The sequence below is a fragment of the Colletes latitarsis genome, chromosome 7, assembly GCF_051014445.1.
Source record: "Colletes latitarsis isolate SP2378_abdomen chromosome 7, iyColLati1, whole genome shotgun sequence".
In the NCBI taxonomy this organism is placed as follows: domain Eukaryota; kingdom Metazoa; phylum Arthropoda; class Insecta; order Hymenoptera; family Colletidae; genus Colletes; species Colletes latitarsis.
In genome coordinates this window covers 20016765-20138660 of record NC_135140.1, presented here as the reverse complement: position 1 = coordinate 20138660, position 121896 = coordinate 20016765, and the positions used below count along the sequence as shown (strand labels likewise).

The window sequence follows — 121896 nt, the reverse complement described above, 5'->3', positions numbered from 1 at the left end:
AATGCAGTTAACAGGAAATCTATTTTTGATTCGAAGGAACCAGATCTTCGTAGCGAGTCTGGTAATGAAGACTAACGTCTAAGAAAATATTAGAGATTATGGAATCGGGAATTGAAAGTTCGCGAGAGGGTCGTTGATCGCGTCCACGCGCATTCTTAGCAAATTCGAAACGGTATACGTTTTACGCCAGAAACGGCGTTCCTTCGAACGTAAACTTGTAGGCAAAAGATTGTCATGCATCGACGCTTAGAATATCTTGACCAATATTCCTCCTAGTCACGGGAAGGCTTTTTATCGTCTGCTTAAAGTGGCTTAAACTAACCTCGAACCGTTCGAACGGTATCCAAAAAGGTGTCGGTATTCTTGTTCGAACGGACTCTAACTAATCGCTTCTAAATGCTGACGCCCCAAGGCAGTGTTTCTCAAGCACCACCTGCCCCTCAATAACGATTTCAAATCGAACAATTTTCCTTCAAATTTAAATATTTCAAAGTATACTTCTTATACTTCACGGTAAGATGCATCCAGAGTTTAATGATTTTGTAACTCTCGATCGATCCGGTACTGTTTCAATAAAAATTGGTCTGGAATAGTTTATTATAATAACGACACCCTCGAGTGGCTCAGACTTCGTGGATCAGGCGCCGTTGTGAACGTTCGTTGGTCGATAGAGTCTGACTTTAAATTCCAGGATTCTTGGCTAGCATTCCTTTTTAATTCAGAGTCGATGTTGTTAGTTATTTTTTTGTAAACAACGGTTCGCGGAAAAAGGAAACGAACAAGCGCCCCGGCGTCGTTAACCCGGAAAAAGAGAAAGAAGATTGCCAAGTGTTTTGAAAGCTTTCCCCGCCGCCGCGAGACCGGTACTTCTCCTTTACCGGAAACACGAAGTGGAATTTCTTTGCGGCTCCGAACCGCCCGGTAAAAGTCTGTCGCCGATCTCCCTGTTATTTATTATTTGTCCGTCCGTAGCCACTGAATACGGAAATTACATCATCAACACCGACGTCGCGGACGAACGAAGGGAATTCTATTATAGAAACTCATTAATCAACAGGAAGAACAACTTCCAAGTGAATAATATTCATTTAAGATTCTTAAATACATATTTCAAAAAGATACTCTGACTCGACGTTATCCACGTATCAATCTAAAAGAAATAATGTTTCTACAGAAATAACTTCGACATCGTCCATATATTGAAGTACCAAGAATGGCACCAGGAAGAAGAATTTTTCGCTAAATATAAAAAGGATTTAATCGTGCCATGCATGATATTCAACATGGCGTAGAGACTTCCTGAATTCCTGGCCGAGATGGCGATTCCACGTAATTAACGCGACGACGATCCACTGACCCACTCGATCGTCGATTCCAGGAATCTTCGAAAGATCAGGGTGCCACAGAGCCTACCAAATATAATTTCATCTACTACGAATCTTCAAAAATTTTTATACATCGGTTAAATTTGATTCTGTACTCTTCATTTGGAAATCTAACAGTATGAAAAATAAAGTAAAATGCTCAAATATCCAAAGTTTATTCGTAGAATTCGAGTACCTAGTTTTTGAGATTTGATTTTCGTTGGGAGTCGAGCAATGACACGAGTTTGTAGACAAACCATTGCTAACGAGTGATCGGTCGATGATCCGGACGACCAATCCTTTTTCCCCGAGTAACAAAAGGAAAAATCATTCGGAGAAAGGCAACGGAATCTACTTGAAACCCAAATAAGAGTATTCGAGGATCGTAAAACGAGCGCGAGCACGCATCGTCCAGAAAATCGAGAGAATTTACGTCGACGCCAGCGAGGAACCGGTGATTTCAACGCCTGGGGTATCGCTTCGCAGAAAGGCATGGTCGTCCTTCGGTCGTTAAACGTAGGATAAGCGGTTCCATCTTCTCGAATAAATACTCCGAGAAGCCTGGATCCGACTATTTGCATACTAATGCGCCCGTTCTCGATTGGACAGGAATGCACGACTGTTTTTGGGGCTTCTACATCTCACGAATTTTTTTTCTCGGTCCTCATACTCGAAACACTAGAATGAAAACGATCATCGAGATAGCCAGACGCAGATAAAATTTTGTAAACTTCCCTAATCGAAAATTGTATTATTATATTACGAATAAAAATTATGTACCACCAACTCGACTGTTTGCGCTACTATATATTCCCAACAGAAATTTCTCAATGGCTCTGTGAAAAAATGCTTGTTTTACAACGGGTAATTGTCGTGTTCCTCTTACGTTCCACTTTCCTCGGGTCATTTGAGAGTTGCAAAATTATTGAAACGCGCGAAGCATGCGAAAGGTTACGCGGACCGTTTCCCAAGTACGAAAATTCTCGTCATTGGGCCACGGTCAGGGTTTCCCCCCGTCACGCGATACTGCCTCCACTTTTAACCGGCTTCACGTGACGCGTTCACGTTCCTAGATTTCGTCTTCCTTTCCTGTCCACGATACGGTCCCGACTAATTACGTGGAAAACATTATCGTCGTCCGGTTCCGCCAGCCATTGGCCAGCTTTTAATCTAAAGAACCCGTAGAAATTGCAGGGGGAGAACCGGAAACTCCAAACCAGATTCGTCGCGTCTTAGACCTTGCAAACAAGATATTCCCACCGTTCTATATTTTAAATCACAACATTGACACAGAAATATAAATAACAGACGAGCAGGAACAACCATGACTGATTGCGAATTGAGGGTAATAATAGGTTCTGGTAGTTATGGACCAGAGAAACGATAACTGGTTTCCTTCTACTTACAATATAAACCGAGGAATACGTTTCTTTCGCTCGATTTTAAGCAAATAAATTAATTAAACAGTGTCTGCTGGCTACAATTATAAAAGTGAGATTATACAACCCGCCATAAATAAAAAATAAAAGTGGAAAATTCCTTCTGGTAGCTAGAGCAATTCCAACCGCGCGCGTTGCTCTACCTACCAGGAGGAATTTTTCACCTTTATTTTTTATTTTGAGACTTGAAATATTCTTCTCTTGATGTACCGCTTTAAACAAAATTTGCCAAACGACTGGTCGTTAGGTCGACGTGAAAAAAGAACGTAGGACAAGTTGGAACACCTTCGTAACGACTCGTCGTATGATTGATGGTCTTCGACCTCCATTAGAGCCCGAAATGCCATGCAGACGTTTCGATTCGTGCTGTTGCGCAACGCGTGTTCGCGATTTCGCCTTCTCGCGGTCGCACGGCACAGGAACGGAACGGACATCCAGACGACTCGACCTGGAGACCTCGAATCGGCTTCTGTCAAAAGAGAATCGCACGCATTCAGGTCTACCGCGTTGCACGCGCAGTCTCTGACCTATAAAGGGCGGGTCGGTGTGCTCGGACACAGGTGCGTACTTATCTGAAGGCTGCCACCTGCCTGGAACAACGGATTCCAACTTGAGACCCTGGCACTTTTCCTTCGAACGATTACCTGGTCCTTCGTGCCACGGAAGGTGACCGCAAATTACGAGAAAAGAATTCTAGGAAACCTTAGGATTACTCCAAAGATTTAGCTTCAATGCTGAGAAACTTTCTTTGTTGTGGAACAAGTTCTAATATAGACTACGAATGCCTCTAAACGATTGGGACTGGGTTTGGGGTAAGCTGAGGCTAGTTCGAGATTAGATTATCTCCTAATAGAGGAACTGAGAAGTCTCCAATGAAGAGTTTAGTTTATCTTTAGACTCTTTCATCGATTCATGACTTTCAGGCAAACGCGAGTTCGAAGTTACACAAAAGGAGCCTTCGACTGTAGATGCAAGCCAGGTAGAAAATTCCCGGGTGAAAATGTTCTAGCAAACGCAGTTTTCCTTGAGAATTCTGGCCTTTAACGCTCAGTCCAGGGACATCGAATGAAAGGACGCTCGGAAAGCTGCCTCGGAGTTCAGGCGTCCGTTCTTCCTCAACCTTTCGACGCGACACATAGTTGCAATGAGAAACCGTTCCGATAAATATTTATGAAACCAATTTATCGCTCGTATTCAATTACAACGCGTGCTGTATTCATAAATAATTTGCGATCATTTCAACTGCTACTTTACTAACAAATTGGCGTCCCAATTCAATCGTTGTACTTTCAAATTCATAGGCAACCCTAATTAGGTATCCCTACGAAGTTTTGCATTTTTGTAAAGAAGGGGTCATCTAATAGCTTCGAATGAATGAATAGAAGTATGCTTGAGGTACTTTCTTCGTTTGTTGACTAGATCTTTAGAGAATCAGCTATTTGCTTGTTGGCGAGGTACTCAGGACTAAGAGTCCGGTGCTAACGAACTCGGACTACTTTCTTTTCGCGCGTCGAGTCCGATCTAATCAGTTTCGATTAAAATTGTAAATACGTTCGAATAGGTATCCGACTCGCTGACAAGCGCGAGTTCAGTGTTCCCGGGTAAACTCATAGGGGTGTACCTGTATAGGGCGACATAGCGCGTACTGCGATTAAAAATGCTGCCCATCTTCCTTTTACGCAGCACAGGACCGTATCTAAATAATATTTGGACTTTGGAACGGTCCAAGAGCACTTAATACTTGGGTCACGTGACCATTCTGCCACTGTTTTCAAATTTCACTCGCATATTTCACACTTCACTACTTCACCATACTTCGTATACTAGCACGCTCTAAATGTCAAATTTCTTTCATATATTTTACACTTCACTACTTCGCCATATGCAGGATACATGCACGCTAAATGTCAAGTTTCCCTCAAATATTATACACTTCACTGCTTCACTGCGATCTCTATAATCTAGTCCCTGGTTCAACCAACTGCCAAGAGTCATAACCCAAAATGATCAACTCTCTCAAGACTTTGAGATCTTGAATCCAAGTTAACTGTTGGGATTATACACTTGTGTCTTCTTTAGTCGTGGTCCAGTCTGATTTCTAGCCACTTACCACTCACTCTTTCGCACTCTGCATCGTGTACAGAGTCCCAGGGGCCCCATCGTGGAGGTGAGGTGAGTGGATTTGACCAAAGTGGGCCCGCCAACTTCGCCGAAATTCTCCGCACCAGGTTGCTATCAAGGTAGAAACCCAGATATAGGAGAATATCAGCTTGATCGGGGTTTTCGACCTGTCTAACGCCAGGAAGACCCACTCCAGTCTCGTACCCCCATGTTTCCAAGACACAAACGACACTGATTACATAATACGAAGGATTTCTGTACGTGCACTGGCCCAAAAAATTGTTTTCCACTCCGTTACTAGCACCGTAAGCAGTAAATCGTAAATAAATCTACGAGTATAATAATTCCTACAAATGCAACAGAGTCTTTGCGGTTTATCTTTGATTCTCGTTTATAGTAAGGAGAACTATTTTTTAGTCCAGTGTACAAATACGATATAAAAAGATTCTTAAATTATTGCATGAACGCCTCGATGATTGCACGATGTCAACGAGTGAAGGAGATGGTCGTTATGCAATGAGAATGGAGACGCGAGATGCTATTTCTCATCGGTTACCTCAATCATCCTAGGAGTCTCGATAATTGCACGAATTTTCTGTATTCATTAAAGTTTCACTCAAAACTTTAAGCGTCGCCATTTTTGTATCAATTGTTGACCCTTCCTCGTGAGTCGATTGCTACAAAAAATAATTTTTCCCAGAAGTGGCCGAACACTCTGTATACGGGACGCAAGGTTCCTGCACGAACTATTCATTAAACGCGAATCTTCAGGGTCGAACCTTTTCGAGAAGAAAAGACCTCGAGGATCGTCGTCGGCCACCGGCGTGAGTCAGACCTTCGGAAGCCCGGGGACAAAGTCCTCCGCGAACCGCTGTAAGCGCGCAATATTGCAACCGTCGGCGACAAAACGCTAGGTTGCATCACAGTCGGGGAAAAAGGCGAGAGCCATTAGCGTTCCTCCATAAAATCAGCCTAAGAATGCCCATTTCCCTCGGCACAATTCCGGGCACCCCATCGAGCGAAGGGTTCCCGAGGCGAGCGCGGCGACACGACAAGCCAGGGAGTGCCTCTCTCGGAGCAGAAAACCGACCCGCGAAGGAGAAAGAGGGGCCAGGTCGGCGGTGGTGGGGCCCCGACCGACGAAGTCTCACGCCTTCCACCGGACTTCAGTCCGACGAGGAGCGTGCAGGCGGTCGCAGTTCGCTGTTCCACTCGCATTCGTGCGCGTTCGGTGAGCCTAAAGGAGACTGTCCACTCCGTCGAGTGTCCTCCGTCGTCGCTGGTGCGAGCAACTCCCGGGGAATCTGGAAAAATATCAGAATTAGCGTTCGTGATCGCCAGGCGAGCGCAAAGACAGCGCCATCTGTGAGCGGGGCCCAGCGTCCGTGATCGAGGGAAGACGGACCCCGCGCGGAGTCGGTTTACCAGGATTCCAAAGGGCCCGGGTACCGAGTGCGTATCGGTATTTTCGTCGTTCGAGCCGATGATATTCGCAGGAACGTCGGAGACGACGGCTCGCGTGGCTGACGCCTGCGGCCGCGCCTCTGGATTCCACCAGCGCCGACGCGCCGCGCAGCGGGCCCGCTGAATTCCACGTCGCGTCGGTGAGCGTTCCCCCGTCGGTGTGCCGGGTGTGTGTACCTGTCCGATCGGCACACGTGGAGGCGAGGGGCGACCGGGAGGACGGCGACGCCACTGGTGTACGCTGCATACCACAGGACCCGACCGGGCAGAGTGGGAGGTTGGAAAAGGTTGGCGAGAGCCGGCCAAGAGAGACGCCGGGAAGGAGGAAAAAGGAACGCTGCCCGCCGGGTGGGGGAGGCCGTCAGAAGGCGGCCATAATGGCCTGACGCGATCTCGAGTGAGTGGCGGCTACAGCTGCTGCGAAATAGCCGGAGAGCGGCTCTCCTTGTCGTCCACGCACGCGTATTTTGCAACGTCGTACGGGCTGCGTCTTTGGAAAGTGACTGCGTAATCGCGAGTGGAGTGAATTACCGGGTGGAGTCCCCCGGGTTTCCGTGTGCTCGGTGGTAAGGCCGCGTGTGCTCTTTGGATGTCGTTTCGAACGGTGTTCGATGGTTCGGGTGTTCTGACTCGGTAGCATCCTTAGGATCGTGCATGGTCTGTTCGAGTTCATCGGTAGACTTTTTCCTTGCGCCGGGGAAGAGAGGCGACTCTCTGGTCTTTGCATCGCCAGTTCCCGGGTCGAGTCGATCGAGCGAGTCGATTGGAAAGATGAGGGGTGCGAACCAAGACACGGCAACGCCGTACTGCCGGTGCAGAGTCCTCTACCTGGGCAGCTCGGTGCCCCACGCGAGCAAAGAGGGTCTGCTGGGCGTCCAGGAACCGCTTCGAGAACTGTACCCCGAACAGGGTGCCCTCGGAGCACGTGGAATCGATTCCTGGCTGAGCGTCTGGAGCAACGGCCTCTTGCTGGAAAACGTTGACGAGCATCGCAAGAAGGTCACCAGGTTCTTCCCCATCGAAGCGTTGCACTATTGCGCGGCCGTTCGACACGTAAAGGGCGGAAACGGGGACTCTTCGAACACCAGGTTCCTACCTTTGGACTCGCCGTTCGCCAGGACGCCCAGCGCCAATCATCCGCCCCTGTTCGCCGCCGTTCTCAGACGGACGACCGGTATCAAGGTTCTCGAGTGTCATGCGTTCATTTGCAAGCGTGACATGGCGGCCAACGCCCTTGTCAGGTGTTGTTTCCACGCGTACGCGGACAGCAGCTACGCCAAGGGCCTGGACCCAACCACGACGACGACAAACGGTGTGACCACCGGTCATCCTTCGAGCAACAGCCTCTACCACACTCTCGGTGGCTCCAGCACCACTCTGGACAGCCCTCAAGCGACTCGTCTGGACAGCACCTCGACGGACGACCTGAGCCTCTACAATGGCGACGAGAATCACAAGGTTTGGGCCAGGGGTCGCGACGAAGTCGACGGTCTGTATCAAGAACAGGGCACCTTGCGAAGCACAAAGGGTTCCAGGCCCCGTCAACTGGTTGCTCCGCCTCCCCCGCCACCGCCACCGCCTCCTCCTGCTCAACCCTTGCTCCTGGAGGAGTCCTCGTCGTCGTCCGTCCGCAGGAAAGCAAATAAAAAGCTCAAAAAGCTGAAGAACCGAGCCTTGCACGAGGACCCGCTGCAGCAGGCTCATCTTCACCCTCAGCTCCATCAAGGAATGTACACCAACGGCCACGGGCATCACACTCTGGGTCACCCGGTGAGGCAACAGCACTATCATCCACATCCCTTGCCGCCCAGTAGTCGTTCCGTCGCTGGTACCCTCGCCAGACCAGCTCCAGTCCTGCTAGTACCGGCCGCCACCTTGCCCAGGAAAGCGCATCATCATCCACGGGGCCTCAGACCCATTCCAGCGGCTGCCCCGATCGTCCCGGTCTACGCTCCGCTGCCGGTGGTGCCTCCACCGCCAGCAACGGCCATGTACCCGGCTGGAACGTACGGCACGGCCGGCAACAGAGGCAGGAGACAGCACCCTGACGGCGAGACCTCCACTCTGGGAGCATCGAGAAGGTTAGCCGCCTCCCACGCAGATCTGACCACGGCGGAGATGAACCGGGCCGCCGATAATCCTGAGAACGAGTCCCGTTTCGGTACCGGGATCTACCGACGGAAGGGCCACTTGAACGAGAGGGCGTTTTCTTACAGCATCCGCGCCGAGCACCGCAGCAGGAGCCACGGCAGCTTGGCCTCTCTGGGCTTCAGCGGCCAGAACGGCAACGCGCTGCCCAAGGAGGAGAAGAAGGACAGAGAGATTGCCCAACTGGTCGCTGGCCTGAACCTGGACGACAGCCCGGAAAGAATACTGCCCCAGGCCAACTCCAGGAGCGGGTACTCCCATCATCAGCAGCAACAGCTCCAGCCGCTGCCCAGGCCTCGGCCTCGTTAGGACCCTCCAGACGTCCGACGTCGACTCGCAAGTGCGTCAGAGCCTCAGAATGGAAGTTGCCAAGCGTCCGGACGCGTTACGCGCTCTGCGTTTCTTGGGTCGCCCGAGAGAGTTAGATAGGGTTAGGTCGCGAGGAACGTTCTTATCGAAGATCCCCTGGACGAGTGAATAATTTGTTTCGAGTCGAGCAGAACACGGTAGCCGTTCGTTTATCGATCAATGTAGTCCGTGGGCGAGGACTTCGTGACTGGACTCTGGGGATAGTGGGAACGCATGAATGAAACCGGGAACGTTCTCTGATAGGTATAGGAGGTAGCATCCTTGTATTTTTTTTGGGGAACCGAGTGTCTCTGTAAATCAAAGTTTTTCGACTCGTTTAAGGAGGAAAGAGTCTGTTCCTCCGGGGCAAAAAGTCTATTCGTTCGCAGCGTTAGCGTGGAAAATCGTGATGGGTGGCCTGAGCGACTGGTTCGGTTGGCTTTCGATTCTCGGAACAGCGTTTGCCCGAGTAGGAAAATTACTCCGGCAAAAAGCTGGATGGAGGAGCCCGATCTCATCTTCGTCGTCGGGTTTCTACCTTGTGACCTCGTTAATCTCATCTTGAAAGTCGATCTTCTTCGTCGAATCAAGGGCTCCCTGATGACGATCAGGCAACAAATTTGTTACCTCTTGTTTTACGGTGTTCTCGGAAGATGCTAGGAATTAATTAATCCTCGAGGTAAAATCGGTGGTTCGAAATATTTTGGGAGAAAGTTATCCCACGCCAGGAATCTCGTTTGCCTTCGTCGAAGCGTCCGAGATCTCGCGCGATTCCGAATCCACGGAATTTTTCACTGGCTTCTAAGACTGCTGTGTCGTTACGATCGTCCATGGTAATTAGAGTCTGGTTCAATTAGCAGTTCGATATATACAATTCCCGTCGATCGCCGGTGGAGGAAAAGGAATTACAGAAGCACGATGACATAATGTCACCGCGAGACGTAACGACCTTCCTGTCGCGAAACGAGTAGGCTAATTAGACGAGCTCGAATAATTGTCGCCCGAGAAGATCGTTCTAATGGCTGGAGCTTGTTAGACGACGAAACCGCGGAGGCATGCAGCTCGCTACCTCGTGATATTTCCTCTGAGAAAACGAGTCGGTAGCTTCGCAGAGAATCCGAGCGTCTCCAGACGCGGTAACCGGGTTTCTGAGGATCATTTTTAGCCGACCGACGAATTTCAATTTTTATTTCGAGCCAGAATATGCTCGCCAATATCCAATATTTTGAAAGCTCGTGCTGTAAATCGAATAACCCGGAATTAAAATATTTCAATTGCTTGGATTATTTAAAAAGTAGGTTACGCGTAGACTGGACGCTAAAATGAATGCAGAATATATTTCGCAAATTAATAGAACGATGTTAATATTTTTTGCATACGCTTAGCATAATATCATACGCCATAAAATCTACAATCTAGTTAGAAGAAATATAATAGAACTCCCAGTCGGTTTTAACCACTGCGAAGAGGCGGATTAAATTACTCGTTGTTTGGAAAATTATCTAACGACCCCGGAGAATTATGAAAGAGCTACTTCGAAGGAAAAGAAATTCATTTTTTTTTTCTTTTAGAAAGGTAACGGGCGACGATTAAAATGCCTCCTGCGCGAGTTTCAGCCGGCTTGCTCGTGAGAACGCGAACGTTAATCTTAATTGCGTGAGAAAAATAAATTACGCGAGACAGGGAAACGACGGGAGATTTTCGATACACAGGGTGGCATGAAATTAAAGCCTCTGTACATTGTTCTGTTTTCATCGATGAGAAAATAAAGAGTAGATTGTCTGCGTCGATCGAGGAAATCTCGCGAGGAAAGGAATAGAATACAATAATAAAAAAAATGGCTGGTTTCTCAAGGTAAACGTCGCTTTGAAAAATTGTTTTCGCGAAGCAATCGAAGAATTAGTCTCGAGTGGATTTATGGGAATAAATTAGAAAACGTGCAGGAAGTTTTCAAACGAAATTTGAATTTTACATTTTCCAAATGGTGTTGTTCACATAGTTTGCCATTTTATGCGCATAATGACGTACAACGACGCTTCCTCTGTGGAAACAAGTAGGCAAGATCGCATAAGCGACAACGTTAATGCAAAGGGGAAGCGTATCGTACCGTCCTTCTTTGATATCAGGTCATTTTTCTGTGGGAAAATTAACCGTGATGATAACCAGCGACCATTTAATGACCGACCGGGACACTGGAATCACGTTTGACATTTTGACACGCGGTAAATAATTACGCTGACGAACTCATGAGAACGAAATACGCTGAGTCCTGATGTAATCTTGAAATATGGTAGCAGCTACGTCGCCGCCTGACGTAGTTTGTAATACGTTCTGCACAATTAACGAGGCGATCGTAATTAGAGCGCGGCTAAAACGGGGGAAAAATTCGTGAGACCTATATTTTCGAGGGAAAAGTTTATCCCAGGGACAGCTTTACTTGGAAGCTTGATCATTCCGTGAATTGAAATTTTCATTAATTAGGGATAAAATAGCGGAGCTTGGAAAATCGTGGTAACTGAAAATTGGAGAATGGAGGTCTCCGAAAATGGGAAAATCGATACTACCAAACTGAGTTCAACTGTAACTTGAAGTTTTAAAACTTTCTAAATTTCAAGCCAAGTCGTGGAACGGGATTTCAGTAAAATTCCACCGAGAATTTCAGAAGTGGAGAAAAACCTCGAATGCATAATTAAAATCGGAGTTTTTGCGACACGATTCAGTCGCGCTCGTGTTTGTTCGGCCATCGAACGCGGTTATTTCGAAACTGGTTGTAGACACTCGCTCGTATGCATCGATGAATACTCATTGCCATCGCCGTGTATGCATATACAATTAGGCTTGATTATCATCGATTCGTGGTCGATGTCAGCCGGTTACACGCGCTACATTTCGCAATTCGAGACAGTTTTTTCCTTTTTACCGACCTGTCTCGCGTCTTGTTCGTTCGCGCTAAAGAGCAACGTACACATTTTTGTCGACTTCGTTTAAAAATTTAACGAGCCTCTTCGACTTCGAATTCAACTTCTCCAAAATAATTACAAGAAAATCATTCCTCGCTATTAAATTGAAATTAAAATTCTGAACTTCCTATCCAATTAATTTTGCATTAAATTATGTATGTATTATTTTAATTTTAAGATACAGCCATCGAGAAACTATCGAATAATAGAATATGCATTACTCAACACCCTTCTCGTTGGTCGTGTTGGCTTAATTAGCATCTTCGCGCGATTTCCCTCTAGAATGAGTGACAAAAATATGTCCCGAGTAAACATCGTTAATGATCGTTTGAACGTATGCAAATTACCGTTGAACGTTCCCTTGGAAGCACTCCTCTAACTGTCTGCGCTTCATCGAACGCGCTGATCGTCAGCGAAAAGTGTCGGTCAGAAGGAAATTTCGCAACGAGTTTCTCCGTTCGCGTCGTCGCGTAACACAGTTTGCAGTTTGAGAATATGAATCGCCATATTTATTTCAAGGCGTTGTTGGTGCAACTGACCGAATTATCGTGCAATAATCGTTTGGAAATCGAGACCCACGCGTGCCTGGACAGCTTCCTTCGCTTACTGGAAGATTTATTATTTTCACGAGGGGGAAAAACCTCGTATGACGTCACAAATATGCAAATTAAAAGATACATATCTGACACCATTACTGAAAAGTAGAACACTATTTTTTATCGGAAATTCCTCGAGGATGCCTAGCTATTAACGACTTTACGGTTGCGCTCGAGTTAACTCGGGCAATATAGTCTGTTAAATAAGCAAGTGAAATGATCCTTAATGGCCAAGTTAATAAAAAGTAATGGAAAAGTAGTAATACGTGTTCTGAGACAGATAATTTCGTATGCATACTCGTAATTGTCTCTAAACGCTTAAAACATGAAACAAGAAAATATTGAGTCAAGCTTCGGAATTGAGACTGATCGAAAGGCTACACGGTTTGCCATAGAATTAAGGAAAGCTCGATTATCGATTCGATCCACGAATCACGGAATTGCTTCGCCAAAGGCCATTTTGCCTTTATTTTCCACCGTATTGTCATTTTGTCCTGAGGGGAAACCAGCATGTAGACTGAACAATCGGTTTTCGTAAGCGTTTCGCGGTCAGAGGAGTTTATGAAACGCTGACCCAGTGACACTTATCGTTCAACGAATTGGATCCCGCTCGATGGCGGTGTTGCGACACCACGAAAATTCCTTTCACTGTTCGTGAATCAGAGGCCATTGCTTCGCGTCGCATTGTCTAACAGCAAAGCCTTTTGTTAACTCTTGATAGTCGAAAGTAAATTGTATGCCACCAATATCATACCATTAGGCATAAAGGCTATCAGTATCTTTAGAGTAATCATTCAGATTCTCTGTAAACTCAAAGTACTCACTGTCGAGCAACCAAGTAGTCTAACACTTTCATTATAAAATGTCTTCTCATCATTCTATCAGAGTCAGAACAAAGGTTTGACGTTCCAAGTATCCACCGTTTTATAGCGATTAACTATTGTCTTCGATATGAATATGTCAGGTCCAGAATGCTGTCCTAGACAACAAATCGATGACGATATTAGCAATATCCCTTAGCACAGTACGAGAAATGAGCAAAATATTGGATAATATCGAGCCGTAACGAGATCAAGAACGATTTCTAGCCACCCGAATCTCATTTCCACGCCAAGGCTGCCAACTCTTTTTCTTCCTGCAACAGGTATACCCGTTCGCTATGCATACATTTTCATGCAACTTCGAATGACAGCCCACTAAAAGGTCCAGCATAGGAATCAGTGCCAAACGCCATAAAGCGTCCGACTTCGCGAACTGTATCTCCGTTTTTTTTATCATCCTCAGCCTACGTTCCGTCCTTTCGCTATGGTGAATTCGATGGAGAGGACTCGGGACTGTCTCGCACAGCAGGGATGACACGAGAGTTTTCGTGGATGCTTGGCCGTTATCAGGTTGGAACGGTTCCTCTGTTTCTTACGATTCTTAAAAACAAGTTCGACACGAGTGAAAAGATGCAATCTATTTAGATGCAGAAAATCTGCATCCTCGATCCGCTGGTTAAAGAAGGGAAGAGAAAGGATCGAGAACCAAGAGGAATTTTCGTTCCAATCTGATGCTCCGTTGGAATTCCATGTCACAGATTTGTTTATTTTCTAATTAAAATTTTGTAATTCTTTTGGCTGTTCTAGGCTCGCGCGTCACGAAACACTTAACTGTCTCTCTCCAGCGGCCATTGAAATAGCTAAACAACCGAGAAAGATTATTTGTTATCAAGCAAACGGAGAATTCCGATTCTTCGTCAGACCAGCGTAAAGTTAACGGATTTCGTGATGGAACATTGAACCGGTGTTACAGCTAGATCCAAATTTCTCTGGCTACTTTGTAACGTTTATGAAATTCCATTTTGCGACAGAGTTCCCCCATAACGAAAGGATCGAGTGGAATTTTTAAGGAGCAACTCGACACTCCGCTGTCTTCCAAATCCAGAATTTGAGAAAAGAAAAACAAAGACCGCGAAGCGTCGATTTAAGGAACAATACAATTCTTTGATTTTAAGTCGTCCTTAAGTTCCAAGTCGGACACAGGTGCAACTGGAACTTATTTATTTAATCGCATGTGCCAGATGATTGTACGAAAGCTCGACAATAATTATTTCTCATTAACCCTTTAGCCGGAGACTCGTCTTTCGTGATAAATATTTGCAGAGCGTGATTCGATTTTGGATGAAATTTTCAATCGCAGCTCAATTTTATGTTCCGACCTTTCTCTGCAAATAGTTGCACATTGGAGCTAAAGGGTTACGAATTGTTAAGGATCGATAGTAACAATTAAGATTTTTTTTTCACAAAATTGCGATCGCATTGACTCCTCGTTTGGCAAGTTCAAAAACTTGAGTTACGTTTCTAAATCAAAAGCATTCGATAATTGAAAAATATTGCCAAACGAAGAGTCGAGCAATGAAAATTGCGCGAATTCATTGTGAAGCGCAAACGAACGTCGTCGTTATTTATTTATCGCGCGGACGTGTATCATGGAACAAAAAAACAAACATATATGTATGTATATTTATCGCACGAAAACAACGATGGAATCTCCTAGTCTTCCTGGTCATTTAATCTCGCACGGAAAATAATTTTCTCGTGACACGCTTACGTGTGCTCGCGTCCCCTTACGTAAGCCTCGAAAGATCACCGACTCGCGTGCAACGCGTGGAATGCCGTTCTGTGTACGGAATGTTAATAAAAATCACGTAATTTCTTTCTCTGAAATAATGCTAAGGCAAACCACTGTCCAAGGCAAATCGTCTTTTAATATTCGCAATTACCATTTCTTCATTCTCGAAACACAGACAGAACGGTGTTACATATTTTTCAAAACGAATTTAAAGCGTTGACTGAACAATTTATATACAAAATCAATTAACGTGTTCAGTTCTGTTGTAATCGATAGGGGACTATGCGGGAAACGCGCTGCGGGCGTATGCACTTATAAGTGTTCCGCACACAGCGAACGGCCGATATTCAATTTCGACGAAACGTGTAAATAAATTATTATAGAAGACGGGAGATCCATCTTATCCTCTTGAATTAATTGCGAACCTGTTATGTATATTGTTACGCGTCGATTGCCATGCAAAATTAACTAATAATAAACTAACAATGCAATTAAAAACAAGCGTTTGGTTATTGTTATTCGATCCAAAAGAAATTGCGAAGAGGTTATGCTTTGGGGCCCCTCAAAGTTGCACTTACTTAAGTTATTAGATTAATTGAAGTTAGATAAATCATTTTGACCAAATTTTTAAGGGGATCGTTGTAAAGGTGAGGTTTTAACTTTACCTTTGAACTTGGGTATGTAAAAATTGTACGACTGATTTTCCCGTAAGTGACCAGACTAACGTTTTGGCCAACCGTCCTAATAGTTATGACCGGTTGGAACGAAATGTAACGTCGAGTCCAGGTGGTCATACGACCGCAAAAGGTTAATGGTCGTAGTGTTGGTGAAGGATAATGGTTTGGTAAGGGTCGAGGCACTCTGGGACGCGGATAGGATCGACAGCGTTCACCGTGACTCTAAGTCAAGCGTTTCCTGCACGGTGCATTACGTACGCCGCATACCTCTGCACTCTTGGACGAAAGCACGCGAGCCTCCGTCGTCGACCACATTCCGTTCTCGCGTATAATTTTCAGGGTTAACCACAGCCGACGATACGCCAGTTTCGCGACTCCAACGAACGTCCCTGGAATGCAAATCGCCTTGATTGGCACCTTAAGTGGAACGCGAGCCTTTGTCTTCCTCTTCTAGACCCGATGTCTTTGTGGATAACTCTTTGCGGTACATTCTTCCCCGTATGTGCCGATTCACGACGCATTCGAGTGCGGATACGAGATTCCAAACTGCTTCAGACCCCCCCAGAGTAACATTGGTTCTACTCTGAGTGCAATTTCAATTTCCAGCTACTCCCCAGTTCTAAAGTGGCCTCAATTATTCAATAGAAGAATATTCTGACTGATTGCAACTTAATTTCCTAGATTACCTCAAGCTCCTTCTCTAATCTCGAACAATTCTATCGCATTAGCAACCCAGAACCTCGTAAATGTAACTGTAGATTCGGTTTAACCATCTTAGAGGAACAGTCAAAGCATGCTCCACTTGACCCTAATTATTCCTTATAAATACACAACGTTGCATGCAACCTGAGTTATCAGATATTCCCACGTTTTATCCTCAATCCCTGCAAAATCCACTTTTAGCTGAACCTGATGAGTATAACTGTAGATAAAGAGAGTCCTTGTTGGAGGATTGTTAAGATAGACTCTGTTCCCAATTATCCATTATGGCTTCCTTGTAACTTCAATTTTCAGGCTTCAAGTTCTTTTCCCAGACAAATTCCAGTTACTTGAACACCATCAGAGGTATAGAATGTAACTGTGAAGATCCTTCTTAAAGGATTATCAGACACACTTTGCCTTCATTTTTCAGATGTTCTCAAGTTGTATTCTCAATCTCTATAGTGTTCAACTATTTGAAGTAGGCAACTGCTGTCCCCAATTATTCATTAATTGGTAACGCTATGTTCTTCTGACAATTAACCATACAGAAGTAACGGTACCCGCGTCCATGAGAGAGTATCCCTTCCTTTCGAGTCACTGCATTTAATTGGAATCAATCGTCGCTGAGAGTAATGTCACGGTTAATTAGCCCCGCCGTTCGCATGATCCTCGGCTAGGCCTCCGCGATTCAGACGATGACACCGACTCCATAAACGCACTGTGCGCTAACCTTGTGGCGAGTCGTGTGTATCGAGGCGATGCACATTTCAACGTTTGATTATCGTGTGTTTGGTCTACCGCGACAGACGGGACTTTTTCGACGCACCGTGACTATTGAAAGGAACTGTTCAACATCCCCCCGATCACCGATCGGAGTTCAGGTGGTCGAAGCACAACAGTGCTTGACAATGGAGAAACTGTATCCTGAGATACAGTCACTTGGTGAAAGTGGTAACCTGGAAAAAATGGTGGACCCAAAGGACAGCAAATTGACAAAAATTGGTTCGTTAGAGAAACGATCAGTTAACGCGTAAAGATGTAAATAAAAATGGATACTGTATAAAGTAACAGTAGAGGCATATAGAAGCCTGTTGTCCATCTGGATGCTCGCCCAAGCGATTATAGAAATGATGCTCGTCTCTGATCGACGACGATTCGCGTGTAATTTCAGCGATGACACGAAATAAAAAAAATGCCTGATTGCCGTGAAGCACGAACACGTAAGCATTGACCTTCTGGGAGCATCTGCATCCTCCTGATGTAACACAAAATTCCATATTTCATCGTCCTGGCACGCATGCCTTCATAGAAGTCTGCGCTCGAGCGTCCGCGTTTTTACATTGGCTCCTGTCAGTCACGTGACTGGATTTCCTGTTATTCAATCGATGATGCGACGTTATCGATCGCCGGGATCTACAGGGAAGCAAAGTCGTAGGTAACCAACTTTCAATTCGAATTCCAGATATTCGAGTGATCGCAGTTTCGAAATTTTTTACTCGAAATCTGATTATTTAAAGACACCATTCGCAGCCCCCAAAATTGAAAGGATCGTGGATCGTAGGAATTTTAAATCCCTGAGAAACACAAACTTTACGACATCGAAAATAGTTAAACTTGTAACTTTGGACTCCGATCTGGTCAGCCATAGATGGCGCTAAATCCTTACGACGCCATATTATTGCAATACGTTCATTACCGAAACTGAAGACGATACCGTAATTATGTAACATTGCAAGTAACATTTCACGAATCGTTATCGACGAATTATAGCATCATTCATGATTCCATTCGCGCCGCTTGTCTTACATAAAGTTTTGCGTCACTGTCGATTTCGCTGCACAAATTACAGACGGTAATAATTTTAATTAGAATCGACGATACAAGTTTCGCGACCAATTTTCTCGTCGAGTGAAAATGAGAAAAGAAACATGCCCCAATTGTTTTAACACCTGGCACAGTGCAATCGACGCGTGGGAGCACCCGGTGTAACAGTACTGAGATGTGCCAGCGCGAGTGGTACCGTTACAGATAGTAATACACGAATTATGGAATTGCAAAACCACCGAGAATAACTCGGAAGTCGTATTCCTTCAGAATTTTTCCGAAGCAACCAAAAATCAAGCTCAACGGAAGAATTTTGCATGATAATATTTCTATTCTCAGCGACTGAAATTCCTCGGAATAAAATGTGAAAGGTGAACAGCAATTTTCACAATCGCATTTTACAGTAAGTTCCATACGTCTTCCATTGTCGTTCTTGTAATGTAATGCGCGGATAAATCACGTTACCGGGACATTAGAGAAGGACAATTGCGCGTAGTTTTCGTAAGACAATGGCATAACTTAATACGTAACAGTACGTGCGTGAGAAAGAACGAGAAAGACAAACGTCATGCGTGCAATATTTATTCCTAACGTCGAAGACGAGCACCGATAGGAATGTGCCATCGAGGATAACGAAGAAGACTAATTACGTTGTAACTGTGTATTGAATAACACACAGACGACTGCGTGCACGTGAGATGGGAAAAATGCTAAGCGTAAAATTGCCGAGTGAATTAATTGGGTGAACTATAGTGTATAAACTCCAAAGTCTGCGGGAGGTGGAAATATTGGGCCACAAAAATGGCGGCTATCGCGACGTCCCAGCTTTAACTTCTGGTTTGAAAAAAAACGTTATTCGGGAAGAGTTGATGCCTAAATTATAAAGTAATCGGACGAAGTACGAACAGCAGTTAATTAGCCGTGTAACCTACAATTACTAACTGTAAAAAGTTGACTATTTTTATTCGTAAAAAAAAAAGTTGAACCTATTTGGTGCCCGTGTAATTTTGCCATGGGAACACTAAAAGCCTGAATTACAGTTAGAACGTGACACGACGATTTACAGTTACACACACGCGTACACACTCGCGTAGAAATAGGGTCAGCGACAAAACGATATGGGCCTTGATAAATTTCGTTTATGTGTATCGGTCGACGTCTAATTAAGGAAATTAATTTTTCAAACGGTGTCGCGCAATTAAAGCGATCCACGTTCCGAAGGTTACGCTGTTGCAATATTATATTTACAATGTGCACCAACGATGTAATTATGCATCCAATTACAGCTGCTGAAGCCTCTATGAATACAGTTTTTTCTTTGCAGATGTCTCTGTTAAGCTTCCAGGCAGGTTAAACGTAGGTATCTTTCATTTCACATCGCGAATGCTCGCGATTATAATTCGAAACTATGTTGTGTAAGTTTAGAGAAACTGGTGATTACAGAGTTTCCCTTTTCCTTTAAATGGTAATCTTCTACCATTGTAATTTTTATGAGCAGACCCATTGTCTGTGGAGAATTACGAAGAACTAAATATCATCGGTAGAAAGAAGTATATTACGAACGATTTTTAACCACCAGAGGCCTCTGTAAGGAAGAAACTGTATCCTCGATAATTTCAATAAACGAGAGAAGATGAATTTGACTTTAAAATTGGTGGAACGTCAAATATTCTGTTTATTTGTTCAGTGATCGAATCAACCATTTTTCTAGAATTTGTAAATTATTTTTCCCAAAAAATGTAGTCATTTCAGGTACGTCGTATTGTTTTGTTGGAGAGATAAAGAGTAAAGAATTAAATAAATTAACCTGTTTCATCTTTCGAGGCGTTTACAATCGGACGTTCCTTTTCGTACGAAGCAGACTGTGTAATTGCATCACGAGTCGGGGCGATTGTAGTCTGGATCAAAAGGAGCACAGCAAGAAAGGAAACATCGATGGACGAGGAGGAAAATGGAACGAAGAATGGGTCCGAGGTTGGTTCACGGGCCAACTGCTACGGAGAAATTAAGTGGATCGATAAATGTACCCATTTATTTTTCGAGAATCGATAATTGATCCTCTCTGGAAACGGGTTCGAACTGGAACAACTGGAACCAGACGAAAAACTCGTGCATAACTGTTGTTAAAAATTAACATAACAATATACGTATCTACCTCAATTATTTATGACGAATTAAGTGAACTTCGCGATTCTAATACTCTGTAATTAAATTTAAAACACTTCTAAATTGGTTGAATTAAAATTACAATTATTTAGTATTAAGTTGTGCCTCAATTACCTATAGGGAATTAATTAAACTTACTTAAACCGGCGTTCTTTATTTTAAAATTGCGTACAAACTTTAAATTTATTAGATTTAAATTCACCATTATTCAATATTAAATAGTGCGTAAATTATTTGAGATTTATTAACTGAATTTGATTAAAGTATTCTGCATTATGAATTCCGTAAGTCTTTGAACTATTTAAATCTAAAAGTACCATTTCTCGATCTCCGAAATTACCATTCCCTTTAGTAAACACCGAATTACATATACTTTGTCAAAAACAATTCTACGTAAATAAGATTATAATCGCGGTCGATTTGCAATGTTACGCAATCGATATCGCAATCGAGCGTCGACGTGTTCACACTAAACAATTTTCTTTTCGCGATTCGATACCAGACACAATCGATGTCGTAATTTTGCGTTCGGAGCATTCATTTAAACTGTCGCCGCGAATGCTTCGAGAATTAATCCTGCTTCGTCTTTCAGCCCGTGAATCTCGAAGACTGCAATTTCAGACAGACAGTTCCAATTATAGTTCGCTCCACTTTTGCACGAAGCGAAATAATTGGTGTACAATTATGTGAAAACGTTATTTAAACATGACGTTCGAAGCTCTTTTAAAGGAAACGACGGGACCAGCTGCAAAACCAGGCCTGTCAAGGAATTTAATGCTCTTCGAAGCTCCTCTTTGTGCTCCAAATCTTTCCAATCCGTTCATACTGTCCTTCAAATAATGATGGTAGCATGGGAAAATGAAAAAGATTCAGAAATATAATTTTCCCCTTTCAATTCCAAATATAAAATTTTCACTGCTTTTTGAAAATGTTACGAACCAAAGCTTTTGACACAAACACCTTAGAGAATATTAATTTAATCGAAGGATTTGTACCCATGCTTTTAAGAAATATAAAACAGCGACAGGTGCGAAAGCGACTTCGCGAAAAAAAAAATCAGCAACGACGATAACTTCCGCCTTCGACCATTCGAAGCGGTATATGCGCGCCAGCTGTCGCTGATGCAACCATCGCGACGGTACAATACGTAAAATAACTGGACATTATTGCTAAACTCAATGCGCGTTTTAATCGAGACGTAAAACAATTTTTATTTTTCCACCGTAGCTTTAATCGAAACGTTTCAGAAATATGATTTTCACTTTTCAATTCCGAATGCAATTGAAACGTTTCACCAGCGTATTTCACTTTTTAATTCTAAATTCAATGAAAACTTTTCAGCACTCCAATTTTACCATTTTAACGATACCTTTGATTTAAAGTTTCTAGCAACGCGGTTTTCACATTTTAATTATATTTTTAGCTCGAAAAACTAACGAAGATCCAATTCTACGTCACTGAACTTTAAACGTCGAGCGATACTACGAATCTAGAATTGTTAATTTGCAAGAAGAATCCGCGATAGAAAGCGCTAATGACGTGCGCGTTTATCGTGCAGACGATCACTTTCGCTGCAGTAATTTTTTAGGTAAGAAAAAAAGTAAGGGGAAACGGAGTTCCAGCCAAAGGAATTAATTGACGTAAGAGGGTTTCGCAGAACATGTAATTTTGCCAGATTCATGAACGTGAATGTACCGTTAATTGAATCAAATCGTCTTTGCTCAAATCTTCGTGAACTTTGATCCCCGACGCGCAAACATTCGCATCACCGTCTATTAAATTGCCATGACCATGACGAATGCAGCTCCGTCTGAGAACTTTAATTTAATTTCAAGATGAACGAGATAAATTATAGAACTGGGGAATGTGAAATTTAACATTAGTCACAGAACTGATTCAAAGTAAATTCCATTATTTATAATATCCGAACAATTAAACATTGAAGATAGAAATCTTCAAATATGAATCAAGTTCTTTCGGCAACCATTAATTTCTGTTGCAATTAACATCTCTCACTGACTCACTTGCCATCGCAAAGGCTATAATTAAATTACGGGCCTCTTAGAAAGATAAATTACGTCAAAATTAACATTGATTATGACGTGTGTAATGACAGCAAAGGGAAAATAAAAAGTGTCCTAGATATTTAATTTCCTGGTTGTTGACATCCTCCATTAGATCACGCGACCAACTCCTAACCTATCGATCACTTAAATCCTAACTTTTAACTGTCTTATTGACTCCTGTTTGCTCTATATCCATCATCACCAATGGTTGGCCAATTAAATCTTGTTAACTCTTGTCAATTTCGAGCGAAGACTCTCAAACCTTACACCTTAATTACCTTCCTGGACACCGGGTCTATTTTAATCGTCCTGTAGCAACTCCTACTTACTCGATGTCCATCGGATCTTATCCTCTAACAATCTCACTGATTGCCACATATATGTTAGCTGCTCTTTACGGTCTCGTCGACCTTAATGGTTCTCTACCAATTGCTACCTAATGTCCGACAAACGCCATTAGCTATCGGTCAACCAACTCCTTGGTCCCTTAACAATCCCACCGGGTGTCCGCATCCATTTCATTCACTCGACCACTGTCTACGAAAACATCGTGGAACACTGTCCGTTAGGATGTCGTCCCTCGACAATCTTGCTGCAACTTTCAATCACTCTTTGCGTCCCATCAATCTACGAGCCTGGCGAACGTAAGAGTGACTAGCGACGATGTACGTCGGCGTGGCTTTGCCATACTGGGGGGACGAAGAGGGACGAAGAAGAATGGCGGGGAAAAGAGTGGAAGAGAGAAGCCAGCTGCATCGTTGGAATAACAGTACTCTCACATTGGTGAGCGCCGTCGAAGCACGGTACCGTTATCGGTTACGGCGTTACCACGCCGTGGAGGACCAGTGACGGAAACCAGAGGAGCCCGGTCCGAACTACACGGGTTCCCCCCGTAACGCTTTGCCCTCCTCTTCTTCCTCTTCTTCGTGCTTTCCTTGTCCCTTGCTTCGTTGACCCCGCGCGTCCTTTCCCGGTCACTGTAAAAATGTTGGTCAATGAATGCATCGATAACTGTAACAGATAATAACCTCCGCTCCCCAGGAATTTACGATCCCTCTTCGTCAGACTTCGTAACGTGACCTGGACCTTCCAGATGCTTCATCGAGCACAAGATTTCTGGGCCAGTCGATACAAATTTTTAGAGATTATCTCACTGTGTGTCAATTATAACAGACAGCAACATCAGCTTCGTAGAGGTTCGTGACCAATCTTGGTGAGATACGAGAAGGTTCTTTTGGGCCTTATAGACGAGCGATTTTTGGGCCAGATGACCATGGTATCACTCTTGATCAGGCATCAGAAGGTTTCTTGGATCTTCTAGACGATGAATTAAATACTACTGATTCTTGGGCCAGTTGATCGCTTTTGCCTAATTGTTTGGGCCAGTTTTGCAGTATTTCGGCGACTATCTGCTTCGATAACCGGAACAGACAATGAAATCAGTTTAGTGAGAGTTTATGATCCTTCGTGATCAGACCACGGCGTATAAATTAATTTTTGGGCCAGTTGGTCGTGGTGAGTTCATCACTGAATGCACTGATAACTGTATGTGCAGCTCTGTGTAAACGTATGGTCCTTCTTCCGGAATTGAACCGTTTCTTGAAATACTTGCAGTTGCTTTTTGGGCCAGTTGAGCCTTATTATTCACTTGGTGTATGCCACTGTATTTTTTTAACACTAATAAAATATGTTACACTAGAAAATGTGTTACTTTCTACCTCGAAAATTATTCCTCTCAAATCTTCCCTAAAAAATTATACATTCTTGGAGTACTGACAGTGAAATCAGACTTCGAGTACTCGAATTTCTTTTTTATGTATTTCATGTGTCATAGTAGCAATATAAAGCACCATATTTATCAATTTCTTCGTGATTCCAGTATTGCTTTCCATGATGATTACATACAGAGACACAGTAATTAGCGTAATGTACGTAACTAGTTTCTGACCCACATTCCTCCAGCTGAATTTCTACCATTCGTCAAGTCACGACAACTTGAATAAATAATTATTATGTAAATAGTGTTTTCGAACACGTTTGATAGAAACCTACCCTTTCGAAAGGTAAAAACGAGAGGATGAGAAATTGTTAAAAAAAATAAAATGAAATAAAATACAGTTGGTCGATGTTCGTCATCTTGCAACGATTGGCTCGAGCATCGAAAGTCCCGCAGAGAGGTAGACGAGCTAATCGAAGCGAGCCCGCCATTAATCACGATGACACGAGCGTGTCATTGGCGAGACGCGGCACAAAATTTCCGGCCAGAAGGCCTGGGCAGACGTTCACCCTTCCCGGGAGCACCCAAGGCGAGCCGTGGAAGAGGCTCTCTCCGTCGATCCTCATCCTCCTTCTCCTCTTCGTTCCACCGCGGAGGAGCCGACTCACTGGCTAGAGAACTCGGAGTCTCTCCTGCGGAACATCCCCGGCAGTTTCACGTCGACGGTCATCCGGATCGACTCGCGGCCAAGGTCGACCGTCAACAGGAACGTTTTCATCGCGCCTCGGCCACGGGGACGATCGTGGTCCACGGACGAGACGAGCAGGTCGCCACGAACGTCCAGGTTCGCTGGTACAAAAGCTCTGTGATAGGCATCGATCAACGTGGACATTGGGATCTGTGACTCTTATGTGGTGCGATTTGTACGACGGTGATGTGGAAGTGTTCTTTGGGATTAGCTGACGAGCCTCGGGGGAAACTCAGCAGTGGACGAGGCTGGACTTCTGAGAGGGATTACAGGGTAAGAGTGCAAGAAAGTAAGTGGAACGAATTTTGGGCATGGGGAGGTAAAGGAAACAGGGCTAGGCGCAGGAGGATTCGAAAGTTGGGCGACAGCGACAGAGGCTGAAGATTCAGAAGTGGATGATGCACTCTTCTTGCGTTTTAATTAACTACACAACCTTCCTCTAGGCTTCACGTGTAATTGGACCGTAGACTAAGTCAGATTTCGTGATAAAAGGTAGCCACATCCTCGTCAGCGATGTTGAACAGAGTTAGAAAACTACCCACGACAGCATTATATGCATAGAAAACAGGATCTGGATTCTTGTAGCAGTCTTTTGAAGACCATCAGGTGTTCTAATTGACAACTAGACTACCCTTTTGATAATTGGTAGCTGAATCCTCATCAGTGATGTTAAACAAAGTTAGGAAAGTGCCTACGACGATATTCTATGAATAGAAACTAGATTTGTATAGACTACCGAAGACTATCAGGTGTTCTAATTGACAACTGGACTACCCTTTTGATTCCACGCGTAGTTTGAAAGACAGACCTCGTTAAATTTGAGGATAAGAGGTAGCTAAATCGTTCCCAGTGAGGTCGGACGCAATTGGAATTGGCAAATGCATCAGAAAGCTGTCTACGATGATGTTACATAAATAGAAAACACAAACTAGGTGCTTGTAGTGCAATCATTTTGTAGATATCATGCGTTCTAATTGATACTCGATCATCTTTCCAGGCCCCACATGTAGTTTGAAAGGCAGACTCGATAGGGTTTATAACGAAAGGTAGCCAAATCTATATCAGTGAGGATGAAAGCAGTTAGAGTTTGCAAATGTATTAGAAAGCTGGGGTTCATAGTCTGCAAATGCATGAGAGAACTACGACAATGTTATGTACATAGAAAATTGAAACTATGTTCTTGTAGTACAGGCCTGTAGAAATCACGTGTCTTAAACGACATGAGAACATTTAGGTTTGATACACGATTGAAAGTTGCGATTCATGGTATTCGTAGATAGGAGGTAGCCAAATTGTTGTCAGTGAGGTTGAACGAAATTCGAAAATGGCACCTGGAAAATAGCTAGAATGATATTATATAAATAGAAGAGACAAACTAGGTTGTTGTAGCATAATTCTCACATAAACAGCATGCGTTCTAAATAACTACTCAACCTTCATCTTAACTTCGCATGTAGCCACAGACATCGTGAGATTTCCAGATAACAGGTAGCCAGATCTTCATCAGCGGGGTTCAATGAAACTGGAGTATACAAATACAACAGAAAATATGAACATAAATTAAAAATTGTAATGCAGTACAATGAACAATTAGGCTTCGCTAGATTTGTAAATATTACGTGAATCCAAAGCATAAACTAAGTTCTAATGGTACAGTTTTTTTTTCTAGACATGTGTCGAGGTATTCTGTGCCGGCAACAGGTAGTCAGAAAAGCAAACGTAATCTAGTTTCTCATAATAGTGACTTTTTACAGGCAGCATATGTTCTAATTAGCTACTCAACCATCCATTAGACTTCACCCGTAGTAGAAGTGTAGAGTTCGTCCAATTTATAAGCAACAACTAGAGTCCATAAATAATACAAACTGCGTTTGATGCGATATAATGCTTCCTATAAAAATCGTGCGTTCTAATTAACTATTGAACCCTCCTTTTGGCTCCACATGTAACTCGCTAGAAAATTACCTATGACGTTACGATATAAATAGAAAACAGAATCGAATACAATTTTCCCAACTCTGTTTGACGCATCCAATTACTTCCCGAGACGAGACGGAAATTTTACTTCGGAACGCGAAGCGAATTTTTCCGGTCGTCATCCTCGACGAGAAAGGTTTGAAGAGGTTCGACACGATTTTCCCCAGCGGGCGAACTTCCGAGGTGTTTCTCGTTGCGCGGCTTCCGTCCGTCTGTTCGATTTCCATTAAGCCGAAGGCGGACAGCAAACGAGCCGTGAACTTGGTAATTGTAAGTTGAACGATCCACGCTTCAAACGTGAACAGAAGAGCATTGCTTCTCAGCGCGATTCACCAACACGCGTGATGCTGTTTTAATCTGTCTATCGACCTCAATACGCGTTGCCTCGGGCCAGAGATGGGGCAGAATTTTATTCCAGCAATAGATGACTAGTTAGACCAACTTATAGCACGCGACAAATTGTTTACCTTCTATTGGTTATTCGAAATTTTTAATGCACAATATATATTTGCATGGATTGTAAAATAAGACGAAAATCAAGAATATCAATCTGTTGATTGAGGCTTCGTTTAAAAATGATTAAAAAATTAAATTAAAAAATTTCAAATCATTCTAAAAAAATTATTTTCAGTTGAGGGGGTCAATTACAATAATTTTTGGTGGACAGACATACACCCGAAATCCTATTCACTTTCGAGAAAAAAATTCGAGAAGGTGTGAAATTTTTCGACGGAAAAAAAAATATTTCAAATCGTTTTGGAAAAATTATTTTTAGTTGCAGGGATTAATTACAATCATTTTTGGTGAATACACATACCCCCGAAATCTTACGTACTTTCGAGAAAAAAATTCTTTACCGAAAATATACTGTGTGACCAGAAATGTTTCTATAACTTTTTAACAAAGCCTCAATCAACAAATTAGTATCCTTGATTTTCGTCTTATTTTGGCCTCTAGAATCTCCCATTAAAAGTTTTCCCAGGGGTGGTCGAACGCCCTGTATAAATAAAAAATGTGGAATATTTGTTATTGACAGACACGCAAAATTTCTTTGGAAAAAATAGATCTTGGCTGATAGTGTGATCTAAAAACCCTTTTTTATTTATTTCAACGAAGTGTATCGTAAGAGTCTCTACCAGTTTCTTCTGAATATTCAGAAAATTAAACAATAAAGTTAATGTTTCGTGAAATCTGAAGCACGTTCCATTAAAACGTACATACCACTCTCATTAAACTTAGATTTAAAAGTTAAGTTCCATTGGCAGCATCATTAAACGTACAATTAATATTCTTGCCTTAATGCATACACGACTCGCGATCTAAGAAACGATAATTAACCATAACGATATCCTCGCTTCCAATAAATTCATTTTCTTTTTAAATTCAAGGTAATTCGAGGCAGGTTCATTAATTCGAAACAAGTGCATATAAATCGTCCCTGTAAAATAAAACTCTATAAATCTGTACGTTCTTCTATTACGATTTGAGCCGAACACGAATAAACAAAACTAAATCCCCTTTAATAAATAAATTGCGATAAATTTTATGATTTCTTTCCCTCGGGACCTGTTTCCTTAACGAGGACCCAGAGCCAGAATCGAAATGTCAGACAATGTTCGATGAAGTCGCACTTTTGCTTTTGCTCCGAGATCGAATGATAAATATATTTTTGCGTAAATGTCATTTCGACGCCATTGGATCTGTTAAAGATCGGAAACATGTCCATTAATTATCCGACTGGCCTCTGACAGCTCGATACAAAAATGGCCCTCGACACGGCCGCGGTGCAGCAAACTTCCGCGAATCGATTCGTTCCCGTTGGTTCGATTAGTCGGCCTCGAGATCGCCCGTAATCGTCCACTTTTCGATAATCGATAGCTTCGCGACCCAACTGTGCAACGGAACACGTGCCCCGATCGCGGGATGAGCTGCGTTTAAGCGAGATGAACAGGTTGACGACAGTTATACCGTAATACATACGTGTAAGCGGATGCTGGACATCGACACTTTCAGAAAAGTGGCTTCTACGTGTACGATCGAGGCGGGTAACTGTAAAAAAAAAGGGCCGTTCGTCGGAACGGATCGCGTTTTAGGACGGAATTTGAGGGAGAATTAGAAATTAAAATCACTTGGAAGCGACGTGTTACGGTAGCCCGTTAATCCGATCGAATCTGTATCTGTTAACGAATAACGTTACACTGCAATCAACGCGTCGTTTCGATCTCTTGGTGGGCCTAATGCCCCGATCCGACGTGGCTGGGCGGTCCCAATAAACATTTTCTTAAATGATTTTCTTAGAGATAGGTGAATATAGTCTTGGATTTAAGATGGAAGTAAATTTTAGTTGCGGACCGATGCGTCTGGACGCGCCAAACCGATGCTGATGGGCAATCTTGCTCGATTTTCTCGAGAATTTGTACGGAGACGAAAGAAGAAATCAATAATAATTGAAGGTATTCACAGTGTGGATATCTGAATATCAATAGGATGGTTTTCCTTACTAGAAGAGCACCGTTAGGGGAAAGCATACCGGAAATACCGGTGGGAAAATGTTTTCCGCCTCAGTCGCATGATAATTTGAATTTTTCCATTTAAAAAACAGACCGAGCCTCGTGCATCGCCGGTGAAAATCGAGCAGCAGTCATGCCGATAGCACGCACGCGATAATTCTGCACGAGCGAGTATCAAGCTTCGCGATTTTACGATTTCTAACCTATAAGACTGACGAATCGTTAAAAAATAAATTGAATTTACGAGGACACTTTGTACATACGACTTACTTCAAGGCACACGCACGATATAACTACTTCCTGTTACAGAAGTTTTCTATTTACAATTCGAGACTATTCTCAAATCTTTATTTGAAACTACCGCCGCTTGTACTTCCATTATTCAACGTAAATTCGCTAAAATCCCCGGTTGAATTTGTCAAAGTCGCTTCGAACCAGAACTGAACGCAACAGAGTTCTCGCGAAGGCACACGCAGCGAATAAAAACAAGTGTGTCACGAAAGTTCGTGACGCGTCAGCGGCGGCATCCTTCGCCAACACAGACGACGAGGTCCGAGGCTAAAAGTAGTCCTCGGAAGGGTGAAATTACGATCCCAGTCACTTTTACTCGGGACAGTGCGTTAAAACGAGGTCCGCGGATCGAATATTCTCCGTCCAATCTCGCCTGCAATTACAGTTTTAATTGCCGCCGTCTGACGTCCGCACTCCCGCATAAATTTAACGCACGCTGAAGAGCAGCGGCAAGGGTCCGTGGAAACGAGGTGAGATCCTGGGGAGATCCCCCGATCCTTGAAACTTTTTTCGTCCGCGCCTATCCTTGTAAACTTTTTATTACGTGCTCGAGCATTTCCATTTTTCCTTTGCGCTCGGACCGTCAGACATCCTCTCTACATAGACCATTCAAAGATAATCGATCTCTATCATAGCAATCGCTGCATCATCGGTTTATCAAACTCGTTTGCGAGTATCTACACGCTACAAAATTTGTGTATTCATCGATAGTTTTGGGATCCTGTCCAATATCTATGTAGGTTGCTCTATGGTAATCCGGCCGAATCACTGCAATCGTTGCATCAATGATTTATTAAAATCACTTTTGAGGATGTATATACCATATAATCGAAGTCTATAATAATATTTTTGAGGTACCGTTCAAGACTGTAGTTAATTTAATCGAGGCGCTAATGGGATTGTTCTAGAACGAATGACGTCGTTGAACGGACGAACGTTTAAGAAGGTTCCAGGGAGCTAGCGAGTATCCTGGACCTGTGGATCGTTTAATAGACCGGTGCACAATGTCTTGCGTGGGGATGCCCCGCTACGAGGACGGATTCCGATTGGCTGGGCCTGCGTCGGAATGCTCCCTCAGGAGCAAGGCTCGGATCGATGCCCTCTTCGAGGACTCGAGGTACGATCTTAGGGATATCATTACGTGCACTATAAAAGTAATGATTTCTCAAGTTGGTAAGGAAACACTAACTACAGTTCAGTGTTCCATACTTGTTGATGGCTGTGAGTCACTGCTAGCGACCCATACTAGATATCTGACCTCATTTACAGTCTAAAAAAGCTGTTGTATGATCGAAGTAAATCTTTTTGAACTCGGAGCACAACTCCTTTGTTTCACTTTTAGAATCTATGCTTCTGTTATTTAAATCCAGTTCCACTTATGGAATCTCGGTCCTGGTTTCGATCTTTCTCAGAGCATCGTTTGCCTGGATCGTTTCAGGTCGATTTACGGATCCACGATGGGTGGGTGGTACGGAGGCGTCTCCACGATGAACTCGAACCAGATCGACGACGTCGGTACGGATGAACAAAGGAGGGTGAACAGCGCCGTCCAGGCGCGAATCGAGGCGATGTTCGCTTCCGTGGAAGCCGAAAGCGGAACACCCGGGGAATGCGCCGCTGCCATTTTACCGGTAAATATATAAATTACTTTCTTCTCTATTTATTTCTCTTTTACGTGTCAGTGAACACGATCACCGTTTTTCGAGGCAACTTCCCCCTTGTGCTGCACCATCGACGCTACATGTTGTTCCTTTTGGACGTGTACAATCTTCTGGCAATGTCGCTGACTCATGGTACTTTCGAAGCCACTTAAACACTTGTGTTATCCGAGCATCAATTTGAGGAACGGGTTTTAAGTACTTTGGAGGAGTTAAAACGCGAAGAAATATAAAGATTCTTTCGATCGTTCCAATGTAGAGCTAACGGATGACTGTTCAGAAACAGTTTCATAGTATATTTAATTTCTGGTTAAGATTACGTAGAATCTGACGCTAACAAGGGAAGTCTCAGGCGTTGCCCTAATGTTCGTTGTACACGGATTCGCGCACAAAAAGATTTCACTGCAATTAGATACGATCAGATGGAAAAAAGAGATTTTCACTTATGTTAATTCGATCGCAAATCCTGGCTTCTCTCCCTTCCTCAGAAAATCTCGCGGGAACGGCCATTCGTTCCACTCTCGAGACGGGTTTGCACCTGTTTCGCGCCTCTTAACGAAGGATTTACCTACTTCGCCAGCGAACATTGCCTCCAATCACGCACCAACTGCGTATTTCAAAACTCAAGATAGTGTCTCCGGTAATTTTCCGCGTTGATCGAAACGAGTTTTTTGTCTTACAAAAATTATAGGTCAACCGCAGTCGAATATACGACTGGTCCTTCGAAGCAACTTATTTTTGAAAGAGTGCACAGAGCAATCGTAATAAAACGAAGCATTTTGTGTAAGATCAGGAACACGCGTAAGACGTTTTCTAATTTTTGCTAGAACGATTCCGCCTCGCAGTCCCCGTGGCAACGGGAAATTTATGCAGCCTCGATCGCGTATTTATCTCAGGCAACAGAAAAAATCTACGCCTTCTCAAACCAGAATAAAATTTAGATCGACGTATAATTAGTCGCGAACTGGTTGCTTGAAATGAAAGAAACCGAATAAAATGGCTTTCAAAGAGGAACGATAACGGGAGTTCACGAATAACTAACACAGATTTTCGTCCAGTCGACGAGGAAGACGTAAAACTGGCTCGGTTACTATAATCACGATTTTTGATACCGAAGAAAAATGGAAAAATAGAAATTCTACTTCTGAACTATTTTGTGTTCCGTTGAGCAAAGTAATTCGAGAAATTTCATGCATTAAAAATAAAGAAAAAGTAACATAGTTGGCCGCCTGCTTCGTTTTCTAAAAAAAAATTTATATAAAATTATAAGCGAAAGTAGAAAAAAATTCACATACACTTGACTAGGAAAAGTCAATTGAAAGTAAGCCATGTCTAGAATCAATAATAAATGATTCTTGATAGTATAGTTCCAACGAGAGTTTCTTCAATTTGCTGTCAGAAAAAGTTGCAACCAATTCGAATTTTTAGTAGGAACGAAAAGTGAAAGACAGTTACATTTTCTCCGTAAAGAAAATATACTACATAATCACATTTCTTATGTGTACTTTCTATAATGACATTGCAGGTGTTACTTTCATTATTTAATAAATATCCAAGTAATAACTTACGTCTTCATCCAAAGAAAGAAACTTACGAAGGAATCACTTATATAGCCCTCTAGCGGCGAGCGAGGATGGCGCCATCTACATTGTTTAACCCCAAGGAAACCCTATTTCGTTCGCTGCAACCGTGTTTTTTTTAAATGGAAAAATTCAATTACGAGCAAAGTATTTAATTTAATATCTAGGTTTTGAAAATCACTTTAGACAATCGTGATCGATGAAAACTCTTGATAAGACCGTACACCATCGATTAATCTACATAATTCGTTCGTACCACATTTGCATCGTGATGAACTTTCATTATCTCCTACTCACGGCGTTCTAATAGAGTAATTACTTGTTTCCAACAATATAGTATTTGGGCATGATATGCAGTCTATACTGGAGACTTGTCTCGTCGAAAATGGACGTTCGTTACTAAATTAGAGGCTTTGACTCCTTTTAAAACGATCGTGTCATTAGTGAAAGCAATTTCTTCAAAAGAAAAGAATGTCTAGTACTTCACTAAAACTGAATACTAAATTGATTTAAAAAATGTTTAGATTACGTGGAGTATGGCGCCCATGCGCCGTACATCTTCAGACTCAATTTTCTGGCAAATAATGGCTCGTACGAAAAAACTTTATTCCACATTTTCGACTCATTTTTTCGAGAAGCATATGTTCGTGGGCCAAAAACGTTCGTTCTATCGTCTTTTTCGTATGAATCTTTGAGTTCTAGGTAGTGCATCTCGTACGTGTAAATGCAAAAATGGCTTTTACAAATAATAAATAAATTGCTGTGAATTTGATACCTTGGAGAACAAATATTAAGCCTTCGGAGTGGATAGGTCATGGAAGTAGGATTTAATCGATCAACAAGAGCAAACTCTGTCGACCTCGGTTACTCGAGAGGCATCATCGGTGGCGCAACGAAACGATGCGGAAGAGGAGGCCCGTAAAAGCGGGGCAATAAGAAAAATCCGCATGCCGATGCGGCAACGAAGGAGAATTTTTCAGTGCTCCAAATAGACTCGGTAGCCCGTCACGCTCTGCGAATCGTGAACGGAATGAAAGTGACGATTAAGAATGCCTGGACGATGCCGACTCGAGGAAAGTCCGAGTCTTTCTTATCTTTCGGTAGCTCTAGCACGTTTATTTCTCATTTTTATTCTTTCAAATAATGTGCAAGAATAAAAATTTTATTCTAAAAATTCTCTAGATAATCGTATTCTGACTGGAAAACTGAACATTTTAAAATAGAATACATAGCATATTTTTTGTGAATTTCTGGATTCCAGAAGAATCTTAAAGAAAAATATAAAAAGAATGTTCAAAACATTTTGGAACTGACTTATGCAAATGATTTTTTTCGATTTGCAGTCTGTCAAAACTAAAAATGTACAAGTTTTGCTGTCTGGATCGTGACTGGCCAGGATTTAAATATAGAGTCCTTCCTATTACTTCGGGGATACTTGAGGCTCTACTTAAACATAATTGTCACCTTCCCTTTTCCAGCCTCGCCCCACAGTGAAAGTCCTGTCATCTTCAGATCCTTTTAAATCATTCTTTGCGACACGGTTGATAATGAATTATCGCTACAAAACTCTTTCAGGTGAAGTACTTGGGAGCTGCTCCGGTGGGTGGTCGCGTGGCCAGCGTCCGTGGCCTCCAAGAGCCGCTTCGTCAGCTCTTGGAGCGGGTGGAGGGCTCGGTGAGGGCCGAACTCGAGGTCTCCAGACGCGGACTGACATTTCGCACGACCGACGTCTGCGAAAGGAACAACCCTTTCCGAAGGATCGCCGTGTGGAGCGCGCTCAGGCTACGCGGCAAGAGGACGCCATCGGGCGACTTCCATTACGCTTTCCTGCCGTTGGTCGGTGACCACGATCAGGGCCAAGGAGGCGAAGACAAGCACGCGGACCTCTACAGGTGAGTATCGTTAACGAAGACCTCTAAGATTTACCAGATTCAGCTCTCAACGTGTAACTAGTATCCTAAACTCAGGGTACAAAAGTTATTCAGCTCCTAGTCGCAAATTGCAATATAAAAAGTTAATCTTCCAAATGACCCCATCTAGATTCCAACCCAAATCACTCGACAATTTAATTTTACCAAAGTCTCATGACGGAAGCTCTAATTTACAGAACGATGCGGGGTTTGAAAACTACCGCGGACAACTATCCACCCATATTCGCGGTGGTGATGCGACGTCCCGGGGCGAACAGGCTGCTGGAATGCCACGCGTTCGCCTGTGAGATGGAGGAAGACGCTGTGGCTGCTGCAGCCACGCTCTACAGAGCCCTGCTCGCTGATCTGGATGGCAATCGACGCCGCCCAAGGCACGCGAACGGCGTTGGGTGTGTTAGTTTGGCGTCCGTCGCGTCGAGCGTCCGAGACTCGAGTCCAGTCAGCAAGATCAACGCCAAACCTAATATTCTGCAGTTGGACCAGACACGATCGACCCCCTCGCACCCGGTGAGGCCACCCAGGACGAAGAAGACCTCGGTCTCGAGCTCCGTCACCGAGGAGGAGGCTGGAAAACCAGGGGACGTGCAGAAAGCACCCAGAAGAAAGAAGAAGAACTCCGACATCAAGGCGGAGGATATCCTGGAGGCTCGAGGAGTAAGACGCGACTCGAATCCAAAGGACAAGACGAGTCCTCTGCCTCAGAACTTCAGTTCCATTCAAAAGAACTTTGACCTGAGGGTGTCCAAGGAGGAGGAGCGACAAAACTCGAAGAACAAGCTGTTCGGAAGCAAGACCAGTACCCCAGAGAACATTGAAATAGAGCACTCAGTTGCCCCGAAAGAGAAGATCTACGATCTCGGCGTCGGTGGCTTCTACGAGAGGTTGTCGAATAGATACGAGAAGCTTCCCGTGAAGAGCAACAGCCCGGGGAAACAGAGTCCCCCGAACGAAACGGAGAGCCTCAAGAAACCGAATCCCGAGAAGGGTCGCGAATCGTACGAACTGACGCCTTTCGGAGGCGCCGTCAAGAGGCAAGAGACGTATTCCCCCAAGCTGGAGGTGGTAATCTACGATAGGGTCGATAAGGTTAGCTGCAAGGACGAGGAGAACTCGATATACGAGCGGAACAACAAACGGGGTAGCAAGGAGAGGCTCTACGAGGAGCACTTCAAAGACGCGGACAAGATATATAATCTTTCCCAGGAGGATGTTTACGGCAGCAGGGGCAGCAGACTGGATCGGGGCAAAGTAAAGAGTTCGCAGAACATCTTCGGCAGGTCCGCGCAGAGCGACACCTACCAGCTGATTCAGGAAGTCACCGGGGACTCGGTGTCCGTCGAACGCAGACGTTCGAAGGACCAGGAGAAGATCTCGTCCGGAAGAAGAGTGAGCAGAGTGGTCACCATGGACAAGCCGTTGAAGAAGCAACTGAGCGACTCTACGACGAACGTGAACGCGCCGGAGTGCATCAAACCCAGGGTCAGGAAGAGGAGCAGAGCTGGCAGCGAGCCTCCCGTCAGCCACACGGACGACGCGATGAAGGTTCTGCAAGAGGGCAGACTAAAGAGGTCCCAAAGCGACGTGGACATGGACAGGGGCGATCTGATGACCAGGGTCGAGCTACCCAGAAGGGGTAGCTTCCTGAAGCCTGGAAGCGCCAGAAGACCCAACAGCATCAAGGGTGGGACGCCTTTGGGATTCACGGAGCTGTTCGACGAGTTCAGAAATCAGGAAGGTCTAACCAGCGTTGACGACATCTTGGCGGCCATTATCGGTAACTCGCTCGATAGATAGTATTAACCGGGATTAGAATTAATTCTTTCCAATACTTACAGATCCCGAGGGGATGTCCTTCAACGACTTGAAACCCCTCTACAAGGAGTTCTTGTTGAAGCTGGCGGCGACGTTGACGCAGGACGAGCTGTACCAGAGGTCTGCCAGTATAATGAGGAGACGTCGAAGGCCTCAGCGCAGGCGATCCAGCCGCCGGACCTGTCTTCTAGGCAAGGCCATCAAGAGATCCGTGTCGAGGTTGAAAGGTGGGCCCACGGAGTTCACTTCTGTGATATTCCCAGCGAGGAGGCTGAACGACAGTTTCGGCAGCAGCTCTTCCTGCGACGCGAGGAACAACCATCGTAATCGCGTCCTGGCTAACAGGATGGGGAAGAAGAGGTCCTCTTGGAGGATGAGCAAAACTGGAGGGTGCCACACCACTTCGGAGGACAGTGACACGTGTAAGTACATTCTGTGGGGTAATTGCTTTTGGGATTGATCGAAGGAAGCATGTGCCCCCCATCGATACACCTCCAGTGACTCCACAAACTACTTCTCTCTTCAATCCTCTCTCTTCAAGTCCACGTTACCGATTCACCACTCACTCTTTCGCACCCTGTGTCAACATAAGTCGATACAGGGTCCCAGGGGCCCCGCGCGGAGGTGAGGTGAGTGGATTTGACCAGAGTGGGCCCGCCAACTTCGCCGAAGTTCACCGCACCAGGTAGAAACCCAGATATAGGAAAACATCAGCTAGATCGGGGTTTTCGACCTGACCAAAGCCAGGAAGGCTCACTCCAGCCTCATGCCCCCTCTCCAATTAACGCACCAGTTAATTGGAGGGTTAATCCCAAAATGATTGGTACCACAGACAGAGGTCTATCGACTGGAGGATAGATGATCCATCGTTACTTTTGACGTTGAACGAATCCATTTACCCCATTAGGCAGACGGTTGAGTCGGAACGCGCAGGCAGCCAACAGGAGCAGCAGCGGCTACGTGAGCTGTAGCGAGTGCAGCTACGACTCCGAATCCTGCACCTGCGTCTCGGCGGACAAGTGCTATTGCTCGTTGTCTAGGAGGATCCAGGCGCCACCGGCCGTAGCCAACGAAGTTGTATGCGCCTGCGACACGGACAGCTGTTCGGAGAGCAACAAGTGTTACTGTGCACGACAATCGATCCAACCGACGATACTGGAGCAACTGAGACAACGGGGCATCGTACCCTCCGAGAGCACTTTGAGCAGAGCGGGAAGCCCGGACAGGAGCCGATCGACGAAAGCAAGCAGGAGTCGAACGCCCTCCCAAGGTTTGGATGTACTCAAGGTATCAAAATGATATGGAGGTGGTTAAGCAACTGCTTGTCGAACGAAAATGTCGCTTTTCTTCTCTCGAGGCAATAATTCTTCGCTGTACGAACGAACAAGCTTCACTCGTAATCGATCGAAATCCTTACACGAATCCCGCTGATTTCCTTTTAGAAGCAGTCGTCGTCAAGCTACGGCAGTTCGAACAACCTTGCCCTGGATTACGACCTCTTCAATCCGGGACGGAAGTCTCAGCAGTCTTCCGACAGCGAAAAGGTGCTAGTCGTTAGTGCCAGGGACACTCAAGGTCGTTTGGTATACGTCGGTGGCGCGGAGAGGGATAAAAAGTGTCTCTCCCACTGTCCCAGTAGGTCTGGGGGGCACCACGAAGCCCTTTCAATTAAGAAAAGCGCAGAGATCGCGGCTATCTTTGGCGCTGATTCGAACAGAATCAGTAGACGAGCCAGTAACGCCTCTAGCATCAGGAGTTCGATTAGTTTGGAAGCCGGTTTAGGTTATTTACCGTGATAATCGTCCTTCCCTTGACGATACTTCGTTCTACAGAGTCTGATCAAAACACCACAAAGTCCCCAAATTGCATAAAATAGTTGTTAGTATTGTATTAGCAACATATAGTCTACTTTTTACTAGGTGACTGATGCGATTACGTTCAAAGATTTAAATAAATGTATAGTGACTACATTTGTAGGATATCCATTTTTTAAATAATTAATTGCGTGACCTTTTGATCAGATACTGTAGACATTTCATTGCATATAAAAATAGGTATATTTTCTTCTATCAATAAGCAAAAATTATGTTACAAGTGCACCAAGAAACGTTAGGATGAAATATACAAAACACATTTAATTATTTTTTACAACATAGATGACAGTGATAGTAGTAAACGGTATTTTTAAAAAATGCGCATTGAAATGTTGAATAGAATTGTTAAATTAGAATGTATGAGAAATATATTACCACGTTAAAAGTTATGAATTATTTACGAAAGCCTGAGCCACTTCATGATACAAAAAAAGAAAAAAGAGATTCAAATTCTCGTCTTGATAATCGTGTAGTTATTTAGCTTTAATTGGATAAAAATAATTGGCACGAAAAGCCACCGATGGATCAAAGTACGACATCGATACACCGAGTATACGGGTATTAATTAATAACGGTACTGTTATCTGTATGCTTCGCAGAAATGTGTCAGAAATATACCAGACCTCTTCATAACGGTAACCATAATCTCATTTCTGCAAGACGTGATCTCAGCAAAAGTGGCTCCAGGTCGAGCAAGCTAAAATTAGCAATTTACTCTTCATCAAATACATTATATTAGAAGACATTTATTTCCTGGTTCTAAAACTGTTCATGACGCGTGCAAAGATCTTACTAGTACCTGTTTCGTCGCTTATAAACTTTATGTAGTCATACTTTTTATTTTTGTATGTCTCCTATAACTACTCGAGAACCAAAACAAATTTAGAAAATTTTAAGAAAACGTTCTTCCGATAATAACTTAAATTACGAATTAAAAACGATACCTAATTAAAATTAGCATAGTCCAGCTTATAGGATTGTGTTAGAGTAAAATCAACTTTTCACCTGTATTTCTATTACCCAATCGTAGTTACACTAGGCCTGATAACTTAAAATAATTAAGGATAGTCTAATAAATTAATGAGGGAAAAGTGCAATATCACGAAACACCCATAACCTCATTTTTTGAATATAGATCATTGTACATTACGCGTAATGTTGATAAAGTAATAAAAACACCCTTTATAAAATTTATTACAATAACGTTATATCATGTACTGTTAATAAAGTCTTGATCCATTTGATGGAACTTGTTTGCGTATTCCGGGGGAACGTCTACTTCTTTTAAATTGTCCAAACCTATTTCTCCTTCGGTCCTAAAATTTATATAACACACAGATAATGTTAAATTGCGAAGAGCAATAACGAACAAGAGCACAGAAACGTGCGTACAGTACCTAATTAAAATATCGACAACATTTTCGCAAGCTAGCAACGCGCTTTTATTTGTCTCCCACTTGTGATACTCCCTGAGTATCAGATAAGTGTTCTTCTCTCTTAACACTTCCCTTCCCTGTTTAGTTGCACACAGCTGAGCTAAGGCTTCTAACAACATGATCCTACAATAATTAAAAGATAAGAATTTCTCCTTTGGAAGACCAGTGATTTCGAAACGCGCGCCCTAACCTAATATCTAAGTCTGGTTCCCGTTTCTTTGTTTCCGGTAAGTATTGCAAACTGACAGGTAACTTGTCGTTCTCTTCGTCGTTAAATTCTTCTGGACCGGCCAGCGGCAACAAGAGATACGACAAGATATCTACTTCAGTGCTCAGTAACCATTCATGGTCTTCTGCATCAAAGCAACAATTCTTTAACGTGCCTACTATGCCACCGCGTCTTACGACACTATCTGCATATTCTGTGAATGGAAGTAACCTTTGGATAACGCTACGATTTTTATCCACTAAGTACCTATAGCCATAATTGTAAATAAAGTATTACTACAAGTAATAAATTTCATGCCCAAAAATATTAAGAAACTTCTAAAACACCTTCTCACATGTGAAGATTGACTGAGATTGCTAAAAACAGGCCCTAAATAGTGCAGTTTGGCACCAGTATTGTTATACTGCTTGGCAGTAAATGCCGCCACAATACTATCCCAAGAATACCCAGTTTTTTCAATAAGTGCTATGACCCGATCCACTAAATGCAAAGGTCTAGTCATATTGGAAAGTATCATGCAGCATGGATCTGCTAGAGAACTTTCCTTATCCATTATAAATCTGTAAAAAATGCTCGTGAATTGCAAAGGAAAAGAGGTATTCCATCTTAGCTACATAACAATGCATCTACCTAATACAAACATGTACTAAATTATAATTGTATTTCATATCCTGGCTCAATTTTGTCATTTCTGAGATCAACAAAAACGCGCTGGTTCCTGCTTCGTCTGCAGTAATGTTTATCAATGCCAAAGCAGCATCCTTTGACACTGCTGTGGAAGAGTCCTGTGTTAGAGCAATCAATTGTGTCAGTAAATCTGGAAGTTTTAAGAGCTGTTCCCGTCCTTCTAAACTTCCAGTTACGCCTGTTATTCGAGGTTAAAAAAAAAGTGACAAGCTGTGTCTCAAAAATTCATTGAAAGAATAAGACAATATCAAATATTGAGGTTAGAAAGCATTTATTTTTAAGTAAGTACTCACTGAGCACATGTTCTAAGGTGATAGCCTTCAGATCTAATCGTGTGTTCGGGTTTAAAAATTGACAAATTTCTTGAAGAGATTCCATTTTAGAGAGGTAAATAACCACAAAGGAAACAATAAACCAGATAAAAATACGTTCGAACTGACACTTAACGACATCTAACGCAAAACTCTTGAACTTTGATAATTAAAAAGTAACGTGTAATTACAATACAATTACTGTATAGAATTAATAGCAGTTATTATTACTGAAGACACTACCTGTAAAGTTTATAAAGGAGCTAAGGATTTGAGGCCTAGGAAAATACAAGGTGGACAAGATGGCGGCGATCGCCACTTCGCGTCTGTCTTATGAACGCTGTATACGACGCCATAAATAAGTCGTGTACACCATAACAACGCCATTACACCATGTAACGTAGACTTTAGTCGTGTTTTATCTCCACGTCTTCTCCGCCAAGCAACGCTAATCGACACAAATTGTTGGAATCCGACTTACCGAATGCCAAGCAACATAGCGGCACGTGCCGCAATTCCCCAGTTTGGTTACGCCATCTACGTTACCACAAAGAATATAGCGTATAGTGGTAAACTCTAATTACTAGAAAGATTCCAAAGCTTACTAGGATTAGTTCAACCAGTTCACCGTCAACTGGCTACCTTATTTTCTGTACGAGTATATCCGTTCTATAGTTATAGAGGTCATCGCATTAACCTAAACAGTCAACTTTTTAAATGTAAATTCTACAATAGTTATTTTCAATAATAAAATGTCTGACAAAGCAAAAATAATTTTAAAAGAAGCTTATAAGTTATTTAAACGAAATGAATATACAGATGTGATTAAGAAATGCAAGAAGATAATTAAAGAAGACAGAAAGAATTATGAAGCATTTATGTTATTGGCTGCTTCAATGAACAAAATTGAAGAATTCCAGTTTAAAGTACCTGCAATACTCGAAGAGGCTATCAAAATTGAACCAAACAGTGTAATGGCTTGGAAGTATTTAGTAAAATATTATGAGCAACAGTCTAGTAACATTGATAACTACAGCAAATTGATGTTAGCATATTGCAAAGTATTACAACTTGATGATACTTGCGAATTTTCATCCATTTTGAACAAAATCTCGGAGGTTTATTTAAAACTTGATAATGATAATAATCTGAGTGAAACAGTAGAAAGTCTAAATGAATTAAGAAACAGATTAGATGGTACAAAATTAAAATTAATCGATGAAGTACTTATACAAATACTGATAGACAATTTTGACAAGCTAAGTGATTATCAAAACCTATTGGAAAGTGTTTTTGAATCTGTAATAAATAGTATTGAAAGACGTAGTCGGCATAATTACTATAGAAAGTACTTAAATATATTAGATGATACAGGTAAATTAGCTACATCAAATGAGGTAGCTATAGATATGCATAGACAGTTTCCCAAAGATACTTTGCCATTAGAATATATATGTTATATTTACTATAAACAAAATATGATGAATGAAAATTCTGCTATTGATACTAGTATAGACCAATTTTATGAAACTCTCACAAGGTTGAAATTAAATTCGGACATTGTGGAAATTGTTAAAGCAATGCATTTAAAAGAAACAGATAATTTGATTGCTACCAGAAAAATACTGGGAAGCATACTCACGCTAATGCCAAATTTGTTATATGGTTGGGTAATATTGAGTGAAATAAATGTCAGACTTTATTGCTGGGAAGATGCAGAAAATGCTGCAAGACAAGCAGTTAATCTTATGAAGCACAAAGTAGAAGATGATTTGTTGTATAAATTAGAAATGATATTGATTGAATCTATAAGCAAAACTAATAACGAACAAAAATGGGAAACTGCATTGCAAATGTGCGATGACCATTTAGAGAAACGTCGTTCTAAAAGGTTAGAATTGATCCGTGCACGCATTCGCGTATTATTGGACGATCCCGATGTACACGTCGAATTAAATAACTTGGAATCACAAAGCGAAACTAGAGTTCAAGCTACTATTCTCAAAGCACTATACTTAAAAAGACACGAACAATTTGAGGTAGCGGTAAACTATCTTGAATCGGCTTTGGAAACGTCAGAAGCTTGGTTACTATCTGGTATAATATATTGGAAAATGGGGAAGTATAATAGCAGCCAAATGGCACTTTTAAGCGGGATAAAGGCCGATCGTTACAATTGGGAGTGCCTAGTTTATTTGGGGCACTATTATCGCGAACACGGTAACGATTTAGAACGTTCGAGAAGGTGTTATCAAACTGCATTGCAAATTAATCCGAGTTCCGAAGAAGCTGGTACTGGATTGAGTACTGCATACAGATTGCTCAAAGATCACGATGCTAATATACAACTGTTGCAGAGATTGACTGTAAAAGACAAGGGTCCAAAGTGGGCGTGGATGCAACTTGGTTTGCAGTATCTTGATCAAGGGGACGCGTTGCAAGCTATCAAGGCGCTTCAGCGCGTTATCAGGGCCGATCCGAACAATAACATTAACTGGGAAGCTTTAGCAGACGTGTACTTCGTACGAGGTGCTCACACGTCGGCGTTGAAGTCTTATCAACGTGCGTTAGACTTGAATCCTAAATCGTTTTATTCGATGATACAGTTGGCTAATATAAAATTGTTTCTCGGGCAATACAGCAGCGCGAAGAAGAACTTTGAACTTATACTATTGAGCAAGTCGTGCTACGTTCCTGCTTTAAAGGGTTTGGCCGAAGCCTGCATGGGTTTGGCGAAAGAAAACACGTCGCAACAATTTCTGGGTCGCGCTGTTGATAATCTTCAACAGGCAATGGACAGTTTGGCTCTCGTTATTACGTCTCGCAACGACTTGTCTTGCATTTGGAAGTTACTCGGCGACGTATGTTACAGAACTGCTCTGTTGCCAAAAAAGTACGGTCGTTTGAAAGTACCACTTGTATTAATGAAGTCTGAGATGACCGACTATACCGTGCTGACGGAACGAAGAGACATATTTTTGTTGTCCGCAAGATGTTACTGCTGTGCTCTGTCTCTTTCTCCGCAATCGCCTTTACTGTGGCATGATTTAGCATCTTGTTACTTGATGCGACTGCATCTCGATCCATCGGTCGATCACAAGAATCTTGCTAGCAAATGTCTGGCTATCGCGAAACACGCTGTTAAACTTTGCCCCTCGTCGTGGTTACATTGGAACTTCTTGGGCGTCGTTTGCATGTCGCCGTACATTAAAAACTACGCATTAGCCCAGCATGCATTCGTAATGGCGATCGACAGGGAATTGAACAACTCCGTGGTTTGGTCCAATTTGGGAACGTTGTATCTGCACGTGGGAAGCTGGTACAAAGCAAACGAAGCGTACAACCAAGCGCAGCGAGCAGATCTGGCATACACGAATAGTTGGATCGGCCAAGCATTACTAGCCGAAATGATGAGTAGCCAAGAAGCGTTAGATTTGTTCAGGCATTCTACGCAGCTAGGATATCATCCTCAGGCGGCGGTAGGATACGCCCATTCGGTGCTTACCGTGCTTCAAAATTCTAGTATCGAAAGGGACTCTTTGCATAATTATATAATAGAAAACATGCATGCTGTAGTCGTTGCCTCGGACGTGATGAATTGGTACGTGGAGCACCACCCGGACGATTGTTACGCGCGAAACGCGTATGGATTGTTGTTAGAGAGACAGAAACTCCGAAGATCGGCGGCAGAACAATTTGCCGCGGCTTTACCGTTGTGCACGGACGAGGAAAAGAATTTCGTGTGTATAAATTTGGCGCGTGTGTTGATGCAACTCGACAATCCCGTGAAGGCTGTGAAATTATGCCGATCCGTTAAAAGAATTAGCTACAATTCTCAATGTCACTTGGCGTTGGCGTTATTCAAGGCTGGCGAATACGAGGAATCGTACAACGCGTACGAAACGGCGCTCAATTTGCACGAGAATACCGACATAGAAAAAGCTCACACGTTATGCGCGATGGCGGCGATAACATACATTTTCCAAGGTGTACACGATACTAAAACGTTGCTATTTCAATGTATTCAAATACAACCGCCGGCTATAACGGGTTTCTTGGCGGCCGCTTCTTTGGGAATATTGCACGGGGATGTGAATTTAGCTGTGCTCGTAATGAACGAATTAAAACCTTATGAAGATCACCCAACGCACGGCCCACACGTTGCAAACTTGTCGGCGTATTCTCAGTTGATCTCGAACAATATTAAAAATGCAATCGCTATTCTCTCCAAAGCAATTTTTAAGCATCCTAGTGACGCGAGATATTGGATACACTTACTGAGAATAGTATCCCAGATAGATTTAGCAACATTTAACAGATGCGCACAAAAAACGTTGTTTCTGAGCAGAAATACTGTAAACATAGATGTTATGCAATTGGTTTGTGTATCATTTTTCAAGTATTTCGCGCAATTTTCGACGCCAGCCAGTATTAAATTCATACAGAAACTCTTATTTGCATATCCTGGTAATATTGAAAATTTGATTACATACGTGACGCCATTTTTACAAAGGTCAAAGGAATTGAAACATAGTGAAATACTGTGCAATAAAAGAATTTCATTCTGAGACTCGAAATCGGAGAAATCAATTTTGTATTAATAAGCGAATAAAAAATTGGAAGATAAACATGGGATTAAAAAACATGTTGTGATCTTCTTACTATGAACTGTCAAGGAAATGTATTTTGATTAAGAATTAAATACTAAATGTGATTAAAAACAAAAGTGCATCATTTTTTACAAATCAATCCTGAATTATCGTAGGTAGATTTTTATCTGCACTCGGTCACATTAAAATTCCCATTATTTCACCAATTTTTCGAATTCCAATCGAATAATTTAGAAATATACATTTTGGCGTATAAAATTTAAGGAAAATGCAATATGAAAATTATCCGTTCTTTTTTTAAATACTTTTACTAAACTTCTTTATCATTCTTGGCTATAAGTTTCCAGGAATTGTTAGTAGATGTCTCTATATACGCAATCATTTTCAATATGGCGCTCGTGTCCATTACCCACGTGCACTCATAACCTATCCAAGTTGTTTACATGCAAAGAAGAACTTTACAGTATTGAAACTATGGGCGAAGAAGTGAAGATTGATGAAAAAATAACTAGAGTAGAAGATATTCTAAACGAGCACAATAATCAGGCTACTGCCATTAATACAAATACTTCAAATACAACAATCAAAGTTAAGAAGGTTAAGTCATTGGAAGAACTAATTCCAAAAGGCAAACCAAAGTCTGGCAGAATATGGAAAGAACAGAAAACACGGTGAGTAAACTCTAACAAAACCTTATATATTACTCTAATTACTACAGTTCTACGTAGTTTATTAGTAATTTATTAAGGGCCAAATTTTCAAACCATCTTTCTCCTGTTTACAGATTTTCATCTATAGTCAAAACGCGCGGCATACATCGATCGTTCGAGAAGAAACAGAAATTGAGAGATGATCTGAAGCGGGTGAAAGAAATGTCAAGAGCAATAAAGGCTCAGAAGGAAGCAGACAAAGAAGCTAAGAAGCAGAGGAGGATCACAAACTTAAAACGTGCGGAAGAGAATCGCAAGAAGGGCGAAGTTGTGCAAGTTGTAAGTAATATGCATCTTTTTATGTGTAAAACGTGTTAGAAGCGTGTGCAATACTGTTATGTACTAACTAACCTTAAAATTATTATTTTAGATTACAAATACTGCAAAGCTGAAGAAAATAAAAAAGAAACAACTTAGAACGATAGAAAAAAGGGATACACTTCAAATTCAAAAGCCTTAGGTAGTTTCATGCTTACATTGTATACTGTATATATGACCGATTAAATATATTTTAAAATACCATTTTTCGAATAAAAAAAATATATAATTTTAGGTTATGTCAAAAATATTTATTTTTTTAAAAAGCATCACTGTACCGACATCTATTTTTCAAAATTAATAACAATTCGAACTATCTGAATTTTCGATATTCAAATAGTTATTTTTGTTAAAATTTAAAATGTTCCCTATTTTTTAATTAACTCACTTAATACTCTCTTCTCTTGCTTTTTGTCTCGCTACGAAATTACGAAGCGACTCCTTCAGGTTATATTCTTTCTGCTCGGTCCACTGTACATAAATTATTCCGTAAAAGTATTAAAATAAAGTAATTTTAGGTTATACTATTATAAATTACCATTGTTTTAACCCATTTTGGCAGTTTATCCTTGTAATCTTGCATTAAAAACCTACAATACGAATAAATTACTCATATAAAACGAGCACCTGTCGACTATTAAGTTAAACTAACCTATCATCCACTAACAACACCGCTCCCCAATCATTGATATGTCTCAAACAACGACCCAACGCTTGATTCAGAGCTCTAAATGCTTGGATAGAATACCAGTCGGACCCGTTCAACAAACCTTTTGAGGCATTCATATTGTTATATTTAAATTTCATATCAATAACGGGATCCATTCTTACCGCGAATGGTATACCAACCTGAAGTAAGAATATTTGATCGAGTTTTTAAATTTGAATTTTACGTACCTTTAAAGATCGAAGACTTCAAACACTTTACATCACAAATAAACTTCTGGTTAAAAATCACCGACGTCTATTATTATATTAAAATCGATTCAAGATTCCAACTACGTACCGTTACTACGCATCGAGCTTCATCATCTTTGAAGTCTATTCCTTCGGCTACTTTTCCTCTGAACACTGCCAATAATAGGGCGCCATCGATGTTCTCGATAGGTCCAGTCGATGTCTTCTCTATAAACTGGCGATAGTCTTGCATGATTGGAGCGAGATCGTTTCCCAAACGCGGCTCCATAAACACGCGTTTCCTTCTGGCGATTCTGTCCCACATCTGATTGTGTTTCCACCTTTCCATTTGTTTGTGCATCATATTATACGAGGAAAAGAAACACAGAATTCCGTGCGGTACCGATTCGCAAACGTCGATCAACACCTGGCCCAGTTCATCCTGCAAGAAGAACAGAATTTCTTGCAGGATTTGGTAAAACTATCAAAGCTCCACTTATTCCAAAAATTTAAACGCAGTCTCACCTGAAATTTCCATTGATTTACGTTTGCAAACGTGGCTCTCAAGGAATGTCCTTGCGGTCCCTTCGGTACGCAAGTCGCGAGAACTTGATCTTTTGGTATCACGTGGGCAGTGTTCAATATATGAGCGAACCTTGTGCTCAATTCGCTCTGGAAAGATCCGGTCGGAGTTAGGGTACCAGAGGCGAGAATTATACACCGTGCAGCTTCGGAAAGCGGCGAGAAGACCACCCCAGGATTCATACAGAGCAGTTTCAGGGTACGAGCACGTTGCGTGTGCTTTCTCACCGAGTGCCAAGTGTCATCTACCGCCTAAAATTAAACGATAGTTTGCTTGAAGACCACTTGAAATGCAGATATATAAAATCATTTGACTTGCAACCACCTAAATGTACAATGGAGGATTAGAGTCAAACTCCTGTAATTGTTTTTAAATATCGTCTGATAAAGTCTAGTTGGCAATATCTTTAACAGAAGACTTTTTATATTATACTTACATATTTATAATCCTTCACTTTGGTCTCGATCACGCAGCCTCTGTAGTCGTTTGTATATATTTCTAGAGTGATCATCTTTAAGGCAACCATCAGATGCTCGATGATTATTTTGGTTTGGTTGCTGACGACTGGTCTCACCGATGTGTTTAATCGATTATCTTCTTTTGCATTGTTGTAGTCTGCCAATGCTTGCTTTCCGGCCTCGATAAAAGATGAACATAGTGACCCTCCAAGATGGTTCATATCGAGTAGTTCTAAGAGTTCTGGACCAGTCCAGTACGGGCTCGACAAGTCGGCGCTGAATTTGTCCTGTTTGTAAAATGCATTAGCCGGATTATTCCAAACCTTAATTTCTATCTCTTTTGAAATCTTTTCACTTACGATGTTGTCAAGCGTAAGGTTTTTGAGGAAATCTGTTAAACGAAGGATGTACGTTTTCAGAGTTTTGTAGGTCTCAGCATTGGACGCCCTACTGGATAGGAGGCTATCGCAATCGTTTCCCGCAGCTATGAGATCATCGTCACGAAAATTGTAGCTTGCAGAGTCTCTACAAATGTCTTCGATATTGTGGGCTTCGTCGAGGATGATTACCTGGTTTTTAACCATTAGTTGTATCTGTAATAATCATGAGTTTCAAGTTTCGAGGTTCCTTTAGAGTACTTTGGAGTACTCGTTTCATGAATGCTTACACTCTCACGGATATCAGGATCAACGATGTAATTGTAAGGGCAAAAGATAATATCTGCCTGCTCCATTAAGCTCCTGGCAGCAAAATATGGGCATGCATTGCTATCTTTGCCTATGGTAACCAACTCTTCGATGTTCCATACTGGATTCAGACCGAGAGATCCCAACGCACGAAAATTACTGATGGTCCTTCTGTTGTTTTCATTGTAAAATGGACACCCTTTGTGCTACGTAAAAATTATTCAGACATTGTGGAATTACGTTTGCTTTCTTTTTAAATTTATCTAAAGGAGGTAAACCTTAGAAGGGTCCAATAAATCGTTGCACAGCTCCGTTTTGTTCCTAGTGCTCTCTTGAATGCACGTGTGCTCTCGACTGCTCAAAATAGTCATTCTGCAAAATGAAATTTTGTTTTCACGCACACGGTGTCACGAGCTCGCGATACGATTTTAAAGTTATTTACTTTTTGTGCTTGAAGGAAGTCTTCTGCAATTCCCTTACGACTTGTTCGATTTGCTTGTGCGTTCGTGTGCCGTAAAATATTTTTGGAATGTGTAACTTGTCCCTAAAATTGTACCAACTTTCTATATTACAGACAAAACTGACGCCTTAAATATCCAGAAGCAGTAAAATCATTCTCACTTGTCGAAACAAATATCGTTGCACGAATTAAAATCTTTTCCCCCATGTTCGACTTCAGGTAAATAGTCCACGGAATTCTCAGACCAATAATCCAAGTCGTCTGAAACAAAATCTGTCTCAGTAAAAGTTCCAAACTTGGAGCAGAGTATCGAGACTATTCAGGCTGATTTATTATTATATAAAATTGATGTCAACTCTGACAAATTTTCCTCGATCGACCTTTCGACCCCAATGATCCATCCTTTCACAATTTTTCAAGCAATCATCCAAAGAAGTCACACATGAAACTCGTCCATTTAAGCTTCCTACGGCGAAAGGCTACTGTTAACCCATTCTCCTCAGTTCTCTTTCTTTCCATCGATCAAGTCTCCCAAGTAAACGTTCCTCTGCTTCGCCACCCACCCCTTGCAGCCCTCGACTGTCCCTCCTCTCGCTCAAATACCTCGTACTTCGAACCTTTCTTCGTTAAGGAAAGGAAAAACGGGCAGAAAGTCATTTGGAGTGAAATTCTATCAACTGCCAGGGATAAAATACGGTCACGTATCGAGGGATTACTGTATGTTAGATTTATGCAATTAGGTTTTAAGGATCAGTGAAATCTTCGAGAATTTGAATGGGAACTAGACTGATTTACAATTGTGGTCGTTGATGTTGCTATTACGTTATTGTACGTCAGAATAAAAAAGAAGAAGGAGATTAGTAAACGGCAAAAGAAGGACAGGAATCTTTCTCCGTTTCGCATCGTCGACGCGAGCGATTTCTAAGGGTGCGCGCGCTCCGGGTACGCGACTGAAAAGGATTACGCTTATTTAGGAAGTTCTTCGCCACTGAAAGGATCCGCTCTTCGCTAGCGAGCGGGTCGAGCGTTCTATTAATGCCGTGAAATGAGCGAGGACGAGCGAGAGGAATGTCAAAACACCGGGATCGGTGGCAGGTGAAAGGCCAGGGAGAATCCATTGAGCGGGATCAATAGGGGTGGTTCTATCCACCCTCTCCACGATCGTCGACAAAAGGGGCCAGCTACTCGAAGGAGCCTCGCGAAAGGAGGGTGGTAGGGGGGTTGTGAGGCAGGGACGAGCAACGTGAAGGAGTCATAGAAGAAGCTACCCTCCACCTCCCACCCCCTCGCCGAGGGTTAATCCTTTCGTGCGATTTACCAAGTCAGAAAAATAGAAATGATCGTAAATGACGATGAAAGGCATGAAATGGATGTTTATTCGTAAGCGGATTCCGACGATCGAGCCGATCCAGGCCGGATGGAGCCCTCGAGGACGTGAAAGAACTTAAAGGAGGCTGTTCCGCGAGACGTTCGTAAATTCGTTCGTTTCGCGAGAGAACCGATCGTTTCCGAATAGCTGCGGTACTGCCTTGCGATTGGAAATGGTTCTTTTATTTATAAATTATTACGAGGTAAAGCCGTTCCTGGTATTTTAGTTTCCAGGCTGCTATTCGATACTGGCATACTCCTACGTCAAGCATGACGGACGGCCAGGGTTTGCAACGAGGCAGTTTTTAGGTAAAATCTTCTCTTTACATTCCATCCGGTAACTGGAGGGAAGGAGAATTCACAGGGGCGTTATAAATACACAGATTTTGAGTTTTTTCGTTACTAGACCTAACCCTTCTCTGATTTTTGAAATTCCCTCCGACAAAAGGACATTTCGTCCCCAAAAAATTCAATTAACGCAGTATCTCGCCAGGCGATAAATCCGAGAAGGTGTCCGACTTTCCATTTTCGTGCATGAGAGACGAAAAGACGGGCGGCCAAGTGGGGTGGGGTGTTGGGGTGCGGCGACGAGGGAGCCGTTGCCTCGAGGGTGGTTTTGATCGTCGATAGGAGGCACGGTCGCGGCTGGCTGATTGTCGAAGGGGGTGAGAAGAGAGAGGCTAAGACAGGAAAAGCGGGACGGGGCCAATCAGAGCGGGGACTTTGAGGGTGTCGTTGCCAGGCAACGAAACACACCCCAACACCCGAGGGGAGAAAACCCCGAGGGGGTATCATCCAACGGATACAGTCGACGCCGAAAGTTATCGCACCCTTGAGAGACGCCCCCTTTAACATCGCCATCGAGTTACTGACTCGACGTCCGGACACTTGCGGGGTTGTTGTTGCTCCGCGTCCAGAAACTTTACGCGATTCATGATGATTTCTATCCTTTACTCTCTTTTTTGGAATATACTGTCGTTAACCTACCCTTAAACTTTAGGTAGCAGCGAGCTTTCATCGAGGAAAACTGAGAGGTTTATCTTATTCTTTTTCCGAAATATATTCCAATTTTGAATGAACATTTCAAACCACTCGTTGTTTAATTCTATTTTCTAGGTACGTGAGTGATCGGATTATTGGGGTTACGTACAAATTCGATTTGCGATCGTTCGTTCGCTCCATAATAACATTAATTATTTACATAAATTTTCAATCGTGGTATACTCGTGCTGTATGCATGAACCGATTCATTACAGATTCGTAATTTTGTAATCAGTAATTCTATGAATCCAAACCACTATTGTTAACATTGAAACGACCAATTTGAATGAAGTTATTAAGAGAACAAACAAATAATTAAGAGAAACTTCGATTCCCTGTTGGATTTATTCAAGGTCGAAGGGCAATTTAATAATGGTTAATTCAGACCAACGACACCGACAATAAAATACATTTTTATCGATTAAATACGCCAGTCGTAATGTATTCCGAAAACGAAAGTAAAACACGAAAACACGACGCTGCACGCGGTCGCGTGTAATTAATTAAGCGTTACTGTTTAATTCATCGAATTAACGAGAATCAACGGCGTGTTATATCGCGCCAGATTTCAATTCACTGGAAATTTCACCGAAGAATCCTGAATCATTTACGATCTATAAACGCGTTCTACCGTGATCATAAATTGATATTAAATATAGGTAATAGATAGAAAGGTTTGTAAGTATAATAAACGAAGAGTAAATTTCGCAATTCCACAAACAAGAAAATCTATAGAAATTAGATTTATTCAACGATTATTAAAAATTACGTAAAATATGCAGTGAATAAATTTCCGTGCTAATTTTTCTGTCCAACCTTATATTAAACGACCACCATTGAACAAAAATGGAGGTCAGGATGTGTCTAATAATTTCGCTGACTATCGAGAAACGTTAAATGAACCGTTCGTTGTGCTCGGGCTCCTTATCTGTAAACAATTCTCGCCAAAAAAAAAGGAAAAAAAAAAAGAAAAACGGATCGGAACAATACGGTGTCGTTTCCCATGTTTCGTTTCCATTCATCGTGGCGAGTATGAATGAACTCGTTTCACGTCGATCACTCGCTCTGTATCTCCCACCCCCACCCACCAGCGGCGCGTATCGCGAATAAATAAACAGTTCATTCGCGAGCATAAAGCCAGCGATTCTCCGATTCTTTACATCGTTTGAAACGGGGCCATCTCCAGTGGAAGTTAATTAATAGGATCGTCGTAGTTTCGCGATTATTTGGGAAGCTGGGTGGGGCGCTACGTACGGGGTGTCACGAAAATACAGAGTATCTCAGTGATCGCAGTACACACTGACAGAGAGATCTGATACTTGTACGACCTTTCATTTTTTTAAATTGGTTTTACTCACAAAATTCTGGGAATACTGGACTAAGAAAATCCACCAAATTCTTTGTTACAACAAAAATCTGTGTGTTTGTGAATTCTCTATGAATTTTACACCCTTTCGAGTATTATTCTATTAATAAAAAAACTAATAATCTTAAAGAAACGGTGGACGTAGAATTTCTGAAACCAATGAGAAGAGCCAGGTTCGATCCTGGCGATTCGAACTCGGTCTTCCTTTTGTCCGTAGTCGTCTTCGAGAATTAGAGATTATTAGCGGGGACTTCAGGGTATTGATATGGCTTTTGTCTCGACCGACCACAAAGTTTCGCGAAGCACCGCAATCCGACCAATTAGGGACGATTTGCTAAATCAAGCCGCAGCCACGAATTAATTGGTACTCGACTTTCTTTCCCCCGTTTCTCCCTCACTGTCGTCGACAACAAATACTCTAAGTCCTCTCGATGAGGAAACCACTCGTCGATCCGCCTCGCTTTTTCTTCGTCGATTTTTCCACCGGACGAGTCGCGTTAAGAACAGCGGAAGACATTGCGATCCCAAGTCCCAATTATTGGATGGAGCGAGACGCTTCCATTTTCCTATTTCCCGTGGATCGTGTCCATCTTTCGTGCGACTAACGAATCGTTGCTCCAGGAATTACAATTTACACTAAAATTTATTTCCATCCAAATACTTTGGATCTGTGGGCCTCTAAACTCTTCATATTATTTCCATCTATTATTTTTAGAACTCGTGCTAAGTAAAATCCCAGTTGACTCGGTGCATTTTTGAGCGACATTCTTTAAATCGATTTTTGGCTAACTTTTCAGGCCCGAACGAAATTTCCTTGGTAACATCGAGAAAAATTAATCCTCGTAGGACGACGCGGCGAACAAAAATCGCGCGAATTAATCAATGGTCGCGCGGTAGGCCTCATTCGAGCGCAGCATCGCAGAAATTCCGCATTGAAATTGTCGCGTCCTCGCGATGCACCCGCTGCGCGAGCAAACGCGAAGCGATCCGGGGGCACAATGCACCCTGGCCCCGACATATGGACGATGCACTGTAAAATGCAGCGAATCAATCGCTTTAATTCGCGTAATCCCTTTGTCGATGGTCACCGAGGCCCATCCCAATCGCAGAATTTCTAATCCGCGATACAATGGCCCGGCACGATCGATTTTCATTTATCGCCGTCGGGAACAAAGCGGGGGCGAGGAGACGACGGTGATTGCGTTTCGAAAATTGAAGACGAGACGGGATTCGAAACGACAAAAACAATAAGGACGTAGAGCCCGTAACGGATGTGGGGCGAAAGGGAAAGGAAGATGGAGGGCGGAGGGTGTGCCTCGCGAAAGCCGATAACGCACGATGTTTGCTCAGAAATTGTTGCTGGAAACGACGTAGCGCGCTCCTAGGGTGTGTTTTTCTTCGTCGTCGACGACCCAGAGGGTTATTTAACCTTTGCTTTCTTTTATTTTTTTACGAGAGCTGCTTTCCTGGGCGTAAATAAAAATACGAACAGCCTTTGTTTACTTTCTTTGTATAGCAACTTGGAATTTCACAGAACCGGAATCTCGGGATTTCCGACCATCGCGAGTGTGCAACGAACTTTAGTTGCAAAATTCGAGAAAAGCATGTAGAAATATACGTCAGAGTTCGTTTTATTTATTTTTTTTTTGCAAGGAAACCTCGGTGCTAATACCAAAATTTAGCTATTGAATTAATTTGTGCAATTTTGTTCTCATAAGGGGGAAATCAACCCTGATATTTTACACGAAATTCAATTATTAATCTACCCTTGACAATCTTATTATCTATTGTTCGAACAAAATTCTGCCCATCTCTGCAAGGGTAGCATCATCCCCTGTGACGAACAGAGACGTTATTAGCGCTAGCGTGGACTCGCACGTCCGCCCAGTGACCCCATCGTTCCAACGGCGAAGGGGTTTTGGGGGTGGAAAAAATAGTGAGGGCTGAGAGAATGGAAATAAAGGAGGGAGCAAGGAGGACGCGTAGGAGGGTGTAGAAGTGATACGCGTAGAGGTTGTTGTTGAGAAAGCGCAGCTAGAGAACGAGGACGCATGAAAAGGGTGGAAATAGAGAACGCGAGGAGGGGTGGAAGGGCGTAGGACTAGCGAGGGAGTTTCTACTTGAGAATATTATTTCTAGAGATGGGAATAATAGGAGAAATGAAAGGTGGAGAATAGAAATGAGGGAAGGAGAAATAGAGAAGCCGTTGGAAAGATGGAGGAAGGGTGGAAAGAGAAAAATAGGGGAGGTTTCTACTTCAGAATAATGTTCCCAGGGAGGGTGTAAATGCGAGGGAGGAAGAAACGATGAAAACGAGATATCTTCGTCCGTTCTAACGTTAGCGATCGTGGAGACATTTCTTGAGAAAATCTATAGTTCTGCTCTAGACACGATAATGATAGAGAAAGTTAGTATAATTGGTATCCCGGTCATATCCCAGTCATATCAGTTCGAAAAAACGATAGCTGGTGAAATAATGAAGGAAATAGGACGAGGAAACCGTATATGGAGCATCTGCAATGACGACGTTAACCGAGAGTATATGTGGCTAAAATAAATATATAGAATTGATTTCTGCAGGAGTACGATTTCCTCGAAAAATGAAGAAATGGCTCGAGTAAATACACAAATAAACTAAAAGAAATCCAAAGAGTCAAATTAAAGCGGGATGAAGTGGAGACGGCAGAGGTGAAAAGCGAAGGAATGCGGGTAGTGAGAGCACAGTTTCTACTCGGGAATATTACTCGAGCAGAGGGAAAAATATAGAACGAAACTGCCAACGCCGAAATATAACCCCCAAAAACAAAACTGTGAAGACTGTTTAAAATAAAAAATATAATAATTAGGAAGGACCACTTTACTTTAAAATACTCTGCTCAAACGGGTTGGAGGGTGCATGTGATTTTACGAATCATTTGGCGAAATCGTGTACGTAAAATCAGCAAAATATTTTCGAATGATATATAATCGTGCTCCAACTCGAGGTAAATACACGGATGGACGAAAGGATCTCAAGTCGCGAGAAGTGAAAATACAGTTTCCACTCGGAAATATTACCCGGAGCGAAAGAAAAAAAAAAAAAAGAAACAAAAGACGCGAGTTGCAACGTCGAAATACAAGCCCCGGAGCCCCAACCCCCTGCCCCAGGGAGTCTAAAGATCAGAAACAAGGACAAGTAAAGAATCATGAGGTCAAAAGACGCGTTCGGATGTTGAACACCGATACGGAACGAAGAAACATCGACTGAGGTACAACGGCGGAAAAGAATCCTAGGAATCGGCCAGAAGAGGGATGATCGGGCAGGAGTAGGAGGGGGGTATAAAAATCGGAGGGGGACGTGACTCGAGGAGCAAAGAGACACCGAGAAACGAAGAGGGAAGTGTGTACCGAGGGACAGGAACCGGTGTTTGGCCGACGGGGGTTGGGCGAGGAGGGTTTGGTCGCCATGGCGACAAGCAACCCCCGGGACCCACGGAGCTCGTCGCCGGGGTTGGTCGAAAAGGGTGGCCCAGGGCGTCTGTCGGGCAGGTTAGGCCGGGCGTATAGCCCGAATGTCACTCGACACAAGGGGGACACAAGGATGTCCTGGACGCGAGGGGGACGGAGCGTCACGCGGCCTGTAAGAGCGAGCAAGAGGGAAGGGTGCGAAGGGGAGGGGTGCGCCGGGGAGAGACTCGAGCGGAGGAGAGGGTGCAGGCAGGCCAAGATGGCCGACGACGCGACACCCACCATGTCAATAACACCCTTCTTCGACGCAGAACCGAGCCAACCACCCTCGCTTCGCCCCGAGCCACCCTCTCTCGCCCACCCCCCGTCCTCCTACCCCATTCCACCTGCTTTCCTTTCGCGACCTTTCGCCAGCCGGGTCTGGACTATATTCACGACGATGATGCGCTCTCTCGCCGCGATTTTCCCCGGCTTCTTGCCTCCGCTCGCGGTAATTAACGCGACGATCCCTTGCCACCAGAAAGGGGTGAAGAGAACCAACCCGGAGGGGGAGGGGGCTGGAGGGGAAGCACACTCGCGGAGGCCATTGCTGGCGAGCGCGTAATTCCGTTAAGTGTCTTCGTAAACTTCGTTAGCTGCATTTCCCGACATTACTCACCCCCTGTGGCGTTCTCCACGCACCCTGTGTGCAGGGACACACGGTTATGCGTCGGTCGAGGTTGGAAGGGTGTGTGAACCGTGTCCTTTTCGGACGCTGGATCTCGGTACGTTCGTTGGAAACTTTGATCGGGTTCGTGCCTCTTAAACGTGCCGGTTGTTTGTTTAGCTCGACGGCAGATTAGGGGCGCGAAGACGCTGGAGAACGCGAGGGCGTTGTGATTCGGGGATAATAGATTGCAGTAGTAATTTAGAGCCGCTAATTGACATTGACATTGGGGTAATATTTCGTAATGGCGACTGGGGTTGCACGGTTTATTTTTACCAAAAATTTGTCATATTGGTTCGTTTATAATAAATAAACGACATCTTATGTATCTCCATTCTTATTCTGTCGATTCAATAAGAATTCTAAGTAAAAATTGAGTCGTTTGGCGTTTGAGGAACGATTGAAAGTAAGTTTATAACTTAGATTTAATTGCTGTTCCATCCACAATTTTTATTTCTAACCTGTAATAGCCGTTTGGGGTGGAAATGAATTAATGGTGCGATTGTTTTTATCAACTTCGGGGCAATGAGGTTTTAAACAATTCGAAATAATCGCATTAACCAATACGTTTGCAACGGTTACATTTTCAGGACGTTCGATTTGCAATACGCGTCATAATTAACGATTACCATTACCATCGTCGTCTCTAAAATGAAACGACAATCGAATCCACAACATTAATATGCTTTACACATTATCTGCGAAATTAATGACCGCGCATTGTATCCGTTACAGATCCCCCGGAGAATGCATCAACGTCATTTAACACTCTAATTTAGCAATAAAATCATTCGGCCCTGTACCGGTCTGGGAAATTTCTATAGACCCGTTCGTCGAAACACGCACCATAAACCTGAATATTAATTCAACGAACAGTACTGTAGTTTCAATGGCTGTTATTATTTACAGAAAAACATGGCAACAATTTAAATAACGACCAAAGTTAGGAAATAACGTTATCTGTTGTATTTATTATTTTTGGGAGGAACAATTGTAACAAATATGATTGCAAAAACTAGGATAAATACTGCGAGACTTGAATGTTATTTCTCTACATAGCTTCTAGAACTATTATTTGGTGTACTAAAATAATTCATCAAAATTCGTGGGGGATGAACAGTGTCCTCTTGTTAGCTAAATACAAATTTGAAAAAGACACATGTTTTGATAAAATAATTTCAGATAAGTTGATTCATTTTCACGATCAAATGACCCGTTTTTCGGCGGGACTCGGTGTACGGCAATTCTTTTATTCGCCGGGACAATAGCAAGAGAAAAAGGTAGAAGAAATTAAGGGAAACTTGGGTGGAAGTGTATCTGGGACCCTCGAGGCAACTGAAACTATTCTCGAAGCAGCGATACACGAGAACTTCGGGAACAAGTTCAACGCGGTTCCTGTTTTCTTTGAGGAATAATCGATGACGGTCGGGGGTTTCCCTTTTAAGCGGCCACGCGCTGCCCGCGCCACGGGACGCAGATGTTGCAGAATCGGCCGCGGCTCCATTAAATATAATAACCGCGGAGGGGTTTTCATGCCCAAGCGGGTCGGAATATGTTACGTAATATTCGCTCTTCTGCTATCGGTCCGGCACAATGGAGGCAAAAACCTGGAAGCTCTGTAAGTAATGCCTGACATCCGCTCGAAACGAAACGGTCTCGTGGATGCGCAGCATCGATTGTTGCCATATATTTTTTTACATCGTACCTCGAGGCAGCTCGCAATTAGCGTCACCGAAACCATTTTACCTCGAAAGTCGATCGAAAAAGCTACTGTAACTTTTTCGTTAATTTCCTCAATCGTGTAAAATAATAGTGTGCGCTTAAAACACTGCCTAAACTTTTAGAATAATTAGTAGTCGTGACTCACGTGTCTCTGCTAGCTTGCGGACCTCGGCTGAAACAAACAACATTAAAAATTACGTTAGAATTATTAAAATCATCCAAAAAGTTATCAAACGAAACAGTAAATATTTCAAAAAATTTATGTTACTATAAATAATTGTTTGCCACCATTTATTCGAGTAAATAACACACGGTTTCAGGGCGTGCTTAGCTGAAAAGGTTTGCGGAGCCATAAACACTCGAACTCAAGCAATTTAATTACCTTTCTATACGAGAAACTATTAAAAATATTGACGAGCTACGTACTGCTCTACAGGACACTCGTACATTCATTTAAACTAAAAGCTATCGATTCGAATTATTCCACAATCAACGAAATGGAGCAAATATACGACTCAAAGAAGCGAAATACGCAATACATAAAATGGCGTCTTCCTAGAGGCCTAAACAGGGGAGAACGACTGGCACCAAAGGGGGAGCAAAATCGAGGCTGTTCTGGACCCTTTCTGCGGTTCAGATTTGTTTCTACAATTTAGTAAATTTAAAGGAACTAATACAATTATTAAATACAAATTACAAGCCACCTTAGTAAGTTTAATTTAGTCCAAATTCTATATCGTGAGCTTTCCTCTGGCCTGCTTCCACTTTGATTAATTCACTTCTCAATGCTGACTTCATGAGAAAACACTTCACGTCAGGTTGGTTGGACCAATGTGATTGGGCTACAATGACAGACTCACTCGACATAGTGGTCCAGTCTCAGCAATCTGATGTGAGTGGGTTAATTGGGAAGTGGGTAATAATATTCTACATGTGGGCAATTGTTTCCGTCCGGAGAGTGAGTCATAATACTAATAAAAACAAATGCATAAACTCTTCGTACACGCTCCTGCAATATCAAACCTCGACCAACGCGATCAAACTACCACGTTCTGCATCTGAAATACGAACACATCGGTTGCTTCGTAGCACCGCCAGGCTACTTCAGAAACCTCTCCGTACGCGATCGAGCAATATCAAACCTCTAGCAACGCAATCAAACACCACGATCTCTGTTTCACGGACCTGTGACTTCTCCCGTTCCTGATGCCAGATCCTGGCCGTAGATTGTCATCAGTCGAAACTTATCCCCGTTCGAAAGATCGCGCGCGTGTTCCAGTAGCACCCTCTCGTACCAGACAGAGGACACGAACCGGAGAGAGCCACCAGGGTGGCGAGATCGCAGAGTTGGGGTCGCAGAGGAGGAAATAAAGAAAAGAGACAGAAGAAAATATTCCAGAGCGGCCCGGCTGAAAAGATCTCCAGCTAATAGGCATTATATTTTTCGTCAGGAGCGCTGGCCCGGGGATTATGGGCCTGTCAGGGGCCTAATAACTGGTCCCCGGTGGCCCACCTCGCATCTTGATACGGGAAACGGGGCCCTTCTACAATGTGCGCATTAAATACTAATCGCAATGCGCGCACGAGCACGATCCGCGCGCATTGTACTAGCACGCGGGATCATCAAAGGCCGCCGACAGGGGAAAAAGCGCTGTACACAAGAGAACACTCTCGCCCAGGCTCGTGAGACTTCTTCGAAGACCAGGGAAGAGTTTCTTGTATACACGCCCGCGATTCCACCTTCAGCGAGCCCTTTTGTACCTTGCTTCTTTCGCCCTCGAATCGTTGGAGATTAATTTCTTTCTTTTTTTTACGTAAGGTTAGGTGGGGGGGGGGGCAGAATTACTACTTACTTTTTCCCTTGGACGGGGAGAGTTGGTGCATGAAAGGCTTGTGGGAGGATTCACGGAGGGGGTTCTATTGGGAGAGCTTATTGACGGATTGTTTTGTTGATTCAGAATGATGCGTGGCTGTGGGAGTCGGTTGGAAGGAGCTGGACGTTTTGTTGATCGAGGATAAGGGTGGTTCGAAGAGACTGCGCAAGGGAGAATTGAATGTTGAATGCAGATGCACCGGCAGTAGATCGCGGTGATCTCGAGAAAGCATGCAATCGTTGCTTGGCCATATCGGTTCTACATATTCAAAGCAGGGTGACTCTGATTCGAAGCATCGTCTTCAATTTTTATGAAACTTTATATACTGCTGTCCACAACTATTATATACAGGGTGTTCGGTCGAAAAATTTTAATAGAGGATTCTAGAGGGCAAAATAAGACGAAAATCAAGAATATCAATCTGTTGATTGAGGCTTCGTTTAAAAATGATTAAAAAATTAAATTAAAAAATTTCAAATCATTCTAAAAAAATTATTTTCAGTTGAGGGGGTCAATTACAATCATTTTTGGTAAATAATCATATTCCTGAAATTCTATGCACTTTCGAGAAAAGAATTCTTCGCTGAAAATATATTAGCCAGAAATGTTGATTTCTTTGTTTCTGTGAAATATAATCCGTAACATTTACCCAAGAATAATCGGACAACTAATGTTTCAGTTTCCGTCCCGAATTTCCACTAAACATCCAGCCCAACTCCACTGAAGGACCGAATTGCAATAAAAAATCATCGAACAAAAAGGAAAAATCGAGAAGGCAACGCGATTGACGGAATATTAATCGCAGACACTTCACCCCGAGTGTCTCCTTGGCTGAACCGTCCCACCCCATGGACCGTCCATTGCACCCGCGGCTCCAGCCATGAAAGGGTTGCGAGGATGGCGGCTGCTCGATTCTTGGAGGGCTGAGGCAATTACGTGGATTCGTTAATGACGATGACGTCGGGTTTCGCTGACGCGGACTATCTTGCGCCTCCACTTATCCGCCGTCGTAAGGGGGCGAAATATAAAAGAGGGCGTGGCGGTGGACTGGGGGTGCAGCTGCGCCACGTATCAGCCACCTATATCCTTGTCCGGCTCACCCCGGCTTATATTGCTGGGGGGATAATACCACGGGGGTGCCGGAACGGTTTCATTACACGGCTTCCCGAGGGATAATATCCTCGGATATCTCGCTGGCCGTCCCCACGGGCTTGGAATTCCGTGCCACCGACCCTCCTCGCGTCACAGACGAACCCTCGGTGGCGGCCCCTTCTTCCAGAACCTCGCAACCCCTTCCCGAAACGATGGAGGAGATTGCATGGACGTTCCTGTGGCGAGGGACCAGCTAGATGACGGAAAATGGCCGATGGAGCTCATGCAAATTGAACACTACTCGAGTTTCGGGTCTGCCTGTCCATCCGGTAGCCTCTACTTTTCACGCGTTCTTAACCGTTGACATTATTTCGCGCTATTTTTCATCCGTAGTCGATAGTTGATTGCCTCTGTCAGCCAAAAATTTTATCCAGTCTCAGGGTTAACATCTACTTCAGAACTACTACAAATTAGCAATGTCTCGATAGATTGTCCTCGACAAAATCCCTTAAAAATCTTATCTTTCCTCAATCCATAGATATCCTGACAAATATTCGAGGGTCTTAGGTTCCTCATAGAGACCCTCTGCCCAAGAAACAACCTACCAGGTCTATATTAGCCTAGAGATTCCCATGTCTCTGTCATTCACACCTCGAAGAAATTTCCCCAAAAGCTTAATCTTTCCTCTGCCCGAGGAATCGTCTTCCGGTTCGTTGAGAAAATGCCGCGAAAGGTCCGTGGGTCGCGAGGTGAGGAACAAAGCATGAGCGTAAGGATGCTGGCGAAGTCTGAGCCCGCGCGTGGGGAGGGATGAAAAAAAAAATGCGCGTAGCAGAGGAAGAGGCGGAGGAGGAGGATGAAGAAAACGAGAACGATATTCCCGCGGCACGTGCACGCGGTTAAAAAGGTTCGCCGCAGAGAAGTTTCGACGTGCCGGCGCGGGTTTCTAAAAGCGGAACCGGCTGTCGTGATACGGATCTGACCAATCATAAAAGCCGCATAATGGCCACTTATTCATCCATCCCGGCCTGCGGAACGAACAAAGGCGGAAATTAGTCAGGTTCGGTATGCTTATTAATTGACTGACATTTCCGTCATATTATTGTACAATGAATCGAAAGCGGCCCGTAGAGCTCTCGAAACCCCCACGGCCACCCCTCCCGAACCCTTACCCAGCCCGTTGCTCGGGGGTTGCCATCGGTCTACGTGCAGCTTGGAACCTACTGCTACGTTTCTGATCGCCATCGATGCCGATCCACGATTCACACTTCGACCCACAAATTTTTACCTACGATTTTTTTTTAAATACCCTGAAACATTTTTTGGCTCGCTCATTACGAATCTGACGCGAAATTTAAGGGGGTTTTAAGCTTTTATAAATAAAATTCCAACATCGAAATTGCCATGTGATAGTCGACAGTTGTCAAGGAGTTATTTGGCTCAAGAGATTAATTTTGTTAAAAATTGTGGATCGAAGTATTATAGTTATCGGTTAGTTTTGCTTTCCGTTGAAACATGCAACCAAGTATAAACAGTTGATAAAATAATGATACATTGTTGTGAAAGTAAGAAGAAAAAGTTTGTCTGTTTTGTAAACCAACGCGAAGTCGGAGGGTTCTTTTTTACTTTGGAGTTTTGCATTCTTATCGATTCTTCTAGATAGAACTACGACTGTACCAGTGATTTTATTACCACATATGAATATTCGAATATTATTATTCATTAATTCAGTCTCTTCGAACAGTTTATATGCTCCCAGGATTGTGTCTGCAATCTGACGACCAATCGCATAAAATCACTCTTTCCACTCAAAAAAAAAAAAAACGTTCCAACGTTTTCGTATCCGCGATATCAATCTGCTCGCGAATGAAACTTGAAAAAAGAAAATCGAAACCATCGGGAGACAAACAGACCCTTTCGTTGGAGCCCGGATTACGGCCAGGAAGGAACGAACAGCAACGGAAAACGAAGAAAAAGGAACGGGAGAACGTCAAGATGGTTTCCTAAATGGCGGACGTCCGACTAAATGGAGGCCTAGACGCACTCGAAAAGCAATGACAGTCGAAAACGCGATCGCTTTCGGAACGAACGATGGAAATTAGAAGGAAGGGATGCAATGGCGGGAGTGTAGAGAACAGCAAAAAAAAAAAAGAAAAAAAAAAAATGGAGAAGGAAAAGCGCATGTCTCAAGGGTGCTCGGTCGCGATTCCATCGCGAAGGACTCATCCTCGGTTGGCCTGAATGCTGCGGGCATTCAGAGCCCTTTTTTCCACGATAATTACACGCGAAGCCACTAATTACGGCTTTGCATGGCGCGCATCCACCGACAGGAGGAAATGGAAGAAAGCTGAAGGACGAGACGATGGAGGAGGGTTGGAGAATCGCGGAGATAGAACGACGCGGTAGGGTTGGAGACCGTCGAAAGACGGAAAATGGGGCGGAAATTAAAACGCTCGACGCGGTTCCTTCGATTTTTCCTGAAAATGAATGCCACTTCTGATCCTCCTATCCTTTTTACAAGTTTTTTTTGCAACAGGATTGGTAGGGGTTGATACATGCTTTCGAGGGATGATCGACGATTCCCGCGGTAATATCCTGGATCCATCCTGGATTTCAAATCTTTCTCTACTTTTTTCCGCTGCGTCGCAATTATTATTTTACGTATACATTTTCCCCTACATTGTACATCTTTCTTTCGCTCGTGTGTATAATTCCTGGCACAAATCGACTAACGTATTTTATCCAGAAAATAGTCTATTCGACAAAAATGCCGCTGATAACGTGGAAGCCGTATAATAACAGGTGGTCTATATTCAAAGCAGCATAATTGCGGTTAACGAGCCTCTTCAATTTACTCTGTTCACAAATTAGCGGGAATGTAGGTACGCGGCACGCAGAACTGCAGCTTTAAAAAACCAACAGTTAACAACCACGTATTTCTTCGTTTTCGATTCGATAAAAGTCTTCGCTTTTTAATTTCACGTACAATTACACATATTTTCGTACGATAAAAAAAACATCTGATAAAACTCTTCGTACAAAACTAAAAAAACTCGGGCGGTTGAAACTTTTCGCGTGGAACGAGATTTACAGCGAAACTATCGGTTTCATTTGCAACCGACTCTCAATTACTCGACTCGCCGTGACAACCATCGACCCTTTGAAAAAAAAAAAATACATCACAAACTCGAGGGAGACGCAAGAACCACAGAGCAGGGGCGGGGGGTAGCATCCCCCGAGCGATACTTTTATTCCCGATTCCAGTAATTAGAATATTAATCGCGAGGATCCTCGAACTCGGTCTACTTCGTCCCCTCGATTATGCATTCCGTTTCGATCGGGGCCACCCCTGTCCGCCACGGGGGTTGCTAGGCCTCCGTCTATTTTGTTTCCGTCGCGAGCGCGTATCTCCCCCGAATAATGTCGCGAAAGGGGTTGAAAACTTCTGTGAAGATCACCGACGCTTTAAACGTTTTCATTTCGCGGCACTGTCCTTTATCTCCCTCTTCGTCACGCTTGCACTAAGGGGGTCGCGTGGAAAGGAGAGAAGAAATCCAAAGGGGGAAAGGAAGCAAAACGAAGGGGAGAGAAGGGTCGCCATGGCGTCCAACGGATCCCGTTGCTGATTGGACGATGGCAAGGGTACGCATTTTTAGCCTCCCTTCGGATCTGCCCTCATTGTCATTTTAATTTCAATCCCCTCGGGGCCACCGGGAGGGTGGGGCGACCGAAGGGTGGAGCGGGAGCTAGGCTACAGGACGCACGCACCCTTCGCAAGATTGGTACCACGACTTGGTAACAATCGTCAATGCTTGGGACTTTCCAACGGATGTACCCAAAATATTTTCAAGGTCCTGTGTTGATCTACAGAGAATTTTAATTATTCTTATTTTGTATTTATCTATTTATTCAAGAAGACACCCTCTTAAAACATACGATGAGAACAGATAACACAAAACGCAAAAGAAAGGATAGAGATTAAGTAAGATTATTCGAAAGAAGCTGAAGAACAGAGAAATTTAGGGGTATGTTTCTAGACTGCAGAGTCAATTGTGCAGCTCATAGAGTACCTGACTGAACAAAACTAAAATGGAGGTCTATCATGTTAATTGTTTGAAGGACTACTGTCTAAGACATGCTCCAGATGGACACGAAACTCGATATCCTAACAGATATCGACTAAAACGCTACATCCGGAAAGATAACCCGAGCCACAGAGCAGAAAGTGTAATTCACGAAGTAGCCAATCTCCGGGGCTAAAATGGAGCTCCACGGAGGTACACGATGTCCACGAGTTGAAGGGCCAGCGCGAGATCACTTGGTCCCAGTTCCGCGGTGTCCTCGGGGCGAGAAAAAAAGCCGAGGTAGCCCCGTTTTTCGGCGAAATTAAACGAGCGCGGTTCATCCCTCAGCCGGCAGCTTTTATTCGATTCGCGATGCGACAGCCGAGATAGCCGACACACCGCGGTGTTCATCCGGTCTCCCTCATCCCTCGAGCTGCCTCTGAAAGCTTTTCTCCCCCAACCCCCCTTTCCCTCCTGAGAAAAGGGACGGAGAAAGACACAGACAGAGGGAGGCGAGCGATGGAGACGGCCGAGAGAGACGCGAGGGTGGAGAACCACCGAGTAAGAAAGAGACGCCAAAGTAGCAAAAGAAGCGATAGGAGGTTGAAGAGGGACAAAGAGGGCGAGTCAGGGTGAAAGAAGAAGGATGGCTGATGTTCCATCATGGGGAATGAAAATCAGGAACCCCCCTGGGGGCTTGGAATTAAAATGGCTGTCACACGCAACCGGGGGTTGTGCTCTTCCTGCGGAAAACCTCGGCGAGAGGAGGCGGCATGAAAAGAACCCATTCCTTCCCTCCGTTCCTACCCTCTTTCGTACTTCTGCCACATTTTTTTCCCCTCATTACCTTATCTGCCTCTTCATTCTTTCCATTCCTCCCCCCCCCCTCACCCTCCCTCGCTCGGTTTCTGCGTTGCCTGCTTCCTTTTCTATATGCTTCATCTCTCGGATGTCTGTTTCGGTGGTTTTGTTATTTCTACGCCGATCGCGGCATTTCCGGGCCACGATGAGCGAAAATTAGAATGCAGACAGCTCCCGGTATTTCTCGAATTAATTTCTATCTCCGCCTAAGTACAAATTTACCTTAACACTAGATCCACGGACATTGAACGCATATATTTTTATCGCAATCCATTGTATTATATATAGAATATTGGAAAAAGATATTTTTTCCAATTTTTATAGGACTACCAAAATTGTGATAAATGCTGTCGCAAGAACCGAAGATATTTTCGATCTATTACCACTAGCTACCGTTGTTGTTGAGTCGATTTAGATACAAGAACTATCATTCCACTGAAATTAATTGTAGGAAAATTAGTTAAACGATATTTTCCTGCATCAGAGATTCGCGTGCACGATACTCCGGGTGGAAAAAACCGAGGTAATTCAGAATCGTGAAATTAATAGAGCGTGTCTCGTCGCTTAAGCGAAAGTTTCGAGCACGCTGAAATGCCGCGTGCAATCAAATGCGACACGCATTAGAGTGCAGCGCCGAATATGCAGAGGAAGAATGCATTTTTTCCTTGAAAATGGCTCCAGCGATGTGGCGCACGAATACTTGTGCTTGTTTCGCAGCACTGACACGAACGTTCGATTCGCTGGATTTCAATGTACCCTCTCCATGCTGCATTAGGTGATTTGGATCAACGTTCAACAAATGAGGTGAACAGAAAACGCTATTCGAATATCTCAATATTTTTTTAATCCATCGAGCGGGTCAGCAGAAGGGTAGAAAATTTAATTTTCAATTTTGTACGAAATTCTTGCTGTGAATTTATTTATACTATCGAGACAGAAAATACGTTAATTGTAGCGTTCACAAGAAATTTCTACTATTTCTTTATTCGTATTTTTAGCGAATCTTGAAGTGCACAGGCTATCATAAGTAAAAAACAAAATGTAAGAAACCTAAAACCGAAATTATTTCCCCTGGGGAAGCATCAGCGATCATCGAATCGTGAATCGAGAATGGAATGGAAGCTCTGCACCGAGGAACAAATCGCTTTCAAATGGAGAAACGAGAGCTACGAAGCACGAGCCTGGAGCTGGTATCTGCTGTATAGTAATTTCGTGAAACCAAACCGAGCACCGTCGCGTTACAGTTAATTGGAAATCAACTGTGATCGCGTTTACCCCGTTTAAAACGGTATGGACGGGGGATACCATTGACTGCAACGAACGCGGCATAATTTCAACCTCTAATACTTGATGATCGAAGCCGAGATATAGTCCAACCATTCTATTACACTTTTACGTTAACATTGTATCTCTCTATAATAACTTAATGACGATATGGTGAAAGAGTGAAGTCACGTACGCGTGACAGCGGCCGTCAGAGTGTTAACCATCCCTCCTAAAGAATAACCTCCACGAAACATAAACCATTTACAATACACGAGAGACATCACCAACTCAAGGGAAACCACAATTATAATCTCTAGTCGGTCTCAAAATTGCCCTCCGTCTAAAACTCACCCCCGAAGCGTGGAAACAAAGATTAGTCCAAGGCAAAAGAAACAAGTATGTATTAAAAAAAGGAATATCTAAAATAAAAAGAAAAAGGAAACGATTCGAGGCACTCGGAGCGGTCTTTCTTTGCCGCGAGGCTAGACGAGGGGTTAATCCCCCCGAGCTGTGGGGTGGTTTGGCGAACGCACGCGAAAATTGCGCCCTTTTTGCGCGAGGCTGCCTTTTTCCCGGGCGTATCCGGCGCGCGATATCACGCTGCGCGCCGTCTTTTCTTCTCATTACCCGCCGGCGTCCCTCCACACCCCTTTCGTTCCGAAGCCAACCCACCCCCCAAGCGAGGTCTCGCGGTAGCGAAGCGTCGTCGCCAGCGTGCAGCGTCGTCATCCACCCCTGGCCTCGCCGACTCATCGGGGGCGTCTAATAATGTCGCCAGCCAGGCGTTCCAACCCCCGTGCTCCGTTCACCCTCTCCTCCCAACCCCCCGTCGCCCCCCAATGGCGCTCGGGGGTGGCGAGATAAAGCATGGAAGACGAACGGAGAGGAAAACAGACGGTGGCGCGAGGAGACGGATGGTCGGGGTGGCGGGACAGGTGAAAATGTGAACAGAGAGAAAATACGATGCCCGAGGGGGTGGGACAGGGTGAAAGGACGACCGAGAGACAGAAAGGGTGCCAGAGGGAGACGGAGAGACTGCACCATCTCTGCCGCCGACAAAATGAGCCTCGCCAGCCACCGTTCTCCGCCATGCCCCGCGCAAACCCATCCAACCACCCCCTCTGCAACCCCCGACGATGCAGCCGCGGGAAAAGCAGCGAGAAAACGATTCGCGCCACCGGCAGCGGCTCTCTGTCTAGCGGGAAACTTTTCCACCGGGATGTAACTTGTCCCCCGATTGTTTCGTTTCTTTCGTTCAAACCTCCCTCTTTTCGTTTTTCCCACCCCCCGTGGCTTGATTCCTTTGTTCGCCGCCTCGATAGCGTTTCTCCTAGGCGACCGCGATTTTTTCGAGGCAAATTTTCGACTGGTTTTTGGGGTGTAACAGATCGAGTCGTTCTTTGCGATGACCCTTTGACCTCTAATAGAATAATAGAACGAAATTTTCTGTGAGAACATTGATCAGATCTGCCTTAATGTCTTCGTCTTTGACGACAAATAGTAGTAATAATAATAGGGGGGATGAATCTCCGATTAAATAGTTAAGAACCTTTTGACGTCAGAGATTTTTGGTCAGCAGAGGTCTCCCACAAGGAAGACTTTCCTCGTGGTCGAGATAAACGAAACACCCTGTATACATAAACCAGGCTTCCTGATATTGACAGCGACGGGCGGACCTTACTACTCTATCGCGACGAGGAAGGGGGGGGAGTTTGTTTCGCCCTTGTACCCTGCAGGTGACACGCTGCGCAGATAGATGTGGTGGATACTCCTGTGTAACCACCTCCTCCCTCCGTCAACCCTGTGTCAACCCACGGGCGTGTGCGTGAAACGGCGAAAGAGCGCGCGTATCCGCGACGAGCGGCAATAATTAATGAGAAACTAAATAAAGGATCCCCGCATCCTGCGATTTACTGCGCGTTAGCGAGTTCGCGCCGCTCGTGTTTCGAGAACGAGGCTCGCAAACTTCGCACCATTTCGTTTCCCTCTATATCCGTCCTACTGAAACCTCCGTTTCGATGTATTTCGATTCTATTTCCTAACCTCCGTTCGCTTCGTTGCATTTTGGTCGTTAAATTTTCGATCAATTACCCTTTCTTTTATACGTAGAGCGAATGGGAAATCAAAATTTTATTCGGACAGATCTGAACATACAAATTCTTCGTACGAAAATAGATCGAAAAGTCTTTTACCGTTTTGCAATCTGAGACTTCGTTCTCGAGATATAAGCAGTTTACGTTTACTTATATGATTCCCAGAATGCACTGGTTCAATCAGCTGATCACGTGGCGCCACATGCGCGCGCACATACATAAAAACTTCGAATACTTATATCTGGAGAACGAAAGTTCAGATCGCGAAATGGTAAAGGACTTTTTAATTACTCTCTGCACTCTCTTGGCTTGTCCCTATACATCGTTGTATTAATATTCGTGTAAATATTGTAATTTTGCCATAGTATTTATTAAACCCCAAATTCAAAGAGAAAGATTCAAGACTGTACAGGTTACGTTAATACACGATCATTGTCGACCGAGTAGGTGGAGTTTCGAACAAGTTCGGGACTCGAGAGTTCGAAACGGAAAATACACGAGAGTATATTTGAATTCGGCAAATACTCTGAAAGGATCCTGGTCGCTCTCGAGTCTCCTTGCTTCCGCGATTCTATCAGAAAACTACCGAGAAAAGTAGAGAACGGGATCGTAGCTGGCTAGAACGAGAAACAATTTCGACGACAGGAATACAGGGCTCGGCGAACCACGAATAAAGTTACTCTTTGATCGCTATCACCGAAATCGAACCGCTTTGTTCGCCATTGCACGTGTCTACTCCAGGATATTGCTACTCGATGGCCATGCGCGATCGGCGAGATTATATTTCGCGGGGCGAGAACGAACGATGTAGAAGTCAAAATACAGTCAACTCACCCTCTGAACTCGTGGGTGGGGGGTGGGGCAAGCGCCCGCGACCCTCGGGGTCATATTTATTTTCGAGCATTTTCGTTCACGCTCTTTCTCATTGTAACCGAGAATAATTGTTGGATCCCTTTTGCAATTAAATGTATTTTAGGAATATATATTAAATTTTTTTATTATTTGCCATTATGGTTGCTTGATCGAACGTTTTGTACCATAGTTAAGATTTTCTTTCTGGTCTTTATCATTTGTCTATTACCCAAAGTGGTTAGACCCTCGAGAAGATGCTGCATAAACTAATTAACTTTCGAAATTCACGATCCGCCAGAAGACCAAAAATAATTTGCATTTTACAGCTCGTTAGACAGGCTGAAATATAAGTAACCACGTCGTAATGAATACGAAGTTCGTTTATTCGCGTTTTAATTATTCCCTGTTTCCCCTTCGCTGCTCCGAATAAATATGTATGCCCTTAAAAAAATTCCGCACGAAAGAAGTCCGTTATTATATTTTGTATCATGTTACGCTCATTACCGCGCGGTATCGCAAAAATCAGTTAACCGTTAGCTGCTCGAAAATATTATTAACGCGTGCACACAATAGGTAAACTTAATTACTTGAAATCGTAACCTGGTTATCGACGATTAAAAGTGCTTCGCCCGTTCGCGTTGAAATTTCTCGTCCTATATTACAAATTGCATAAACAAATTGTTCTCCTCCCATCCTATTAAATTCTGCCGTTTCTGTATTTAAGGGAGTAATTCTCTTCGCAGCTAATACATTTATATTTTTTTTAATTTAATCGCTACAAGATCCATTATTATCGCTAAATAGCGTCATCAAATTCTGTGTATCGATACTGCAGATATTTATTCACATTTAAAATGTGTGTTTGTGATTTCTCTATAGCTCCTATTATTATTGTTCAATCCAGATGAAACTTGATTTAATTTTGCTCCTTGTGTTTCGACTGACACTATAGGCTACTTAATTTTCTCTATCAAAAGATACGTTTACTTCGACATTCTATATGCCATAGAGTTCTAATTAATCAAGACTTGACTTTAAAGAATTTTTCCCTTGAAATCGTATTTGTCAATGAATATTAAATACTGACTAGCACGAAAATATCATTGATTGGATCCTATTTTATTTAATGCTACTCCTTTAATACTTATTTTTAATTTAAATCCACGCATCTTTGTCAAACGATGAATTTTCAATATTTTAATAAAATCTCGTTCAATAAATTCAATTTAATCGTTTCAGGAATTTCGTCCATTAACGGTTCATTTATTGCTCCTGTTCAATTCGATACGTTCTCTCTGCGAATAAACATTCGGAAAATCGTCTGAGAAAATTTCAGTAAAGTTTTCTATGATAAATGAACACTTTCCTCTGTTTTTCTGTTCCACTTTATTATACTTTCACGTTCTCGGCCATACTGCTGGCGAAGATGAATGGAGATGTTACATTAAATAAAGGACTAAATAGTCTGCGCCTACAGCGACGTATAGTAAGTTAATATGGCGTCGAAATTGCAATTATTTAAATGCTAAAACTTTGGAATCGTAGAACGTGTGAAACGTATTTTAGTTTATTTATTTATTACGCAGGTATAACGAAGCAGATACACGAATATATAAAACAAATAAAAGTAGATAAACTGTAAAATAATTAGTAAATGAAGTGGGTATTCCTTCTGGTTGGAACCAGATAAATTATCTACTTTATAAATTGAATGCTTTGCTTAACCAACCTGAACGATAATCCACTTTACATGTTAATTATTTCACCGTTTATTTCCCGTTATTTGTTTCATGCTTATCATAAAATTTATATATTGCCCTACCATTTTTTTAACAATTATCCGAGGATTCTCCGTAAACTCGACAGTGAATATAGAAAAAAATTCACCCTTAACGACACAACCCCCGAAACGAACAAATATAAAAAAAATTCCAATACAATCCGAGACACGATTAATCGACGGAAAATTGAAAATAGACCATAGAGAAAGGAACAAAGTCGATATCGGTACCGATCTACCCGAAAACTACCCCAACCTCGTCAGCGAAAGATCTACCAAAATATCCTCGCGCAAAACATGCTGGCGTCTCTCGAAAAGCAGCATCACGTGGAAGCGGTTCGCGTAAAACGACGAAGAAAGGGCGGGAAAGGGGGCGAAACGAGCCGCCAGGGGAGGACGGAATTTCGTAAATCGAGTTGGCCTTCCCATGGAGGGTGTCGGTGCGTCTGTCCACCATATTGATCGCGGAGGCACCCCGACTGCCTGTACACCCACCTGTACAACCACTGACATACACGGGGACCGGGTCTCTCTGCACGTACGTTGATCGATGCACCCACACACGACCTAAACCTCCCCCGTCCCGTCCCCTCTGGCGCGCACAACGTATAATACATGTACGCGTGTATGTACGGTACCGAGGGAGGCAGCAGAAGTACATAGAGATCCGTTACAGGACCGGGTTTAGGGGTGGCTTTCACCCTACGGTCCAGAGGGGGCTGTCGGCTGGTGCTGGAAGGAGGGTGAGCGAGAGGGCTGGCGGCTGCTGCGGGCGTGGGCGAGAGGGTGGCTCCGGCAGGGGGAACGGAGGGGGGGGGGGGGAGGTAGAGTTGGCTAGAAAGGAGGGAGATGAGGGACTCGGGTGGCGTTGGAGCCGACACTCACGGGTGCCGGCGTTTCCATGGCTACCACCACCCTCGCTGTGAACAAGCCCTCCACGTCATATTGGCATAGTATATTCCCCGCACCATAAAGCCAAATAATCTACCGAGTGATCCAATCTGAGGGGCCACGATGGTCGCACAGCTGCGATGCGCCGTGGCACTCGATATGGAACTTTCGAAATGAACCGACGCAACCGTGGCTACAATAAGGCTCTTCTAGGGTGGCTGGGCTCCTTCCCTCGGCCCGCCTCGTCGCGTACCACCTCCCCCCGACTAGGTGGAACGAGAGAGCGCCGTCTGAGGCTTCGGGGTGTGTGTCGTCCTTCTGGAACACTGACTCTGTCGATTCGTCTGCGTTGATGCCAGCTTCCAAGGCCTACGATCGCTGTGTTTCGTGACAGCCTGCACTTGTTCGGTTCTTTGTTTATGGTAGCCACTGATGTTGTACAGATAGGCTTTAAAGCATCGTATTTGCAATGGAGGACGCTACTGAGATTCTGAAGACCTCTATCATTAGAGGTTGATGTTGGGTAATCTGATGCTCTGCTTATTTACTTCTTTGTTATTTGCGTTAGCATCTACTACTGTCGATTATTTACAATAAACGTATCTAATAACACATTCGTTAACTTCTTTGTTATATCCGCTAGCATCCACCGTTGATGGATGACATAAAACGATCGATAAGTACAGTAGGCTCTCGAGTAAACGCCATTGCGTCTTCCATGCAACATCAAAGATCTGAAGATACGTTGATATTAAGGTATAACGTGACGTATTTATTTAGTTCTTTATTATCTACAGTACCATCGACTGCTGTTAATTGAGAGAAGAGGATCTATAGGTAGGCTCTGAAACACCGTATTTGCAATGGAAGCCACTACGTCCCCTAGTGTATCCTACGTTCTGCCCTCTATCCTCCATCAGAGGTTTGAGGATGTGTTGATACTGGCGTGTCTACTAACATGGTGCATTTGTTTAATACTGTGTTATCTTTACTAGCATCCTTTGCTATTAGTTGTTAGGAGGTTGGTAGGTCTCTATTAGAGAACCGAGGGCATGTTGATGTTGACGTATCTAATATCACGGTGCAATTGCATGTAATGCAACTTCTCACGTTTTGTCCAATATTTTATCCAATAGATACGTTGATACTGACATATCTAATAACACTGTTCGTTTGTTTACTTCTTTATCGCGCTTGCTAGAACTGTTGCTGGTTGGCAGAAGTGTACCTACTAATTTAGTTAGACTGCCAAACACGGTATTTACAATGGAAGCGTCTGTGTTCTATGCTACATCCCATAGTCTATCTACTATTCTGTGCCTGAAGTCTGAGGACATCCTTTTATCGGGTTGTCTTTGGTGGGTATTGACTGCTGTTGGTTGCTAGAAGGGAACTGTTTTACATGGACTGTGGCCACCATGTTTGTAACGCAATCCCCGTGTACTATTCCGCCTCCCATGTTCTGTACAATATTTTATTTCAGAGGCTCAATTACATGCCGCTATTGGGTTAGTAATCGCGCACTTTATTAGTTTATTTCTTTGTTAGTTTTACTAACGTCAATTGCTGTTGGTTATTGGAAGACATCTTAACAAATTTATATATTTTGTCCCCCATTCTAAATTTATCGTATTTCTATAATATTTTTTTCAGTACGACTAGTGGTTATTTTAAGGGGCATTAAGCAGACTGTGAACTGCCTACTTATACTTAGACCCTATACTTGCCCAACAACATGGGTGATATGTTAATTCTTCTGTTATTTTACTGGCATCGAATGCTGTTGGTTATTCTAGGGGATATTCTGCGTTAGGTAGACAATGAATCTCCCTATTCTATCCTCTATCGTACATCAGAGGTCTGAATTAATTAAGCTTGCCTGTACATATGCTCTTTTTTGTTCTATATTTACACAAAAGATAGCGATAGAATTATTAGATTACGAAGAAACTGAGCCTTGCTCGAAGGAAGAAATAAAATTCCCCAAGCTCGTTCTCATCGCGGATTCCTCCGCTGGTCTCGCTCATCGAATAAATTTGTAACTCCATTCGCGTGATGGCGTCGGATCGCGACCGCCTGCAGCCATCGCCGCGTGCAATTTTGCGGAGTAGTTATAACGAATAAAAAAAAAAAAAAAAAAAAAAAAAATGGATGCTGAACAGTGAGAAGGAAACAAATGTAACTAAACGATTCGCCGAAAAGTTCCCCGAGGCGGTCAGTTTATTTCCATACACCGAATCGTACCGTCCGTTGGTTCGCGTCTAATTTTTAACCAACTGTGTATATTCACCGAGGAACCTCGCTCGTTTGTAACTGAGAAAACGAAAGCTCCGGAAAGCTAAATTAGGGATGTGCTCAGATATTTTGACGCCTGAGACAATAATAGAATATGGCGGCCAAACTTGTATCTCCAAAGAAAAACACATGAGAATGCGAAATAATAATAATAAACAACGCGTCGAAAAATCTCGATTACACAAATTTGCAGTGCCGTCGATAAATATTTCAGTAAGGAATATTTTTTCTCCCTGTTGTTTCCATCTCACCGATTGAATCTTTTATTTCGCTGCTAGCACGAAGCCACGAGTTTTCGAAATATTGTAAAAGCCACGACCGCTGTTTATGAGAGGACCGGGGGCATCTCTGTCCCTCTGCGGCCTCACGTCGCAATTAAATTCATAATTTCTACTCTCGATGGTCCTCGATCGTTGAGTTTCTTCGGAAACTCGGACAAAAAATAGAAAATCACTTGCTAATCGATGGAAGCACGTGCTTCGAAATGCGGTCTTCGAAGATGGCTGATATTAGTCGATGAAATGGCATAAAAAATTCGTCACGGTTTAATAAACCTCCACAGTGGGTATTGGGGGGGTTGTCCCGCGTGGAAGAGCAATTAATAATGCTCCGACGGAATTATATCGACGGCAGAACGGGGCTCAGGTGTGCAAACAAGCCCGCGGCCGAAATTACCGAAAACTCTCGGTTGCACCGGGATTTAATCTCTCGCCTACGGCCGATTGCCTTTGCTCTGCGAGTGCACACCTTGTCGCCGACGGCAACGCGGCTAACCCCTACGAAAAATACACGAACACCGGGGGGAAAAAAAGAGAAACGTTGTGCTGCGCGTATGGAAAGGATTTTTTCGACCGAGGAATAGATACTAGGCGCACGGAAGGGAACGTCGCATTAATTTCCCACACTGGACAAAATTTAAAAATATAATTAAAAGATCTCGATAGAGAGGAAATAAAATTGTAGAAGCTTCGACGACAAATAATCCGTCCCCTTTCGCTCTAGAATTTAATTCAGTACGAGTTCTACGCGATCGATGGGAACGACGAAGAAAGTTTACGATAAGCATGCAAGTAGTGTAGCAGTCTACACACGGTTACAAAATCTAAATAAAAAAGAAACAAGAGAGACGGGGTATACACTTGATGATTCTACAGCGAAGTTTGCGGATCTGTAAACAGTGTACGTAAATATTTGCCTGGGAACTATCCGCCCAACGGGACCAAACTTCACCCAGACCTTGTCTCTCTTCAGACAAGATCCTCCATCGCGCGCCTCGATTCGATCGGTAAGAAAAATATGCGTATTTGGCCAAAAAAGCTCGCCGATCGATGGATCGGACGGATCGATCGACGGATACGTAGGTTAAGCGAAATTAAAAAATCGCGAGGTACAGGCCGCTGCTCCCAGGCGGATTTCCTTTGCAGGCAAAGTCAGGTAAGGGAGCGACAGTTGGCCCTTTGAAATTCGAATTGTTCGCCAAGCGGCGAGTGAGCAAGCGTTTCGTCGGCTTCTCCGGTTTCAACCGTCTAACCGCTTTCAGCACACTTCGGCCTGAACACCGTGCGACAATAAAACACATGAAGAAAAAGAAAAAAAATGTAAAATAAATGGTAGGACCGCTTCCTTTCGGGAACGCGGGAGCCGACACGAGATCAACCGGGACCCCGGATCCCGGATCCCGTCGATCGGTCCACCGATTGAAAAGATGGACGTCTTTCTGGGACCTCCATCGTCTCGTATTGAGATTATTACGAAAAAAATTGTCTTCTATTGGGGGGGAGAAATGTTGCTAGTGAAACTGATCGATGGCCAAGATTTTGTACAGCGTCCATTCTTACCCGGAGTTTTATTATTTCGGGTTCCACGCAACAGTAGCAGCGAATTTCTATTGCGGAGTGAGATTACATGGACGATTTGTAAGGGAAACTCGATACTTTTGAGGAAATGCCCGGAAACGAACGTAACATTGTGTTGAGGTCTAGATCTCTTCCCTAATTTCAGGGCAACCGAGGTAACTTCTAACATATAAAGTAACACAAAGCTCTGCGTTATTCAAACGGTCCCAAACTATCGCAAACCAAGGGACCGGGATAACCTGACAACTTGGTGATCGTATGGAACTCTTAGGATACCAGTGTTTGTGAAAATAATGAACCTACTTGAAAAAATTAGATAGTCTTCGACGACCAAATGTAAGCGTGGAAGCTCCGCGGTTCGCGGCGATAACAAAAGTCCTCCTTCGGAGGAAGAGGGACGGAAAACGGCGGGAAACAAAAGGGGGCCGGGGATGCTCGAAAGCCTCGTGACTCGGCGAACCAAAACATCCCATATATACAGAGGTCTCTCGCCGGCAAACAAAGTTACATGTCGGTTAGTGCACGCGTGCGGCCACTCCGCGTCCATCCAGCTTTAAACCGTTCACGGTGTGCAATTAATTCCACACATGGAAATTCAATCGAGGGTGCAAAGGGACAGGGCAGTTAATAGGGCGGGCTGCAGCTACTTCCACACGCACGTGTCCACCGTGTACACACTCGTCCGCGGCCGGGGGTGAACCTCCGGGAAACATAAGGGATCTGATAGGCTTCATAGAGTGCCGTGAGGCTTTGATTGGTCAGCCGGCGCGTGCACACGCGCGCACACGCCTGTACTCGGCTGGTTGCATTGCTAATTCCCAGCTTCGGGGCTTACCTATCACCGTACTGGCTTTGCTTGCCTCTGTCCATCTGGCCGTCGTGTTCGATCGCGTCCTTATCGCGTTAAGTCCATTTACGCGTGCAACGCGCGCCATAAACATTGCGGAGAGAAGCACTCGTTTACGCTAGAAGATGGCTGTCCTCCTCGAAATATCGTCCCGATCAGGTATACGATCATCAGTGGTCCAATTTTTCTTGCCCCGTGAAAAGCGTCAAAGGTTTCAGTACGCCAAACAAACAAATACTCGGGAACTTTTATCAAAGCAGTTGCGCGATCCGTTGTTGCATTTACGGGGAACCTCGGGCACAATGGCACTGCCCCAAGTCCCAATTATGCTGGCGCCAGATCAAAAATCTGGGTCCCGAGCGGATCGTGTTTACTTGAAAATCGCCATGGTCGCGGAAACAGCGTCGCGGAACGAGGCCACGCGAGCACTCGAGGACAACGGTCGTCTCGTCATTTGCCAGGGGGTTTGTTTGCGCCTACTGTCCCGACGCTGATGCTTACCGGGGCCCCTATTATCGCGATGTCCGCTTGTTTCCTTCGCGGCGGTCTCCGTGAGCGAAAGTAGCAAGAAAAAAAGGGGCGCGGGCGGCAGCGGAGGAGAAAAGGAGTCGAGGAAGCTGGTTGCTTGTTAGCCAGTAACTTGTTAGTCGAGCCACTCCACTAGAAACTAGAGGAGGAGGACTCTTCTTCGCTTCCTCCCCGGGCACTCTGGAACCTGCCAGCGCGGAAGTCGCGAGAAGAAGGAAATCCTCGGCTTCTTTGCGGCCTCTTCTCCTCATCCCCCCCCCCCTTCTGCGGAGGAAGATTGCGATGAACACCGATCGACGGAGTCTCCGGGAGCCCAATGCTCTCATCGACGGCGGCCTGGCCTTTTGTTTGAATGACCTCTGCCCTCTCCAACGGCATCGTCCCGGAGCATTGTTGTCCCCCGATCGCCTCTTTCGTCCAGCTTTCTTAAGCTTCGTCCGCCGATGGATGGGACGAAAGCCTCCTGCGAGGGAGTCGTAAAGTTTGTACACCATGGCGGATTGTTACCGGAGATCTCAACGACGAGCTCGATTGTCCCTGGCTGGACGATTATCGGCTTGATTGACCTTTTCGGTGCTTGAGTACAGGTGGAGGTTAATCGAGCTTTTTAGGGGATTTTTGAACGGGAAATATGGTCCTTGCTAGTCCTTGTAACAGCTCTTTAGTTAACTACCTCTTGCGTCAAGATCACTTCATATTTCATGTTCTTTTCGAGGTAATTTTTTCACGGAGGAATTGACAACGAAGATGGTTTTTGCTTTGGAGATTGATTCACTTCTATAAATTGTCTCTTGAGTTTGAATTCTGTAACTAGCAAATCTAGCTTTTCATATATTCCATATCTATGAGCCTTTTCTTGAAGCTTAAATAATATCATTGATCTTAGCTATGAATTCAATATCGTTGCTCTCGGTAAAACGTGGCTTCGCCTCAGGACTCTTCGTGTAACCTTCTTTCTATTCATACTCTGATTCGCTACGATCGAATGCTAAAGGTATTTCCACGTTGTTCTTCCATGTCAGTTCGAAATATAAAATTCGCTACTTCAAATCGTCTCGAATTCAATATTTGCAAAATACGAAAAGATTATGCGTCCTCGTAATTTCATAATTGTGGTGTTGTGTGATGTATATTATAGATGACTGTATCGTCTAAAAGGGACTGCTGAGCGCTGTGTAGTTTTGACGTCGACTGTACAGCACTTACGCGGCGAATATGGGCACCATGAGTGTAGAAACCCCCTAGAGGGTTGACGATCAGGGTAAATATGGCCACTGTAATGGCGTCCACGCGACATTTTACTCTTTGACGCGCCGCACGCTTTTACCAAAGGGATACCCTCTCGCTTTCTACTTTGCAAAACTGAGGCAGTGGATTCAATTTTTCGCTCGCGGAACCCATCAGCGTAGGGAAAATAATCGTAGAAAATAGAACGTTATTATACTTCCCCAGAAACATTGTTCACACTTTATCGATCGTGGAAAATAAACAGTACTAATCCACTTTCCAAATATTAAATATGCACAATCTTTTTCATTAATTTTTACTGTTTTGTTATTAGAAGTACGAAAAATTTGTTGCAACAATTAAACTAAATGAACACTAGTTATAGTTAGAACACTAAATACTGCACACATCTATTGGAATACATCATACTTTTGCTGACGTTTAGCGCGACACATTGATCGTTTCAATTCTTTTTTTTTTTTTTGGTCCCACTCGTTTTTCAGTTTCAACAAAGTTTGACCAGGTTAAAACCGGGATAGTCGGGGTTTGCGTGCACACGACGGATTTTGTTTACATTCAATAACCACACGATTTCGTTTCAACCAGTGATCTATTTTAACACACTTGCGGTGAACCTTTCGAACTTTTTTTTATTCCCATGTAAAGCATTCCGAGAGAAGTTTCAATTAAATTCTAGTAACACATCGTATTGTCCTGTTCCGATGGTAAGATTAATTTATTCTGCCTCTCTTAATTAATCCCTGAAGTGACCATTCTTTTTCATTCAAAATAGAGGTCATCAAACATGTATACACACGTTCATACATACAGAATTTTCTTAAAAATTGAATGACAACGATATCTCATATACTGAAATCACCACACTAAGTTTTATAATCTTCTGGTACACCACTCTTATGATACAAAGCAAAACAGGGGCCAACAAACATCCATACACACATATACACGTACAGAACTTTGTAATCGGTTCATTTTCGGAATTTTTGGGCTAGAGATATCTCGAAACATCGAAAACTGTAAAATGTCGTGACTAATTATACCGTCTATAAATCAATTCATATAGTAATGACACTTGGTCGCATCGACAGAATTAATTACGGTATTTTCCCCTCAGAAAAAGTCTGCTCATCCTCACTGCTGACGTTCTAGCCACGATACCATCGTGGAGATCGGAGAAAAAGCTAGGTCTTCGGTTTCCAAACGAAACAGTACCGATTCAGCCCACTTCAGCCGAGGCCTCTTCCCTGGAAGCCCTCGGCATCCCTCAACGATCGTCGTTCGTTTGAAACGAGTCCTCCGGATAGTCCTCGATCCCGAGCGCAGCGTCTCCCATCGAAAAGGAAGAAACCCTTCATCCCGTTTAAAAAACACACCACTTCCATCCCTTTATTGGCCCGATAAACGGCCGAGGAAACCCGCGCGACGGCGGAGATCGGCTCTATCCAATTAGAAAAACGGGATCTCGGGATCGATCAGTCCGACCCCACGGCGGTCGCGGGATACACAGAGAGAAACGCTGGTAACCTGTCTCGGGAAGGGTGAGTCGGATCGAAAGGAGCCTCTGGAGAGAAAGGAGGACCTGGAGAAGCGACGGATGAAAAAAAAGAGACACGAGGTCCTGCAGGATCCTCCAGCCTACACCCCTCGCGGAAACGAAAACCTCGGGAACGGACAAAGAACAAAAGGGGGACGAGGCTTGCTTCCTTCATAAAGGCACAAAAGTACATCTTTCTCGAGAGCAAGCCGCCTCCCCTCCCCCCATCTACCTCCCAGTCTCTTTCTATCTTCCTCGTTCTCGGTTGCATCGAGGAAAAGGGAGGATCCGCGCGCGCGGATATCTGTTCGGTAAACAGACGAACGGACGGACAGATGGACAGACAATGATGCTCATCGTTCGATGGACAAAAGCCTCTATTGCGTAAACACTCGAGGAGGAACTGACCCGGGGGCCCCAGGGCACAATGCCTCGGAACGGGAAAGAGGTCGGAACCCCTGAAGCAACTTTTTACTGTAGATTAGCGGGATAACCTCCGGGAATCGCGGCCACCGTTGGCCCCCGTTTCGCCGACGTTTTTCCGTTTCTGTCGCGATCGATCGCGATACGATTCACTCCCGCCGGATCTCCCGAGGAAACAGCGCCCGCGGAGTCCGATTACCATCGATCCTACGAGTGGACGATCCGTGTGTGGCTTCGAAACGATTTCTGGGAATTGCTGGAGAACATTTCGAACGGAGTCTCCGAGGATTCGCGGCTAATGGCGCGCGAGAGTGCGATTCTTTTCGTGGAACACTCGGAAGATTGCTACTATCCCGGACGAGGATCCGTTTCAGACCTGTTCGTGCGTGGGAGAAATTGGTACGTACAAAATTTGCACGTTTCCAGAGGAGGATACCCTAGAATAACAACACGAGTAGTGCCTTTAATGGAAACCCCAGTCTTCCTGAAGTCTTAGATAAGTAAATCGAAGAATTGTTCGGACTGGACACGCAAGAGGTCTCTCTTTGAACAAAGTTTAAAGACCCAGGGCTTTTTAGCCGTGATTGTAATCTCCTTTGAAGTTAGTTTCACGTCGAAAGTTGGATAAAAACTTGTTATGCTGTTCGTTAACCTTCGTTACAGTTTTCTCTGATGAATAAAGTCTTTTGACGCTAAAAGACGGTCCCGTTTGACGAGAGTGGTCCAGGAATCCTGGTGCCATGATCGTTCAGAGTCACCGAAAGCCATGCGCGCGATTCACGGTGCACGCGAGAAGGAATTAAAAACGATCAAAAGCCCAGCCCCGTATGTTTAATTAAAGGAATTAGATGCGATGCTATATAGCGACGGCCGGATTACAGGGTATGTACGTAATGGAGAAGAGGGATACGCGTCTCTGGTGTCCCACGGGACGTTTCGTCCAGATTTCCCACCGACCGCTGCTTATTCCACTCTCCGGGGAAAATGTAAGTCGACGAAATGAATTTCATGGCCCACGGGAGTAAATTAACCGTTTGCTGTAAAGCACCACCAGGACGACGTGTATGATGGTTTCTATTCGTTCGAACCCCGCCATGATTCCGATAATTTACTATAATAATCGATTTTAAACTGTGAATTAACTCTTAAGTAAGTAGAACTCTTTTTGTATTGATAGGTACACCCTTCTTTTATGCTATAATAATTCCTCCTCTATTGATAATTACAACACTTCTTCTGATAGTTACTATAATTCGTCTTCTACTGGTTGCTATAATTCTTTAACTATTGATAACTCTAAATCTTTCATTATTGAGAACTATAAATTCCATTGGCAATTATAGCAGCTTCTACACTGGTAACTACGACTCTTCTTCTACCACTAACTATAATTCTTCTCCTATTAGAAACTTTTCCACAGATTTTTACACCTTGAAATCTCTGTTTAAGTCCCGCAACGTTCTCCAAAGGAATTATATGTTTACGTACGACAATTGATCACTAATAAACACCTCAGAATTTTATGCAAAATACTGTTTCTTGAGCAACACTGTGTCAAGCTTGATTTAGTAACGTTTTTCACGCCACACACAGACCTCCTTTCACAATTTTATTCTTACCTGTCGAGTGCACCACTTCGCGCTCCGATTCCGGACTCTTTCAGTTTTCTCAACCGATTCACCCACTCCTAACTTTTCCTCTTCGCCAAATAGTTCGTTTACCGTCCATTTCTCTACAACTCCTCATCAACTGATCCCTCTCTGCGATTCGTGTTTCGTTTTTCTTATTTTTCTGGCCTCTCATTCAAAACCCACGGTCCTCCCCATCCCCATCGCGGCACGATCTGTCGGTAGATCCTTAGATCGTCCTTTATTCTCTTTTTATTTCGAACAGGTTGGTACTGATTCATGGAACAGTACTTTAACCGATACAAAATCTAATATTTCCCTTCAACAGTCTGTTAATTATAGAGAATATTGGACCTAGTGGACCTCTGCAAAAGTATAAATAGGAGTTCAAATATCTTGGAGCGCTAGTAAAATACTTCCAGAGGAGGCTATTACAAGCTGACGGACGAATCTTTTATATAAACCTTCCGTAATCCGAATTCTTTTGTCTGGAACGTCTCGACACTCTAGAATTTCAATAAAAGGATTCCGCGGTGAAAGAAGAATTAAAATTTAATATTACTGCCAGTCGCAGTACCTAAAATTGAGAAGAAAATCTATCCAGCTTTCTAGGACTCTGTTAAACAGCTCTTAATCGTTTCAAAGAACAAATTCAGGTTCCTGTGTAATAAAGAAATTACCGTTCGCGTTAAAAATTAAAAGCGACAAAAGGAAATCTCAATAGAGTATCAGGGATGAAACTCGAGGCGCCAAAAAGGTCGAGGGTTCCGGGTGAAAAATCGAATCAAAATAGAAAGTGATAAACCGTTACGGACAGTCCAACCTGAGTGGAAGACAAATATTTCCAAGATGGCGCGAGTCTCGTTTCCACAACACCCGTTATACCGTGCGTCAAGAGTGGCGTCTAATGTCTGAGTTTTCATCTAACTTCGCCAGCCCTATCTGGCTCGACCAGCGAGAACAGGGGGTTGGGAAGAAAAGGGAGAAGGAGGGAAACGAGGAGGAGCTACTGGAGGAGGAAGAAGAGGAGCGCTTTTCTCCGGAAGATGGAGTAATGAGTACGGTCAGCTAGACGGAAGTCTAAAGAGCGAAGTAGCTTCGTCCTCCTTCACATGTGTTCAACAACAAACGGCTTGGCTGCCACTCGAAAAACTCATCAGTGTTCCTAGATGTGCCTTGTCCCTCCTAGGACCGAGCCAGCGAAGGATTCGAACCTACCATGCGTTCAAAACAAACGCACGCCCTCAGACTTTTCATGAAACTCAGATTTGACTCTGTTACTCTTCGAAAGCAAACGAAATTTTCTAAATCATAGACAAAGTTAAGAAACCCTTCGAATCGACATGTTTAGAGACTGCAATAAAGGACTAGCCATGTCTAATCATAGTCTCGAATCTGAAGTCTGAGGTAATAGGTATTTACTATATGAGTATTGATTTTAGAAGCAGGAAAAGACAGCGGAGGGTACATTCCTCTCAGCAGACTGCTTCTCAGCAAGTATCACATCACCGAGGAACTTTCCAACTGCTTCGCCCAAAACTATTGATACTTAATTATCAATTACACTATTTCTGGGTATTTGTTATATCTCTCAACTGGATACCTTGAACAAAAGACCATCAATTGAATCCAAGACTTAGGGTACTGTAGGCTAGTCTAATATTGCACTGTCTTTTAACAGAGGACTGTTAAAGTAATAATTATAAATCTGAATCGAAGACCCCAAACGATAAACCAAAATCTGAACTATGAAATCGAGTTTAACCCCAATAGGCTTTGAACTCGGAACACTGAAAAGTGCCCCTAAATGAAAACCTCCCGACTGCTTCAGTCAGGATGCAGACCACCCACTACCGTCCCTCCAATCACTCGCTGTTTAATTACCCATTGTTCAATCTCTGGGTGTCTTGTTCGTCTCTCGACAGAACTCCTAAACTATTGCTCCATGAACAACCTTTTATGCTCCCACTGAATAGGAAGTTTCTCCACATAATACTAAAAAAAGCCTGAAGGTCTGACATTACTATTTACAAAAACAGAACAAATCTGATGGTACATCGATACGAAAATCTGCCAGCTGCTTCGGCCATTCGAATCACTTAAAATTATCACTCTAATCGACTAGTCAGCACTTTGCCCAAATCACTATCTATGATTTCTCACTGGAGACTTTGAACGTCTCTCAACGAAACATCTAACGATATCCCTAACAATATTAACGACCCACGAGAACTGTAGTTCTGAATCAAGGACCCCGGACTTCAACTTCGAATTCCAGCTCCGAGAACAGACTTCTAACTCGGGAAACAGAAAGTACCAACCCCCCTCGAAATAAAAACCATCCGACTTGAATGGGGTCGCGTAACATCCCCAGTCGTCTCTCGAAATCGACCGCCGCTTAATTGCCCGCCGTTCGGTCCTCTTGGTGTCCGGTTGATCCCGATCGTCGGGTACGCGGTGAAAATTATTCAAATGCGATCCTTCAAGTCGTCTCCGAGCGTCCCACTCGAGATCGACGAATACATTTCGTTATCTCGAGCAGTCTGCCCGTGCAAGCGACAAAGGAATAAATATTGTTCCCGTAGACGTTGGTCGTCGGCGTCGGATCGGAGCCCTCGCTAATAGCAAAGCTCTCTCTCCCTTTAGCACGAGGGTAGCCTGAATCCCGGTTACACTCCTCGTCCGTCGCTCTCCGTCCCTCTGGGTGGAAACGGAACCGAATAAGAGACCAGGAGCGCCGTGGCAAGAGAGCAGGCAGCCAGGCAGCGGCGCGCAGAAAAGAAGGGTAGGACGCTCCGTGAGACCTGGGGGTAGAGGACAAGCTAGCGAGGCGGCGGCGGGTGCATGTGCAAGGAACGCATGCACGCGTGCACTGGCGCACACGTACACGTACACGCACACAGACAGCTGGACAACCTCGACAGAGAACCCCTTCTTCGCGGGGAGAGAGAAACCCGTGAGGAGAGAGAAAGAGTCCCTCCGAAGGTATAGGTGAACCTCTATAGAAGGCCAGATGGGCGTGGTGGCTGTGACGGTTTTCGTCCAATGGGAATCCAGGATCCTCCTGGGCTAGAAGGACAATGTACACGAGCATTTTGCGTGTGATGGAGACCATCCACGGCTCCTCGACAAAGAGCGCCAAGTCGAACGGCGAATGCCATCCGCCAGCGGGGAGATCCCAAGTGCCTCTTCCTGGAGGCCAGCATCCGGTTAGTCGGACGCGGAGGATCCGTTCCAGGGAGTTTTGCCGATTCTAACGATCGATCGGAACTCGCTGACCAACGTGTTTGAGCCTGGACGGTCGCGTAGGGCACAGAGGGATTTGGATTTCGTTGCAAGCAGAGTACAGGAGTACCAAGACGTGGGAATTTGGGGGATGCGGAGCACGATCCTCTGGACTCTTGGGTGAATTCGAGCTTCCAGAGTTTTTGGGTACGCCCTTTCATGATCTATAGCTTCACCGTCACGATAAAAATGGAATTTCGAGTTTGGAGTATTCGACTTTTCAGATTTTTCATTGTCGAAACTTTGGATGACACCTTCTTCTAGTCGTCAACATTTCTAGCATGGTTGACACCGTAGAAAGCACATGAAAATTTTTAAACTAGTATCATGGAAATTACAAGAAAGAAATTGTCTCGTGTTTAAAGAAGAATTCGCGTGAATTGCTTTCTACATAGTCATTGTGATAAGGAAATAAATTGATATAAATGATTCCACAACCGTGACGTATGAATATTCGAAAACTGAAATGCAGACAGTAATAGTATATAGCGATTTCATATTTGATTCGCAGGTACTGGCGTTAATCCTCTCTGGATTTATTAAACGTTCATTTAATTTCCGATTAATTATTCCCCGACCGATTCACGCGCCAATTCAAATTATTCGTCGATAGATGAACAAACAAATCGCGGATATTTTGTGGAATATGAGATTCTGCAAATAGTAACTTGACAACCCGTAACACCTTCGCGGTAAAATATCCAATGTACTCGCGTGGCCGTTAATTGGAGGCAAAGAAGTCTCATGAAATACTAAAATCAGTTTCTGAATTTGCTAAAATCATGGTATTAAATTTGTGCCACTGAATGTAAATAAATTCAAAGACATTCGTTTTTCAAAAAGGAAGGTATACTTTTAAACAAATGAAAAAACTAAACTTACTTTTATAGTCAAGAGATATTTAAAATATTACTTTATTCGAACTGAACACGTAGCATTAATTATTTCAAGTATTTCGTATTGTAATTGACGAATAAAATTGGTAACAAGTCGAATATAAAATTGGAAAGCACCGATCGTCGACACTTAATGGCGGCCAATTATCACTTGGCGCGTACAAGTAAGAAAAGAAACGCGGCTCTCGTTTTCCATCGTCGCGGAACAAAATGGAAGTACAGAGGGTCTCGTTAGACGCGAATGAAACTGGTCGTGTCCCCTGGTCGCGCCGACCGATCGATATTATCATAACAAATTCCCATCAAGCCAAATGCCTTTCCCGATGAAGGTCTGCACCGTACCGGTGGTCTCATTAAACGCAGCCTCGTATAGCGCGGCCACGTAATGAGAATCAGTTAATTAGTGCCGTAGCACGGGGCGGTTTCACTCGGTACATGAAGTGCATCACGTGCATGCTCGCCTTACACGTGGAAGGGAGGGAACGGGATACACGTAAGCGACGCGAGAGCGATGAAGAGGCCACGACAAAGAGCCAGAGGAAGAGAGATGAAATTGAACGAAATTCATAGCAACGTAGAATATTCGTGGCTAGTGGTCAGATTGGTTAGGCGAGCTTGTAATGAGAATAGCAACAATATACACAATTTATATAATATATTATAGGGTGAGGAGAAAATCAATCTTGACTTAAACCTCCTCAAAAAGATACTATTTTGTTCAACTGAACGAAATTCGTAGCCAGTGACCAGATTTTCTAAAAAGCACCGCTCGAGACATGTAATTCTAGAGTATGTATTGCACGGAGAAGAAGAAATCGATCCTGACTTAAGCAAAGATCAGATTCGACTTAACTTCTCAAGGGAAGAACTATATTGTAAAAAATTTATATCGATTTTTCAAACAGGGTCGCCAAGATGATACTAATTTTTTTATTTCATAGCGTACACCGCCAACACTCGTTTGTACATTGACAACTTCGCGTCCCGCGATGCACTCGACGCAACATCCCATGCAAGGATGTTGCATCGGTGCGTCTTTCTTGATGGTGCTTCACCCTCGAGGATGAGTCGAAGCATCCGCGCGTTCTTACCCTCTGTATTATGCGTCATGCGCGCTGCGAACGTGTAACAATAAACCCTTCGTTCCTTAATAAACTCCCCTCTTTTTTCGCCATTCATATCGCTAATTACAATTCTGTATTCTTTAATCTCACTTGTCGTTTATTTGCAAAATCTTCTTTCACACGATGGAAAGTTCAATATTTTCCCGTCAGGTTGTCACAAAGATCCTCACCCTTTTTTGGAATTGGTAGTAGTGTGCTAACTATACTCCACCTCTCTAGTCTGAGCCTATGACAACCTGACAGACACTACTATATCCCCAAATAGAGCAACCAGACAGTGACAAGTGATCGATGATCCACTAGAATCCTTTCCAAGTTCTATGTGCCATTGTCCTTATGGCGTAGCTTGTTCTTTATTCTAAAAAATCTTTCATCCTGTCCTAGATCAGTATCATCGTGTCATTTGACTTCGTATATCTCTATCTACAACCCCGGGAGTCACGTTCAAACGCTTTTCCAAGAGGACATGTCTGAAACCACGAAACCTCGGTCAGTACCAAACTGCAAGACCACACACCACAAGAACCTCAAACATCTCATCCGTGAGGCAGAGGGTTAAATAGATCGAAAATCAGCTCAACATCCCTGCTCGAAGTTTCCTGATACGCCCCAGACATCGGAACCAGAAACCGAAGCCAGACAAAGGAAGGCGAGGAGGAACGAGGAGGACGAAGGAAAGGGATAAATATTCGAACGTAGTTTTCATGGAAGTTCATCGGCGCTGGAGGGCGCATTGACGCGAAGGCGGCATTGTTTTCCACGGTTGGGTGTATCCCGGAATCCGCTGGAGGAACCAGCTCGACTACGCTCTCACCTCCTTTCTCGTGCCCGCTTCCAGTCGCATTTTTTAATTTCCATTGTCGTTGTCGTCGTCGTCGTCGTCGACGTGCCTCCTCCTACTGGATGCACGACGAACCCCACGACGAGCAGCTTTTACATCCATCGCCATCCCCTTCAACCCCTTGGGCCACATGCGCAACGGAGACCGTCTAACCAACGCCTAAGCACTTACAGGATGTTAGAAAATTTACTTCAAAACTCTAGAATTCATTAAACTATTTTCGAACGCCTAGTGTCTATTACAGAAAAATTATACGAATTGTTCGAATAAAAGTACTAAGATAAATCTACCCTAAAACCAATAGTTTACAGGATTTAATTCGAGAAACTGACAAATAGCATCCATCCAAAATGAAAAGTCGGAGTGAAGAAGGAAGAATATGTTCAGAGTTGAGAAAGATGAAAACACGATGGACAGGCGCCTTTATAAGCGCACAGCTCGTTTAAGAGAAACTGTGCAAATTTAATGCTCGTTTTCCCTTTGTGCAGCACATTTAAACTTCTTCATACGCGCGCGGTATAAATCCAACCCATTTTAATGAAACCACCCGTCACTGCTGTTGGTCTGCTTTTTCAGATCTGGATTAGATTCGAGTCTGTCGCGTTTACTTCAAAATATGAATTCTAAGAGTGTCTGGACATCGGGGATAGATAAAATTTGAATTGTACAGCATTTTAAACTTGTACACAATCATATTACACGGTAATTTACCACGCTGTATTTGAATATAGATGCGTGAAATTTTTATAAAGAATAATGCTTCACTATCAACACTTTTGTGTTAAAATGTCAACGAAACGCTATCTGAAATTGTTAGTTTTAATTGATTAATGCCCTATCGGTCTTACTTTCCGAACACTCGGTAATGGAGGGATTTGTTTTCGACTAAGCTCGCCATGGGGTTCACAGGATCTCGGCGAGATGTCGCCACCGACACGACGGCAGAGGCGTCGGAGGGCGGATCGAGGAAATTCGTGGCCTTGAAAAATTAATCGTGGAGGGGGGAGGGGGCAGGGGATCGATCGCGGTTCAGACTACGACCAGCCGAGTGTGGGAAAGCGTTCAGAGCCCGAAAGCGGCTCTGTGAAGAGGTACGGGCGCGCGAGTGCCTCGCGGATCGCCGCGATCGCAGTGACCAATTAAGAGAATTAAGGGTCATTAATTAGCATTTGCTTCCGCGCCTCGATGGAGGATTCTTCCCGCTGTGGGCACATTATTCGTTGAACGCCAGCTGGCTCTTCCGTTTCACAGACACTTGGGCGAATCCTCGCTCCTTACCTAGCCGCCAAAGAATTTTCTCACCTCGTTTGATGCGAATCGTTTCGCGCTTCGATTGCACCGGGGGTCTAACAGGGACATAGTCGATGAGGAATGGAGATGGTCGAAGGGACGCGAGGTTCCCGCGCGGAATAGTCGGGCTTCGAGGAACGGTGGATGCTTCTGGTCGTGGGAAACCGACTGGGGAATGGAAACTCGTGGTTAAGTTCGTTTTGTTGGCTATTGATGAGAGAAGTATCGGGCCATCCCGTCAGTCGAACGTACGATAACTCATTTGCAGTTGTTAAACGTTCGCTTCATATCCTACAACTATCTGTTAGCTGGCTACTAACTTTCTAATCTATTGTACAAGCTACTTTCTTACTAACGGGCACTTGTGGCGGGTGATTCTGACACTCGTCCATTTAGGTAACGTAGCAGACTTCTAAGAAATAGGGAGGTATGTTAGGTTAAATCCTTCGATTGCTCAGATATATACCTTCTGTTAAGTAAACCTAACAGTATTATACATGGCCCGATCCCACATTGACGGTCCTTCAAAGCACGACTACAATTTCTTAAGCTTAATGTTATAAATACGATATCCAGGTGAACTCTAGAAGTTCTTGAGATGGAGTTACGAGGCTCTATGAGACTATAGTGAAATGGTACCTATTGATTATCGTGAAACTGGTAATTCATTAGTCTAAAGAACATCGAATACCGTAGATTGCCGGGTCAAAAGAAGAAGCACTAAGGATGTGTGTACTTCGCGGTACTTGAAAGTTTTCTCGAAGTATATTTTGACTTCACAATGCATACACATAGACAATGCCGTCAATAGACTTACGAAGACCTATCGAAGCTTAAATAAAGAAACCTTTTTTTAAAAACTAGGCTTCCCTTTAGGATCTACCATCATCACTTCGATGAGAAACTTAAAACAAGATCCAAGAAAAAAGAACTGGAATCGGTTGTAATTAGTCACGCTCGCCTAACTGTACAATTATTTTATTTATCGGTTGTTCGGTCTCGACCATCGCTCGAGAGCCGCGCAGTGCCATTCCGACGACGCGAGGACCGCTCCTGCGTAAATCCCCGATCGCTCATTCGACCCGGTTTTCGCGAGGGAGGGCCCCGCGATTATGGCCGTCGCGGTCGTTGATAAATTTCACCGAGCGAGCGCGGCGGCAGAAAATCACGCGCGCTGCCTGAGCGGCGAAAGAAAGAACACAGAGGGACGAAGAGAGAGAAAAAAAAAAAAAAAAAGGGGAACGAAGAAACCGAGAGCTGGAAAGGAGGATACGCTCGCGTAATGTACACTCGCGCGAATAAAGTGCGCCGTGGTGGGTGCGCTACGGGAAGGGGGGTGGTGAGGTGCGGAGTGGGGCGGCGGGGAAACCGCAACGGACGAGGAGAGAAAGCTACGAACGGCGAAGCGCGACCGAGACGGGATTTTTCGCGCGCGCGGGGGAGGGAGGAGGGGCACGCCGAGCGAGAAGATCGGAGGCAGAGAGGGGGCGAGGGGACGATTAGCCGACGGAGAGAAAAGGAGGGATTGGGGGAGAGGTGCGTGGACGGGGGCGAAGAGGGGGGGATCGGAAAGAAGGCGGGCGGCATCCTTTGATCTTAACGCTTACGCACACGCACACGCGACGTCTGGGGAAAAAGGACACGCGCGTATCTTCCGCAAAGACCCATACATATTCATGACCACCGGTGAGCGCGCGCGCGCACGCGCAAAAAGCCCCCGCCGCGACGTGTGCGTGCACGTCGGTGCGCGGCGCGCTTTTGTTTAACGCCGTGTGCGCGCATATTGTGCGTATGCACGCCATAAATTTGTATAGCCCACGGTCGGAGAAGTGCACGTACGCACGCACGCAACCAAGCACGCGGCGCAGAATGCGCGGGAGAAGTTTCTGCACTTAACCGAACCGCTCGGGGTGAGGGTGTCGACCGCCCCTCCTTTCCCTCGTTCCTCTTCCTTTCCGACGGACTTCCGCGACCGAAATGGTTTCGATAATGACAGACCGTGCCGGATACAAGAGAACGGAACTATAGAATGGATGCGCGCGCACGTAGGGAAGGAGATCGGGAAACAGGATTCCGCGAAGACGATAGCGAAGTTGATCCAAGACGCGTGTCTCGAAAGTTGCGAGAAACGATAGAATAACATAAACGGGGAATGCATAATTGCACCGCACGGGCGAGGAACGGCTCTGTTGTTGGAAATCTAACTTGGAAATTATGCAACCGTTCACAAATTACCTTATGATCTTACTTGTAACATAAGGAAGAATGTTAAGGTTAACTTTGACGTGGCCAACGAATTGATCCAAGAACGTTCCCGAAAGTTGAGTGAATTATTGGAACAACAAAAACCTCTGAGTGCATAATAATAGCGTAAAAGCAAGGTACAGGCACGTTGTTACTAAATCTACAAATTATTAATTACAGTAGGAACTTTCACAAATAGTTCTAAAAAACTTAATAATAATACGTTTCAGGCCTTATGCCCTTGAGAGTTGAAAGGATTAAAAGAACTAACACTGTGGAAATACAGCTGTTCTGTTACGAAACTAACCTGGAAATTATACATTATAATAGAAACTTTCTCAATTAGGTTTAAAAGCAATTACAATAGTACACGTGTCTTTACTGCGTAAACTTTATCAACGATCCAAGTTCTATATCCTCCGAGTGTAGGTGCTTCGCAATAATTTAAAATCTGCCAATAATTTCTACGAGATTTTAATGAATCTTGTGAAATTTTGCGAGTATGAACTGTTACACATTTTCTTTTAAAACCGGATTTTCGATTTTTGTCAATGACCACTTTTTAAACTTTATTCAAAAACAAAAACCCTTTCACGTTCCCTTTCGCTATGAGTTTCAGGGAGAAAAACCATTTTTATATCGTTGAATACAGCAAGCACGTGTTAGGGGGGCGCGGGTGCGAGAAGGGAAGCAGCGATCGCGAGGATCAAGAGCTCGCAATTCGAAAGGCAAGCTTCCATCGTTCGCGGGCAACGATCGAAATTTCAATTCGGTTAATTCGGGGATCTGGAATTCGCCGCAGTGGTCGAAAACCTTTCGCGCGGCGGCCGAGCCAGCTCGAAATTCCCCGCTGGATTGGCGTTACAGTGACGATTAAAAAGCCGATTGATTGACGCCGTCCGATCGAACGTCGCGAGAACATTCGAGAATTTATTTATCTAAACGATCGTTCCCGGTAATTCGACAAACTGAGTTCCCTCCCCCCCAGTGCGCATCGATGCTTCAAGCCGATTGGAAACGTCCAATCAAAACAGAAACAATCTCGCGGGACTCGATAGCTGTTCCATTATTTGTATTTTTTGCAAAATCGAAAGGAAACAGTGGGCTCGCCTAACGGAATAGCACGGTTTGAGGTTCTTCCGATCCGTGAATGGTTGGGTTAAAAATTCAATCCTTCGGGGAAGTCAAATTCACGAAGGACTTGAATATTCTAACGGACGAATCTCGATATCTAATCTAAGGGAAGGAAGTACTCTTAAGAATTCCAAGCACAACCCCTATTCGAAAAGGAACACTCAATATCAGCGTGCTATGAGGCTACTGACGGAGCTAGCTGCAATGTTTGACTATGTGCTCCATCTTGCTTGACGATGCCCTTAATCTAACTTGACAACGTCCTACATCCAAAGATACTTGACATCAGTATACTATCAGACACCTGATACAGCTACCTACAATGTTAGATCGAGAATGTCCTCGTTCTAGCTTGACTACTACCCTCAGGGAGACATTAAAAGAGCAGTCCTTCCGATGCAAATCCAAGTCATATTCTTTCTATATAAATATATTTACAGCTAGTTTTCATCCCTTCAGCGACGAAGAGACACAAGTCTAATAATTTTACACTGTCGATCGGATGATGTATCTTGTCGGTTCGATCTCGAACGCGTTGAACGTCACAGGGACGAGATTCGACGATGGAACGAACAACACGGGAACGCGGGAGTCGACGAACGAGAAGCGACGGTAAAAATTGCGAAGCATCGGCGTCAATTGGCGAAAACGAGCGACACGACACGCCCGGGGCGCCTGGCGCCCGCAATTTACCTGCGAAACATTTCCGGCCGAACGAAAAATGCTCGGCCGTACAACGCCGGGGCCCCTACACGATCGATTCCACGTGAATTACATCAGGGAATGCGCGGTCGAATTCGTCGAACGACCGAATTCGCTCGCCCGAACCTGCGGGATTATTCAAGGCCAAGAGTCAATTTATCTCGCTCACGGTTTATACGCGTCATTTTTCATTAACTCGGACGAGCACGCCGTGTCCGTGAACGGGGAAATCGGGACCGATGGCGCTCTCGAGGGCAAAAGATGCTGGGTTCTATGTAAATCAGCTCCTTTGACGCGTGGAGGAGGAATTCAATCGGTGGTACACACAGAATCTAACAGATTTTTTATACTAAAGGCTACAAGAGTAATTCGAGATTGGAAAAGAAGAATAGAAACATTGTTAACACTAAGAGATACTCAACAGTGAACAGTGGACCTGTTCAAACACAAACCACCCTCTATTTTAATGTCTCGAGGAACACAGAAACTAACTCTAACACACTGGCCCAATTTGGGTCAGTATCGACATAAAGGGACTCGCTGGATGAACAAAGAAGCAGCGATGCAGCGCACGAATTTCTGGAACGGCGGATTAAAAGAATCGGTTGGACCCTGGCTATCTGGAATCGTTAGCTGGGTCTTAGAAAGCCCGAAACGGCCCGGTTCCAGGACGCCGGGCGATCTTCCAGAGCACGATAGAATTATGTAAGATCGCGGCTCGTGTGGAATTCGCAAAGGGCGGCACTTTTTGAATCGCGAATCCCTTCTCGGAAGAAGAGAGAGACCGTGGTGTGTTCTGGCCAACGGGGCAACCGAGCGTGCAATCGCGGCTAGTCGATCGAGTTCCTTGGCCGCCGGGTCCGATGATATATCAAATCGATAGTCGAAACAATAAAAACGAGGACCGCGACACTTTTCGTCCCTTGACACTGGCTACGGAAACGTCGGTTAATCTAAAACGTGGCCAACGTTTCATCCTCTCTTACGCTGTCACACATCATCGTGGACGTTGGAATAAAATATGTAAAAAATGAATCGAAGTTTAGTAGGAAGTAACGTTCTATAAATATCAATTTCGAACGGTAAAGGAACCATCTAACAGCTGCGTAGATGTCTACAGGTGGGTATAGAATACTCTATAGGTGTCTACTATAATGTGCAAGTTGCCCCACGAAAATTGAACACGTCAGTTTCTGACGAATAGACAACTGGACGACCTCCAAGCTCAATTATCGAGTAAAAATAAATCGTGCACCGATCGGAGCTATGTTTCGTAGTCAAAACATCTCTCAACAGTAAACTAGGCACCCATTAGATGGATTAGGGTCTATAGGTAGCCATTACATCGAACGACCGCCACGCAAAAGTTGGACACCTCGTCACCTAATATCCAAGTAGGCACTCGAGCAACCTTCAATTATCATTGGTCGAAGGTTTAACGTGCAATTCCGCGATCGTGGAGTCAAATGTGTACCGGAAAGAGCGGTAAGCAGGCCGCGGAAACCAGCGAATCGTCGTCGAAGGACGAACATCGGGAGGAAAGGAGACCGCGGAAGAGGGAGTGGAGGGGACCATATAAAAGAAGGGGCACAGAGGGGCCCGAGAACGTTGGAGACCACCCGAGAGAGGAGTTCAGGACTGGTTGGGAACCGGCGGCGCACGCCATACCTTTGGGGGGTCCCTTATCTTCCGCGTCTACTCGGGACCATCCGGGACTGGCAAGACCTGTCCGCGGACCTTTTGCTCCCGCGAGGATTCTGCATCCTATTATCGATCAATAGCTACATACACTCTTGCATAACGCTTAACCGTTGCTAAGCGAGGTCGTTTTTTACGCGAGAAGGGTGTTGCCAGGCCCTGAATCCCTTAACATTTTTCTTCTTAGAGTTGCGTCCATTAGTTGGGTTTTTATTTCACGCGCAGTATAATCTACCCGACAGGCTTTTTAATTGTTGTCTAGTAATCTATGTTTGTGGAACTCTTTCGGGAGTATTGATCAACTCTTTTGTCTATTTAGCCGGCGACTGTGCAGGAGACTGGCCACTGGTGCCTTCATAACAATAAAAAACGATAACAGGGCGTAGCCAGTGACGCCATTCGTACGCCCCTTAACTGCACCAGCCATGGAGTGGCGAATATTAGTAAACAGAATAACGATTAGCTGCTGAACTGTTCCTTCGCCCAGCAGCTTCGTATCGACTTGTAAATAATTGCCCTCGTTATCCACGCAATCAATTATTATATTGTCGGCGTATCCCGAACGCTGATATTTAGTTACAGCGAGCTCCGTGATGCTAAAAGTTTCGCGATTCATCGACGAATGTCCTACAGAGAGGAACCGATAGCCCGAAACGTCCGAACGACGACCTAGAAAAGATCCTCGAACGGACCACCGATTCGAAAATAATACTCGAGTCCATCTTCGCGATAGTCGAAAGACGCTACCAGAATGAGGGGATACGATGGAACCGGGGCTGAAGATGCTCCGGAATAGAGAGGCAAAAGATAGTGGTGAAAAAAACGAAGCAAACTCGAAAGCAAAAGAAGACACAAAGCAGAGAGAAAATCGAAAGGGAGCAAAAGGAGGGCAAGAGGCAGAAAAGAGATCAAACGATAGAAACGCAAGGAGAGGATGGAAGGGGGAGGACAGAATGGAAGGGGAGTCGAGGAGAAAGAGAGAGATTCTCATTGTGAAGAAAGCCGTATGCGTACGTAGAAGACGTGAGATCCGTTGGACCCGCATGCGGACCTTATTGTGTCCCAAAAGGGCGTATACGGTAGGTACCTTAATGTCGGCACGGATGAAAGCGTGGGCCCTCCTTTGTCTTTCCTTCGTGAAGCTGCCACAGCAAGTAGCGTGCTCTGCGGGTAGCCCTGCACCATTCCTGAACTACCGTTCCTCGCGTCTCTCTTTCGCTCCTCGCCCTACCGATCGTTCTTGTCCTTTTTCCGCGCACTCCTTTCGCTGATAGTACGGAACCGGGGCAACGTTAGATCGAAACCGATTTCTCGTCGGGGCTCGCGATCCTCGCTAGGCGAGCTGAGAAGCTGAGTGGCCGCGAAAATGGAAAATGGAAAATGCACGCGCTTGGCATTGCGATTGATCGGGTACTGGGCATCCACCTTGAACTGGATTCTTCAGCAAAGTTCATCTTAAAGCCTAACAGAGGTACCACGTATCTGACTTGGACTCAAACTATATAAATTCAAATGCAATAGATTAAATCAGTGATAACTGTATCATCTAACACCTACTGCAGTTTGTTTCTAAATTATAGACTCTACAGATAGAATTAACAGCACTTTTTAACGATCGTGATTCCGCCTGCATTAAAATTTCAATAAAAAGTTAAGTTCCCGAATCCCCGATACCGTATATTTTCAACGTTTTTCTCTGTTCCGCGTTCCAACGTTACTTCCCGCAACGCAATCCCGCGAAAATGTTGCGTAACACGAAAAACCGAGCGAAGAAAAATATTCTCGCTGCCGGTGAAATATTCTATTACAGAGGTAACGGATTCCGTTTTTACTTTCGTTTCGGCGTCAACGTTCTCGCTGTTTTCCATTATCGGCCGCTCTTGGTCAATTTCGCAGAGATCTTCCCGCGAATTCCGGGTTTCACGGTTGGCCACATTTTGACCACGTCAAATGTGTTATTTTAGATCAATATTTTTGTATATAAACATTCAGAACGACTTAAATTAGATTACAAAGTTGACCGTATCTTTTTTTAAAGATGAGGGTCGGCACAAGATAAGCGTGGGAGTAATTCAAAGTGGGAAGGGGGTAACTTTGAACGGTTTATAGAAGCGGAGCTCGCTGTATAGCAACTGTACGATTAGGTATTGGACTTTTGCAAACGGTTTTCGACGATGGTACCGGGATTGGTACCTCCGTCGCGCGGAAGTCTCGGGACCAGGGTCCATTATTAATGTCAGAACGTCACAGAGGAGCACGTAGGGCTGCATAGCCCGCGGAGTTGTCGCATGCTGAGGCACAAAGACGATTAACGGCGACGACGAGGCCGACGATTCTCTTGTACATACACATATACGATTCCGCGTGTAGTTCACCGATAATTATTACCGAGTTGCCAAGTTTCCTGGCCGTGCAACGGGCCTCCTCAGACCGCCGGTTATTTCGAACTCGTTCGGGGCGAACCTCTGTCTCCCAACGTCTACGTCGTCTATTCGCCGTTGTAATAAAGTGACATTAGCCGGCATGCGATTCCGCGATAAACTTTCGAAATTTATATTCCCCAGACCCCTCTCGATCTCTCCCAACCCCACTGTCTCCGACGTTCGCGACGCATCACGCTCCGCCATTTCTACGAACGATTTCGTTCTGCGGATTCCAAGGTAATTGCGCGAGACACGTCCCGGGGTTTTTAGCGATCGCTGATTAATGCTCTGCTCGGGGCTCGAGGTGCGCGTAAATCATTGCAAACTGGAAAATTGCCGCACTTAGGTTCCAGAGCTCACTATTACTCTTCGAACTTCTGCTCCTCGCGACACTACATGAAACTTTTGACGCTGTTTGAATCGAGCCTCAGAAACCCTATTGCAGACTCGATAAACATTTGGTCTTATTCTTTGAAGAAGTAATTCTATATCTTTCAAGAGTGTATGAGAAATGACTCGAGTTGCTCGACTTGGTACTGTAGATGGTACGCCATCTTGGTCATATTGCTCAACCCTAGGACTCCTCAGGAGCAGAGATCTTCAAGCTAGTTACTTGTCCCAATTTCTAAACACAACTGCACGATAGTCGTAACTCGATTACCTGCTCTATTGAGGCCTAAACGAACTTTCCGAATAGTTCGTAAATCGAGCGTTTCTTCGAAGCCAGAATATCCTAGGCTAATTACTAAACTATGCAAGCTAACAAAGCAAATTGTTTTCAACCGCGTACTTTCCTGTCGAGGACCGTGCCCACCCTAATCATCACATTGTTCTGTCCTCGAACCAACAAACGCGCCGCTCGCGCAAAAGTTTGATTGCATTTCCACGGTGCTTCAGAATAATACTCTTCCTACGTTTCGCTTCTAAGAATTCTAGGGTAATTGCGGGAAACAGGTTTTTGAGGCCCGACGAAGCAGCGAGTTGAACACGTAATTGTCGCGAAGTCGTCTTAACAATCTATCAAAAGTTGAATTGCAGTTCCAGTTTGCTCGCAAGCTACGGTCTTCGAGGAACTGTTCGCGGCTAAGTGACGGAATCAGAAATAGAAACGATTATGTCGACGCGATCATCGAGCGTTCGTCGATCGCGCATGCGACGCACGAAATTTTCTATACCTTTTCGAGAAGCTGATATATTCGACTCTCGAACAGCACGAAGTTTACAGTTTCGGTGGCTAGCAGTACCACTCGACTCACGAGCGGAGCGTGACGGTGCCTGGTTTAAAAAAAAAAAAAAAAAACGAATTATAACCGGGGAAGAGAAGGATGTCGTGCGGCGAGTTTCGTTGTCATGACTAACGCTAATCGAGACCCCCGTTCGCCTAATTACGAATGCGTACTACAGAGCGTATCGAGTGTCGTGCGACACGAGCCCCGAAATCGAACTAGCGTTTGTCAAACCTGCACTCGTTCGAGGATGTTTTGTACTACCGATTATGTTTAGAAAAATCGATTGAGAACGGGAACTGCTGTTTTATATAGGAACGCTATTATTTTCTGCCGCGTAAGCTGTTAGCTCGCCCGGGAAAACTGTAGTCAGCAATGACACGCGCTGTTGCCGGAAAGGTGCCAATTAAATCACAGGATTTCCTTCCTCGACAAAAGAGGGGGAGGCACACGTTCGATCCCCCGAGCGGAAAAGGGTTTCGCGTGTTCGATAATTCCAGATTCTGCATGGACGTTACCGGGAGAAGGAAGTGGAGGCGGCGAAGGAAATCAGGGAGGGATCCGTCCGTGATTCCGGAAGCGGAACGACAGACGGCGGTTTGTTCCTCGCCATGAACGAGAAAGAAGAGAAAGATGTCGTCGTCACGGCACGCAAAATCGACGTTAACGTCGGGGAACCTTTTAATTCGACGCGGGCCACGAAATGACACGCGATGGCCCCCGACTTAGAATCGGTGGCTAAATCTCCGCTATTATTCGCTAGTTTGCAGGATTATGCGGTCGTTTTTTAAAGGAATAAACGACGGATTGATTCTGTGACAAGATTTACGATCACGATTTTGGGCAATTTATTTGCAGAATTTAGTACTCGATAAGTCTAAGGTCAAATCGTATCTAATGATCAGGTATAAAACGGAAATAGGCTTCCTTGTTTCCTTGTTCGTGCACAAGGATCGCTAGCATAGTGATCTATAAATTTCTGTGTACGTCGAGATAAGCAACCCCCACGAAGAATATCTGAATCATCGCGATTGACTTTGCCACCCTCCAGAAATTTTCGGAGAGACAATGGACCGTCTGGGACGCGTGCTCGATAACACTTCGGTCATTTTCTGCGCGAATAGCAGGGATATCGGATAAAACTACAACACTTAACAGGCCCTGATTAGTTTCCACCCGCGAAAAGTGTAAGTTTCCCTAGAATCGAAGACGTCTAGTAAACTATTAAAGTCGATACGTTCCTCGGTAAAGAGATAAACATATAGGTATATTCGTGGATACTGAAATCTTTTAAAAAATAAATAAAATCTTCCATGAAACACCTAATGCAACACGCGATCAGAATTCAGTCGCAAACCGCTCCGTGCCCACCCCCCTCCGAGGAATTATCATCCCCGTTGCGCAACCACTGCGACAAAAGAGGCAAAAGTATTATGCAAATGCGAAATAATAACCGGGACCAACCATCGAGTCAGCCATACTTCGAAATTACGTTTCCGTCGAGCGTTTCGCCAAAAAAGACGGTACCGTCGCCATCCGCGACCTGGTACCGCCACGAACGAGTATCGCGACGCGAACTTCGAACCTAATTGTTTAGCAATTGCGCGCGAATCGCCGCCAATTAGCGGCATGCACGCAACGAACACGAAACCTACGCGAGGGAAATGGCAAACGGTTGAATAATTTAAATTAATATGACGGTTGAGAATGTCTAATAGGCGGTTCACCAGCTCCGGCTGGAGGACAACAGAGAACTTCTTTAATGTTCCTGTCCGCGACTGAAAGTCCTTGATTATACGCTCGATGTCTTCTACTTAGGTATACGAACAACCAAAACAAAACACACGCCACACACAGTGGAAAATCCACCCGAAATCGTGGCCAAAATACGAAGGAGCTCTTTGATTTCAAATTTTTGTAATGGGGTTTTCGAGATAGTTAATTGTAAGTATCAAAATGACGAATGAGTGTATGAGAAAAATATTAAACTGAGCCTAAACTTGATATCTAAAACTCTTAAATATTCCACGTGCAATACAAACTACATTGCACACATTAGGTACAAAATAAACTGTACTATGATAGTTCATAATAGTTAATCTCCGCGATACGATTTCCACATACTCTGAACGATGAGTGTTGCTTCAGTGACTTTAAGTTTATTTTGGTTACTAAGTAAATAAATATTTTTGCTTGAATTCTATGGCATCCACTCATCAAATTGTCAGGGTGGGTTAATCGTAGCATTGAAAATACGAAAAAAATAAAACATCGTATTCTCAATATTACGTTATAAACATTCCATGTAGTCTAAAAACTAAAAACATACGTGTGGTGTAAAAATGACATAGGGGCTTATTTGCCTACCAACAGAATATACCATCTCTAAGAATTAAAAATATTCTTTGAGTGTATATAAAATGCTTTCTGTTTTATTTTCATGATACGGTAATAAACAGACAGATAAAACTACATTTTATTCATTTCGGTTACTATCAATTGTATCGAACGTTGCGTAGGAAAAAAAAGTTTCCAAATTTAACGTTCGATAACTTTTGTCGTATTCAATTTTACTGTACATGCAACAGTTACCGAAATATTGTACATTCTATGATTGATGCTATACGGACTAACATACATATAAATACGATGCTGTAACAAAAATACGTTTCAAAAAATTTTTCAAATTTAATCAACAGTAACTTTTGTTCTGTGCGATTTTATGGTAAAATACAACAAAAAGAAAACCTTTGGAAGCTATTGTTTTATAATACAATACTATGATAAATATAAAACAGTCCAGTGTTGAATCAATCTCGCGTTCGTTCGAGGATCATTGATTCCACTGGTACAAAACAGTTTGAGAAACAGTCGGTGCACGAGCTGTTACACGAAGTTTCAACTTTTTCAATTCGTTTCGCGACGGTATTAAAGAATTTTTAAGAATGTTCGTTTCTGCGAGGATGACGGCCATCGCGAGAGAAGTTCTCGGAAAGTTTCGAACGCGTCGGAAGTTTCCGCGAACGGAAAGCAACGGCCAATTTCGACGCAAGAATTACTCGACACGATCATTTTGCATCTTTCCGCGGAACGTCGTCGTGACACGTTAAGAAATTGTCTAGAAGTCTTTCTAAAGTTCTGACGGAGAACGTCGGGGAACTCGACGGGAGTTTAATAAAGTCGACACTGCGTCGGAGGGCTTGCATCTAATTTGAAAAATCCGGAAGATACTTGAAAATCTCGCGGACGAAAAGCAATGGCTGCCATTGAATCGCAATCGCGAGTAACAATGATCGTATTGATCGAGCAAATATAAATATGACCCCAAAAAACTAGTTTTTAAGCGATTAAAAACTTTTGAGGTCACAAAATATTTATTAAAAACATCAGTCAAAATCGCGTATAGCTTATAAACATAAGAACATAATACAAATAAATTCAAAAACACAATGCATTCAAATAGTCACATGGTGGTTAATCAAATTAATTTGTCGAAGAGATTATTATACAGTTTATTAATTCAAATAAATCTTGCATGTATTTTATGAAAATATTATTAACTCACCCGTATGATGATCGTGCCAAGCCAGAACACCGCAAAGAAGGGCCAAAGTCTTTCCACTTCCTGTTGGACTTTCCAGTAGACAGTTTTCCTTCTTTAAACAACCCTGTATAATCTGTAATTATTGCAATATTTTGTTAATAAAAGTACTTGTGTTAATTTCATAATTCAGTAATCTTAATCAAGGTAAATACTTGCCTTATTCATTACAGCAACTTGACACGAGTAAGGTTTCACAGGAAGTTTAACATTGATTCCTGATATCATTTGTTCATGTTGAACCATTACTTCAGTTAACACATTTTCTTTACAATTGTTTGTACTTGGTGACCCTACATTATCAGACCTCTTAAATTTCTTCCCATCTTTGCAATTAAATGCGTCTGATTTGCTATTTGAACTATCACAGAAATCATTCTCATCATCTGCGATAAAATTGATTTTTTTTTGGGTTGATCTTTTCCCAGTAAAAGGAAATGATGTTACTTCTGCTTTGGCAGAGTCACTTTCATCATCCTCCGTAATACTGGACTTTTTTAAATTAATATTTTTCTTATCCCACCCAAACATCGAAGTTTTAGCATTAGAGCCGGAAGTAGATGGAAATACCAACTCTTCTACATCTTCATCGGATGCTATACTATCCGTGGATTGGTGAAACTTACACAAAAACTCATTGTGCAATTTACTATTGTCCGATACCTCTGATATTGTATCGTCAATGTCACTATCAGAGGCATCCGACGAGAGTTCTATTACTCCTTGTTGATTGGGTGACGACCCATTTGAACACCGAGACTCTAAATATGGTGAGCATGACCTCCTGGAGCCAAACCCACTCATTCTATTAACATAAATATACCTAACGCGTTAATGTTTTACATACACGATACATGATCATTTATAGATTGTGAAATATATTTTCAAGAAGAAAAGGCAATACTATTACTCTAAGAAATTCCTTTGATAAAAATCATTAAATGACACGGAAATTAAAAGTGAAAATATCGTGTGTAAAAATAGCTACAATTTGACGTAACCTCACACTGTCACGCGTACGATCACGCACCTGCATTCATCAAGCAACTCTTCAATCTTTATTTTGATCAACGAGTAAACGACAAACCCAATCACTGCAGTAATTACCCAAATTACGAGCATTAATTAACAACGATTAGATACATATAAACTTGATATACAACCGGTATTAGCAAACGCCTTTCCCGCTTTTTCCCTTTCATCGATACACGGCACAGTACGTAATTCTAGCCTATAATAAACTGTGCTTTTCAAGTTTCACTCTTCAGAATACTTTTTTACATGTTATTGATACCGTAAAGTTAGTCAAACCAAAAAATTAAAACCAAAAACTATGAAAAAAGTTAGCAACTTTTATTCGCTACGCACTACGTCTCACTACTTCTGTGTGAATGGCCACGTGATTACGCCACGTGCGGATGCCGGATGTTCTAACTTTTCGCAACGAAGGGAATCTCAACAATTTCATAATTAAAGTTAATTATTCGTTGTTTATAACAAAAATAAACAATCTAAAAATTGTGTTTAATTTTTTTCTTCGCAACTATATCAATCTTGATATAGTTATTTATATAATTCAAAGAGACAGTAGCTTTCTTCACTGTAGAACAAACTATGCAATATATGTATATAAATATTAATGGCGTGGAATTTGAAATTCTTTTCGATCTTAAAAGAGACACAATGTTAATTTGCACATTGAAAAGTGAAAAATATGTTAAAAATAACACTGCATACGGTTTATTAAATGTCCTAATTCCTTTTTTTTACAGATTCTGTCCAATATTATAGATTATTAGAACAGATATCTCAAATAATTCAATTATTTTGGAAATTATTTAAATTTAGTTGTGGCTATTAATCTCAGATGTTTTAATTGTTTTTTTTTCAAGGATGAGCACCTCAAAAGGTATGGAAAGCACTGATACAAACCAGAATTCGACGGATATTTCTACAGAATCGTATTCCAAATAGATCACTCTACAGAAGCATAATTTTCAAAGCGAAAAGGATTAGACAGGTGGAACGGTCGAGTTACCCGGAGTTAATACCGAAGTTGTTCTGGTGACCTTCATATAGAAGACACGTCTCCTCGAGCGAATATAATTTCTGCCCGTGATTTATGCTTCCCGGTCGGTCCAACGTATCAAACTTCTGATTTACGTGGCTGTTGTGCCAGAGTTTCGAAAGCGGTCCCCATCAAAGGGGCCCACGGAATTTAAAAGCCATCTCGACGCGCGTGCGACTGGAATAAGGAATTTCACTCTGTGCCCCATGGAGCATCTCGCACTGACATGAATCCTTATCAAATTATCCGAAATTCCCACGCACGCGTACGGTCTGCTCGCGTGTGTGCGTTCGGCGAGTACACGCTAGCGTCTTCCATATCGCCAGGAGCGTAGGACGTCCGAGGAGCCGCGTCACGTATACGCGATGATATTACTCAGCTCGGTGAGCATTTTCAGCTCACGTACCTTCGCCGAACGATCCTGACGAGGAATCCTCGCGTTTTCACACGGTTATGATGTATATCTTAATGATAACACGCTGCGCGGTAAGAATACTCCTTCGAAACGCTCACCCGTGGCCGTCGATTCATTTTTACGAACGTCCTGCACTTCGGGCTGCTGATTCTCACGAGACAGCATCCCTCGTAAATTGCGAGAGTAAGATCTCGGACTGTGGGAAACGTTATACCTGAGAGACAATCGTCTTGTTGTTAAAACACTGTATCAGTGTTACCAGACTGGTATCAGGTTATTCCTTTAGAGATGTTTGGAAACCACCGCTCTATAATACAACCGTAAACGTATCTTCGATACTTTGTTGTGTCACAGTTTTACGATGGTGATTTGCTTCCTCCTTTCCGGGGTTTCGTCGTTTCACACTCGACGAGAGATCGCGTTGTCCGTAAGTTCAGCCAGTGGACTGTAAGTTATGCACAGCCAGCACGATGCCCATAAAATATGTCGAAGGGTCCCACGGAGTCATTACTGGAAAGTGCGGGCAAATTGCGTGTAACACCCCTCGCGAGAGTCACAAAGCACCGGACGAGCTTTACGCGCCGCTGGTTGCGCGACGTTTTGGCGAGATTTAACTCTTTTTCCGCGACGGACTGTTATTTCGTCTGGAAAAATATTTCGCCCGGGCACGATCACCAACCCCCGCGACACGACGTTCACATAATCCATCTTCTTTTCGACCTCCCTAATATTGTAACCTTTAAGCAGAAGAAATATCGATGAAATAATATCGATACGTTAATTAATAATGTTTTTTACAAAAAAGTCTACCTTTTCCTGACGTCCATAGTCGTATAAACCCCTATTAAGCAGAACAAATATCAGTGAAATTGATACAACCGAATAGCACAGTTCCAACAGCCTCTACACTTTACATTTCACACGAATTTCCAATTTGTCACGCTGTTTCTTCGGCCATTACGCCCCCTACTCCCGTGAAAGCGATAAATAACACCAGCGGTCATAATAACAACAACGACGATTGGCACTTCAATAAATTACCACCCAGGCACCGCTCACGGCGTCCAATTAATCAGCCGAAACAGTGATGGGTGGGGGCCGTCACGTGACGTCATCGAATGATTTGGGTCAACTTCTCCCTTGTGGGTCATTCCACTCCGAATCGAACAGTTTTTAAAGTAACGTTTTGTGTAATTTGATTTTTCATCAAGCATAACAGCAGTACAATAAAAACTTTCAAAACTGTATATATAGATTAGGTTTGTAGCAGCATGTGGCTGTATCTGTTAAATAAATAAGAAAGTGAATAAAGTGAAACTCTTCAACTGTGAAATGCGAACCCGGAACACCGTCGACAAAAGCCACGAAAATATTTTCGACTCGGGGTGAAAGGGGGAGTTAGAAAAATAGGGGCAGCAAAATTACGGGGCACGCGGTGTACGAGGAGGAAAAGAGATAAATAAGAGGACAGAGATCCCCCCACCGATCTCTCGGTATCCCGTGGTCACCCTGTGCGAATCCGGGGAATCAAGCTTTCTCGTGGTCACGAAATCGAGCAGCAGCAGCAGCAGCAGCAGCAGCAACGGAGAGAAATATGAAATATAAATAAAACATATTCTTACTGGCGGCAAGTGCAATAAAAATGCGGGGAGATCAAGAGGGATGCCGGAGGAATACGTAATGGGGTCTTCTTCTCTGCTCCACCCCTTCCCCTCCAACCTCATCGTGGCTGCTCTCTATCTCGTATCTCTTTTACCGGTCGCCTATGCCCTTCCCCCATCCTCCTTCGTATTTATCTCCCCCCTTGACCGGTGATCTGGCCGGACGTCGAAACGCGTAATAACTTTTGAATCGCGAACCACCGGGAAAAGAAATAGATAACCGTGTCCTCGTACTCCGTCGAAGAGGCGCAGAAATTAGCCAAGGTGACCTTTCATAATGCGCGTAAACTCATCGTTATGGTTGCGCGCAGCGAGCAACTCCCTCCAAGCGTCTCATCGCCCGCCATAGTGGAATATTTCTCGGGCAGTAAGGTCTTCCGAAATCGAGCGAAAAAAGCGGCAAAGGAGACCGATAGAAGAAACAATTCCGTAAACGGCGAAACGCTCGAGCTACGAAGTATATTCTCCCGGGGGGCAAGCGTCCACGTCGGCCAGAGAGAAAGTACGCGGGGCAAACAAGCCAATAAACCGAACAAACGGTCGTCGGGACTTAATTAAGGAATGGCGACTGCATCCGCGCGCCGTGCCTTCATTTCGTCCAGCAGCTTTATCGCCGGTGCTTATCTATCGGCCGTGAGATAAGATAAAAGGGTCAGAGTCTAGGGTGGAAAGGGGGTAGGGGGTGATAGGCAAGATAGCCACCCCCAACGAACGGCGAAACTTTCGGGGTTGGAGGCACCATATGCGACCTTCTTCTTCGTCCCAGGCTGGGGGAGGGGGTCACCTATCCTTTCCTTCCGCTCCTTCTCCTCTTCGAGACTTTTCCTCTTTGTTTCCACGGGGGCGAAATAGACGCGAAGGGTCGAATCGAGTACGTCGTGTCCAGGAGCACGGCCGAAAGTAAAATAAAAGAATCATGCTGGCTGGGGACCGGTGGAAAACTGTCCGTGTGTGCCCGCGCGCCAGCTACGGCCACGACGGGGATGTTTTGTCCCGACTTAAAGTCGAAGACTCGCTAGATCGCTGGCTTCCGGGGCGCGTTTCCGTGGATTGGAAAGGGTCGTGTAAAAATGTTTATTTTGAGAGATGTCTTCCTGGGTACCGGACTCGCGCTGGCTGGGTAGCTAGACGTCCCCACGGGATAAAACTTTGCATTGAAAAATTTTGAGAAAAGGAAACCGACGAATAAAATCCTAGGACGTGGAGCGGTGAAGCGTTATCGATGAGGAATTTCGAAACCTGATGGCACGAGACGTAAAACTCGCGGAAATAGAAAGTCGTAAAGGGTGGAATTTTGAAATGTGGTAGTTATTCGTAATATAAAATATGCAAATTGGATGTTCATCTCAACTTACTTATGTTATAGCTGTGAGTGAGCTAATTATAGAAGCAAGAGTTTAACCAGGAGATGGAAAATGTCCTATTGCGGAAGGTAGGCTCAAAGAAATACGGAGGACAATAACTTTTCTACGGGGGCAGTCGAGGGACATCGATCAGATGCGATCACGGTGGAATTAGCCGTCCCTTGCAGGACTCCAAAACTCCTTCAGCCCCGTCCTTCTTCCCTTCTATCAGAAACCACCCTTGTCTCTGTTTCTTCGACCTCGACAAGAGCTTCGACGACAAACGGTTCCATCGGTGTGCACTGGTCGTTGTAAACACAAACACTGGCACAGGTGTACGAACTTATTTTCAAAAAATACATTAAATGACTGTTTAAGAATTATTTAATTTCTGCGATGTTAGCTCAATATTGATGCAACTAGTAGTTTCACTAGATTTTCTACAGTACATAATGCAATAATAAAATAACATAATTTTTTTCTCACTTAGTGATTTACCCCGAAAATGAGGGGGGGGAGGGGGGGGGGAAATCAAGAGCGTCGTCGAAAGGAACATAGCTTGAGGTCCCATCAAATATTACGAATGCTTTTCAGCTCTTGTTGTCGCTGGATGAGGCGTCCCCGTGTCTGACATTCTTCATACGCGCCGTGAAAGTGAAAACAGTCGAGAGGGGGTGGGTTCGCGGGAAATGAAATATGGATAAGTTTGGCCCGACGCCACAAAAGAAAGCGTCACGGCAAATTAATCGGCCGGCGAGAAGCACGCGAGACGTGTGATTTAATAAAAAGCTTCCCTTCGTAGGCAAGGGGTGGAAACGTGATGCCCCCCCACCGCGTAATAAGTTTAGTTTCTACGACGAAACGGCCATAAAACGGGACGCGAAGTCGCAGCGTGGTGCCTTGTTCCGCGACGTACAGATTCCGCAGGGACGTTAAAGGGACATTTTTTCCTTTACGATTATTGTCGGCGACGAAATATTGTTGACGAGTTAGCGTCGCGAAACGAGGTTAAGAAATTATCGCGGTCTCGCGAGGTTTGCTTCCTTTCGTGCAATAAGATCATCCCCCCTGATTTTACTTACTTTTGGGCAGAATTTTGGCACCCTGAATATTAAGGACGAGTTCAAGCCCCTATAATCCCTCCCATGAATCCGCCACTGTTGCTAATTAGACTCATAGAAAGTTGCGTATAACAGATACCTATAAGATATAAATTACTATAATGTAACATGGAAAACCAGATAAAGATCAGAGTTATAACTGCGACGATCAGAGCCCGATAAGACCAGCGCATTAAAGTTGTTAATGTCGTACGACATCAGGTGTTGACCCCAAGGATGATTAACGACTCCCGTTGCTTAATTCTCGATTCTAAGGGGACGTGGTTAGTTCCATGTAGAGGCAAGGTGCTAGTTTGATTTAGTAATGGCGATGCAATTAAGTGCTCATTTCTTAACAAAGTATTTAATTCAGTCGCTTATCTTATTGCTCATGCGATCTTCAAGGCGCTGCTTTGATAATTGCATAGCAAGTAATGGCCGCTGTGACTTATCCAGGAAGCAACAGTTTTACGTTCAGTCGTACGTTGTTGAGTATTCATTTATGCGCGTACATTAACAGCGTCAACTATTGATAACCGTAATTGCAAGTGACTACCATTTTGCGTAAATTCTAGAAACTACGTAACTCCGGTCGACCATTCGCAACCGGTTTAAAGTATTAAAATAATTGGGAGAAAAAGATGTTTGCACGATCGTCAAATTTATTTATTCCAGTTAGAATCGTCGTGGGTTCTACTTGCGTTCGTTATTCGTAAATAAGAATATTTTGGTGGAGAAAATACTTGTCCTACTATTTTTCTTTAGTTTGATTATAAGATACGCTCGTAGGTTAGGGTCGCTTCGTCACGGTGCCGGCGTTCTCGAACTGTTAAGCCTACGCCAATGCTCGCGCGTAAAAGAGCGAAGGAACAGCGAACTTTCGCGTTCGCCTCGTATCAACACGCGATCGCAGTTCGTCACGCGCTGGACAATGTTTAATTTTTCATACTTTATCACTTCCTGCCTCTTTATAATCGGTCGGGTCCTATTATTAATTCATTATCGCGACAGCGGGCGGTCGTTTATGTGGACCTCGCGCGTGTAACCGCCTTTAAGGTTATATTAAAACGTTGTTACCCACATTTTTAGGCACTCATTGCCTCAGGAAGTTTGTAAAATTTAACTGTGCTTAAAAAGTAACTATTTCTTGTTGAAACCGACTACTTTTTTTGTTTTATAGGTCCCTAGATCCGTCTAACATTTTTATAGCATTATCAAGATCCCATCTGAGCAGTGACGCAATCCTAAATTCAGTATAGGGGTGGAAAATTAACAACGTACTACTTTCTGACTAAACAAAATTATTTGTTCCCATGAATTTGCATAAAAAAAAGTGCCTACGTGTTCGTCGCGTTCCCAGAACGATGTCCACGGCCCCCAAAATACTGGAAGTCATTAGGGTGTGATTTCATTTCCGAATTTCTCGCCAGGACACCGTGGCTCCCCATAGCAACCCCCTGCCCCCTTCCCGTGAAGCAGGTTAAATGGCCGGTGCAAAAAAGTCATAAAATAAGTTATAATTTGGCGCAGTCGGCGTCACGGTGCTCAATGTCCTGTATGATCACCGCCCTCTCACTCGACTGAATTCTACCCCCACGCTTTCTTCCACGGAATTGGGATGACTTCACCTCATCTCTATCTCTCTAACTTAGTCCAGTGTTTTTATCAACCCTCCTTCGTTTTCCCTTGGTTTCCATCTTCGTCCCTCGATCGACCATCCCCTCCGACTCCTTTCTTTCCAGTTCCTCGATATTTTCGTGGACGGAAGACATCCTATCCAATCCCAGATTAATTGCAGGATTCAGCGGCGAGGTCAGGGGTCAGCAAGAAGCAAGAAGAGGGATCGAAGGGTGGAAAACATGGGGTGTCTCGTGTCACTGCGGGGAAAATCTTGACGCGTGGCATACGAAAGACAACAATCTCGCGGAAAAGTTACGTACGTTTCAAATTTCGCGCCAATAAGGTTCTTTTTAGGCCCGCCACATTTCTGGCCTACAATAAATGTGTTTTAACTTCTTATAATTTGATTTCAAACATTGTCCCAATATGTAACAATTATATTGGCACAATAATGACCTATCTGCTGCACAAGTTCTGCCTTTGCAAATGTTTTATGAGTTATCAAACTATGAGGCTTTAGAGCAATCTTTTATCGGGCCAGAAAATGTTTAACACCCGGAAACGTGGGATATCGAAGAGCTCCTTTCTGTTCCCAATGGCTTCGTCCAAAATTTCCGTCGCCGCTCGAAAGGCGTCCCCTCCCGCGCTGACATAAAACGTTTTACAGCTTTTCCCCGGGACAGCCGACCAGATAGTAAAGTTTTTGCGTTAAGTGAGGTTCCTAGTAGCCAGATCGATTACACGAGCAATAAACTAGATAAGCGTAATTACCGTAATCGATATTTCGTCGGTCTATGTTCCAAGGCCCGAATGACGCTGCATATGGCCGATCGTAACGAGCAACTTGGAGGGGGTAGACGGAGGGAAAATGTCGCGCCGTCTGCGCCCTTAAGCGTGAGTCAACTTGACTTCGGAAATCGGTAGGTCAGAGGTCGACTAGGGCGGAAGGAAAAAATACGGGAACGATGTACACCTGTTATTCGTGATAAAACGGTTCTAATGGGACTCGTAACGGTCCCATCGCGTCACGGAAAAAGCATTTTATTGACGTCGACGATGTATATTTGATATCTCTGTCGCGGAGGAATCTAGGAAAACGTGGCAACTTGAAACTCAGGGTATTTTAATGCGGATGCTCGAGTTAGTTTCCAGTTGTAATTGGTTGCTCGACGAATTAATTTAGTTGCACTCCTGATCGTAATTGCAATTGATAATCTTCGATTTTGAAAATTTTCTAAATATAACTAGATACACCCTGTGTATAGGATGATTTTTGCAGAATACAGTTGGTTGTCGTGGCCCTTCGTTATCGCCGCGGCAATTCATTGATCGCTCGAAGCGCCCGATTCGCAGTTCTTTGTGCGATTTCAGCAATTATCGTGGAGGGCTACGTGGGAACAGGGCGACGTTAATACACGGCGTGTATTGTAATGGTTATTAGCATCATTTAATTTTCTGTCGACGTTCGTTAATCGCGGTCTCCCCCTTCGAGGAAATAGCCGATCCATTTGCCAGCGGCGCGCCGGAAGCGGGAAAAGATCCGTCCGATGAACGGACGCGCAAAGGACTTCCTGCGCACCGGATTGATCAGGACGATTATTCCGCAGCGATTATTTATTTCAATGGCAATAAGTATTCCGACTCGATCGTCGTGTTTTGGAACGTTTACATTCTAACTGCTACCTTTGTACAGTTTAATGCATAACGTATGCCTACGCATAGTCAAAACTATACATCTAAAAAAAAGTCAAGGTATATATGCCTCAGTCTTTGATGTCTACTTTTGATTCTTGTTCTCGGCAATTTTTTGAGAACATAACTAGCGTGTTATATGGGTGGATTAACCGTACTTGGAATGCCATACAGATTAAACGGTGAAAATTCTACCGTATTAAACAGACATTTACCTCCGCTATGGTCGACGTTTGGTTCATTACCCCGAGTCGCCCTGAGCCACGATCCCCTAATTGTTTCGAGCAGTGCATTAAATATGAAATTAACGAAGAGCTCGGAACGACCGTACGAATCAACGTTCCCCCCACTGGCAGACGAGCCTCTTTCCGAAAGAATTTTCCCCTCGACCGGACAGTTAAACGCGGCCAGACTCGATTTCATCTTTTAAAGTTTCTCGAAAGTCGCTGGCCCCCTCTTCCTCCTGTCTCGGGGGCGATCATTCGTGCGGACGCACAGATTAGCCCGTCCGTTTGTGGACCGTGGGTTTAAGGGGATCAACCCCGAGGATTAGCCCCCGGTGTGGATGAACAGATTATTTCCCAGAGATAAGCCAGATCGCTTGTCGGACGCTGAAGAGTGAAATGGGTATCGGTAGATTGTCTCAATGGGATATTGGTACTTAAAGCTAATCGTATCGCGTGACAGGGAAAAGTCGAATTGTTTGGAAAAGGATCTTCCTTGCCTCCCTTGCGCAACCATAATTATACAAAAATTTAAGGCTGTTAAATTTTCCGCTTCCTCAAATTTAGACCCTTTAAAAGAAGCACTGAGGACTTCCTAGACCACAAAGCCTATAACCCAATTGATCAGAAGATCATGAATATCGATCTAAAAGTAGCAAAGCTGTTTCCTGTAATCAACCCCCCTCCCCAAAAGAGTCATGAAGGACCAAGTACCTCAAGTGACAAAATCCTTATCTTATCACAGCCGTGTAGAACTATCGTACTCAACGAACAAGAACAGATGACTCTGTCGTTCGAAAGCAAGGATGTAACCCCTACAGAATGGGGTGTCATAGCAATCCTTCGTCTCCACGGATCTCTCCCAAGTTGGAAAACCCTATCCAAACCGACAATTCTCGAACAAGCTTCCCACGTTCGCCCCCGTTTTGCATAGGAACCAGCTCGTCCTCCTTAATCCTCGCCGTCGGTCTGGTTTCCGCGTCAGCGGTCAGAGAACGACCTGGTGGCGCTGGTTGCGCAAGAACAACCAGAGGTATGGGGAGGGGGACGATAAATCACCGAAAAACGGCAATTTCCGCGAAAGGGGAAAACAGCCGTTGTCGGTGACGAGAACATATTACCAGGAGAAGTGCGCCGTGTGTTTGACCACCGGTCCCGCAGGCTCGTTTGTCCGTACGCTGTGCGAAGACACGCGCAGCGGACCGTACGCGCGTGCACAGCCTGGTTGCAGCGCGGAGGGGTGGACGCCGACCGGCTAGGCCTTTATGGATTTGTAGACGAGACCACGGTCATTCGACACTGCGTTTGACCACACCCTCGATTGTACCAAGATTTATGGCTCGCCTACGCTACCCCCGCGCGTCGCTATCGTTTCCGGCCACCCTCTCGACCCACGGCGTCCAGCGATACTTGTTACCAATTCGAATCGGCAGTTTGGATTGTAACTACCGTATTGCTGGCCCTGAGTTCCCGGTAACGGGAAGAAGAGGCCTCCTTGGAACTTGGAATTTAGCTATTCGGGGAGGGGACGATGCGTTTGAGTAATATTTCGATTTTGTATATCAGTCGTTGGGGTCAATTTTCGCTATAAATCGCCACTCGGAGAATCATATGGAAAGTTTGGGATTCCCCATCGTTCCATTAACCCCAATTCAGGCATATATAGTCGAGGATTTAACCCGTCGATGGAATATAATTGACAAGTTTAAATAATTCGAGTACCCCACCGTTGTTCGACATAAATACGAACATTTTAACGAGCAACGAACTCCTACGGTTACCAAAGGCGGTCGCTCGGCCTACATAACCTCAAATTTCCCGCGCAAAGGATCGAGAATAATTGATAGCGGAGGTACCCACCTGACGCGGACGCACGAAACCGCTCATAAGTCCGTTTTCGTTTGGTCGTTTAATTTCCCTCAGAACGATAATCCAATTCATGTCCGGCAGGCGAGCGTGACGCTTATTGGCGTGTAGCGTGCGCGCGCGCTCGCGCGCTCGTGTACCCCGAGACGCGGAATAATGACGGTGGATCGACGGCGGTAGGAAGTGTCCCATATGTCAAATCGTTGCTGGACGAATGCGACACGCCGATGGTTTCGCTTCTGGTGTTGCGTAAACGCCGGGAGAAACGGAGGGTATCACTTATAGGAAGGCGAAGAGGAAGCCTGTCGATCCGTCAGTCCGCTGTTGCGCTCGCTGGCGCGTGACATCCGAGGCGCGTCGTCGTTCGCCTTCTGTGTTGTGAAAATTGCGTGCACGTGCTGTCCTCGGAGGAAACTGGATTTTCGACTCATCGAAAGATTTTACATCGAATCCCATCGCCAAAACGAGCCATCGCTCTGACTTTTCTTTCTAACTGATATCGATCTATTTTAACGTTCATTTGCATCTCGTTTGTTGGGACTTTCTGTTCGACAATTCGAACGTTATGTGTTCGGATAATAGAGACGGTATCAATAGCTCACAGTAGTGCCTTCAATTTATTCAGGTCGCACCCTCCGAGGTCGTAGCTCTCGCCTGAACTCCTCTGTACGCGTCTCCCTCCTATTTCTGTTTCCTCCCTATGTTTCTTCGAAGACGACCATCGAGGGATAATAATAGGCGAAATTTCTACTGGTGGCAATTCGCAGGAAGTGGCTTCCGGCGCGGCGTCGAAGCGGCAACGCCACGGATTCACCTGTGCGCCGTTCTCCAGGTGTCCCTTCCTGCCTCGCTGTGAGAAATTCATAGACTGGGAAAAAGTCGTCTTTCACCAACGATTGCGAAACTGCTTTTGCAAGTGCATCTAACGACGCAGAAATAATGATAGATTGCAATACTATTGCAGTGCTCCAGGGTCCTTTAATATTCTTCGATTTTAAGTCTAGATCCTCTAAGTCATATGGCAAAGTATCTCCACATTTCATAAGCACTGTAGCTTCATTAGTATGTCACTTGACCCTCTAATGCTTGTGAAACATCGAATTACTTTGCACATGGCTTGCATACAATCGCTTCAACAGTGAGAGATATATGATTCCAGGTTTACTTGTACCCTAAAAGAGTATTATCCCTCAAAGGGTACCAGTTATCGAGCAATTTGTCATCTATGGTATCCTCGTACTCCCAACAACTAACGCGCAATTAAGATATTCACTTCGAAGCGATCAGTCTGGAGAGTCGAAGAGCTCCCGTGCCCCGATGGAAGGTGACCCCGAGGGGTTAAGTGACCGTATATCCCTGCAAAGTCCCAAAGGCGACACGCTCGACCCCCAATTTCCCGGATGCCATCAGGTTGCTGGTCGATCGCGGTTCAGGGCGTCCGTGTAACTCGTAGCTCGCGCGGCCGATCCAGGCGTATTAAAGTGACAGAAATTGGCCGCGCCCGAGGTGTGTGCACTGTCCTCTGGCCGCGGCCGGAGGGTCCCCGTCATTTCCATATTGTAATGCCCCGTATCCTGTCGGCCGGCCGATATTATGCGCTAACAAACCATTTAGGCCAGGTGTTAAATTGTCTGTGACGGGTGAACGGTCGATTCCCGGTTGTCGTCGGGGACGGTCCTCCTACTATGGGAGGGAGTATAATTCTCGCGCGTGTAAGCGAAAGGTCGGGCCCGGGGACGAGCGTTAATGGCTGCAAATTGGTCAGAAAAACGAACTCTCCGGGGTCCCGACGCGACGGCTATCCTCTGGCCCCGACGACGAAAAAAGGTCCGCTTGTTTCCTGTTTACGATCCGCGGTAAGGCGAACCCCGGGCCCCCGGAGAATCTCGATCGGACGAACGGTCCTGGGCGGCTTTTTGCTTTGTTTCGCCGGTGACTGGTTATAATCGATTCGATCGACCAATTCGTCGGACGGAGTCATTAGTAGACGGTCGTCATGAAATTTAATCCTTCGCCGCATCACACACCCGGGGCCCCGTTGCTCACGGTCCTCCTTTTTTTTTGCCCCGGACGCCCGATCGCCGTGCCTGATAACCGCCCGACCGCCGATCAAACTGTCCACCTAATGCCGGCTAATAAGCCGTGGGAGAAATAAAAGTTGGGATTTTATTGATATTAACACTTCGAGGACGCGATGCTCCGCGTGTACCCGTCTTTAAAGGACTTCTTTAACTAGAATAAGACTCATTAGCGACACAGACCAGCGTGAGCCAGCCTTTGCTATTGCTAAATCGAGAATTGTATTTTTAAATAAATATTATTATGTTTCGTCAAATAAATCGCGGATGGACGACGTCGCTGCTCACGGGATCGCGAAGCATCGAGGTGTACGAGGCGAAGAAACGCGCGGCGCATTAAATTCTCAGCCCGGAAACGATTACACCGCCAGCGTTAATGGTAAACGAACAAGCTCCACGCACAGGTATATCCTTTAGCGTGTGTAATTATCCTGAGTACGAGGCTCGAAAAATATGGAGGGGGGAGGAGTATTGGATCGGGCGTCGACACGTAATCGCTCTAAATTGGCCGGAAAACAGACGAACGGCCCCCGTGTTCGGCACACCGAAACGTGATCTTAATCCTTCAGACCGATCCTTGAACGGTTTTAATGCCATTCGTCGTTAGCCTCCAAGCTTTTCCGCTACGATTAAACGCGTCGACGCGCCGAGCATTCGCGTCGATTAGAACAGCGATCGAGCGAAATGGGGATGGGGGAAATTGGGCCTCACGATTTTATATTAAAAACTATCGATTCGATCCCGTTTCCTGTTGCTGTATTTCAATATATTTTTGGAACGAATTACTCAATAATGAATTATTATTGAATATTTTTATATTCGTCAGGAGCTAGTTGTAATCTGAGACACGATGAGTCTCTCGAACAGTTCATGTTATCGATCATCGAGTTGCAAAAGTTCGAATAGATGTTTATAAAAATTTAAAAAAGTTTCTTTTTCAGGAAAAGTTCAACAGTCGCAAGAATTCCAGTTCGAGAGCGGCTCGAGTCCGTCGCTGCTCGTGCGGTTGGTCACAGTAAGTGAGCATACCTCGTAACGATAATTTCTCCGCGGAGAACGTGAAACACCATCAAATAAATGCGTGGCCCCACACACTCGGTCGGGCCGACGAAAGGGAGAAGGACAGGGCCAGTGGTGGGCAAGGTGCGCGCGACGGAGACGCACAGATCGGGGCCCGTGGTGGGGAGTCAGCTGGCGGTGGCTTCTGTGTGGGCCCTAAGCAGGGCCCCAAGGGCCTTTAAGTACGGTGGGGCGCCTTATCTCGCCTCGTTACTTCGCCTTAACGGCGGCGAATGCTTGAAATATCGGCGCGGCGGCTTCCGTAATTCCGTATAGAAACGCCGCTTAATTTGGCCATTAGTGCGACGACGGTAATTCAGACAGCCGCGATTACGCTCCACCGGAAAGCTCTGTGTCTGCCGATTTTCACGTAGCACGCCCCGTGTTATCGGAACTCAGAGGCGTTCCGATGCCGCTGATAAAGGGGTGGAGGGCGACCCCGAACGTGAGAATTTTTAGTGTTCCAAGATTCATGGGTCCTGTGTCTAAGATAAGTCCCGTTTAAGTGCTTTAATTGAGGAAGGGAATTGTAAAAGCGATAAATATTTGTGCCATCGTTAACCATTCTATTCGTTTACGCTAGTCGCAGGTAAACGCGCGCATAGACCCGTGGAGGATTCAAAGGTTCTATAAAAGTTATAGTCAAACACTGTTCCATTACTTTGGCTGCCGAAATACTTCTTTAGCAGTGAAGGGTTCCAAGTGGTTCGGGTGGGAATAATTAATGTTTTTATCAAGTATACTGATTGCACCAGTTTATGGTGATTGCACGATGTAGATTGAATTTATGGTGCTCTAGATGGCAGGACAGAAAATGGATGCGAACCTCCATGAGCTTTAAAGTGTTTGGGGGATATCAGATGCTGTAGGCGGTGGAATTAGCACTGAGAGTATCTGATTTTCCTAGACGCTATTATCATTCGAAAAGACTCGCTCCTTACCTGGAGGTAAGGCGTTCGGAGTCTGATATTTCCAGGGTGAGCTATCGGTGCACACATTGTTTGTCCAGTAAATTTAGGTTCTTGACCCTCTTGGGCAAACACTTAAAAAGCCTCGCTCCCCATTAACTATCATCCAAAGTTGTAAATCCTTGAAGAGCATAACCGTCCACTCAAATATCTAAAGCCGGGAACATTATAACCTCATCAAACCCTTCATCACCCTCGTCAGTCGTCAATGCCATCAGTCTTTCGCCTCCCACCGCCCCAATTTGCACCGAATATCGTCAATCTGGCGCGCAGTAAACGGCACGATAAACAAGCAATACGCACGCGTCCCATTTAATTATACAGCGGCGGTCATTATGCAAATAGACGTCGTGTCATCGATAATCCGGAGCCGCTGTCCGTTGTCGATGCGTCCGGATTCACCGATTCATGCCCGACGCGAGAGCCCCGATCCTACGGCTGCTCGAAAGACACTCCGCGGGGGTCGAATCGGTGTCTTTGGAACCGGTTCCGTCCCCTTCGTCGAGCCTAGCCCGCGTTCCGTCGTCCTTTCGCAATATCGGAAGATTGCATGAGACACGCCAGGTTCGGGAGCGACCATTACGA

At 44.1% G+C, this 121896-nt stretch overlaps 6 protein-coding genes across 8 annotated transcripts; 4 read left to right on the top strand and 2 right to left on the bottom strand.

Annotated features, from left to right (window-relative positions):
* The first annotated feature begins 6003 nt into the window (after positions 1-6003).
* On the top strand, positions 6004-15554 carry LOC143343313 (uncharacterized). Its single transcript, XM_076768098.1, has 2 exons — positions 6004-8876; positions 14069-15554. Exon 1 carries the CDS (start codon positions 7043-7045, stop codon positions 8843-8845), a length of 1803 nt encoding a protein of 600 aa, XP_076624213.1. The 5' UTR covers positions 6004-7042; the 3' UTR covers positions 8846-8876; positions 14069-15554.
* Positions 15555-30733: 15179 nt separating this feature from the next.
* On the top strand, positions 30734-39253 carry LOC143344198 (uncharacterized). Its single transcript, XM_076770027.1, has 7 exons — positions 30734-30848; positions 31170-31362; positions 34545-34861; positions 35077-36674; positions 36736-37134; positions 37620-37999; positions 38155-39253. The coding sequence occupies exons 1-7, from the start codon at positions 30736-30738 to the stop codon at positions 38506-38508; spliced, it is 3354 nt and encodes a 1117-aa protein (XP_076626142.1). The 5' UTR covers positions 30734-30735; the 3' UTR covers positions 38509-39253.
* Positions 39254-39693: 440 nt separating this feature from the next.
* LOC143344200 (protein HGH1 homolog) lies at positions 39694-42121 on the bottom strand. Its single transcript, XM_076770031.1, has 6 exons — positions 41232-42121; positions 40882-41116; positions 40578-40811; positions 40213-40497; positions 39984-40145; positions 39694-39902 (listed from the first exon to the last, which is right to left on the bottom strand). The coding sequence occupies exons 1-6, from the start codon at positions 41314-41316 to the stop codon at positions 39797-39799; spliced, it is 1107 nt and encodes a 368-aa protein (XP_076626146.1). The 5' UTR covers positions 41317-42121; the 3' UTR covers positions 39694-39796.
* LOC143344197 (superkiller complex protein 3) lies at positions 41946-45922 on the top strand. Its single transcript, XM_076770026.1, has one exon. It carries the CDS (start codon positions 42002-42004, stop codon positions 45815-45817), a length of 3816 nt encoding a protein of 1271 aa, XP_076626141.1. The 5' UTR covers positions 41946-42001; the 3' UTR covers positions 45818-45922.
* Positions 45923-46333: 411 nt separating this feature from the next.
* LOC143344201 (coiled-coil domain-containing protein 86) lies at positions 46334-47153 on the top strand. The gene is made up of 3 exons (XM_076770032.1): positions 46334-46530; positions 46644-46848; positions 46940-47153. Exons 1-3 carry the CDS (start codon positions 46334-46336, stop codon positions 47027-47029), a joined length of 492 nt encoding a protein of 163 aa, XP_076626147.1. The 3' UTR covers positions 47030-47153.
* An 82-nt stretch (positions 47154-47235) lies between these two features.
* On the bottom strand, positions 47236-106599 carry LOC143344199 (Fanconi anemia group J protein homolog). Of its 3 annotated transcripts, none has more exons than XM_076770028.1 (15): positions 106248-106599; positions 105377-106022; positions 105182-105293; positions 59767-59793; positions 50133-50232; positions 49954-50055; positions 49790-49883; positions 49493-49717; positions 49185-49418; positions 48804-49112; positions 48310-48618; positions 47894-48226; positions 47540-47736; positions 47426-47477; positions 47236-47358 (listed from the first exon to the last, which is right to left on the bottom strand). In XM_076770028.1, the coding sequence occupies exons 1-15, from the start codon at positions 106337-106339 to the stop codon at positions 47272-47274; spliced, it is 2919 nt and encodes a 972-aa protein (XP_076626143.1). In that variant the 5' UTR covers positions 106340-106599; the 3' UTR covers positions 47236-47271. The 3 variants fall into 3 exon arrangements, with proteins under 3 accessions (XP_076626143.1, XP_076626144.1, XP_076626145.1); XM_076770029.1 differs by having other exon boundaries at positions 106381-106599; XM_076770030.1 differs by lacking the exons at positions 47236-47358; positions 47426-47477 and having other exon boundaries at positions 47540-47657.
* Between the last annotated feature and the right edge of the window lie 15297 nt (positions 106600-121896).

Bases quoted from the DNA above. Each gene is read 5' to 3' on its own strand.
- LOC143343313 (XM_076768098.1), top strand. From the start codon at position 7,043: ATGGTCTGTTCGAGTTCATCGGTAGACTTTTTCCTTGCGCCGGGGAAG.
- LOC143344199 (XM_076770028.1), bottom strand. From the start codon at position 106,339: ATGCTCGTAATTTGGGTAATTACTGCAGTGATTGGGTTTGTCGTTTAC. The intron at 105,294-105,376 runs GCAAGTATTTAC...CAATAATTACAG, and splicing joins AAGTTGCTGTAATGAATAAG to ATTATACAGGGTTGTTTAAA. The intron at 47,478-47,539 runs GTTAGTTTAACT...TTCGTATTGTAG, and splicing joins GTGTTGTTAGTGGATGATAG to GTTTTTAATGCAAGATTACA.
- LOC143344201 (XM_076770032.1), top strand. From the start codon at position 46,334: ATGGGCGAAGAAGTGAAGATTGATGAAAAAATAACTAGAGTAGAAGAT. The intron at 46,531-46,643 runs GTGAGTAAACTC...TCCTGTTTACAG, and splicing joins TGGAAAGAACAGAAAACACG to ATTTTCATCTATAGTCAAAA. The intron at 46,849-46,939 runs GTAAGTAATATG...TTATTATTTTAG, and splicing joins AGGGCGAAGTTGTGCAAGTT to ATTACAAATACTGCAAAGCT.
- LOC143344197 (XM_076770026.1), top strand. From the start codon at position 42,002: ATGTCTGACAAAGCAAAAATAATTTTAAAAGAAGCTTATAAGTTATTT.
- LOC143344198 (XM_076770027.1), top strand. From the start codon at position 30,736: ATGTCTTGCGTGGGGATGCCCCGCTACGAGGACGGATTCCGATTGGCT. The intron at 30,849-31,169 runs GTACGATCTTAG...GGATCGTTTCAG, and splicing joins GCCCTCTTCGAGGACTCGAG to GTCGATTTACGGATCCACGA. The intron at 36,675-36,735 runs GTAACTCGCTCG...CAATACTTACAG, and splicing joins CATCTTGGCGGCCATTATCG to ATCCCGAGGGGATGTCCTTC.
- LOC143344200 (XM_076770031.1), bottom strand. From the start codon at position 41,316: ATGGAATCTCTTCAAGAAATTTGTCAATTTTTAAACCCGAACACACGA. The intron at 41,117-41,231 runs GTGAGTACTTAC...CTCGAATAACAG, and splicing joins CACCTTAGAACATGTGCTCA to GCGTAACTGGAAGTTTAGAA. The intron at 40,812-40,881 runs GTAGATGCATTG...CATTTTTTACAG, and splicing joins TTAGTACATGTTTGTATTAG to ATTTATAATGGATAAGGAAA.